Here is a 144,179-nt window from a genome sequence, read left to right as displayed (position 1 = left end):
AGTGAATTGGAAACACGCTACTAACTCCCATCGGCTGCTAGAGCAAATTTCGTGAGCAGAGTGGATGGTTGTAGTGCTATAGTCGTTAAAAAAAAAGATTTATGTCTAGTTCATGTAATACAGTTATTCATATCTCAGCCTGTTATGGCGGTAGCATGAAACTAATGCAGCAGATAGGCAATAAATTTATAAAAATTTGAACAAATTATATTCGAATTGAAAGGAAACACTATACTAACTCTCATCAGCTGCAAGAATAAAGCGTTAGAGCAAATTTCGTGAACATTCTCAAAGACGGTGGCGAACACACTTGATGGTTGTAGAGGTTCTAATTGTTTAAATAAGGACTTATGTCCAGTGCAAGTAATAGAGCTATCGATATCTTAGCCCCCTATGGCGGTAACACGACACTAATGCTGTAGGTAGATAATAAATTTAAACAAATTATATCCGAATTGAATGAGCAGGCTCTAGTGGAGGCAACACAACACTAACTCCCATGATTTGTGGGAGTAAGCTCTTAGAGGCAGTACCACAATCCTCTTGGAAAATGCACGTTAATTTCGCTCTAACTGCTTAATAAGGACTTATGTGTAGAGTTGAATGATTTGATGTAACATACCGACAACCTATATCTCAGCCTCGTGGTGGTAACACACTAATGCCGTAGGTAGATAATAAATTTAAAGAAATCTAATCAAATTTAAACATATTTAAACAAATTTATAAAAATTATATTCGAATTGAATGACAATATCATAATAACTTGCATCAGCTGCAGGAGTAAGCTCTTAGAGGAAAATTCGTGAACATTTGGCAAGAGCATGGCGAAAACACTTGATAGTGGTACTACCTCTAATGGTTTAAATAAAGACTTATGCCTACTTCCTAGGAAGAGTTGACTTAGGTTAGTGGAGATAGCCAATTCTTTCTCGCCATTTTTTTAGGTTAGTAGAGGTAGCGCAATTGAGCTATCTTCCCTCCAAAAGCCACCATCTTGGATAACGGTAATCGTGTCATCAGCTAACATCAATCGCGTCATCAGTTGCCCCACTACTTGAAGTTACTCATTCTGAAACACTAAATTTTGAAAGTAACGTTAAATGTAATGCAAAAAAAGACGTTCAGTAACCTCAGTGTAACTTAATGCAAAATTTAGAAAACGGCAAGCATTTATTTTTGACTATTGAAAGATTGAACTGAATTACCTTTAAGCATATGAGAAATCGGTTTCACTTTTAAAATAACAACAATCAAATAAATACCAAGGTAGCAGAAGTCACTCTCTAAGGTTAATACAGAGTAAATGAAATTGCGCTCTCTTAATTTATATTGTTGTAGCCTACAGTCCTGAGGCTGGTTTGATGCAGCTCTCCATGCTACTCTATCCTGTGCAAGCTTCTTCATCTCCCAGTACCTACTGCAACCTACATTCTTCTGAATCTGCTTGGTGTATTCATCTATTGGTCTCCCTCTACGATTTTTACCCTCCACGCTCCCCTCCAACACTACACTGGTGATCTCTTGATGTCTCAGAACATGTTCTAGAAATCGATCCCTTCTTCCAGTCAAGTTGTGCCACAAACTTCTCTTCTCCCCAATCTTATTCAATATCTCCTCATTAGTTATGTCATCTACCCATCTATTCTTCAGCATTCTTCTGTAGCCCCACATTTCGAAAGCTTCTATTCTCTTCTTGTCTAAACTATTTATCGCCCATGTTACACTTCCATACATGGCTACACTCCATACAAATACTTTCAGAAACGACTTCCTGACACCTACATCTATACTCAATGTTAACAAATTTCTCTTCTTCAGATAAGCTTTCCTTGCCGTTGCCAGTCTACATTTTATATCCTCTCTACTTCGACCAACATCAGTTATTTTTCTCCCCAAATAGAAAAACTCCGTTACAACTTTGTCACATTTCCACCTTCAGCATCACCCGACTTAATTCGACAACATTCTATTATCCTCGTTTGGCTTTTGTTGATATAATCTTTTATCCTCCTTTCAAGACACTATCCATTCCCCACAACTGCTGTTCGTAGTCCTTTGCTGTCTCTGAGGTTTGCCGATGACATTGAGATGAAATAAAAACTTTGATAGAATTACAATGGATTTTAATACCTACTCCGAATTTTTCTTTTGTTTCCTTCACTGTTTGCTCAATATACAGATTGAATAACATCGGGGCGAGGCTACAAACCTGTCTCACTCCCTTCCCAACCACTGATTCCCTTTCATGCCCCTCGATTCTTATAACTGCCATCTGGTTTCTGTACAAATTGTAAATAGCCTTTCGCTCCCTGTATATTACCTTCAGAAACTGAAAGAGAGAAAGCTTTTGACAGTGTTGACTGGAATACTCTAAGGAAAGGCAAACATAGGTTTCTAGCATTTGTAGACTTAATCTATTTTCTAAAATAAGTCGTGGGGTTAGTATTGCCTCACGTATTCCAATATATCTACATAATCGAAACTGATCTTCCCCGAGGTCGGTTTCTACTAGTTTTGCCAATCGTCTGTAAAGATTTCGCGTTAGTATGTGGCAGCTGTGACTTATTAAACCGACAGATCTGTAATTTTCACATCTGTCAATTCCTGCTTTCTTTGGGATTGAAATTATAATATTCTTCTTGAAGTCTGTGGGTATTTCGCCTGCAGATGGTAGAGTTTTGTCACGACTGGCTTTCCCAAGGCTGTCAGTAGTTCTAATGGAATGTTATATACTCCCGGGGCCTTGTTTCGACTCAGGTCTTTCAGTGCTCTCTCAAACTCTTCACGCAGTATCGTATCTCCCATTTCATCTTCATCTACATACTCTTCCATTTCCATAATATTGTCCTCAAGTACATCGCCCTTGCGTAGACCCTCTATATACTCCTTCCACCTTTCTGCTTTCCCTTCTTTGCTTAGAACTGGGTTTCCATCGGAGCTCTTGATATTCATGCAGTTGGGTCTCTTTTCTCAAACGGTCTCTTTAATTTTCCTGTAGGCAGTATCTATCTTCCCCCAAGTGATATAAGCCTCCACATCCTTACATTTGTCCTGTAGCCATCCCTGCTTAGCCATTTTGCACTTCCTGTGGTTCTCATTTTGAGACGTCTGTATTCCTTTTTGCCTGCTTCATTTTCTGCATTTTTATATTTTCTCCGTTCATCAATTAAATTCAATATTTCTTCGGTTACCCAAGGATTTCTGCTAGCCCTTGTCTTTTTACCTACTTGTCCTCTACTGCATTCACTATTTCATCCCTCAAAGCTACCCACTCTTCATCTACTGTATTTCTTTCCCCCATTCCTTTCAATTGTTCCCTTATGCTCCCCCTGAAATTCTGTACAACCTCTGGTTTAGTCAGTTTATCCAGGTCCCATGTACTTAAATTTCCACCTTTTTGCAGTTTCTTCAGTTATAATCTACTGTTCACAACCAATAGATTGTGTAAGAGTCCACATCTGCCCCTGGAAATCTCTTAGACTATACAACGGTAAGATACAACTTAAAACCTGGTTCCTAAATCTCTATCGGATACCTGCTAGTATCACCAGGATTCTTCCATGTATACAACCTTCTCTTACGATTCTTGAACCAAGTGTTGGCTTTGATTAAGTTGTGCTCTGTGCGAAATTCTACCAGGCTGCTTCCTCTTTCATTTCTTACCCCCCATTTACATCTACATGACTACTCTGCAATTCACATTTACGTGCTTGGCAGAGGGTTCATCGAACCACATTCATTCTATCTCTCTACCATTCCACTCCCGATCAGCGCGCGGGAAAAACGAACACCTAAATCTTTCTGTTCGAGCTCTAATTTCTCTTAATTTATTTTGATGATCATTCCTTCCTATGTAGGTTGGGCTCAACAAAATATTTTCGCATTAGGAAGAGAAAGTTGGTGACCGAAATTTCGTAAATAGATCTCGCCGCGACGGAACACGTCTTTGCTTTAATGACTTCCATCCCAACTCGCGTATCATATCTGCCACACTCTCTCCCCTATTACGCGATGATACAAAAGGAGCTGCCATTTTTTGCACCCTTTCAATGTCCTCCGCCAATCCCACCTGGTAAGGATCCCACACCGCGCAGCAATATTCTAACAGAGGACGAACGAGTGTAGTGTAAGCTGTCTCTTCAGTGGATTTGTTGCATCTTCTAAGTGTCCTATCAATGAAACGCAACCTTTGGCTCGCCTTCCCGACAATATTATCTATGTGGTCCTTCCAACTGAAGTTGTTGATAATTTTAACACCCAGGTACTTAGTGCTATTGACAGCCTTGAGAATTGTACTATTTATCGAGTAATCGATTTCCAGAAGATTTCTTTTGGAACTCATGTGGATCACCTCAGACTTTTCGTTATTTAGCAACTGCCACCTGCCTCACCATTTAGCAATCTTTTCTAAATTGCTTTGCAACTGATACTGGTCTTCGGATGACCTTACTAGACGGTAAATTACAGCATCATCTGCGAACAAAGTAAGAGAACTGCTCAGATTGTCACCCAGGTCATTTATATAGATCAGGAACAGCAGAGGTCCCAGGGCGCTTCCCTGGGGAACACCTGATATCACTTCAGTTTTACTCAATGATTTGCCGTCTATTACTACGAACTGCGACCTTCCTGACAGGAAATCACGAATCCAGTCACACAACTGAGACGATACCCCATAGGCGCGCAGCTTGATTAGAAGGCGCTTTTGAGGAACGGTATCAAAAGCTTTCCGAAAATCTAGAAATACTGAATCAACTTCAGATCCCCTGTCGATAGTGGCCATTGCTTCGTGCGAATAAAGAATTAGCTGCGTTGCACAATAACGATGTTTTCTGAAACCATACTGATTACGTATCAATAGATCGTTCCCTTCGAGGTAATTCATAATGGTTGACGTCGGTTTTCAGTAGGGTTTTGGAGCATATCCTGTATTCAATGATACAGGTCTGTTGTTCGATGGATTACTCCTACTACCCTTCTTGAACACTGGTGCGACCTGCGCAATTTTCCAATCTGTAGATACAGATCTATCGGTGAGCGAGCGGTTGTATATGGTTTCTACGTAGGGAGCTATTGTACCAACGTAATCTGAAAGGAACCTAATCGGTATGCAATCTAGACCTGAAGACTTGCCCATATCAAGCGATTACAGTTGCTTCGCAACCCCGAAGGTTACTTCTAAGAAACTCATGCTAGCAGCTGTTCGTGTTTCAAATTCTGGAATGTTCTATTCGTCTTCCCTGGTAAAGGAAATTCGGAAAACTGCGTTCAGTAAGTCCGCTTTAGCTTCACAATCGTCGGTAACAGTACCATCGGCACTGCGCGACGAAGGTATTGACTGCGTCTTGCCGCTTGTGTACTTTACATATGACCAGAATTTCTTCAGATTTTCTACCAAATTTCGAGACAATGTTTTGTTGTGGAACCTATTAAAAGCATCTGGCATTGAAGTCCGTGCCAAATTTCGCATGTCTGTAAATTTTAGGCAATCTTCGGGATTTCGCATTCTTCTGAACTTCGCATGCTTTTTCCGTTGCCTCTGCAATAGCGTTCGGCCCTGTTTTGTGTACCATGGGGGATCAGTTCCATCTCTTACCAATTTATGAGGTATGAATATCTCAATTGCTGTTGCTACTATATCTTTGAATTTGAGCCACATCTCGTCTACATTTCCGTAGTCAGTTCGGAAGAAATGGAGACTGTCTCTTAGGAAGGCTTCTAGTGACACTTCATCCGCTTTTATTTTGCGTTGGTTTCTGGTGGATTTGGAAGAAATGGCATTGAGCCTAGCTACAACGACCTTGTGATCACTAATCCCTGTATCAGCCACAAACACTCCAGAGCTAATAGCATCGTGACTAAGAGGTCAAGTGTGTTTTCGAAACCATTTACAATTCAAGTGGGTTCGTGGACTAACTGCTCGAAACAATTTCGGAGAAAGCATTTAGGACAATCTCGGAATATGTTTTCGCCTACCACCGGTTTTGAACAAGTATTTTTGCCAACATAACGAGGGAAGGTTGAATTCCCCACCAACTATAACCGTTAGAGTGAGGGTATTTATTTGTTACGACACTCAAATTTTCTCTGAACTGTTCAGCAGCTATATCATCGGAGTCTGGGGGTCGGTAGGAGGAGCCAATTCAGTTGTTAAGTATAACCACCGCACATAGGAATTCGCACTGAGTACCTACTTCGGCTTCACTACAAGATAAACCACTACTGACAGACACAAACAGTCCACCACCAATTCTGCCTAATCTATCTTTCCTGAACACCGTCTGAGACTTCGTAAAAATTTCTGCAGAACTTATTTCAGGCTTTAGCCAGCTTTCTGTACCTATAACGATATCAGATTCTGTGCTTTTTATTAGCGCTTGAAGCTCAGGGACTTTTCCAGCGCAACTACAACAATTTACAACTATAATTCCGACTGTTCCTTGATCCAAGCACGTCCTGTAATTGCCAAGCACCCTTTGACATTGCAGCCCATCCCGCACTTTCCCGAGGACTTCTAACCTAAAAAACCGCCCAGTCCACGCCACACAGCCTCCGCTACCCGTGTAGCCGCCAGCTGAGTGTAGTGAACTCCTGACCTATTCAGCGGAACCCGAAACCCCACCACCCTATAGCGCAAGTCAAGGAATCTGCAGCCAATACGGTCGCAAAACCGTCTGAGCCTCTGATTCAGACCCTCCACCCGGCTCTGCACCAAAGGTCCGCAATCGGTTCTGTTAACGATGCTGCAGATGGTGAGCTCTGCCTTCATCTCGTAAGCAAGACCGGCAGCCTTCACCAAATCAGATAGCCGCTGGAATCCAGAGAGAATTTCCTCAGATCCAAAGCGACACACGTCATTAGTACCGACATGTGCCACCACCTGCAGCTGGCTGCACCCTGTGCTCTTCATGGCATCCGGAAGGACCCTTTCCATATCAGGAATGACTCCTCCCGGAATGCACACGGAGTGCACACGGAGTGCACACTGGATTTCATCCCCTCCTTAGCCGCCGTATCCCTAAGGGGCCCCATTACATCGCCTAACATTGGAGCTCCCAACTACCAGTAAGCCCACCCTCTGCGATTGCCCGGACCTTGAAGGCTGAGAATGATCCTCTTAAACAGGGCAGGCAGCTACATCTGGCTCAGCCAGAGACAGTGCCTGAAACCGGTTTGTCAGACGCACAGGGGAGGCTTTCGCTGCCTGCCACGCCTTGGAACGACCTCCCAATCAACCACAGGCGAGGGCTCAGCCCCACTGCGGGCAGCAACCGGGGCAACCACAGCGGCAGACCGATCTGGGGACAGACGGGACGAGGTTGACATCCCTGTGATACCCGAGCCCGGCTCCCCACAGTGGTGCCCATTGGCAACAGCCTCAAGCTGCGCGACCGAAGTCAGCGCCGATTGCAGCTGTGAGCGAAGGGATGCCAAGTCAACCCTCATCCGAACACAGCAATCGCAGTCCCTGTCCATTCTAATCGATGTTTCACAACAGTTACCGAAACACGAGAACGTGCCTAGATAACGCAAGCGGAACACGCAAAGAATATATCAACTAACCTGTACAAATGCCTAACGACTGCGCTACAATCTGCTGAATCAGTTTTGATATTCTTATGACACTCGATGATTGCATGGAAAGGAAAGGGACCCTGCATGGTAATAATGTGTGAGGACAATGCAACACAGGTGTCCTAGAAATTTTAACTTTTGCAAGTTATTATTCAAGTTATTCATACTCTGTGAATGAAATGTTGCTGGTTGATGCCTCTCTACACTACAATGTTTGTCAATTAACAGTCCTTCGATATTGTAGCTGTGCGGATGACAAGTATGTAGCCGACGACAATGCGGAGCTGCTGTTGCTGCTGCTGCTTGATGAGAGGAACCCCGAGTCGTCTCCAGAGCCACGGATACGTACGGGACAGGCAACAGCTGAAACTGCAGCTTCCCCCGCCTGTCCACTCCTACCGTGCTCTCAGTAATCGCAGGTTAACGAGTGAGGGATGTCTACACTGGCGCGAGTATAGGTACACACCGGGTCGGCCGGAGCGTTCAACAAACACTTCCGCACTCTTTCATGACACAAACTGCTCTGCCTCCCATCTGCACGCCACGCGACAGAGGCTCTCCATGCGCAAAGATAAACATCGGTACAGCTATTATCATTTCGTCTTTGCTATTGATACATCTCAATAAAGCTCCCTTGGCTATTACCCGGCAATTTATAATATTTCTATTATAATTACAATCAATTATATACAGTCAAATTTTTATTTAATACGTAATCGAAGTATTGATGTATTTAATTTCTGTAGTGCAGCATATAGCATCAGAATCAAGAGTATAGTGCAAGATATCAACGAAAATTAAACGGCGAAAATTTTGTATGTTGCAGACGGTACTTTGTCTGCATTTTTGGTGTTATACCCTCTATGAGACATGTGTATATTGATGATTACCCGGTACACGCCTGATCACGTGGTACTGTAGACATGCCAGAAAATGGAGAGACACCGAAATCCATTGCAAATAAATACATAAAAAACCACATTTAGACGTCAACTGCTAGGAGTCTCACGCGTACATCCGCAGGACTATCTCATGTATATATGTTTGAGGGAATCCCATCATTCCCAGAGTGACAGGTAGGTATTGCAACTCGCCGGACAATGATGTGACCGCCCAACATTCACCAAGCTTTTGTATGAACAGAAGGACCTCCACTTGCTTTGCCTGTAAGGTAGGACGATAATTGCCCGTGGATGATACTGAGGCCAAGAAGATTTACTAATCATCAGGACACAGTGGTTGCGAATGCTGAGAGATATCGTAAACCAACCATTAACCAGGAAAGGAATCCTTTTACATTGACAATTTTTTTGTGAAATACGTCTTTCTTTATGTGTGTGGCAAAGGCATTGCCCAACCGTAAGGGAAGCTGCTAAGAAGTAATTCTGCTGACTGCTTGTAGAATCCTATCTGGCTAATCAAACGTAAAGAAACGACCACGGTGAATAAAGTGCTCGGAATACTGCTGCATCCAGTAACTGACCTGTGCTGATATTTCGTCCGAGACTTCTTCGTAGCCGTAATATTCTTCACAGATGTCAGCATCTTCCGAATTGCTGTTTTATATTTTTTATTGAGGTCAGAGTATGTGTTACTCGATGCATATATCTCGCTTACCAAGTGGAATGGTGCTACGAAGGTAAGTTCACCCAGAGTTTCAAGAACTCTGAAGGAATTTCGTCTACTACAGCTGCCTTCTTTTGATTTATGTGTTTCAGTGCTCTTCGGCAACTGCTGTTGTTATAACGTCAAAACTCAGAGACTGAAAAATATTCCCGTTACGAGCAATACTACCGCTGAAATGGGTAGTTTGAAGCGCGAGAAGTTGTCAGATACTACCCTACGCCTTGTACTGTACATGAACGCCTGCGGTTCAGCGGGGCAACCTCATGGCTGGATGCACGTTCCCCTCACGCTGCGGCATCCCGTCACACCGGTAAGCTCTGCGGACTGCCGTGTCTCATGCAGAAAAGGTATTTGTCTGGTGCATAAGTTCTAACGTAACACAGACGTTTATCAATAATACGTTCTCCTTCTCTATTTAAAACAATCCGTCAACGCTGGAGTACGTTTTATATTCCGCGACTGTGGAAATCACGTGGTTTTGAGGCGAAGAACTCGTCGAGCCATGTTCATAGAGCATCTTCATTGGAAAGGGAAGTTCCTTCAAGGTTGTATCTGTGTATGAGGACACCAGATCAGCTGAATAACGTGGTTGCGGAAGGACTCCCCAACACAACTCCCGTATAGTGTCTTCCCTCAGCCTAGCAAAATGCGGGTGGTCGTTATCGTGGAGCAGCATCACTTCACGCGGTCTTCCTCCTTGTCGTTCTTGGATTGCGTCTGCAAAACGTCTCGGTTGCTGAGAATAAACGTCAGCAGTGATGGTTACACTTCGGGGAAGCAATTCGTAGCGCACTAGATGCATAACATCATCTTTTGTAGATGATTACAGGTCGTTGTTCCGGGAGTTGCTGCTTTGCTGGGCTCAACCATTCCTTTCGTTTCCCTGTGTTAGCATTGTTGTTGTTTGCTGTCTTCAGTTCTGAGACTGGCTTGATGCAACTCTCCATGCTACTCTATCCTGTGCAAGCTTCTTCATCTCCCAGTACCTACTGCAACCTTCATCCTTTTGAATCTGCGTAGTGTATTCATCTCTTGGTTTCCGTCTAATCTCTTGGTCTCCGTCTACGATTTTTACCCTCCACGCTGTCCTCCAGTGCTAAATTTGTGATCCCTTGATGCCTCAGAACATGTCCTACCAACCGGTCCCTTCTTCTTGTCAAGTTGTGCCACAAATTCCTCTTCTGCCGAATTCTATTCAATACTTCATCGTTAGTTATGTGATCTGCCCATCTAATCTTTAGCATACTTCTGTAGCACCACATTTCGCAAGCTTCTATTCTCTTCTTGTCCAAACTATTTATCGTCATGTTTCACTTCCATACACGGCTGTCGTGCGGTAGCGTTCTCGCTTCCCACGCCCGGGTTCCCGGGTACTATTCCCGGCGGGGTCAGGGATTTTCTCTGCCTCGTGATGACTGCGTGTTGTGTGCTGTCCTTAGGCTAGTTAGGTTTAAGTAGTTCTAAGTTCTAGGGGACTGATGACCATAGATGTTAAGTCCCATAGTGCTCAGAGCCACTTGAACCATTTGAACCATACATGACTACACTCCATACAAATACTTTCAGAAACGACTTCCTGACACTGAAATCTATACTCGATGTTAACAAATTTTTCTTCTTCAGAAACGCTTTCCCTGCCATTTCCAGTCTATATTCTATATCCTCTGTACTTCGACCATCATCAGTTATTTTGCACCCCAGTAGTGGTACGGAGTAGTCATCGTCGGTGTTGTTCACGAGCCAAGCAATGATGCACATGTGGTCACCTGCTGATTTTGTGATTTTGGCTTAGGGCATGCGGCACCCGTACTCTTGATGTTTGAGCCTTTCCCATTACACTTAAATTCGTACGGTGGTGAAATAATTGCAGTTTACCACATTTACCAGCTCTCGAGTACACTCGCGTGGATCATTGTGGGTTCATGAGTGTGAACGACTTCCATCAAACAGCGAAATCATTAACGTCAAAACGATCCTCCTTAACAAGAGAAAACCACTTCCTTAGAGTTCTCTGTCCAATAGTCCAATAGTATTATCCCCACACACGGTGCAAATGTTTCTGGGTGCCTCCGCTGCTGTAGCCCCTCGAATGAACTGAGACCGTGAAAAATGTCGGAAATGTTCCGATTTCTCCTGTTTGTACTCCATTTTGTAGCGTCGACAGCTCCACTCACTATCTTCAGACACAATATTTCAACATGTAAACTCAAATAGCAACAGTAAACTAAAAATAAAAACTGACAATCGTTAAATAAACCCATAGCAACCTGAATACCAGCTGACAAAAAAAAAAAAAAGAAAAAGCTGTGAACTTCTGCACCAGCCTAATAGATACATATTTTCAAGTGAACCTAAGATTTCAGACTTAAATTTTTTGTTTTAGAGCGATTGTATCAGGACGCTAATTATGGACAAAGTATGGTCACAAAATTTCGACATAATATTTACAGATGACTTTGACATAACACAAATCAATATTTTGCACATTTTGCGCCATTTTCTGGAGCATCTATGTTCCACTACATCCGCATTATGTACAAACCAGCAGAATGTCTGAGATTTATAGTAGTGTTGCAAAACAATACCTATGATGTATAAGAAAACACAATTAGTTACTTCAGACTTTTTTTGAGTACACCCTGTGGTCCATAGCATTCTACTTAAAGCTCCTAAAGCATCTCGCTAACACTAGGCAGATATGAGACATCGACGTGACAATTCTAAACACTGCGTATGACTTTAGTATGACAGATGTATCCCATCAGCAACGAAAGATTTAACTTTTTCTCAGTTACCCTGATTTATTTAAAGAAATTAAATCGTTTTTCGCAAAACTAGGCCTCACGCTGGTCTATTTGCTTCCTCATTTGGTCATATCCTACTCTTTGTTTCGAACAATTTATAGAGAATCATATTTTCGTTACAATGAAAAATTTGACCAATGAAATATACAGACAGCATTCCGCTCTAGGCAGAAGCACGCCAAAAAGAGAAACTAAAGTGTAGCCTGTATAGAAACAATAGCTGTTGTACGTTCTCGCTTCCCACCCCCGGGTTCCCGGGTTCGATTCCCGGCGGGGTCAGGGACTTTCTCTGCCTCGTGATGGCTGGCTGTTGTATGCTGTCCTTAGGTTGAAGTAGTTCTAAGTTCTAGAGGACTGATGACCATAGATGTTAAGTCCCATAGTGCTTAGAGCCATTTTTTGAATAACTGTTGTAGAATTAAGGAACATGTTTTATGTGGAAGAACTGCGATGTTTTTGGAAAATGAATATCTCTTCTATAAAAGTCAACATTGACTTATCAGGATGGCAACGTGAGAAGGCAGTATTGAATACTGAAAAGAATTGTCAGCACCATTGCTCTTTGCAACGTATGTGAGCCGTGACTGGCTGGATGGGTGCCTTGCTTTTTTTTTTTTTTTTAATCATTTGTTGTAGCCCAGTGGTTACCGCAATAACGTTGCTGTCTTCTCTCCGTGAGCCGCAGCAGTGTGTATCGATACTAGTAATGCTGTACTATGTCTGGTGTGGTGGATATGTTTTCCGGGTGTGCTGTGTGTGACAGTCGGTCCGTTGGGTCAGAGCAACGAGGAAGTCTCTGTGGCGCGTGGTCAGACCGGAGCCGCTGGCGGCGTGCACATGCGGTTGGAGTTGTGAGGCGCTTGTTGCGAGGGTTACGAAGTTCGTCAGCCACCGAAACTGGACTCTAAAGTTGAGTGCTCACTTAACCTACTATCAAGCTCAACTGCTATCACATCTCTTGGTTTGATCCTGGTTGTCACTTTCTGAGAGATCCACGCGAGCAACAACGTGTGTGCATTGAAGTCGACTAGAATTGCAGCCGTCTTCCTGTGTGGTGTTAAACTTCATTAATGAAGGAATGACTTAAATTAAGTGTACCAGAGGTATCTCCTGTGTTGTGGCCGTTGACGTTCCAGTGACCTAAAGTGGTTGTTGACGTAGTTTCTGGCAGTGTATTTTCCACATCGTGTTGGTATTGTACAGCACAGCGTGTAGTGTGACAGCTAAGGTGTTGGTAGTTTTGGGCGTTTATTCTCATTTGGCTTGATTGGCCACCAGTATCCGGAACGTTTTGCGATTGACATCTTGTTGTCGTTTTGCTGTTCAGATGCAGTAGAAGTGATGTTGTTGGTTGGTTCCTCGGCTGGCTTTTTGTTGGGTTGCCTTTTGATTAAGAAGTTGTCGGTCTGGCTGCCTGTTTCACCTAAAAGTGCGTTAGTTACTTCCCCAGGTTGGAACGTTCTGAGCGCCGCTCCTTGTGTTTTACAGAGTGATTTCCTTTTTAGTCTTAAGTACTGTGTGTGGCCTTCAGCGGAGTTTTTTCTTATTGAAATTTCAAGGCTTTTCTTCTTAGGCCTTAAGGCGTAAAAAAAGTTTCTTGACTGGTATGTGGCCTTCAGCCGAGTTTTCAGCCTTTTCAAATCAAGATTTGAAAATTTTGTCTAGGATTTAAGCCGGAAGAAATATTTTGTAGTTTTTATGTGGCCTTCAGCCGAGTTTTTCAGTTAAAGCCCAGACAAAGAAACTTCCAATTTTTAATTTTAAGACGTGAGATTGTTTGGGTTTCGTATGTGGCCTTCAGCCGACTGTTATGTGAAGCATTTTAGGATAAAGACTTTAGCCTATTTTATTTGAAATTCAGAATCTCTTCCTTTAGGCCTTAAGTCGTAAAATTGTTTTCTCCATGATGTGTGTTTTAATCTCTATTAAATTAAAAATTCAAAATCCTTGTCTTGCCCTTAAGTCATAAGATTGTTATTTTTTAATATGAGGCCTGCAGCAGAGTTTTACACGAAGTATTTTGAGATCAGGCCTTCAGCCTTTTCTAATTGAAAGCTCTTCTTCCCAGGCAAAATCCGTAAAATTGTTTTGTTGATATGCGGCCTTCAACCGAGTTTTCAGCCAATTTAAATTAAACTTTGAAAATCTTTGTCTCGGCCTTAAGCCGCGACACTATTCTTGATTAACGTGAGGCCTTCAGCCGCGTTATATGGGATAAAATTAAAGCTAAGGCTTTCAACCTATTTATATTGAAGATAAAAAAAATTCTGAAGAAGTGAAACCGCCAGAAGAACTCCTGTACCTTGCTTAGGCCTTGTGCCTTGGATTTTCGATGTGGCCTTCAGCCGATCTAAATTAAATCAAAGGAGGTCTTTCGTTAAAACCTTGAGAGTTTTGATTCTTGCTTGTCTGATTGTGTGTTTTAAGAAATAAATTTTGTATGTTGGTGTGCAACTGACAGTAACATATTTTGACCTCTTTCCACAAATATAACCGCATCCGCTCCGTCCTGCTAGCCCAGGGATTTCACTGGTAGCAGAGCGTGGTTACGTTTGTGTTCTTGCCATTTCAGTTACTGTTAGTTTCAATTTTATTTCTGTTCTGTGACACCACATTGTTTTGGGTGTTGATTGTTTCAGGTGTATTGTAATGGCGGTCAGTCAGAGTCCGGGGATCGGCCTGCTCAGAAACATCTTGTTTACGAGTTGGAAATAAGGCGCCAAGCTACTGAGGGCAGTGATCCGGATTTAGTGGCCCGTTTAGGTGCTGCCGTTTTTCAGCCGGTTGACGTCACGCCGGCGGTGTTGGGTGAGAGAGGAGCGGCCACTGAATTTTTGTTGAAGGCTGTTAGGGGCCTTGTGGACACTATTTGCGTTTTGGAAGGCACTCAACCTAGTGCCAGACTATTGGATACGGTGTAGGCCCAGTTAATGTATTTAACAAATCGGAAAGCGGATTTGGGCATGTTAGCTTTGGAAGATCACCATTAAAAATTAGCCGCCGAATTGGGCTCTTTGGTTAGTGCATTGCAGTTTAATGTTACGTTTTTAGATTTGGTGAGAAGAGGATTGAGGAGCGGAACTTGCTGTGTTCGGGAGAGGGCGAGAGCCTGCCCGGGATGGTACTGTTACGTCCTCGGTGAAGTTAGACGCAATGTTTGCCAAGTTGCCTAATCCTCTCGTGATATTACTGAATTAGTCGTGGAGCGGCTTGAACAGGTCGAAAAATTATTACGGTTGTCGGTTCGTCTTGAACTTTATGCTTCTCCCTTTCGTGGTTCCACACCAAGTAATTTTGTCACTGCCGTACCTGTTAGCTAGAAGTGAGTTGCAGAACCTCCTCTTCCGAGCCATGGCTGAAGTGTTCTCCTTACAGCAGTTCAGGGAGCTCGTCATTAGGCAGAGATTGACCACAGGAGTTCGAAAACCGCTTGAATGTCGTTACATTTGGGAGTTGCAGCGGGATAAAGAGCAGTTACATCAGTATGTGGACAGAGTTCAGACGGCGTCCTTGGCTTTGTTAATCGATTTGCCTGAACAACAGCCGCTGTCTATTGTTCTTAGGGGAATGCGCGTTGCGGATAAGTAGCACTATGTCTTCCGTAATCAGCCTTCAGCTTGGGAAGAACTCCGTGCCACGGTTGTAGCGATATGGGCGTTGCCGCTTGGATACGATGTATGTCACGAAGTTAAGGGGCAGGCCACCGGCGCTGGCAAGGGAAATTCCGAAGTGTCTGCATCCGCTGAAGCAGTAAAACTGGAACCCCGGTGTTGTTTCAGGTGCGGCAGCACGGCTCACTTGGAGCTCTCTCGGATTCAGCCTCGCGCTCTCAGAGCCAATAAATGACGCCGGACTGGGCAGCTATCTCGTGATCGAGCCTTTAGACGCTGGCGTACCCGTGTTGTCGCTCCCTCTTCACCGCCCTCGCCTTACGTTTGTTCTCGAGTAGGTGGCGAACCGATCTGTGCTCTTTCCGATTCTGGTAGCTCATTTTCATTATTGTGCTTCGAGTGGTTTTTGGAAGTTGGTCATTTTACGAAACTTCGGTCGGTGCTTTCTCCGGTGCAGAGATGTCGGGTGGCCAATGACCAGGTGTTGCCTCTGCATGATTGGGTCCGAGGGAGTATATCGATGGGGGATTTTTCCTGGCCCTTGTCATTAGCCTCGGTCAAGGAGCTGCCGGTCGATCTAATTTTGGGATGTGATTTCAGTAAATACTGGGTTATTCTTGGATTATTCTGGGCACACCTTTTTCTTTAAGTTAGCTCCTTTGGAGAAGTTTCTACATCTACATCCATACTCCGCAAGCCACCTTATGTTTCGTTTTATAAGTGCGCTAAACGTATTGTGCATCGAAATGCAGATGCATTGGCCGTTCAGGATGTGGCTAATGAGTTTGATCTTACCCATCTCTCGCCGCATCACGCTTCTCAATTACTGGATTTGTTACAGAGTTTTCCTGAGCTTCTTAGTGATAACTTGAGTGTCACTAATGTTCTTAATTACCATATCCTTCTATCCGACGATAGTCCTGTCAGGCAGCCAAATGCTCCAACAAGGAGTTATTACGCCTTCTACATCTACTTATGCTTCCCCCACATGCCATGTTCCCAAGGATCAGGAGCACTATTTCAGACCTGTGGTTAACTACCGGGTGCTTGAACACTAAGGTTGTCTTTGAATGGGCCTCTGCCTCTGATCTACATAACTTTTACCTGGTTTGCCGGTACTAATTGGTTTACTGTTCTTGGTTTGAACCAAGCCTGTTATCAGATTCCATTAGCTGAAGAATGTAAACATGTTACCGCATTTTGTACTGATTGGAATCTGTTTGACAGAGTTCCTTTTGGTTTGGCAACTCGTTTGCTGGATAATATCCTTAGGGACTTGAAATTAGTGTTTGCCTATAATTATTTGGACGATTTAGTCATCTATAGCCGTTCGTTTCAGGACCATTTGGATCATATCCAGAAAGTTCTTTCGAGGTTTCAGGGAGCCTGGCTGACTGTTAAACCCAGTAAGATGACATTAGAAACGCAGCAGGTGTTCTTCTTAGGTCACCTAGTGTCAGGTCAGAGTATTCGCATCGAACAAGAGCGAACTAAGACCATACGGGCGTTGCCTCCGCCTACTGATAAACGCGGAATTTGCTAGGTTCATAGGCATGTTGAACTATTTTATCGTTTTGTCCCTAATTTTGCTTAGTTGGCCGCGACCTCAAACGAACAGTGCCGGAAGAGAGTGCGTTTTGAATAAGGACCTGTCCAGGAGCCCGCGTTTGAGTATATTAAGGCAGCTGTAGCCAATCCTCCATTTCTAGGAGTACCACACTTTAATAAAAGGCTTATTGTCCAAAATGACACATCTAATGCTGGTATTTGAGCTGTTCGAAGGTCAGACGCAGCCATTAGCTTACGCGTCTCGTCGGTTCACTGGCGCCGAACTTAAGTACTCCATCTACGAGTGCAAGGCGTTGGCCGTTTTGTTTGCATTGGAGAAGTATCACTTCTGCCTTGAGCATCGGGAATTTCAGTTAGAAGCCGACAATCAGGCTTTGAGCTGGGTGCTGGCTAGGCCGCGTAAAACTGGCCGTAGTGCCAGATGAGAGGTACGCATTTAATTTGAAGTTAAACACGTGAGAGACACTGAAAATATCCTTGCGGATGTCCTCAGCCGGTAGTTCGCCGAATCTACACCTAGTGAGGGAACCCGGGAGACAGATGAAGGCAGGATTGGGAGAAATTCCTCTTTAGTTTGATGTCGTTTAGCGTCGGGATCAGGACCCTATTTGGCTGGGGAACTGTCGCATGAGTATATTATTAACAGTTGCATTCTGCGTAAAAGGGTCGGGCATGCGAAGCAGTTAAAGAAGTTTGCCAGTAGCTCTGGTGCGCCCGGTTTTTCGGTACTTTCATGATTCGTTGGTGGGTAGCCACTTATAAGTTCCTAAGACTCTGAAAAAAGTCAAAGCCTCTTGGCCCTCCATGGAGCGAAATGTCAGAGAGATGGTATAGCAATATCGGCTGTATAATGTAGTCAAACCCAAGAATGCTCTTCAACAGGGTTTGCTGAGCTCTGAGCGCGAGTCCTGTCCTACGCACAAGCTCTATATCGATTATCTAGGACCCTTTCTTCGTACTAAGAAAGGTCATCGATACGTGTTAGTTATTATTGATGCGTTCTCCGGATTCACTTGGCTCCTTCCGAGCCGTAACGTCACTGCTACCACCACTATTTCTCATTTAACTAAAGTTTTCATTGTTTTTGGCCCCCCTAAGAAAATTGTTAGCGATAATGCGCCGGCCTTCCTTTCGGCTCCTTTCAAGGCGTCCTATTTTCAGAACGGTGTCAAGCATATCACGACTGCGTCGTATTATCCGCAGGCATGCTTTACGGAGAGGGTTAACCGAAACCGTAAATCCGCTTTGATTTCAGAAAACGCCTAGTAAGTGGGACTCTAGTCTTCCTTGGCTTAGTTTTGCTTTTAATACCACCAATCATGAAGCCTTGGGAGCTACTCCCGCCTCTTTGATCCTTTCCTATCCTGTTAATTCCCCTTTTTAGAACTTGTGGGGAATTCAAGATCTAGTTCCTCAAGTCATCAATGAAAACTGGAACCGTCCCAGACGTAATATACTCAGGGTCCATAATAATCAAGGTGAGCGTTACAATCGTAATCGGCGAACATTTAGAGGGAGGCCAGGAGATCAGGTCTATGTCCGTAGTTTCCCCAGTAGGCAGGTGCGTGTCGGAAATATGAGTAAATTTACTCCTCATTTTCTGGGGCCTAGCACCAATTTGCGCATTTTAGGCCCGGTGAATCTGCTGGTTAAGGATAACCATTCCGGTAACCAGTACTGGGTTCACCTTAGCCAGGTTAAATCCAGTTAGTTCGTCTGATGGTTAAGTAGCCCCCCTCCCCTTCCGGCATCGTGTTTGTTTGAGGGCGGGAGGTTGAGCCGTGGCTGGCTCATGTTATGCTTCCCATTAAATCTTGGTTTTGGTTGATATTCTGTGATTAGTCTCTCGCGGTTATGCTGTTATCCTCTCTCTCCGTGAGTCGCAGCAGCAGCGCGTATCGATATTAGTACCCTTGTACTATCTATGGCGTCGCGCTTATAGTTTTCCGACTGCAGCGCGTGCGGGTAATGCTCCGGTCCTTTTGCCTCAGAAAGTCTACAAGGAAGAGCTATGTGGTCTACTTAGTTCTGGTGCATACCGGAAGATTAACAAAGATCCTACTATCAAGGTGACAGTATGGACTGCTGCCTTGCTGAACGCTTCATCACTACCAAAGGAAGTCAAAAGAAGTACCACCGAGATATTATGGTCTTCCTAAAGTTCACAAAATGTCTAAGTATGAGAGTGTAGAGGTCTATGAGACCTATAACGAGCGCTATTGGTTCACCGACGTATTTTTCTGCCAAACACTTGGCTTCCTAATTAAAACAATTGGTAGGAAAATGGAGTCACCACATTCGTAATTCTATGGATTTTATTCAGAGACTTAACACGTCAAAACTAACTACCACATCATTATTATTTAGCCTGACGTTGCTGTCATTATGCACCGGTACCTTTAAAGGACTCTTTCTCTTATCAGCCAACATCTTGATAAGAACATTACGGCCTTATTTGAACATGTGCTTTTATCATCTTATTTCCAGTTTAATGGTGAATTTTATGAGAAGATTGGATAGTTAATAAAAATTTGCTGGTTTCCAGCCGCGTCGGGTGGTTAAAATCCCACGGGCTTTCGACTGAGCTCTCCCCGGTCATTCTCAAGTGGTAAGACTGACTGCTGTGTCGCCGTGGCCGCGTCGTTATACAGCCGCACTGCTGGATGTGACGTCACTGGTGCTCTCTTCCACGCCATATATGATCATGTTTTCATACCGCGTCCATCGCGCCCGTTTTAACATCGCGATAGCCGGGTCCCAGGCTGTGCTGAGCTGCAAACATCCGTCCTTGTTGATGGTGTTTTCAGCGGTTTTTATTTCAATAGCTTCTTTTATGACGCTATCGCAAAATCCCTCCGCTTTCATAACGACAGATGTTTCGTCGAATAGAATTCGGTGTCCATTTTCTAAGGCGTGTTCTTCCACGGCTGATTTTTCTGGATAGCGTAGGTGTAAGCACCTCTCGTGTTCCTTTCCGACGTTGCTCTACCATGCGTACTGTTTGGCCGACGTAGTAACAGCCACACTGACATGGTATCTTGTACACTCCAGGCGTTCTTAGCCCTAGGTAGTCCTTCACAGGCCTTATGAGCTGACGAATTTTTGCTGGGGACCTGAACACCGATGAAATGTTATATCTCTTCAGGAGCCGGCTAATCTTTCCCGACACTGTACCACAGAAAGGCTAAAACACAAGTTTCTTGTTTTCTTCTTCGGTGGTGTTCTCTTCTCTCTTAGTTTGTTTTTTGCGTGTCGCGCCAGATATAGCCTGTGATACCTGTCCGTGGCTGTACCCGTTTTCCCGGAAGACGTTTCGGAGGTGGCTCAGTTCTAGTGGCAGACTTGCTGCGCCTGGGACGACTTTAGCACGATGGACGAGGGTATTCAGAACGCCACGTTTTTGTGCCGGATGGTGGTGGCTGAGAGCGTGCAGATACTGATCTGTGTGTGTGTGTGTGTGTGTGTGTGTGTGTGTGTGTGTGTGTGTGTGTGTGTGTGTGTGTGTCGGTTTTCTGTAGACACTGCGGCTGAGGTGCCCCTTGGTTTTCCGTCGAATGAGGACGTCAAGCAAGGGCACTGTACCCTCTGTCTCGACTTCCATCTTACACTTGATGTGGCCGTGAATGCTGTTCACGTGTTCCAAAATTCACGACCATGGGGCTACATGATGAAAGTGTCATCAACGTAACGCTAAAGGCAACTTGGTTTAGCTGGAGCCGTGTCCAAGGCGAAGTCTTCAAATTTTGCCATAAAAAGTTTGGCTATGGATAGAGCCAGAGGGCTTCCCATAGCCACGCCGTCCAACTGGTCGAAATACTGGCCGCCATGTAGGAAGTACGACTATGTCACTGTGTGCTTAAACAGTCCCACAATTGTGCTATCAGATAATTGTGAGAGGAGATCTATACAGTCTTTGACCGGAACACGTGTAAACAGGGAGACCACACCAAAACTAACCATCATATCTCCTTGACTAAGACACAGTTGTTCAATTCTGTTGAGAAAGTCGACGGTGTTCTTGATGTGATGCACACAACGACCCACATGCGGTGCAAGGAGGCTGGTCAGGTGTTCTGACAGTCTATAAGTGGGTGACCCAATGGTGTTCACAATGGGACGAAGAGGAGAATCCGGTTGTGGATTTCTGGTAGTCCATAAAGCGTAGGTGGTCTCGGCGCCTGAGGGAGCAGAGTCTTAATAACGCCCTCTTCCAGCATTGACTGTTTTAGAAGCTCTGATGTCTTCCTCATTATTCTTGACGTCGGGTCCCGTGGCAGTTAACGCTATATATCCTCTTCAAGCATTAACTGAATTTTGGCATCGTAGTCAGCTTTATTTAGAATGACGGATGCATTGCCCTTGTCGACTGGCAGAACCACGATGAGTGCGTCGTTGCGGAGTGCGTGAAGACTATTGCGTTTAGCCCTAGTCAAGTTAGACCTCGGTGGTTTAGATTTTGAAATGATGCGACACGTTTCGCGATGAATTTCGTCAGCATTCTCACTAGGCATCTTACGGATTGCTTGTTCAACCCCACTTATATCATCATAGACAGGGATCCTCTGAGGCGCTGGTGCGAAGTTAAGACCTATCTTAAGCGCCGAAATGGCACCCGCATCGACCTCTTTCTCCGTCATATTGATGACAGTTCCTTCTGTTGATTTCCGTTCTGCACCGTGTTGTTGTTAAGATATCCACGCGAACTACCCTTTCTGTTTCTCTGTGGCCTTCTTTTGCTGTGGTGGCAGCGTCGACCCACTCAAAATCTAATTGTGAGAGTACCTCTGTCAACTGCAGATGTATAGCCAGCAGTTCGCGACCTTTTAAATCCAGCTGCCTCCTAGTCAAGTATATCGTTTCCCGCAACAGGGCAGAGCTGGCTGAACGGTAGATTCACCTGGCTGCCGAGGTAAATCGTGGAATCGCGTTCTCATCTCAACAGCGTAGCAGGAAGGCTACAGAGCTTAACAGGTTAGCCTTCTTCCCAAGCAGGTTCCCTAGGCGCCACGTCCCCCCCCCCCCCGCCCCCCCCGTAGAGGTACGCCATGTATGAATGCGTGGTTTCGTAACCATATGAATTAATAAGATTTTCTCGGGCTTCCAGCCACGTCAGGTGGTTATAATCCAACGAACTTTCGACCGAGCTCTCCTCGGCCACATCAAGTTTACGATGGAAGTCGAGACAGATGATGCACTGCCCTTGCTTGACGTACTCGTTCGACGGAAAACCAACGGGCACCTCAGCCACAGTCCCCGCAGGAAACCTACACACACAGATCGGTAACTCAGCCACCACCATCCGGCACAAAAAGTGGCCTTCTGAATACCCTCGTTCATTGTGCTAAAGTCGTCCCAGACGCAGCAAGTCTGCCACTAGAACTGAGCCACCTCCGAAACGTCTTCCGGGAAAACGGGTACAGCCACGGACAGGTATCACAGGCTATATCTGGCGCGACACGCAAAAAACAAACTAAGAGAGAAGAGAACACCACCGAAGAAGAAAACAAGAAACTTGTGTTTTAGCCTTTCTGTGGTACAGTGTCGGGAAAGATTAGCAGGCTACTGAAGGGATATAACATTTCATCGGTGTTCAGGCCCCCAGCAAAAGTTCGTCAGCTCATGAGGCCTGTGAAGGACGATCTAGAGCTTAGAACGCTTCGAGTGTACAAGATACCATGTCAGTGTGGCTGTTACTACGTCAGCCAAACAGTACGCATGGTAGAGCAACGTCGGGAAGGAACACGAGAGGTACTTACACTTACGCTATCCAGAAAATTCAGCCGTGGAAGAACACGCCTTAGAAAGTGGACATCGAATTCTATTCGACGAAACATGTCGATATGAAGGAGGGATTTTGCGATAGCGTCATAAAAGAAGCTATTGAAATAAAAACCGCTGAAAACACCATCAACAAGGACGGAACCCGACTATCGCGATGTTAAAACGGGCGCGACGGACGCGGAATGAAAACATGACTGTATACAGTGTGTTACAAAAAGGGACGGCCAAATTTCAGGAAATATTCCTCACACACAAATAAAGAAAAGATGTTATGTGGAGATGTGTCCGGAAACGCTCAATTTCCATGTTAGAGCTCATTTTAGTTACGTCAGTATGTACCCTACTTCCTCTATTCACCTCCAGTTGGCAAAATAGAAGGAAGGTAATGTTGACTTCGATGTTTGTGTTGACCTGCGACTCATTGCTCTACAGTACTAGCATCAAGCACATCAGTACGTAGCATCAACAGGTTAGTGTTCATCACGAACGTGGTTTTGCAGTCAGTGCAATGTTTACAAATGCGGAGTTGGCAGATGCCCATTTGATGTATGGATTAGCACGGGGTAATAACCCTGGCGAGGTATGTTTGTATCGAGACAGATTTCCAGAACGAAGGTGTCCCGACAGGATGACGTTCGAAGCAATTGATCGGCGTCTTAGGGAGCACGGAACATTCCAGTCTATGACTCGCGACTGGTGAAGACCGAGAACGACGAGGACACCTGCAATGGACGAGACAATGCTTCGTGCAGTTGACAATAACCCTAATGTCAGCGTCAGAGAAGTTGCTGCTGTACAAGGTAACGTTGACCACGTCACTGTATTGAGAGTGCTGCGGGAGAACCAGTTGATTCCGTACCATATACAGCGTGTGCAGGCACTATCAGCAGCTGATTGGCCTCTACGGGTACACTTCTGCGAATGGTTCATCCAATAATGTGTCAATCCTCATTTTAGTGCAGATGTTCTCTTTACGGATGAGGCTTCATTCCAACGTGATCAAATTATAAATTTTCAGAATCAACATGTGTGGGATGACGAGAATCCGCACGCATTTGTGCAGTCACGTCATCACCACAGATTTTCTGTGAACGTTTGGGCAGGCATTATTTGTCGGTGATGTCTTGATTGGGCCCCATGTTCTTCCACCAATGCTCAATGGAGCACGTAATTATGATTTCATACGGGATACCCTGCCTGTGCTGCTAGAACATGTGCCTTTACAAGTACGACACAACATGTGGTTCATGCACGATGTAGCTCTTATACATTTCAGTCGAAGGGTTCGTATGCTTCTCAACAACAGATTCGGTGACCGATGGACAGGTAGAGGCGGACCAATTCCATGACCTCCACTCTCTACTGACCTGAACCCTCTTGACTTTCATTTATGGGGGCATTTCAAAGCTCTTGTCTACGCAACCCCGGTACCAAATGTAGAGACTCTTTGTGCTCGTATTGTGGACGGATGTGATACAATACACCATCCTCCAGGGCTGCATCAGCGCATCAGGGATTCCATGCGACGGAGGGTGGATGCATGTATCCTCGCTAACGGAGGACATTTTGAACATTTCCTCTAACAAAGTGTTTGAAGTCACGCTGGTACGATCTGTTGATTTGTGTTTCCATTCCATGATTAATGTGATTTGAAGAGAAGTAATAAAATGAGCTCTAACATGGAGTTAAGCGTTTCTGGACACATGTCCACATAACATCTTTTCTTTATTTGTGTGAGGAATGTTTCCTGAAAGTTTGCCGTACCTTTTTGCAACACCCTGTTTGTCGAGGAAGAGAGCACCAGTGACGTCACAGCTAGCAGTGCGGCTGTGTAACGACGCGGCCACGTCGACACAGCAGTCAGTCTTACCACTTGACAATGACCGGGGAGAGCTCGGTCGGAAGCTCGTGCGATTTTAACCGCTGGAAGCCTGAGAACATTTTATTAATTCATATCGCCGAGAAACCATGCATTCATACAAGATCGATGGTGTTGTCATGGGACGCCCCCTCTACCCTCTGGTAGCTAATTTATTCATGGAAGACTTCGAGGACAAGGCACTGGACTCAGCAAGTTTTAAACCAACGGTCTTCTGGAGGTACGTGGACGACACATTTGTGGTATCGCCGCACGGGATGAATGAATTACATCGATTTCTTGAGCATTAGAATTCCATCAATTCTAGTATCAAATTTACTATGGAAATATAAAAAGACGTTTACCTCCCATTTTTGGATGTTGTCGCTCGCCGTAAAGTTGATGGCACATTAGGACACGCCGTATACCGGAAACCAACGTATACAAATCTATATGTTCATGCCAGTAGCTGCCATCACCCTTCACAGACCGTAGGTGTTCTTAAGACCTTAGTGCATAGGGCACACTCTATTTCCGATAAAGACAATTTGCAACAAGAGCTTACTTACCTTAAGAGCATTTTTAAATCGAATGGATTTTCCCCGCAACAAATTTGTAGAGCATTCAATGTAAAACCTAGGAAGAAGATATTAATTCTTTCAAATCTAGTACTTTTTTGCCGATGTGGGTGTATTCTTGAGAAACTCTGTATTGTGGTGGTCTTTCACCCCCCCCCCCCCCCCCCCAACGAAGACTGCTGCAGCTATACTCTGTGAAGGACGATTTACAGCTTCGTAAAGCGGGTGTGTATCAGATTTATAGCGGAAATTGTGAGAAATCGTACAGAGATCAAACACGCACCGTTCATGAGAGATGTGTAGAGCATCGAAGATACAAACGCTTATTACAGCCAGACAAGTCAGCTGTGGCCGAACATTGTCTTGGTACAGGTCATTCCATGAATTACAGTGATGTGAATATTTTAACATCCACGTCTTCCTTTTGGGAATCTGTCTTCAAGGTATAGAGATTAGAGCAGCTAATAATTTAATTAACAGAGATAATGGTTTTAATTTGGACAAAGCATGGAATCCGGCTCTTGGGGTAATTGAACTGCAGAGAAGTCGTCACGGTGTCACCGCCGCTGATCATACATCGATAAGCGAATCGAATGTCTGTACGCCTTCGCCACAGGCGGTGCATGTATAAGCGTATTTCTTTGCCGCCGACCATCTCTGACTCGCATGCGCAGTACCGCCGCGGTGGAGCATCTAAGGCCGCGCTTGGCATCTTGTCGTCAGTCTTATGACTCACTCTGAGGATGGCCGGACGATACGCGGCCGAAATATCAGTGGAGGAAATTTTATTTGCGCGCCTGCGTGCCCAAAATTTAATGGACTGTTCATTACACCGCGAGAAATTGAAAATGGACAGTGGTTATGAAGTTTTTTAAGTAAGAAACTGAGGAAAAATAGGGAGGAAACGTTTATGAAAAAGCACATCGCCGATACAAAAATGAGCTTGTAATGTCTTCCCTTACGTTGTACTATATCCCACAGTATGTCTCGTTTCACCAGCTATCGATGCCCCTTAATAATTACATTGTTTCATCGTATAATGCGGTCAATAATTAAGTTTTGCATGTTAACCATACGGCAAAGCACTGTTCTCTTTGCGTGCTGTCATTTGCGAAAATCTTGTTTCCATATCTCAAACCGTTTGAGATGTGAGGAATGTTGAGAATATCTCATTCTGGCTTTTTCGCTGGCTCGGACGGTTGCAGATGAGTGCGCTACATCAGGTTAATTTTTCCGTCATTGGTGACTGAGACTTCCACCAAAGTCTATAAAGAAAAATTCATTATCTCAGCTGAATTTTATACGCGGCAACATATTATGTAATGTGTACCAAACGCAAAATCTTAGCAACCCCTATTTTCTATTTTAAACTTTTTCATATTTCATGCAGTGTCTTACTTAAATCGAAGTACCATAATAACTGTCACCATTAACGAAATGATGGGCACGTCACACGAAGCTGGCATATAAAGCTATAAGTAGGGAAAAATGATTTTTTTTTTTTTACGGAATAGTATCTGTAAAATCGTTTGAGGAAGAACGCAGGGCGTGTGGCTCGCTTCTGCCATCGCAGTGTGTCGCCAGCCGGCTGGAAGTGACCAGACAAGGTCGGCCCCGCCTAAAGAAACAAATGAACTCGCTCAGTAACTTTTCCCTGCGCATCGGCCACTGTATCCAGCACGGACTCCACCATCTGCCACATCATATTACACGGCTTGCAGGGTATAGGGTAGATGTGGACATTGATTTTCCACAGCTGCCACTATGCTCTGTATGTAAGTAAAGATTTTACAGCGGGTTTGTTGTTCAGAAATCGCATTTGAGTGTTGTTTGTTTGTGGGAAGACTGTGTGACACCTTGTGTACGAAGGGGAAACGTCTACCAGCACGTACCAAAGTCCGAGACTGCAGTTTGTCGTTACGCTGCTCGCGCTGTCACGTGTATACGGTGCCTATCGGTTCGCGAGGGTCACGTAGGCTGTTAATGGCCCTACGTGACTAGCGCCTGAGAGGCTCGACATGCTGTTTGGTTGGCTGTGCAGGAGCACACAGACACACCAGGTCCCCTGTGTCTGGGAACACAGCGAGCTCACTGGTGGCCAGAAGAGCGCCCTCACGGACAGTGCGGCGACGTCCAGCGACAACTGCTGTCGAAGCCCACATCGACGCGACAGCAGACCGAGGCGGCCGACAGTGGAACTCCCAACAAGGAGACTGGACATACCAAAGTGGCACTATGTCGTCTTTGCAGAGGAGTCCCAGTCCTGTGTACAACATCACATTGGACGTATCCATGCATGCAAGCTCTGAGGAGGACGAACGTTGCCAGACTGCTTTCGTCATCTTCTCATGGGCTCATCATCTGACTTGTTGGTATGGGGTACCACTGGGTAAATAAGATGATCGCGTCTTGTCCTCACAGATGGTAATTTGGACTGTACCTATCACATTTATGGCGCCTTAAGGACGGTGGCTATGACCCTTCTTCGAGATGTTCCTGACATTATCTTTCAACACATTACAGCAACATCGCATGTTGCCCTTGCTGTGCTGAACTGTGCCTCACACCGGAGCATATTTACCGAAATTATGGCCAAAATGGCAAAAATGGACGTTTGGTCAACTATTGTAGCAAGTACATGAAAGATTCTCGGTTCACTTGCCTCGTCAAATTTTCAGAAAATTTCACGCTTTCGATGATACCCTCCACCATCGTCGTCAGGGACTAAAACTGACTGTCGTGAACTGGCAAGGTTCCCTCTTTCATACTCATAGGAAGGCATCTGATTTGCTGGATTACGTCACGGTGAAGCGTACAGATGTGTTGCCCCCCTACGTCGATAGATTTTGCTTGCAATCTAGCGCTGCATGCAGCACCATCTATCGCATCAGGCTGTGAACTGCGAGAAGTTAGAAAGTAAACCAACGTGCAATTGAAAAGAACTTTGCGACAGGCCTGGGACAATCACCTGCTGTGATCGGTAACATTAGACAAATGAACGTAGCAGAACCAACCTAGATTACACACACTAACATACACTTCTCAATACGCACATGTATAACACAGTACATAGCTATAATTAGTTTGAAGGCGCATTTAAAAATTGCGAGAAAAGTATGGCAAACTAACTACATATGGAACAATCACACACGTGACGAGCAATTCGGTGCCCTAGTAGAAGCAGTCCTGTCATCACGTCACCAGTAAAATCGTTACAGCAAATTAAGGGTATCACACGAATCTACTTTGAAATTTTCAAGTACAAAAGGTTAAGAATTTGTGGTAAGTGGCATGGTACAAACTGAAAGACAGGCACACAAACTAACAAATGCATGCCGAGTCATCCCAGGCACCTCTCTATGGACGGCAGTGGAGTAGTTTAGGGGTATTCACAACTACAGTTAACCTAGTAGTGAAAGGGAGTGCTTTAAAGGTTTGAAACTATCAAAAATAATTTTGGCCAGGATTTCGGTACATGTAATCCACTGTTGGTTGGTTGAATTGTTGGAAGGCACCAAACAGCAAGGCCATCGGTCCCTCACATTATGGAAGGATGGGGAAGGAAGGTGGCTATGCCCTTTCAGAGGAACCATCCCGGCATTTGCCTGAAGCGATTTGGGGAAATCACGGAAAACCTTAATCAGGATGGCGGAATGGGTTTGAACCGTCGTTCTCCCTAACTAGAGTCCAGTGTGGTAACCACTGCGCCACCATGCTCAGTATATAATCCTCTTTGCGTCGATACAGAGCGTTCCAGACTGTTGCTTTAAACAGACACCAGAAACACTGGCTACGAACTGTGCAGAGACAGCCACAACAGGGGGTGAAACCCGTGTAGGGGCTACACGTAACACGACTTCGGTTCGCTGTCAGGCCACTTGCAGTGCTGCAAGTTTATTAATGCATCATGTCGCTTTCTTATTGGATGATCTTTAGGTTCTGTGTTTGTTTTCACACGTTATTAACAGGCAGTTCAGATAGTGCATTTTAGCAGAAGTCAACGAAAATTTTGGTGGAGTACGAAAAACGAATGGGAACAAAAATAACAAAGGATACGAAGAGTACACTAACAATGGATTTCAATCGAGGTTCTTAAGCTGTAACAAAAATACGTGAGTCTGCAGAACACCGCGCGACAAAACCAGCGTCCTTTAGTATGCAACAAAAACAAATACAGAAGCATTTAGTTCACCCTATAATACGGATGTCAGCAAAAATTAAACAGAATACGAGCAACGTATTTGCAATGCAATTCAAAGACTGCAATACACACAGAGAGGTCCTCAAGTGGTTTAAATGGCTGTGAGCACTATGGGACTTAACATCTGAGGTGACCAGTCTCCTAAAACTACTTAAACCTAACCAACCTAAGGCCATCACACACATCCATGCCCGAGGCAGGATTCGAACCTGCCACCGTAGCGGTCTCGCGGTAGAGATGTCTTAATCGGGAACATAATTTCAACTCGATTACAGCCAAACGGTAGAAATTGCATTATTGGGTTTTAAAATAAATGCACTTTGGCACCAGACCCACTCATATAAATGAAAAATATTATCATATAGTACTCGCATTTTGCAGAGCAAGAATACAGATTATCACGTCATATTTCCCCGAATTCAAAGTTCACCGCCAGGCCATTTGGAGCGCGACCGTACCTTAACATAGTCGCTACTCTTGTGATATTTTGGTATTCTGTGTGGCGGATCACCACCCTCCATTCAGTACGATACAGAGTCGTATCAGCGTGGAATGCCTCGCGGCACCCCTGTCTGTCACACGAGCTTAGTTCGTCTCGATGTGCTGCCGCTTGTCCCTGCCTGATGTAGCTTCACTGTCTATTAATTTTCGAAGCCTGAATGAGCAAAAAATTAAGTACTCTAACTAGAAGAGAAACCAGGCATTGAGCAGGTATTTATTTCTTCTAGTCTTCTGTTATTCCATCTCTTCCTCCCGCTTCACTCTGTCCACCTCCTTCCCCCCCCTTTCTCTAGCCATCCTCTCTCTCTCTCTCTTTATCCACTCTTCTCTCCCGTCCCTCCTTTATCCACGGCCTCCACATCTCCCCTCTCTCTTGCCATCTCGTCCTCTCCCCTCTCTCTGTCCATTTCCTCTCTTCTGCTGTCCATGTCCTCCTCCTCCTCCTCCTCCTCCTCCTCCTCCTCCTCCCCTCGTCTCTCTCCACGCTATCACGCTCACCCCAGCAGGAAACTGGTGGATTTTAGCTCTTCATTCTAGACAGCGACTAATATGTGTGCCAAATATGACTGAAGTCGTTCCAAGGATTAGGATGAGCATTTTACCGCTAGTTTGCTCGTATACGTACACGTCACCTAATTTCAGACAAATTTCGATCATATTTGTATACATATTTCACCTGTATGCCTAGCGAATTTTCACCCTGCTGTTGTGTTTTCATATAGCTAAATGTTTATGACGTCGTATATCCTGAAATATGTGTTGTACAAAAAGATAATTTTCCAGGTAGATCCAGCAGTATACGTGGCCACTATCTGCGAAATGCGTTGTGAACACAGTTGGCAGTAAAGAGGTAATAAATTAAAACGTCACACATCATCTGACAGTTTCTCGCGCATCTCACTGTTTATGACGTAATATCTCTTGAACTATTTGTTATAAAATTATATATTTTTGTAGGTACGTTGAGCGGCATATGTGGATGATGTTTGCGACTAGAGTTGGTTTCTAATAAGTGATAAATTAAAACGTCATGTATAATCTGAACGTTTTTCACTCATGGTTCAGGAGACATGTCAAATACTGAGATGAGTTGTAGAATGATATATTGTAGGTACAAATGTAGATACTGTCTGCAAAAAATGTTGCGAATGGAATAAGTAGCAACTAAGTAATAGATTTAAACGTCTTGCATGATATGGTAGTTTTCCACGCAGTCAGTGTTTATGAAGTCTTGTCGCCTAAACTACACTCCTGGAAATGAAAAAAAGAACACATTGACACCGGTGTGTCAGACCCACCATACTTGCTCCGGACACTGCGAGAGGGCTGTACAAGCAATGATCACACGCACGGCACAGCGGACACACCAGGAACCGCGGTGTTGGCCGTCGAATGGCGCTAGCTGCGCAGCATTTGTGCACCGCCGCCGTCAGTATCAGCCAGTTTGCCGTGGCATACGGAGCTCCATCGCAGTCTTTAACACTGGTAGCATGCCGCGACAGCGTCGACGTGAACCGTATGTGCAGTTGACGGACTTTGAGCGAGGGCGTATAGTGGGCATGCGGGAGGCCGGGTGGACGTACCGCCGAATTGCTCAACACGTGGGGCGTGAGGTCTCCACAGTACATCGATGTTGTCGCCAGTGGTCGGCGGAAGGTGCACGTGCCCGTCGACCTGGGACCGGACCGCAGCGACGCACGGATGCACGCCAAGACCGTAGGATCCTACGCAGTGCCGTAGGGGACCGCACCGCCACTTCCCAGCAAATTAGGGACACTGTTGCTCCTGGGGTATCGGCGAGCGAGGACCATTCGCAACCGTTTCCATGAAGCTGGGCTACGGTCCCGCACACCGTTAGGCCGTCTTCCGCTCACGCCCCATCATTGTGCAGCCCGCCTCCAGTGGTGTCGCGACAGGCGTGAATGGAGGGACGAATGGAGACGTGTCGTCTTCAGCGATGAGAGTCGCTTCTGCCTTGGTGCCAATGATGGTCGTATGCGTGTTTGGCGCCGTGCAGGTGAGCGCCACAATCAGGACTGCATACGACCGAGGCACACAGGGCCAACACCCGGCATCATGGTGTGGGGAGCGATCTCATACACTGGCCGTACACCCTCTGATCGTCGAGGGGACACTGAATATTGCAAGGTACATCCAAACCGTCATCGAACCCATCATTCTACCATTCCTAGACCGGCGAGGGAACTTGCTGTTCCAACAGGACATTGCACGTCCGCATGTATCCCGTGCCATTCAACGTGCTCTAGAAGGTGTAAGTCAATAAAGTTTCCCCTTCCTGGGACAATGAATTCACGGTGTTTTTATTTCAATTTCCAGGAGTGTATATATCAAGATAGACGACAAACAGTGTCATATAGTGATTAGCCATATCAAGCGAGAACAAATTCCCTCTCGGTCATACCACTACACTTCATAACTGTATCAAGAAGAAGATTCCGTAACCTAAACGGCAGCAGATGTCCAGGGCTGTTAAAATGACAATTTTTGCTGGACCCAGGTTGTATAATCTGAGTTGACAAGTAGCATAAATAATAGTTGAAGGAGACCAAAAGAGTGTTACAATACAGTACAAACATGGACAAAGACAACAGTATGGAGATAGCTACACATTGTATAAAAGTCTCATTCACAGTGATTATTAATTTTATAAAAATCATTCATGCACTGCAGCTTGTTTGATATTTCACTGTACACATATGGACCAAAAATTCACACAATGCAAAGCAATGATCAGTTAATGATTTCAGATTTCTAAAATCAAGGCTATGTTTTTTACTTGTGGTGGTAGGCTGTTTTGTATCTTGGTTAAATGGTGCCATTGTTCATTGTTTGGACATGGAGTTTCCTATCTAATACAAAGTGTGTGGAAATGATGATAATGTAATAATAATCCTTTGAGTTATTTTCTCTTTGTCTTTTTTATGTGTTTTTTCTGTGTTTCTTCGCTCTGTTTGTATTTTGTCTTCATTGTTGTCCCGTGGTTGTAATTGTAAATTGTGTGAAGTAACGAGTTGAAATTACTTATCCTAAATAACTGTTATTTTCTTAGCAACTGGTCATGGACCCAGGTGCCAGGTGTTGCAGTACAACAAATAAAGGTGGAAAAAATTAATCCAGTACCTAATTTAGAGTCATGGCTCAAGAGGAGGAGGAATACAAGGTACTGTTATTTAATGGGAAGAACTTTAGCAACTGAAAATTTAGGACTGAAATACTTCTATGTGAGCTGGAAGTGAGTTTTGTGTGAAAGAGATACATGGACATGGCTGAGACAGCTGTATAGTGTGCGTGGAAGCAAACTCTTCTAGGAGAGCTTGGCAAAACCGATAAGAAGTGTAAGTCTCAAGTAATCCAAAGAATTTCACAAAGTTGCTTGGAGTAGGCCTACACCAAAAATGAGAAATACATTAATTCAAACATTTGAGCTGAAAGGTATGGCTTTTATTAAGAACGACCTTTAAAGATTAATGCAAATGACAATAACTCTTGAAATTAATTTTTTGGAGTTTCGTAAGTTAATGGGTATTTTGAAGGACCGGATGATAATATTGGAGGAACTGATATAGTATGCGGTTTCTTACAAACAATTCCACCAGAATCCGAAGTAGTTGTTACTGCTCTGAATACCTTCTCAAGTGAGGAATTGGAACCGAATTTCTTAAAGGGTAGATTACTAGACAAAGAAGCAAAACTTAATAATTCTAAAGGTAACAACTGGACAGTAAATGAATTGCCATCGTCGACAGGATCTGACAGCAAGGTAAAAGGATGTATTCAGAGACAACCAAGTCTCAAGCTATGTATGATGCAGCCAAAGCTTTGTCTAAAATAAGATTTTAGTTGATATTGTGGATGCTAGGAGTTGTCATTTTTTACTTTGTAATTCACTGTTGCTATATGAGTTCACATATTGTCATTTTGTTATATAGAGATAATGAGTGGAGGTTTGGACACTAGAAAATGGAGTGCCTAGTGGAGAAATCTAAATATTTCTGATGTATTCTTCTATTACAGTTCAATAGGAATGACAGCTACGGAGGCAGTCAGAAACATTCACGCCACATGTGGGAGGGGGATAATTCCATGAGACAGATCATGGCAAGAATGCAGTTTTCTCGTTTTAAGAAGGATCATTTTGACATCAGTGATTCAGTACATTCAGGAAGACAGTCGAAGTTTCATAAAGATTGTTTAAACACATTAACCCACAATAATCAATGTCAGCAAACTCGAGAACTGGCAAATGTTATTAACTGTGATCATTCTACCATCGTGCGACATTTGCATGCAATGGAGAAGGTTGAAAAAAGGTACCACATGCTCTAAGCCGAAAACACATAAATCAGCAGGTGGATGTATGTGCTTTTCTCATTGTTAGTGATCAGTTTGCTTGAAAGCAACGTTGACCATTCCTAACTTGTATCGTTATAGCCTTATAGGTGACAAGAAATGGTGTCTTTATCCTAAGATCATAAGGAAAAGAAAAGAATGGTTGATCCAAACAAAGCAGCAACTCCCCATATAAAAGCCTGCATGCATCCATAATATTATGCATCTAGTTGAACAGTGATGGTGTGGTGTAGTACAGATTGCTTCCCCGAGATGTAACCATCACTGATGATATTTATTGTCAGTAACTGAGACATCTTGTGGATGCAATTCGAGGACAACAACCAGGCAGACTGCGAAAAGTGATGCTACTCCACGAAAACGCCCTCACCCATTCTGCTAGACTGACCAAAAACCTTATACTAGAGTTGGGTTGGGAGGTCATTCTGCACTCACCTTATTCAACTGATCTTCCACCCTCAGTTTTTCCTGCTCCCTATCGAACAAACTTCAAGCTAAGCTTTGCCGGATGCAAAAGGTGCTCCTACCATGGCTCGACGAGTTCTTCACCTCAAAACCACTCGAACTCTACAGTCATGGAATCGAAAAGTTATCTCAGCATTGATAGACTGTTGTAAATAGTGAAGGAGAATATATTATGGATGAGTAGGGTGTGTATGTGTATCTGTTGTGTTTATCAAACATACAGAAAAACGGAACAAACTTATGTACCAACCCAATATATGTGTTACAGATGTGGGAAACAATGCCATTATTGGGGAAAAATACAATGTTAGATTGCCACAAATGCATAGAAGTATAGTTCTGCAAATTTAGCTATATCTCTCCAAAAAATAAACAGAAATGAAAATAATTTTTCTTTCTCAGCTGTTACTGGAAGTTTTCCAGGTGGCAGAGTGGATTGGTTTCTGGATTTGAGGGTAACAGGATATTTAGTTAATTAATCTGTTCTTTGATGGATGTGAATGAACTGGTGAATCAAATATGAATAAAGGTTGGAGAAATTTATGTTGAAAGCATAGTTTGTGGACTGGAATTTCAAATGAAAACTAAAAGGTGCTCTTCTAGTGTCAGGTTCACTAAATAATTGATTGTCAGTGCATAAACTATAAATGGCTGGCTGATGCTTGTTTTTAAAAATTCAGCGGGTTCAATTCAAAAGGGTGATAGCTATAGCTGCTGCTCACAGAAATGATTCAATCGTGTATACACACACACTAACAAGGGGAGTGCGAGGGTTGGGAAATGAAGTTAAGAGTGGGATGGCATGTGTTGGCAGCACTACCCCATAGAGTTACAATGCCCCAGCCATACGGCCAGATGGCTAGCCATTCACGAGAAAAACACTCAGAAACCTACAGTCCTACAGTATATAATACCCATGTGTCTGCTCACTGAACTGTATGGCATGGTGGTCGATACAATATTGGTAACAATTCTTGCTTCGTATTTCCAAAGTATGTATTTGCTGAAAATCAGGAGATTAAAAAGTGACAACGGTCATGAGTATATTTGCAAATTCAATTACGAAATGGAGTGGCAGAGCGACTAAATCATACTGTCATTGAAAAGGCTCATTGCACAATTCTTGGACGCGAAGTTTGAAAGCCATTTTAGTCAAAAGTTACTGGTAGATACTTTTATCATTAACCATAGTTATACTTCAGTTTTAGATGCACAAATTCTAGAAACGCTATCGGCTGGAAGAAAGCCAAATTTGAACAAATATGAGTTTGGGTGTGTTGCATAGTGGCACATTCCAAGGAAAGTATAGAAAAGGAACTAGCCCATTAAAATGTTTCGTGACTGGAAACTGTCTTATTAGCCACAGAATATGGTGCACCAAGCAACACAAAGTTGTATTTGGGAGAGATGTAATTTTTGAAAAAGATAAGTTTCTATTTGAAGGTGAAACCAGTGATGATTGGATCTTGAAGAAGACCATTCAAGTGAACAACGTAATTCAGAACATTCTTTAGTTTCCTCAAAGTTAGTTCTGTTTTGAAGTCCTTGATTTTGTGCAAGCTGTTGAAGGTAACTCAAGGCCCACAATGTCAGAAGAAGTGGAAGCGAGCAGAAACTTTGTGGAAAAGCAATAGAATAACAAGAAAGTTTAGGTTTTTCAAGGATTATGCAATGTTTCCCTTGAATGCAAAAACATTCGTGGGAAAACTTACCTCAGAAGTCTGAAGACGTTCAGGTTAGGCATCATAAAGAAGAAGAAGAAGAATGGGAAAAAGCAATAAAGGAATAATTGGGCTCTCAGTCATCTAATGGAACTTTGACTTATGCACCACTTACAGCAAATAAAAGTATAACTGACAGTAAGGGGATGTTCAAAGTAAAAATAGACATGTCTGGAAATATTGAAAGAGATATGACTATACTCCACTTGCTCAATTCACAACACTAAGAATGCTCCTTAGTGTGGTGAAGGAACATAATTCATTTATGGAACAAACAGATGTACAAAATTGATTCCTGCATTGAGACCTGGTGTAAAGATTAAGAAAAGTCTTGTATGCAAACTAAAAAAAAACTTTTGAAAGTTTTATGAAGGAAATGACAGCTATGACCAGACGAACTGCATCACTTAACTATTTTAGTAGACAGCAAAGTAAACCAACAGAATTAGAGTAGAAATTTTTGAAATGAATTCTTTGATATATTAAAGGGAGACTTGATGTTGGTCTGTGTTACAAAAAAGGAAATTTTAAATGCTATTACTGCTATGATGATTCTGACTGTGTTATGTTGTAGATCTTCTGTCTTCTTCACTTTCTTATAGTTTTTTGTTTGAAAAACTGTTTCTTGTGACAAGGAGACAGATGAGTTTCACTAGGAAATAGAAGCAGAATATCCAGCTTCGGCGACAGCTATGACAGACACCCCATGGCTTAAGCATCTTCTTGAAGAATCTGTCAATTACGGAAATGGGAACATAGATGACTGAAGCATGTGGATGTGAAATCCGTTCTACACAAGAGCTGTACAACAAAGGCCATCTGAATGTTCAATACATTAGCTCCGAGGAACAAATGGCACATATTTTACCAAAATTAGCTAAGAGTGCACGTTTCAATAGACTGTGTCAAAAGCTGGGGATAGTGAATTTTATGGGCAATTTAGGAAATTATTAAATTGATTGGGGGGGGGGGGGGGTGTTGAAGTAATGACAATTTGATAATTATACTTTTCTAACTTCCAGAATTCTGGAAGGCATTGTAATGCCTAAAGAATTTCGGAGTAAATTCTAGAGACCCTCGTATTTCCACCGTCTTGAACACGTTTTATTTTAGAGATGAGTAGAACTGTGTCTACTGCACCACAGTTATGTGTGTGTGCAGGACGGACGTGTATGGGACGGATGATCGGCGTGGGCAGGTAGTCACCTGGAGTTACACGTCCAGCTCAAGGAATAAACGCGCCGCACTCCGTGCGACGTGAAACATTACTGTGTGAACATTTGAATGTTGTTGAAAGAAGAGAAGGGACAATTACGAATGTAAGAGAAAGAATCAATAATTAAGGTCCAGACAGTTGTCTTGTTAAACTGTGTGAGATTTGTAGACTGTATTTATGGAAAAATGAATGTGATAGTTTTCATACAGCTAAAACATTTTTTGTAAGCTTGGAACCTTCCGGTCTGTCAGAACCTGTTGTGTGTCATGAAAATACAGTGAGATTGAGTTTTAAAATAACTCCGTACACTCAAGAATATTTTAAAGTATAAAAAATTTCCTCCATGTAGCATCCTATATTCAGAGAAGAAGTCGTGCAGGACATCACAGGTGGCTATCCTGAAAAGATGATCAGCGAAGCAACTCCAAGTAAGTTTGATAGCCAAGAGGGAGTGTGAGTCTTGCACACCAGTACCACACTGACACCCTTAATCACTGGAAACCACCAGAGCATGTCAGAAAAAACAGTATGGTTTACCAAATTATGCAATAAATTGCAGAGAACTGTCAAAGTAGAAATATTAATTTGTTTTACGTCATTACTATGCACCAATTAATGCAAAGTAATGTCGGAGGCAGCCACTTCCAGGTACATTGGAAATGTGAGATGGTCTATGGACAGCTGATTCTAAGTGAGAAATGACAACCATGGCAGACAAAGCCCTGAATTCAAATTTGTGTCCTAAGCTAACCACAACCCCATGATGTGAAATGCATCAGAGAGAATAGCAATCAACAATCTGTGCAGATTTAAAAATCGCACTTGCTTTGTTTATGGTGGTTAAAGCTAACCTCTATGAAGCAACTCGAGACGGACACACACACACACATTAACAATTATTTCCACATTATAGGTGACACAGGCAGATTCCAGGAGAAAAAAGAATGACAGAAAGAAAAATAGGGTAAATAAAACAAACAATAATATCAAAAATTACATGTAAACGAATTAATTGAATAAAAATAATAATCACATTCTTTTGATCGGATTTGTAAATTGAAAAAAAGTTTCATTTGTCGTTTTTTGATCCAACAACCTTCTACGTCATGTTTATATGATAACCATTGCGCTAGGCCCCAACGCAGGTACGTAGCTGGTGCATTAGTTTGTATACTTTTTCTATAGGTTTAATAAACATAACAGAGACTTCAGCGTACAATAATATATCATCCTTCAGTGCTTACAATGGACAGCAAACATTGGGGAAATTTTCGATTCTGCGAAATAGAAATGGCATGGTTTTCTGGTGAAGAATTCATTGAGTCATGTTCAGAACACTTTTTTAATCCGAAAGGGAAGTTCCATGAAGGTTATTTGATAGAGAGTGGAAAAGGCTCAAATCTGAGTCACAAGATCAGGTGAATAAGTTGGGTGTGACATGACTTCCCAACCCAACTTTTGCTAGACTGACAAAAAAATACTGTATGGAATGCAGGCAGGCTCTTTCAGGGATCAGTATTGCTTCACGTGGACTTCCTGGTTGCTGTTCTTAGACTGTATATGCAAGACATCTTTCCTGTTGACAGAAAATGTCAGCAACGATGGTTACATCTTGCGGAAGCAATTCATAATATACCCCACCATCGTCGTCCCACTAGATGCATAACATTATCTTTTGTGAAAGCGTGCTGATTTTTGTATGGGATGTTGCTCCTTTGTTTGGCCTCAACCAATCCTTTCTTTTCCTTATGTTAGAATACAGACACAATTTTTCATCACCAGGATAGTGCTGCACTAGTGTCAGTCTAGTCAAGGGAAAGGGAAATTTTTTCGAAATTCAATGAAGGCGCTGTTGGGGGATGAAATCTGGGGCTGCTGGCAGAGTCCCGTAACGGACGACAGCCAGCAGGCCAGGCAAGGTAAACATGGCATCTGCCGGCGCAGAGCTGCGACAGCGGTATTGCATGCATGATTTGTTTTGAGTGGAGCAACAACAAGGTAGGAAACTGCAGTGTTGCTCTTAGTTAGTGGATGTATGAGGTGGGGCACTAGGCCAGAGCCAGGAGTGGATATTTGTAAATGGCTGACCTGTAGGAATTTATCCCTACAATTGTTCCTGTCTCTCTCTGACACTATGTCAGAAGCAAGGGAGAAACCAATATAAATAGATGGGCAAGTTTAGCTTGACAGGGTCTGCCAGGTCAGTGGAGCGTCGGGACAGACCTGTGCTGCTCTATGCTTATAGTGGCCAGTCTGGCAGCAATATTATAAGCATTCTGTATAAATTTCTACTTTGTTTCTATGTTGTTGCTTGGGCTATATTCTGCATAGGGGGACACAACGCCAGGGGAGGGTGGAATGGCATCCTTCCACTTGGAGATAGCACGGTCTGCCTGAAAAACGGCAGTGAGAGAAGTCTGCAGCAGGTCCAGGAGGGACTCAGTTCCACTCTAGTGTAGTGGCCAAGTTTGCTTCCCACCTGGCATACTGGGACTGGGCGAGGCGTACCCTGAGGGTAGCAGAGCAGCGCTACGACAGTGCCAGAGATGGCAGTGGGTGTTGCCATCCGGCAAGCACCATTAGCGGAAAATTTCAGCACAGAATCCAGGTGCGCGTGGGTTTGAGTCAGGTCACGTGTTGGGAGCAGCGGTGGCCTGAGGGCTACGGGTGACCAGTACATCCACCTTCATCCCTTGGTCAGACAGAGCAGGCCTAATGGGGCGGAGAAAGTCGCAAGGCGCTACGCATCGCTGGGTGGTGACCGGGAGAGCGGCGGCCAAGTTCCGTTGGCAGGCAGCCTTGATAACAACAGCAGCGGCATCGGCATACCAGGAGTCTGCTGACCCGGCTGGACTTGCAGGACATCGGGCGGGCAGCAAGCTGACACTACGCTTCACCATCAAATACTGTAAATTAGCTGAATAAAGCAATGTTACTGAATACCACTGTATCACTCTGCACTGCCTCTCAAAATTCTTGAACTTGCTCGCTCTCCTGACGAAATATGGTGTGGTGGGTCCCAGCTTCAGGTCTGCCATGTGGAGTCCCGGGTTTGACCCCTAACCCCACAACAATTGTAATGTTCAGTATTTCATGAGCCACTTGATGATGAGCAAATAGAGATAGATATGACCACCAGATGATTTTCGCTGTTTTCACTTCGGACATGCGGTACTCATACACCTCATTTTGTAACCTTTCTGTTGCATGCAAAATTTGCACAGTGGTGGAATGATCATGATCATCAATGACCCAGATCTTGAATACACTGGCATGTATCACTGTGGATTAATCTTTCCATGATCTTCAGAAAGGCCTTCGCATTTTTATGAACTTAGTGGGTCACTAATGTGAAAATGGTCCTCCTTTAAACGAGAAAACCATATTCTTGCTGTGCTCTGATGAATAGCATTATCCCCACATATGGTGCAGATGTTTCTGGCTGCCTTCACTGCTGTCACCCCTCTACTGAACTCAAGAAGAAAATGTTCAGATTATTCCATTTGGCACTCCACTTTCTAGTGTCCACAGCTCCACTCACTATCTCCAAATGTCAAAATGTAAACTGAGATAGCAACAATGAACTACAAATTAAAATGGCAATTGATAAAGAAACCCGTAGCAACATGCAAAACGAAAATGCTAGTAACTTGTGTGTGAACCTTATATGTGTCAAAGTGTATGAAAAAGCTGATAGTTATACATATGTTACATAATTGGGCATAAAGTGTTTGACACAAAATAAATAAAGGTTTTGAGTTTGATAATTTAATGTTTTTTTCAACTGGGATTAACAAAAAGATAGATGTGTTCTCAGTGGAAAGTGAAAAGCTGCTGTATCACATATATACCTAGTATATGACAAAGTAGTTGAGAGGAAAAGTAACAAATTAAAGGAAACTTCTGTATTCTCAGTACTACTTCATGATTTCAAAATGAGTGGTACACAACTCTACTGATAAGAACAAACTGGATAACAACATTTCCATGTGTAACAGCAAATGAGGTCTTAATGAACAGTCTGTAGTTAATCTTAAGTTTGTATCAGAGAAAGCACGTTATTAAATGTTAATATAACATAGAGGGAAGGTATGACTCAGTGAAAGGCACAGTAAGAGTGACAGAATGGAAAGTAGTAGGAAACCCATGTATCAAGTAAAACTTAAATATGCTATGTAGACACTTTTGACACAGAAAGAGATATAGTTTCAATTTTTAAGTTCAGTGAACCCCATTTTATGTATGGAAGTGAGGGGGACATAGACGGACCCATAGGAGGGATGGTTTTACCTGGGGTCAGGCGGATACATAGAGGAAATTACCTAAACTATTTTTCAATGGAGGTATAAAAGAAGGGACAATATCATCTCAAAAATAATATATGTACACAGTGTCTGTCCAAAAATTGAGTTGTAAATGTTGGTGCTACAAATATTTTAAGCTGCAATGTGATGTTGTGTCACAATAATGACATAGTCTCCAAAATAGTCAAAAGTAAAGAGACTTAGCTGGAAAATGACAAGTCAACCTGTACAGAGACACCATTTAATATTTGTCACAAATCAGATTTGAAGTAACGCAGTGCAGTACAGAACCCAGCATCAACATGTGACTCCCTATGGTAAAGAACAGTTAAACTATTTCCACCAAAACATGGTTATAAACTATGTCCTTACGAATTAATTACATACTATTACCCTTAACTGGAAATGTTATAAGTGTGATCAATCTTAACAAGAACTTGAAATGCATTTATTATCTCTCACGCCGAGGAACGACATTCATAATTGTTAAAAACATATTTTAAGTAATCAGTAAGTGTGGGCCAACCAACCGTGTGTTTCTCACTGTGGAACAATGAATGGTAAATGGTTATCAATCTCATACCCTAATATTTGTGTTTTGGAACAGATGAGACAGTATGCCATGCACTTGTGACCACCCACTTTCTGGGAGAGCACTGTGAAAGCATCAATATAAATGGGAGGTTAAACCCTAGTATACCTTTCTGTTTACATCATTAGGCCTTCACAGTTTTCCTGTCGATGGCATGGAATAAACTGCAAGTTCCTCTTTTTCAGTTTGCAAAAGCCACAAGATTTTACATACCACTTAAAATTTTGAAAATGGTGCCTTAACATGATAACGAGTCACTCCCTAAACGAATGTGATAATTAGCGTACCCTAAATATGAGTGTAAATTTATTTACCACAACAGGGCTTATTTATTGCGTCCGAGTGTTACTTAGGAGTAACAATTGTTTCTACACAATCAGAACAAGATTATGAAATTTTTAGATATGTTTTTCAGATTTACTTGCCCCTTAAGGTTTTAGGGAGAAATCAAGCTTTCAACAGCTTCTCTGTTATTGACAGGACCTGCCTGTTGAACCGCACACTGTCATCCTCTGTATGTAAAAAACTGTCACAGTGTTACTGGCAGAGCTAACTCTCTTAACTGAGTATGGAAGAAGCTCCCAAATGCTCAAGCTATCTGTGCACCCTCATGTGGGAATAGGAGAAAATTATCCCATAATGCTGTCACAAAAGAAATTTTGATTATTGGAAAATTCTAATGTAGTGTATAACCACTCAAATACAACCATTTCAGTGTTGTCTATTTGATAACAGCACTTGCCACCATTATCTTTCTTCCCAATTCCAAATTTTATGGACAAAAACGTTGCAAGAGTTTGTTTTACATCTTGAGGTTGCTTCTTGACTACCACATCAAATTAATAAACACTGCCAGAGGTGAAATAAGTTATATGTGAGATATCCTTAGGGAGATGAATTAAAATACCTATACATGTCAAACATATTTTTATTTCTTTCTGGATGAAGGCATAGCTGCTTACACTATAATTCAACAACATTGTTAACATCCACTTTCCGCAACAGGCAATAAAGATATAAAAATAGATGATGTATAAAAAATCAAGAATTTGCTTTTATAAGAGATCAGTAACAAAATAATGGTAAGTGGCCATAAAAGTGTAAATCAGCATCAACATATTACAATGACTTACAAAAAACACTGCGAGTGACAGTAGGGGATAACTTTAATAATGTATTTCAGGATAGTTAGTAATATTCTTTAATGTTCAGAACATACTAACAGTGAAACAACATACTAAACTAAAACAACATATTAAACACAAACAACATGTTTTTTTTTTTTTTTTTTACAATTATAGCTTTGAAAACTAAATTACAAACAAGTGTTAGGCAATGCTATACATAAATTCGAGGTAAAAAAGGCTATAGTGACAAGGATTCAGATGAGGCATTAAAGAAATGATACACTGGTGTACTTAACATCCAAATGAATACAGAATTCCATCAAATGAACAATTCAATCATATCATTTAATTTTACTTTATTGTTGCAGCAACATATGTGCACACCAAAAATTGATTGAATAAAGCAGAAATTTGTATTAAGCAGTCTTGCTTCAGGTGGTAATGCAGTCATCATTGCACTGATTAACAATCAACTCATCTAACAGAATAAATAAATAATTACAAATTTACTGTCCAGTGAATAGACTATTATAATTGTTGTTCATGTCATCGACATTGTTATCATTGCCATTAATACTGTTCACTCTGCTGTGTGTTATTTATATAATGTTATAACTTAACTGGGTCAAAGAGCACTTCGTGACACATTCAATGCTGTAGAATTAAATACTCTGAAACCCTTGATGGATGTTCTCAAAAAGAAGTACATGCCACATATGCACAGCCTTTGTTGCCACTACTTTAGAGGCAGTCTTGGATAAGGTAGTGGTAAGCTGTCAAGTTACAGTTCACAGTGCCGCAAACATATGTTGGCTACCCATGTCTTGTGCTGCATAAGAAGGGCTTTGATGCACATACAGATTCATATCCATATAAAATTTGAGAACTGTTGTTCATGGGTGGAGTGAGGATGGGTCTGTGTAGGACCAATATTCTCTTGGAAAGGAAACTGTAGCCTCTTCACAAGTGTCATGTTACCCACTGCACCTGCAGAGGGAGGTACAAAGAACAGGGTGTGGTAGACAGTGTGATAGCAGTACAGATTGATCCAGGAGTCTAAGAAATATGGAATGTCCAATACAGCTATGAACAGAGCGTAATCCTGGTGGCTGCACACCTATCAAGAGAAATTCTTGCACCCCAGAGAGGGTTATCCACTCAAGAACGTTTTCATCTTCACGCCAGTCCCATTGTAGCACTAGTCCCATCGTCAAATCAGCCCGATTGCAGCACTAGTTTTGCTGTTACATCCAGAAACATCATAGAAATGACGTTTCAGATGATCACAGAATGTCATCACCTCTGATAGTATTGTTAACATGCGAATATAGAGCTCATTTGTTTTACACAAAAGTAGTATTGTTTTGACTTGTCCCATATGATGCATACAAATATAAAGTAACCAAGCAAAACTGAAGCTAACACAGCTAACATTTACAGCATTAAGTACCAGGTACCAGCAAGGCATCTTTACACTCAAAAATGCCTGCAGAAATCAGTGTACAGTAAGAAAGGAAAGAATGTCTTTAAGCATTAATCTGATTGTTACTAAGTTTACATTTAATTTTTGAATATTTTTATGATAATTGTGCATAAATTATTTTAATTATTATCATAAATTATAACTGTCTGTTGGGAATTCTGTTGACCCAAACTTAAGTTTCCTAGCGAACAATAAACTTTTACATACATAATGTATAAACAGGTTACTATATAACATGAATAAAAGTACTTACGTAACTAGAAACATTCTAGATTAAGGAATAATCATTATGTCAACATGACAAATTACTATCAAACAGTTACAACTTTTACAAGCAGCGCAATGGCAGATTTCTGTAGTGATGTTTGCTACATACAGAATGTAAACATCAAAGGTAATTATAAGTCTAAGGTAGAAGATCAATTTTCAACATTTGTTAAATACAACTTCAGTTATAGCTGAGCAGTCTAAATCTGCACATAGTGCAAACTTCACATCATCCCCTGTAAGTCATTCATTTTACATTATTGTTTGCACAACATACTAATATGTAGCATCTCTGTCCCAAATAATCCCACCACAAACCTCATAGTTTGGGCAATTACATAATATCAGACTGAATAACAATATTTTTGGCTTATACAGAACAAAGCAGTTATCTCACAAACAGCAGTATTCACATGATCTGAGTAAATGTCAGTTTTGTCCGACTCATGTTTCAAGATAAACAAAACAGCAGACAGTATTTTCTACAAAGGAATAAAACTGCACCATAAATTTTTTGAATGAATTAATACCCTGATATTAAAAAAAATGAAGCATACCTCTCAAATAGTTAATACTAAAAAGTCCATGATTATTTATGTAACATCAAGCAGGCATTGAAAAAATTATTATTATTTAACTAGAAATAATGTGAAATTCTGCACCCAGTGTCTGTGATGGATAATTTCCATCCTTCATCCAATTTTGTCATCTTAACTTTGTGGTGAGCTGATGACTCTGCTTTTTCAAATGGGCTAAAGAGACAACACAAAGAATACAAGGGGATGCTAAAAGTATTGTCAAGGTACTTAAGACAGCTGAAAGGCAGTGCCCAAACTACAAATATTCGCTCACCCAGTGTGTAGTTATGCGACACAAACTGTATTTTTTTTTACGTAAATTGTAAAATTGTTTGGCAATGTGTATAAAAAATTGTACAAAACACTTCAAAATTAACAGCAGATCATCATCATCTACAACTGTAAAAGATGTTATTGCTGTATGTATGGATTAGTTAATTAAAAAACTCTTTCCTCTTTCAATTAACATGACATATGTAATATTTCATAAACATTCTATGGTTGAATCTGGTAACTTACTAATATTTTTTGCACAATTTCGACTTTAAGCCCATAGATGCACACTAAATGCTGCAACATAACATAGTACATAAAACCAAAAGCATTGGGCTGGGTCTCTAAAAACTGAGGAATATACAGTACTGATTGTAACAATTGCATCAGGTTTTATCTTGGCCTGACTGGCAGCAACTTCAAGATATCATAAATACAAGGATGCTTTTAGACTAAAAACATTTAAGTAAATCTGCAACTGCCACTCACATGCCTCAATATAGATACAGCATTTCAAACACTAAAGGTAATCTACAAACAAAATATACAACTAACTTATGGAGGAAAATGGGCATCTTAAAATAACTAGAAATATGCATTCACACCTTCAGTTCACCTCAGCAAATTCTAAATGAGCAACTACAGCTGGCTAACAAACAATCCTGAAAATGTTCATTGCACTTTTCACACAAATTAAACATGATTGGTCTGTGTTAGGACTCTGAACAAGGGTATCCTTATTCCACTAGCTGCCCAACTTAACATCAATTGAAGAATATTGTCAGGGACCAAAATCAAAACACATGCCATTGCTTCTCCAGAGTAGCCTGATAAATCTTCTTGTTAATTTCTCCTATGACATGCTACAATTAGAGTTCCTCACCTGTAAGAAGTGCACTTTTCTGGACAATGCATTTTTCTGTTATTTAGATTTGCATTGTCCACACATTCTTTACTTAACCTACAGTAGATGAGATGTTTCCTTGTTGAGAAATGAGTGATATCTTTGGTCAGTGGATAGACTTTTCACTGTAAGCAAAATCATTACATGTGAAGTACTTGTCAAAGGCTGCAACTGATGAAAAATACTGTGAAGTGTGTGCACAACACAGTGGATTGTTTAGAAGAAGTGCATTGTCTATCATTCTTAACTCTTCGTGTGTCATGCTGAAAATGCTTAAGGACCAAAGAAAGCCTAAATGATACCGACAAAACAAATCAAGGGTATGTAAGTATTTCATTTTATATTTTATCAAATACATGTATATTAGCACATTGTTGCAATTACTTAAAAAAAGTAAGTAAATAAAATAAAAACCTGTAGACAGCCATAATAGCTTGAGACTGGTAATGGCATTTAAATTAATACTCTTAGAAGTACTCATGGTTGGTTGCATTCTTAATCAACATTTGTTCACAGCTGTTGAGTTCAGAAAGATCCAGAATGGATAAAAGACCATTAAAATTATATGCTAAGCTGACAACAGCCAATGATCCAACATTACATATTTATAAAAGCATTTCAACCCTCAGAGAAATTTTGAAGTGAAATTATCTATAAAACATGATAAACTGAACTGTACATTTAACTATGTGGGCCCGAATAGTATGGAAACAAATGTGTACCCAGTAACTCAGATCCATAAGGGAATGCATCACATATCCTGTGACTATCTACATACTGCAAATAATAATGGTGTACAGGCATTTTTCCGTATTATAAAAAGTTTTTACATCTATTTATCATGTTTTATGTTATTTAATTACAGGAGAATTGAAAATAACTCTGTGGGCAGCTACTGACAGTTTATGTATAAAGAGTTGCATGCTGAACCGATTACAAAAAATGCAATATTAAATACTTTTTATTGTATGCAGGCATGCAAGGTACTGCAAGTGCTTTATGTGGATCAACTCAGTTTCATATAAGCATCATTTCATTATACTGGAAGAAAAAAACATCAGGACAGTGGAAGTTTTATAAAACTAAACAAAACAAACCGGGACCAGAAATGAGAAAAATCAGTAAAAAGTAGTAAATAGTATTATGATGATGAAACTTTCCAAAATCTTACTAATGTTAACAGTTTAATTCCATTACCCACAGACATTCTTGAATTCATTCACAAATTACTTTAACTATTGTCACTGATAAGCTTATTAAGCAAACGACTTCATTGACATGAATGTTCATAAATATCCTGAAGCTTATTAGCAAGAAAACAGATATAAAAGACTGAAGGTGACACTGTCAAAAGGGTGCAACAGTAAAGAACTGACTTATTTGTAACTACAGATTCTTTAATTTTTTGTATTTTCATTAAATACGCCACTAGCTTGTTCCCCTATCCAGGCGTTTTGCTATTTCATACTTCAAATATCTGTATCTGTGCTTACAAACATATCAATTCTTTACCATTGCATCGTTTTGACAACTTCACTTTCAGTTCTTTATATCCATTTTTCCTATGGATAATAAGCTTCAGGGCTACTCAAAATTCATGCAGGTTCAAGATCCGTGCCAACATAGTTGAGGGCAAAAGCTAGTGGATATTAAGAGAAGAATTGGAATGCCCAAGCCTCCAGAAATAAGAGTAAATTATTTACAGACAGACACCTTAGTATACAAAGAAGGACAGTGACTTGGATCATTTTAATTATAGTTGCCAGGAATGGACTTTGTAGAAACAGGAAAAAATATACAGAAGCATTAGGAATGTGAAGTTGCAGAAAATCTGCTACAACATCCTGGGCCGGAAGAAGATAATTTTCCCATTTGGTTGCAGTTGCTGCTCACTGTTAACCCATTGTGATACAGATTTTCTGGACACACAACTTGGTGTTTTTTCAGGCTTTTCACTTTAAATATGTTTTTAGTGACACTTTTACATTTAATTACGTCTCTAATAGTTTTACGTCTCTATATCATGCTAATTTTCTTTCAGCCCAAGATGTTCATAAACACTGCCCAACTAAGAAATTGAAATTCACAGAAAGAAAAGAAATGCCATGGGTTCAGACGGTATGTGATGTTACTTTAGTGATTACAAAATTGAGTCAGATTTACAAAGAACTTGGCAGTATGAGCTCACTTATCAATATGACATGCACCCAATTGCCCTTCTTGCATACACTTGTTTGTTTGGGAGGGTGTCATAAGGCCACTAGATTCCTTCCTCGGGCAAGCTGGCCTCAAACAGTTGTAATGGTCCACAATATTCTGGATACTGACACTGGGGCAGAGTTTATGTCCAAGCTCGTGCCACATATGCTCTGCAGGGAACATATCTAAGGATATTGCTGACTATGGGAGCAGCTAATACCATGCATACAATTGATACATACACATACCACTGTGTGGATGAGCACTGTTGTGTTGGAAATAACATCACGATACTGTCATACAAGATGTAACACGAGGATTATCGACATCTGAAAGGTTGTTGTTCCGTCACAGTTCCCTCAATCACTATCAACTGCAACCTACAGTCATAACCATTTTCTGGCCATACTGTGCCTTTCCAAAACACTGGAAGAATGGAATGTCCCCCAAGCTGCCACCACACGTGCTGACAGTGGTCATCGGGGTTAGTGCAGAACCGTGATTCAACACTCAACTCTCAACTGCTTCAATCCTGTATATGAACATGAGGACTTAGAGCACAGCAGAAAGGCCTTTTGAAGTACATTGCTTGACACACATTTCCTCAGACAGGTCCAATAATAATTTAAGTTAAATAGTGAAAACAGTTGGAGACTGTGGCTGAAATTCATGACATTCTAGTTCAATCCCAAGGAAACATGTACGCCAGGATAGTGCTGTTTCCTCTAAATACACGAGCTACAACAAAAAACTTTGTCGATGACTAATATTCAGTGTTTTATCAAGAATGAAAACACATATTACGTGAAGGATAGACAATACTGCGAAGCTACTCACACCACGAGCTTTAACCCACCTCCTACTCCTCCTTTCACCAGGTACACTTCAGGAGACAAGCACACATTTACACAACATAGGCTTTCACAGCGACTGTTCACATTAGTCAAAACTTCTGGACTGGCTTGTGGGAGGACGGCACGGTTGATGAATAAAATTATTTCTGACATTTCATCTCCAACTGAGGTAGACATCTTAGGATTGGTTGGTTTGTGGGGGTTAAAGAGACTAGACTGCTACGGTCATCGGTCCCTTTTTCTAATACTAAAAACACCCACAGAGAATAAGAACAATCAACAAACGAGAGGACAGATGACACAGAACGAGAGAAACTGAGACAAAGACCAGACAAGACGAACTAAAATCGCACGGAGTGTGACGGTGGGTGGCCGACCATAGAAACAGAAAAGGAAAAGCCAACCACCGAGAAACACATTAAAAAAAGCAGACTAAAATCGTAGCCCATAGGCCAGAATCAACACAAAAACACACACATTTACATTAAGCGATAAAATCCCCCTGCCCGAATAAAACGCAAAACTAAGTCCGCTATGGAACAGTCATCAGTTAAAAGCGCAGAGAGCATTTCAGCCAGCGCAAAAGTCTGCCTGAGCACAGTTAAAAGGGCGCACTCCAACAGAATATGGACCACTGTCAAGGACACCCCACAACGACAAAGAGGTGGATCCTCACGACACAGGAAATAACTGGGCATCAGTCAGGTGTGGCCAATGCGGAGACAGCAAAGGATGACTGAGTCCCTGCGGTGGATCGCATGGATGACCACCACACAGTCATCGTCTCCTTGTTATGACGGAGATTGTTTGGCATGGGCAGTTTGCGCCAATCACTGTCCCATAAATCTAAAACTTCGTGGCGTAATAGTGCCCGCAAATCAGTCACCGGCAAATCAGTCTCTCCAGAGATGCTTTACTGGTGGTCTCTTTCGCCAGGCAGTCAACAGTTTCATTGCAAGGTATCCCAAAATGGCCTGGGTTCCAAAGACAACAGATCTGCCGCAACGGGCAAGATTATGCAGGGACAACTGGATAGGAATCACCAGACGAGAATGAGGGAAACACTGGTCGAGAGCTGGTAATCCGCTCGGGTAATCACCACAGATAATGAAGGACTCACCTGAGCAGGAGCGGAGATACTCTAGAGCTCAAAAGATGGTGACCACGTCAGCAGTGTAAAAGCTGAGCCAACCGGCAATGAAAGTAGTTCACAATGGTCCCCTAGAGTTAGGGCATAAAAGACACGACCAGCAACCATCGAACCGTCAGTGTAGACAATGCCAGAGCCGTGATACGTGGCAAAGATGGAATAACAGTGGTGGCGCAAGGCCTCCGGAGGGACTGAGCCCTTCGGGCACTGTGCCAATTACAGCCGAAGGCAAGGGCGAGGCACACACCACGGCAGCATACACTATGTGGTATGATTAGTACACAGACACAATCATTACATTTCATCCATTACCTGATGTGAATTATTTCTGAGTTAAGCTGCAGAAAGCTAATCCCTCAATTGAATCCTTTGTTTGGTATGATTAGTACAGAGACACAATCATTACATTTCTTTTATGGATTTTGTTTGTTGGTATGGTTACTCCAAAGCCTAAATCATTGCATTTCATCCTTTACCCTATGTATGGTTACTACAATCACTACATTTCATCCATTACCTGATGTGACATATTTCTGAGGGAAACTACAGAAAGCTCCTCCCTCATTTGGTTTGTTTGTTGGTATGGTTCCTACAAAATCAGAATCATGGCATTTCATCTATCACCCTATGTGAAATATTTCTGAGAAAAGCTACTGAAAGGTCCTCACTCATTGGCGTTTGTTTGTAGGTACGGTTACTACAAAGCCAGAATCATCGCATTTCATCTATTACAATATGTTATGTATTTAAGAGAGAAGGTGCAGAAAGCTCCTCCCTCACTTGCATCTGTTTGTTGGAATGATTAGTACAAAGACACAATCCTTATATTTCATCCATTACCTTATGTGAACTACTTCTGAGGGAAGCTAATGGAAGCTCTTCCCTCATTTGCGTTTGATTGTTGGTATGGTTACTACAAAGATAGAATCATTGCATTTAATCTATAGCCCTATGGGAAATATTTCTCAGAAAAAGTACAGAAAGCTCCTCCCTGATGTGTGTTTGTTTGTTGGTATGGTTACTACAAAGCACGAATAATTGCATTTCAGCTATTGTCCTATGTGAAGTATTTCCGAAAGAAGCTGCAAAAAGCTCCTCCCTCACTTGCATCTGTTTGTTGGTATGATTAGTAAACAGACACAATCATTACACTTCGTCCATTACCTGATGTGAAGTATGTCTGATCGAAGCTACAGAAAGATTCTCCCTCATTTGCATAAGTTTGTTGGTATGGTTACTTCAAAGCCTGTATCATTGCATTTCATCTATTACACTATAAAACGTATTTCAGAGAGAAGCTTCAGAAAGCTCTTCCCTCACCTGCATCTGTTTGTTGGTATGGTTACTACAAAGCCAGATTCATTGCATTTCACCAATTACAATATGTGATGTATTTCAGAGAGAAGCTGCAGAAAGCTCCACCCTCACTTGCACCTGTTTGTTGGTATGATTGGTACACAGACACAATCATTACATTTCATCCATTACCTGATGTGAATTATTTCTGAGGGAAGCTGCAGAAAGCTAATCCCTCAATTGAATCCCTTTGTTCGGTATGATTAGTACAGAGACACAATCATTACGTTTCCTTTATGGATTTTGTTTGTTGGTATGGTTACCCCAAAGCCTAAATCATAGCATTTCATCCATTACCCTATGTATGGTTACTACAGTCATTACATTTCAACCATTATCTGATGTGAAATATTTCTGAGGTAAGTTACAGAAAGCTCCTCCCTCATTTGTGTTTGTTTGTTGGTATGGTTACTACAAAACCTGAATCATCGCATTTCATCTATCACCCTATGTGAAATATTTCTGAGAAAAGCTACAAAAAGCTCTTCCCTCACTTGCGTTTGTTTGTTGGTACGGTTACTTGAAAGCCAGAATCATTGCATTTCATCCATTACCCAATGTGATGTATTTCAGAGAGAAACTGTAGAAATCTCCTCCCTCACTTGCATCTGTTTGTTGGTATGATTTGTACACAGACACAATCAATACATTTCATCCAACACCCGATGTGAAATATTTCTGAGGGTAGCTACAGAAAGCTCCTCCCTGATTTGCGTTTGTTTGTTGGTATGGTTACTACAAAGTAATAATCATTGCATTTCACCCAGTACCCTTTGTGATGTGTTTCACAGAGAAGCTGCAGAGAGCTCTTCCCTCACCTGCATCAGTTTGTTGGTATGATTAGTACACAGACACGATTATTACATTTCATCCATTACCTGATGTGAAGTATTTCTGAGGCAAGCTACAGAATGTTGCCCCATCATTTGCGTTAGTTTGTTAGTATTGTTACTACAAAGCCAGAATAAACACACTTCATCTATTACCCTATGTGAAGTATTTCTGAGAAAAGCTACAGAAAGCTTCTCCCTCATTTGCCTTAGTTTGTTGGGATGGTTATTACAAAGCCAAAATCATTGTATTTCATTATTTACCCTATGTGGTGTATTTCGGATAGAAGCTACGGAGAGCTCCTCCCTCACTTGCATCTTTCTATTGATATGATTGGTACACCATCACAGTCTTAATATTTAATCCATCACCTGATGTGAAGTATTTCTGAGGGAAGCTACTGAAAGCTCCTCCCTCATTGGCGTGCATTTGTTGGTAAGTTTACTACTAAGCCAGAATCATTGCATTTTACCTATTACCCAATGTGATGTATTTCAGAGAGAAGCTGCAGAAAGCTCCTCCCTCACATGCATTTGTTTGTTGGTATGATTAGTACACTGACACAATCATTACATTTCATCCATTAGCTGATGTTGAGTTCTTCTGAGGGAAGCTACAGAAAGGGCCTCCCTCATTTAGGTTTGTTTGTTGGTATGGTTACTACAAAACCAGAATCAACGCGTTTCATCTATTTCCCTATGTGATGTATTTCAGAGAGAAGCTGCTGAAAGCTCCTCCCTCACTTACATCTGTTTGTTGCTATGATTAGTACATAGACACAATCATTACATTTCATCCATTACCTGATGTGAATTATTTCTGACGGAAGCTACAAAAAGCTCCTCCCTTATTTGCGTTTGTTTGTTGGTATGGTTCTACAAAGCCGAACTGTCACATTTCATCTATTACCCCATGAGATGTATTTAATAGAGAAGCTGCAGAAACGTAGTGCCTCATTTGCGTTTGTTTGTTGTTATGGTTACTACAAAGCCATAATCATCGCATTTCATCTATTACTCTATGTGAAGTATTTCTGAGAAAAGCTACAGAAAGCTCCCCCTCATTTTGGTTTGATTGTTGGTATGGTTACTACAAAGCCAGAATAATTGCATTTCATCCATTACCCTTTGTGATTTATTTCAGACACAGGCTGCAGGAAGCTCCGCCCTCATTTGTGTTTGACTGTTGGTATGGTTACTACAAAGCCAGAATCATTACATTTCATCCATTACCCTCTGAAATGTATTTCAGAGAAAAGGTACGGGAAACTCCTCCTTCACTTGCATCTGTTTGTTGGTATGATTAGTGCACAGACACAAACATTACATTTCATCCATTACCAGATGTGAAGTATTTCTGAGGGATGCTACAGAAAGATCCTTCCTAATTTGCAATTGTTTGTTGGTATGGTTCTACCAAGCCAGAATCATCGCATTTCATCTGTTACCGTATGTTACGTATTTCAGAGAGAAGCTGCAGAAAGCTCCTCCTTCATTTGCGTTCCTTTGTTGGTATGGTTACTACAAAGCCAGAATCGTTGCCTTTCATCCAGTACAATAGGTTATGAATTTCAAAGAGAAGCTGAATAAAGCTCCTCCCTCACTTGCATCTGTTTGTTGGTATGATTAGTACACAGACACAATCATTACATTTCCTCCATTACCTGATGTGAAGTAGTTCTTAGGGAAGCTACAGTAAGCTCTTCTCTCATTTGCATTGTTTGTTGCTATGGTTACTACAAAGCCAGAATCATTAAAATTACCCTACCCGAAGTATTTCAGAGAGAACCTGCGGAAAGCTCCTCAGTCACCAGCATCTGCTTTGTGGTATGATTAGTAAACAGACACAATCATTACATTTCATCCATTGCCTAATGTGAAGTATTTAAGAGAGAAGCCACTGAAAGCTACTACCCCATTTGCGTCACTTTGTTGGTATGGTTACTTCAAAGCCAGAATCATTGAATTTCTTCCACTACACTATGTGAAGTATTTCTGAGAGAAGCTGCAGAACACTCCTCCGTCACTTGCATCTGTTTATTGGTATGATTAATACACAGTCACAATCATTAGATTTCATCCATTACCTGATGTGAAATATTTCTGAGAGAATCTACAGAAAGTTACTCCCTCATTTGCATTTGTTTGCTAATATGGTTACTTCAAAGCCAGAATAACCGCATTTTATCTAATACTCTATGTGAACTTATTCTGAGGGAAGCTGCAGATCGCTGTTCCATCACTTGCATCTGATTCTTGGTAAGATTAGTGCACAGACACATTCAATACATTTCATCCATTACCTAATGTGAATTATTTCTGTTGGTAGCTACAGAAAGCTCCTCCCTCATTTGTGTCTTTTGTTGGTATGGTTACTACAAAACCAGAATCATCCCATTTCATTTTTACCCTATGTGAAGTATTTCAGAGAGAAGCTGCAGAAAGCTCCTCCCTCACTTGCATATGTTTGTTGGTATGATTACTACACAGACACAATCATTACATTTCATCCATTACCTGATGTGAAGTATTTCTGAGGGAAACTACAGAAAGCTCCTCCCTCATTTGCGTTTCTTTGTTGGTATGGTTACTAGAAAGCCAGGATCATCGCATTTCATCCGTTACCTTAAGTGAAGTATTTCTGAGAGAAAGCTGCTGGAAGATCCTCCAAAACTTGCATCTCTGTTTTGGTATGATTAGTACACAGAAACGATCATTATATTTCATCCATTAACTGATGTGAGGTATTTATTATAGAAGCCACTGAAAGCTCCTCCCTTAATTGCGTCTCTTTTTTGGTATGGTTACTGCAAAGCCAGAATAATCGCATTTCATTCATTACCCTATGTGAAGTTTTTCAGAGAGAAGCTGCAGGAAGCTCCTCCCTCATAGGCATCTCTCTGATGTTAGGGTTCCTACAAAGCCAGAATCATCGTATTTCATCCATACCCGATGTGAAACATTTCTGAGAGAAGCTACAGAAAGTTCCTCCCTCCTTTGCATGTCTTTCTTGGTATAGTTACTATGAAGCCAGAATCATTGCACTTCACCCTTTACCCTATAGGCAGTATTTCTGAGAGAAGCTGAAGAAAGCTTTTCACTCATTTGCATCTCTTTGTTGGTATGGTTACTACAAAGCCAGAATCATCGTGTTTCATCAATTTCCCTATGTGAAGTATTTCTGAGAGATGCTGCAGTAAGCTCCTCCCTCATAGGCATATCTTTGTTGGTAAGGTTATTACAAAGTCAGATTCATCGCATTTCGTCCATTACACTGTTGTTGTTGTGGTCTTCCGTCCTGAGACTGGTTTGATGCACCTCTCCCTGCAACTCTATCATGTGCAAGCTTCTTCATCTCCCAGTACCTACTGCAACCTACATCCTTCTGAGTCTGCTTGGTGTATTTATCTCTTGGCCTCTCTCTACGATTTTTACCCTCCACACTGGCCTCCAATACTAAATTGACGATCTCTTGATGCCTCAGAACATGTCCTACCAACCGATTCCTTCTTCTGGTCAAGTTGTGCCACAAACTTTTCTTCTCCCCAGACCTATTCAATATCTCCTCATTAGTTATATGATCTACATATCTAATCTTCAGCATTCTTCTTTAGCACCACATTTAGAAAACTTGCATCCTCTTCTTGTTCAAACAAGTTATCGTCCATGTTTCACTTCCATACATGGCTACACTCCTTACAAATACTTTCAGAAATGACTTCCTGTCACTTAAATCTATACTCAATGCTAACAAATTTATCTTCTTCAGAAATGCCTTCCTTACCATTGCCAGTCTACATATTATATCCTCTCTACTTTGACCATCATCAGTTATTTTGCTTCCAAATAGCAAAACTCCTTTACTACTTTAAGTGTCTTATTTCCTAATCTAATTCCCTCAGCATCACCCAACTTAATTCGAGTACATTTCCTTATCCTCATTTTGCTTTTGTTGATGTTCATCTTATATACTCCTTTCAAGACACTCTCCATTCCATTCAACTGCTCTTCCAAGTCCTTTGCTGTCTCTGACAGAATTACAATGTCATCGGCAAATCTCAAAGTTTTTATTTCTTCCTCATGGATTTTAATACCTACTCTGAATTTTTATTTTGTTTCCTTTACTGCCTGCTTAATATACAGATTGAATAACATCAGTGAGAGGCTACAACCCTGTCTCACTCCCTTCCCAACCACTGCTACTATATCATGCCCCTCGACTCTTATGGCTCCCATCTGGTTTCTGTACAAATCGCAAATAACCTTTCGCTCCCTGTATTTTACCCCTGCCACCTTTAGAATTTGAAAGAGAGTGTTACAATCAACATTGTCAAAAGCTTTCTCTAAGTCTACAAATGCGAGAAACATAGGTTTGCCTTTCCTTAATCTTTCTTCTAAGATAAGTCGTAAGGTCAGTATTGCCTCATGTGTTCCAGTATTTCTACAGAATCCAAACTGATCATCCCTGAAGTCAGCTTCTACTATTTTTTCCATTCGTCTGTAAAGAAATCGTGTTAGTATTTTGCAGCTGTTGCTTATTAAAGTGATTGTTCAGTAATTTTCACATCTGTCAACACCTGGTTTCTTTGGGATTGGAATTATTATATTCTTCTTGAAGTCTGAGGGTATTTCGCCTGTTTCATATATCTTGCTCACCAGATGGTAAGAGTTTTGTCAGGACTGGCTCTCCCAAGGCTGTCAGTAGTTCCAATGGAATGTTGTCTACTCTGGGGGCCTCGTTTTGACCCAGGTCTTTCAATGCTCTGTCAAACTCTTCACACAGTATCGTATCTCCCATTTCATCTTCATCTACATCCTCTTCCATTTCCATAATATTGTCCTCAAGTGCATCACCCTTGTATAGACCCTCTATATACTCATTCTACCTTTCTGCTTTCCCTTCTTTGCTTACAACTGGGTTTCCATCTGAGCTCTTGATGTTCATACAAGTCGTTCTCTTATCTCCAAAGGTCTCTTTAATTTTCCTGTAGGCAGTATCTATCTTACCCCTAGTGAGATAAGCTTCTACATCCTTACCTTTGTCCTCTAGCCATCCCTGCTTAGCCATTTTGTACTTCCTGTCGATCTGTTTGTTGAGATGTTTGATTTCCTTTTTGCCTGCTTCAGTTATTGCATTTTTATATTTTCTCCTTTCATCAATTAAATTTAATATTTCTTCTGTCACCCAAGGATTTCTAGCAGCCCTCATATTTTTACCTACTTGATCCTCTGCTGCCTTCACTACTTAATCTCTCAAAGCTAGCCATTCTTCTTCTACTGTATTTCTTTCCCCCATTCCTGTCAATTGTTCCCTTATGCTCTCCCTGAAACTCTTTACAACCTCTGGTTCTTTCAGTTTATCCAGGTCCCATCTCCATAAATTCGCAACTTTTTGCAGTTTCTTCAGTTTTAATCTACAGGTCATAACCATTAGATTGTGGTCAGAGTCCACCTGTGCCCCTGGAAATGTCTTACAATTTAAAACCTGGTTCCAAAATGTCTGTCTTACCATTATATAATCTATCTGATACCTTTTAGTATCTCCAGGGTTCTTCCATGTATACAACCTTCTTTCATGATTCTTAAACCAAGTGTTAGCTATGATTAAGTTGGACTCTGTGCAAAATTCTACCAAGCCCCAATCCATATCCACTTACTATGTTTCCTTCTCTCCCTTTACCTACACTCGAATTCCAGTCACCTATGACTATTAAATTTTCACCTCTCTTCACTATCTGAATAACTTCTTTTATCTCATCATACATTTCTTCAATTTAGTCATCATCTGCAGAGCTAGTTGGCCTATAAACTTGTACTACTGTAGTAGGTGTGGGATTCGTATCTATCTTGGCCACAATAATGCTATCACTCTGCAGTTTGTAGTAGCTTAACCGCATTTATATTTTCCTACTCATTATTAAACCTACTCCTGCATTACTTCTATTTGATTTTGTGTTTATAGCCCTGTAGTCACCTGACCAAAAGTCTTGTTCCTCCTGCCACCGAACTTCACCAATTTTCTAACCTACCTGCTAGATTAAGGGATCTGACATTCCATGCTCCGATCCGTAGAACACCAGTTTTCTTTCTCCTGATAACGACATCCTCTTGAGTAGTCCCCGTCCGGAGATCCAATTGGTTGACTATTTTACCTCTGGAATATTTTACCCAAGAGGACCCCATCATCATTTAATCATACAGTAAATCTGCATGCCCTCAGGAAGTTTTCCCTTGCTTTCAGCCGTTCACAGTACCAGCACAGCAAGGCCGTTTTGGTTATTGTTACAAGGCCAGATCAGTCAATCATCCAGACTGTTGCCCTTGCAGCTACTGAAAAGGCTGCTGCCCCTCTTTAGAAACCACACATTTGTCTGGCCTCTCAACAAATACCCCTTCGTTGTGGTTGCACCTACTGTAAGGCTATCTGTATCACAGAGACACGCAAGCCTCCCCACGATTGGCAAGGTCCATTGTTCATGGGGTGTCCATTAAACAATGTGAAGTATTTCTGAAAGAAGCTAAAGAAAACTTTTCCCTCATTTGTGACTGTTTGTTGGTATAATTACTACAGAGGCCAGAATATTCGCATTTCATCTATAACCCCATGCAAAGTATTTCAGAGAGAAGCTGCAGGAAGCTCTCCCCTCATACGCGTACATTTGTTGGTAACGTTACTACAAAGCCAGGATCATCGCAATTCATCCATTACCCTATGTGAAGTTATTCTGAGAGAAGCTACAGAAAGCCCTTCTCTTATTTGCAATTCTTTGTTTGTATGATTACTACACAGACAGCATCATCAGATTTCATTTATTACCTGATGTGGTGTATATAAGAGAAGCTACAGAAGGCTCCTGCCTCATTTACATCTGTTTGTTGGTATGATTACTACACAGACAGAATCATCACATTTCATCCATTACCTGATGTGAGGTATATAAAAGAAGCTACAGAAAGCTCGTCCCTCATTCCTGTTTCCTTGTTGGTATGGTTACTACAAAGCCAGATTCATCGCATTTCATCCATCACACTATGTGAAGTATTTCTGAGAGGAGCTACAGAAAGCTAATGTCTCATTTGCTTCTCTTTGTTAGTAAGGTTACTACAAAGCCAGAATCATTGCATTTTATCCATTACTTTAAGTGAAGTACTTCTGAAAGAAGTTACACGGCATCTAAGTGTGAACCCATGTCTATGGTCCACTGAGTCTTGTGGATGATTAGCAAGAGCTGGGTTTCACATGGCCATCTTTTTCAAAACAAATGCTGATTCCTACAGAGTAGGTTGGTAGTCTCCAGAAAACTCATTATACTATAACATAATTCATGTTCCAAAGTTCTACAACTAATCAACATTAGAGATATAGGTCTATAGTTCTGCACATCTGTTCGAAGTCCCTTCTTGAAAATGGGGAAGACCATGCCATTTTCCAATCCTTTGGAATGCTATGCTCTTCTAGAGACCTACGGTACACTGCTACAAGAAGAGGGCTATGTTCCACAGTGTCCTCTGTGTAAAATCGAACTGGTATCCCTTCAGGTCCAGTGGGCTTTCCTCTTTTGAGTGATTTTAATTTTTTCTCTATCACTCTGTCGTCTATTTCGGTATCTACCCTTTTGTCATCTGTGGTGTCTGGACATTTTGTTTTGATCCACCTATCGCTTTGACATAAGACCAAAATTTCTTAAATTTTCTGCCAAGTCAGTACATAGAACATTACTTTTGAATTCATTAAGTGCCTCTCACATAGCCCTCCTCACACTACATTTCACTTCGCATAATTTTTGTTTGTCTGCAAGGCTTTGGATATGTTTATGTTTGTTGTGAAGTTCCCTTTGCTTCCGCAGCAGTTTTCTAACTCGGTTGATGTACCATGGTGGCTCTTTTCCATCTCTTATGATCTTGCTTGGCACATACTCATCTAACGCATATTGTACGATGGTTTTGACCTTGTCCACTGATCCTCAACACTATCTGTACTTGAGACAAAACTTTTGTGTTGAGCTGTCAGGTACCCTGTAATCTGCTTTTTGTCACTTTTGCTAAACAGAAAAATCTTCCTCCCTTTTTTAATTTTTCTATTTATGGCTGAAATCATCGATGCAGTAACTGCTTTATGATTGCTGATTCCCTGTTCTGGATTCACTGTTTCAAATAGTTCAGATAATTTTGTCACCAGAAGGTCTAATATGTTATCGCCACGAGTTGGTTCTCTGTTTAACTGCTCAAGGTATTTTTCAGATAAAGCACTTAAAAAAAAAATCACTGGATTCTTTGTCCTTGCCACCCGTTGTGAACGTTTGAGTCTCCCAGTCTATATCTGGCAAATTAAAATCTCCACCATGAACTATAACATGGTGGAGAAATCTGCTCAAAATATTTTCCAAATTATCCTTCAGGTGCTCAGCGACAACAGCTGATGAGCCAGGGGGCCTATAGAGACATCCATAGGACTGTTGCTATACACAATACACATAAATGACCTGGTGGATGACATCAGAAGTTAACTGAGGCTTTTTGCAGATGATGCTGTGGTGTATTGAGAGGTTGTAACAACGGAAAATTGTACTGAACTGCAGGAGGATCTGCAGCGAATTAACGCATGGTGCAGGAAATGGCAATTCAGTCTCAATGTAGACAAGTGTAATGTGCTGTGAATTCACTGAAAGATAGATCCCTTATCATTTATCTACAAAATAGCAGGTCAGCAACTGGAAGCAGTTAATTCCATAAATTATCTGGGAGTACGCAGTAGGAGTGATTTAAAATGGTATGATCATATAAAGTTGATCGTCAGTAAAGCATATGCCAGACTGAGATACGTTGGAAGAATCCTAAGGAAATGCAATCCGAAAACAAAGGAAGTAGGTTACAGTACACTTGTTCGCCCACTGCTTGAATACTGCTCAGCAGCGTGGGATCCGTGCCAGATAGGGTTGATAGAAGAGATAGGGAAGATCCAACGGAGAGCAGCGCACTTCGTTACAGGATGATTTAGTAATCTCGAAAGGGTTACGGAGATGATAGAGTAACTCTAGTGGAAGACTCTGCAGGAGAGTACTCGGTACGGGCTTTTGTTAAAGTTTCGAGAACATACCTTCACCGAAGAGTCAAGCATTATATTGCTACTTCCTACATGTACCTCGCAGAGAGACCATGGCTACAAAATCAGAGATTAGAGCAAACACAGAAGCATACCGACAATACATCTTTCAATGAACAATACGAGACTGGAATAGAAGGGAGAACCGATAGAGGTACTCAGGGTACCCTCCAAAAACACACAGTCAGGTCTCTTGCGGAGTATGGATGTAGATGTAGATGTAGAAGCTGCAGAAAGCTCCTCCATCATTTGCGTCTCTTTGTTGGTATGATTACTACAAAGCCAGAATCATCGCATTTGATCCATTACCATATGTGAATTATTTCTGAAAGAAGCTGCAGAAAGCCCCTCCTGCAGCAGCATATCTATATTGGTATGATTACTACAAAGCAAGAATTATTGCATTTCATCCATTACCCTATGTGAATTATTTCTGAAAGGAGTTCCATAAAGCTCCTGCTACATCAGTGTCTTTATGGTCGTATATTTAATACAAAGCTAGAATCATCCCATTTCATTCATCACGCTATGTGAATTATTTCTGAAAGAAGTTGCAGAAAGCTCCTCCCACAGCAGCGTCTCTTTGTTGGTATGATTACCACAAAGCCAGAATCAACACATTTCATACATTATCCTATGTGAATTATTGCTGAAAGAAGATGCAGAAGGCTTCACTCGCAGCACCACCTGTTTCTTGGTATGGTTACTACAAAGCTAGAAACATCGCATTTCATCCATTACACTAAGTGAATTATTTGTGAATGAAGCAGCAGAAAGTAGCGTCTCCTTGCTTGTATGATTCCTACAAAGCCAGATTCATTGCATTTAATCCATTAGCATATGTGAGTTATTTTTGAAAGGAGCTGCAAAAAGCTCCTCACATAGCAGCTTCTTTTTGTTCATATGATTACTACAAAGCCAGAATCATTCCATTTCATTCATTACCATATGTGTATTATTTCCGAAAAGAGGTGCAGAAATATCCTTCCACAGCAGTTTCTCTTTTTTCATCAGATTACTACAAAGCCAGAATCATCGAATTTCATCCATTACACTATGTGAATTATTTCTGAAAGGAGCTGCAGAAAAGCTCCTAGCACAGCAGCATCTTTTTGTTCATATGATTACTACAAAGCCAGAATCACGCATTTCTTCCAGTACCCTATGCGAATTATTTCTGAAAGAAGCTGCTGTCCCTCCTCCGGCAGCAGTGTCTATTTGTTGCTATGATTACTACAATGCCAGAATCATCGCATTTCATCCATTACCCTATGTGAATTATTTCTCAAAGAAGTTACAGAAAGGGTCTCCCACAGCTGCGTCTTTTTCTCCGTATGATTATTACGAAGCCAAAATCATCCAATTTCATCCATTACTGTATGTGGTTATTTTATGAAAGAAGCTGCAGAAAGCTCCTCTTGCAGCAGCATCTGTTTGTTGGTATCATTACAAGAAAGCCAGAATTGTAACATTTCATCCATAACCGTATCTGATCTATTTCTAAAAGAAGCTGCAGAAAGCTCCTCAGGCAGCAGAGTCACATTGTTCGTATGATTACTGCAAAGTGAGAAACATCCCATTTCATCCATCATGCTATGTGAATTATTTCTGAAAGAAGTTGCAGAAATCTCCTCCCACAGCACCGTGTCTTTGTTGGTATGATTACTACGAAGCCATAATCATCTCATTTCATCCTTAAGACTATATGAATTATTTCTCACAGGCAGTGCCAAAAGAACCTCCCACTGCAGCGTCACATTGTTGGTATGATTACTCCAAAACCAGAATCAAAACATTTCATCCATTACACTACGTGCATTTTCTCTGAAAGAAGCTACAGAAAGCTCCACCCATATTTGCGTTACTTTGTTGGTGTCATTACTACAAAGTCAGAATCATCAATTTTGATCTATTACACTATGTGAATTACTTCTGAAAAAAGCTGCAAAATGTTCCACCCAGAACGGCGTCACTCTGTTGGTATGATTAATACAAATCCTCAATTACAACATTTCATCTGTTACCCTATTTCAATTTTTTCCGGAAGAAGCTGCAGAAAACGCCTCTCACATTTGCGTTGTTTTCTTGGTATGATTACTACAAAGTGAGAATCATTGCATTTCTTTGATTACCCTATGTGAATTATTTCTGAAAGGAGCTGCAGAAAGGGCCTGCCGCAGTTGTGTCACTTTGTTGCTATGATTACAACAATGCCAGAATCATTTCATTTCATCCATTACCCTATGAGAATTATTTCTACTACAAAGAGCTCCTCCCACACTTGCGTAACACTACAAAGCCAGAATCATTACATTTCATCAATTACACCATGCGAATTACTTCTGAAAGAAGCTGCAGAAAGCTAATCCCACATTCGCATCACTTTGTTGGTACGATTACTACAACGCCAGAGTCATTGAATTTCATGAATAACCCTATGCGAATTATTTCTGAATGATGCTGCAGAAAGCTAATCCCACATTTGTGTCACATTGTTGACTTGAGTACTACACAGAAATTATCATTGCAGTTTAATCCTTTACCCTATGTGAATTAATTCTGAAAGAAGCAGCAGAAAGCTCCTCCCACAGCAGACACACTTTTGTTGGTATCTTTACTACAAAGCTAGAATCATCGCATTCCACCCATTACACTGTGAGAATTATTTCTGAAAGAAGCTGCAGAAAGCTCCTCCCACATTTGCATCACTTTGTTGGTATGATTACTACAAAGCCAGAATCATCGCATTTCATGCATTGCCATATGAGTATTATTTCTGAAAGGAACTGCAGGGAGCTCCTACCACACTGCTATCACTTTCATGGTACAGTTACCACAAGGCCAGAATCTTCTGATTTCATCCACTACCATACGTTAATTATTGCTGAAACGAATTGCTTGTAGCTCTGCTCACAGTACTGTCACTTTGTTGGTACAGTTTCTACAAGGCCACATTCATCGCATTTCATCCATAACCCTGTGGAAATTATTTCTGAAAGAAGCTGCAGAAAGATTCTCTCACATTACTATCACATTGTTGGTTCAGTTGTGATCTATTTCTGAAGGAAGCTGCAAAAGCACCTCTCTCAGTACTGTTACTTTGTTTGAAATTTTACACAAAGCAATACTACTACTACTACTACTACTACTACTACTACTACGTGATCAGGCCCAGTAGACCACACACATCTACAAGTTTCCTCCTCCACTGTATTCTGTCCAATGCTGCTATCTGCCATTCGTCCACATCTATTGACACTTGGATTAAATCTTCATGGGGTCCACCCCTCCAATTGTTCTTGGGTCTCCCTGGCAGTCTCTTTCCTGTAGGTGTGATCCTCCATCCAAGCTACAATGTCGGCCCACTGCATTTGTTTGGCTTTCAGGGTACCTGCTATGTTGGGCCGCTGGTATAGTTCCTCAAGCTCTTCATTGTATCTGATCCTCCATTCCCCGGTATCTGCATCCAGAACTGTACCAAAAATCTTCCGAAGCACTTTTCTCTCAGAAACAAGGAGCTTATGGAAGCCCTGTTTCCGGATACTCCATGTCTCACAGCCATATAGAACAAGAGGCTGGATAAAGGTTTTGTACAGTTGAATCTTGAACTGTCTGGAGAGATATTTCTACCAAAGCAGTTGTGCTAGGCTGTGGAAAGATCGGTTTCCTGCTTGTATTCTGGCATTGATCTCTACATCACATGATGAGTTCACAGTGGAAAGTGCCCCTAGCTATTTGAATTCTTGCACTCTCTTGTAGGAAAGGTCCGCAACAAGCAACAAGCATTGCATTCTATCGATAACCCTATGAAGATTATTTCTGAAAGAAGCTGACAAAAGCTCCTCTCAAATTACTATCCCTTTGTTGGTATAGTTACAAAAAAGCCACAATCATGGCATTTCATCTTTAACACTATGATAATTATTTCTGGAAGAAGCTCCAGAAAGCTCCTCTCACACTACAATCACTTTCACAGTTAGTTACTACAAAGCCACAGTCGTCTCATTTCAGCCATAACACTATGTGAATTATTTCTGGATGAAACTGCAGAAAGCTCCTCTCACACTACAATCACTTTCTTGGTGTAGTTACCATAAAGCCAGAATCATCACATTTCATCCATAACACTTTGTGAATTATTTCTGAAAGAATCTGCAGTAAGATCCTCTTCCTTAACAATCAATCTGTTCATATAGCTACTACAAAGCAACAATCATTGCATTTAATTTGTAACGTCATGTGAATTATTTCTGAAAGAAACCACAGAACGCTCCCCTCAAAATACTATAAACCTTGATGGTGTAGTTACTACAAAGCCACAATTATTGCATTTGATTCATAGCATGCTGTGAAATATTTCTGAAAGAATCTGCAAAAAGTTCCATTCACTCTAGAAACAAAGTGTTGGTATAGTTATTAAAAAGTGACAATCATTGCACTTCACTCATAATGGTATGTGAATTATTTCTGAAAGAAGCTGCAGAAAGCTCACAATACTATCACCTTGTCGGTATAGTAACTACAAAGTCATATCCATAGCATTTTATGCATAACCCTATGTGAATTATTTCTGAAAGACGCTGCACAAAGGTACTCTCACTGTAGAATCATTTTGTTGCTATAGCTACAACAAAACCACATACATGGCATCTCACCCATAACACTATGAGATTTATTTCTTAAAGAAGCTGCAGGAAGATTCCCTCACAATACTATTACTTTGTTGTTATAGTTACTGAAGACATACAACCGTTGCATTTAATCCATAACCATATGTGTATTATTTCTGAAAGAAGGTGCAGCAAGCTCCTCTCACTCAAGTATCAATCTGTTGGTATAGCTATTACAAAGCCACAATCCTAGCATTTCATCCATAAGCCTATGTGATTTATTCCTGAAAGAAGCCGCAGAAAGCTCCCCTCACAATACTATCACTTTTCCAGTATAATTACTAATGAGCCACAATCATCTCATCTCATTCGTAGTCCTATGTGAATTATTTCCAAAAGAAACTGTAAAAAGCTTTCCGACCAATACCACGAGTTTTGATACAGTTACTAAAAAGCCACAATCATTGCATTTCATTCATAGTCATATGTGAATTATTTCTGAAAGGAGCTTCAGAAAACTCCCCTCACAATACTATCATCCTGTTGGTATAGTTACTACAAAGCCACAATCATCACACTTCATCCAAAACCCTATGTGAATTATTTCTGAAAGAAGCTCCAGCAAGCTCCTCTCACTCTATTACACTGTGTTGGTATGGTTACTACAAAGCAACAGTCATCCCATTTCATCCATAATCCTAAGTGCTTTATGGGACAGAAGCTGCACAAAGCCCCCTCACAATACAATCATTTTGTTGGTTTCCTGAATGAGATTTTCACTCTGCAGCGGAGTGCGCATTGATATGAAACTTCCTAGCAGATTAAAACTGTGTGCCCTACCGAGACTCGAACTCAGAAACTTTGCCTTTTGTGGGCAAGTGCTCTACCATCTGAGCTACCAAAGCATGACTTATGCCCGGTCCTCACAACTTTAATTCTGCCAGTATCTCGGCTCCTACCTTCCAAACTTTACAGATGCTCTCCTGCGAACCTTGCAGAATTAGCACTCCTGAAAGAAAGGATATTGCGGAGACATGGCTTAGCCACAGCCTGGGGGATGTTTCCGGAATGAGATTTTCACTCTGCAGTGGAGTGTGCACTGATATGAAACTTTCTGGCAGATTAAAACTGTTCTGGAAACATCCCCCAGGCTGTGGCTAAGCCATATCTCTGCAGTATCCTTTCTTTCAGGAGTGCTAGTTCTGCAAGGTTCACAGGAGAGCTTCTGTAAAGTTTGGAAGATAGGAGACGAGATACTGGCAGAAGTAAAGCTGTGAGGACCTGTATCTTCATTAGGGTGATACCCATATGCATCTGCTTCCCACTTACTTACTGTTTTTAGAGTGTCATATGCCTGTAACGCTATCAGGTGGCGTCCGACATCACAGTGGGCAGTGGTCATAATGTTTTGGCTCATCGGTGTATAGGGGATCTATACAAGGGAGATATAACTGAGGGCAACATCATACAAATAGTAGAAGAGACAGATGAAGATAACAAGGGAGATATACTGTGAGAAGCATTTGACTGAGCACTGAAGACTCACACTGAAACAAGGAAACAAGTACCCAGGGGTAGACAACATTCTGTCAAAACTACCGATAGCATTGGGAGAGACAACAATGACAAAATTATTCCATTTGCTGTGCTAGATGTACGAAACTGGTGAAATATCCACAAATTTCACTAAGAATGTATTAATTTCGCTTCCAAAGAAATAAGGTGCTGATAAGTGTGAATATTCCCAAACTGTCAGTTTAGGAATTTGTCGTTGCAGAATACAAACACAAATTCTTTATAAAAGGACCAAAAAGCAGCAGATACTGACTTCATAGAAGATAACTTTGGATTCTGGAGTAATGTAGGACCACATGTGACAATACTGACCCTACAACTTATCTTAGAAGATGCATTAAGGAAAGGCAAACCTATGTTTCTACCATTTGTAGACTTAGAGAAAGCTTTTGACAATGTTGACTGGAATACTCTCCTTCAAATTATGAAGCAGGGATCAAATACAGGGAGTGAAACACTATTTAAAATTTTTACAGAACCAGATGGCAGCTATAACAGTTGAGGGGCATGAAAGGGAAGAAGTGGTTGGGGAGCAAGTGACACAGGGTTGTAGCCTATACGTGACGTTATTCAAACTGTATATTGGGCAACCAGTAAAAGAAACAAAAGAAAAGTTCAGAATAGGAATTAAAATACATGGAGAAGAAATAAAAACATTGAGGTTTGCTGACAACATTGTAATTCTGTCAGAGACAGCAAAAGACCTGCAAGAGCAGTTGCACGGAATGGACAGTTCTTGAAAGGAAGATATGATATGAACATAAACAAAAGCAAAAGAAGATAATGGAATGTAGTCAAATTAAATCAGGTGATGTGAGGGAATTAGATTAATGAATGAGACACTTAAAGATGATGATTTTTGCTATTTGGGCAGCAAAATCGCCAATGATGTTCAAGGTAGAGATGATATAAAATCTAGGCAGACAATGGAGAGGAAAGTGTTTCTGAAGAAGAGAAATTTTGGAGCATTGAATATAAACTTAGGTTGTAGAGTAATTGCACTTTATGCAAGACACCTTTGTAGCTTTGTTTTCAGTGAGACATTTTTCAGCACTTTTTTTTGCTATCTTCAGATAGTACAGAAAATGCTGAAACAGGTTTGTGTGAAAACACAGCTATGAACATGCCCGAAAAAAAAAGAGAGGGGAAATTTCTCTCTAATTTTCTTAGACACAGAAATAAAGACAACTGAAGTATTCACAACATGGAACTGCAATATTCACAACATGTTTGTAGATTTAGGTGTTACAAAGATTTTTCTGGAAACATTTGTATTGATTGTTGGTATATACGAAGTGAAACATGGATATCAAACAGCTTAGACAGGATGAGAATAGAAGCTTCTGAAATGTGGTGCTACAGATGTATGCTGAACATAAGATGGGTGAATGGACTTGGAGAGAAAAGAAATTTCCTACACAAGCTGACTAAAAGAAAGGATTAGTGGACAGGATGCATTCTAAGATGTTAACGGATCACTAGTTTAGCACTGGAGAGAAGTGTGGAGCAGTGGCACCACACCAGTATCGTATATTAAGATCCACATAAGACTTTTGGTAACTTTATTTACAAAATTCTGATGATTAAGTTCATACTTTATGCAAAGTCTTACGAGTTAATAGGTATATTTTGAAGGAAAGATCACTTTCAAATTAAAGGGCTATTTTTCCTCTTTTCAGTAAACTTAACTATCTTAACAGATATCCAATATAATAGAGGGAAACATTCCACATGGTAAAAATATACATAAAAAACAAAGATGCTGTGACTCACCAAATGATAAAACACTGGTAGACAGACGCAATAAATAATACACAAATACACACACAAATTTCAAGCTTTCGCAACCCAAGGTTGCTTCAACTTTGGGTTGTGAAAGTTTGGAATTTGTGTGTGTGTTTGTGTATTTTTTATTGTGTCTATCTACCAGCACTTCCTCATTTGGTAAGTCACAGCAACTTTCTTTGTTATATGCATTAAAAGATATTGATAATTGTTAGTTTAACTTTATCCAGATTTGTAGTGCCAGTTATGGACATATTGCTGTGAATTTCCAGGATCTGTTGATACACTTTTGATCATCTGATTTTTCTAATTTCTATTGACACCAGTACTAATGAGCAAGAGTCCTGAATTAAAAATTACAGATTTTTCAGTAACTACATTTTAATAAGCAAGTTGGGTCCCATAATAATAATAAGCCCTTGATTTCCAATGCATAGGCATAAATTAGAATTGAACTTTTGAATAGACGCTGCTCATGCGAAGTAACATACTGCTACAAACAAAATATAATGACATTATCCACAGCCAATAAAACTTAGCCTTCTGGCTCACAGGTTTTGTAAACAATAATAAATTAACACAGTTCATTAATACCATAGAAGAAATCTGTTTACGGCCTACATTCACTCCACTCTCTTGATTCTGATGTTAATCTTCTTCAGGTATGGCTTCAGTTTAGCTAGGCTGCATTCTAGACCACTCTTGGGAATTATTTGTGTTGCCTCTCCATTCATTTAAGTCAGGCTGAGAGAACTTATTTTACAATTATGAGCAATAAATATCATTATGTGTGTGTTTCAGTTTTATTTAATGATATTTGTGTTTACAACAACCATTCTTTGCCATGTTTTACTTAACTGTATGTGAAACAACTTTTGATCACTTCATCTGTATTGTGTGCACATTTACTTTCTGAAGACATAATAAGTATTGTGCTCCATGGATGTCCATACTAAGTACCTGTCTGCATACATCATTAGAAACTGTAAGAGATCTGGTCATCCCAAATAGGATCTTAAAGACATGATTAAAGATTGGTGAGCTCATAATTTTGACCTTATAAAAGAAACTTCTGGCTATCCATTTTAAGGACGGAACTATCAACAGCAATTTCAGGTGCTGATCCTCTGAAACTGTACAGCTTCTGAACGGCTTGTATCACAACTATTGATGTAACATAACATCTATGGTATATTTTCTATTGTCTTCTGCAATGAAGTTCCCATTCTATCCATTACATGGTTTAACCTTACTTGAACCATCATCATGATGATGAACATCTGAATAATTTAGTGGGTTCTGAACCTGAAACATGAAACAGTAGAGGACTACAAATACGACAGTGGGAACTCATCTTCAGTGCTGTGTGAAAGATCATGCACAAAAATCCTTGTGGGATAGTGTTGCTAACAACTATTGTTTCGTTTTAGTTAACTTCAGTGCTAGTAAACAGTCACTATTACTCAATAGATATTAAAACTGAAAAGAAGTAAATTTTTGGAAATTTGTAGAATCTGATCACAGATGAAAGAAAATAGAAATAATCTTAAATATATGTTCTTGATTATTAGCATTATTTTCAGAGAGAGATAACAGAAATAAGATTGAGCCCACAGTGTTATAAATGTTTCAAAGCCAGAAGCTTCTTCAAGGAAATGCACCCAACTGTAGAGCTTTTCTTTGACGGTAGACAATGATAATCCCATTCCTTAATAGAATGTTGATACCTTGCATATTGGCTGCATATTAATAATCATAACAAATCTTCATCAGAGCAAGGAAAACAAACACAAAAGCACACAAGCTCTGGCACCCAAGACCAGACTGCAAGCAGAAGCACATGGTGGGAGAAGCAAACAGGTGGTAGGGAAGGAGGAGAATGGGGCAGGGAGAGATAGCAGGGTAGGGGGACAGTTATGTGCTGCTTGTGGACGGTTACATGGACAAAGCGGGGAGAGGGTACGGCAGCTAGTTGGAGTCAGGAGATTAGACAGATGTCGGCAGGGGGGGCGGGAGGGCCATCAGAAAAGGAGGTAGCTATAAAAACTGTGGGTGCATTACCGGAATTGTGTTCTGGAATGGGAACAAAGAATGGTATAGTTTGGTGGTAGACAGTGACTAATGAAGGTTGAGGGTTACTTAAATGTAGGCTATACTGTAGGGAGAGTTCCCACTAGTGCAATTCAGAAAAGTTGGTGTTGGTGGGAAGAATCCAGAAGGCACAGGCTGTGAAGCAGTCACTGAAATGACAAATATCATGCTGCGCAACATGCTCAGCAATTGATTGGCCCAACTGTTTCTTCATCACAGGATTTTGGTTGTCATTCATGTGAACATACATTTCGTCAGTTGCCGTGTCGACATAAAATACAGCTCAGTGGTTGCAGCTTAGCTTTTAGATCACATGACTGGTTTCACAGGTAGCATTGTCTTTGATTGGACAAGTGACAATTGTGAGTGGACTGGAGTAGGTGGTGGAGGGAGGATGTATGGGACAAGTCTTGCATCTATGTCTATTACAGGGGCATGAGCCACGAGGTAAAGGGCAGCGAGCAGGGGTTGTGTAGTAGTGATAATATCTAGGTTCAGTGGTCAGTGGAATATTATTGTGGAAGGGATGTAAAAGATAGTGCTTAATACATTCCCCATTCCAGGGTACTGTGATATATATTTTTGGTTTGTAAATAAAGCTTCCTTTTCCTTCTGCTAGTTACTTTATTTATCCCATATGTGTTTCGCCTTCTCCTGTTCTAAGGCATCATCAGTGGGATATATAATGATACAATTTTGTTACTTTTAGATTATTAAACAGTTCACTTTGTAAAAAAAAGTAATTACTTATGATTTGCTAATTTTCTTATCCTCACATCTGGTCTGAAGGTCACACTACCACTTTTATCACTGCCATATAATCACATCTTTGTGTTCTCACCTTCCATACACCATTCACCATATTTCTCACCTTTTTGTGGTCGACTATTGTTCTTTTGTCACTCGATACAACTATTTCGTCGTACACTGTTTTTCTCAACGTAAATATTGCAACTACATTATTTGTTTCATCTTCTTTGAGAAGTTTACCTATTTGTTGCAAATGTAACGAAGTATATGTTTGAGACTAACTTCTATTTCTAATGTTTATACTGCGTGTGCGTATGATTGAGAGAGAGGGAGGGAGGGGGATAGAGCTGATGAGTTTTAATTTGGGTGGGGGGGGGGGGGGGCAGTGGAGGCGGGAGTACAAGCTATTAGTGAGTGGTTGAAAATTTTGGTGACAGCGACAGCTGATTTGACTTTTCCTTTCAACATTCTGTGGAGGGGTTCATGGATTTTTTGGATTCTATTATTATTATATTGGACTGTATTATTCTATTAATCCTTTTTGCAGATGGTATTCTATTATTTTAAATAATGAATGGCTTGGCATATGTACTTGGTCATTCAACAGGATTTTCCCTTCTGCTTTGGTTTTCTGTATGTGGTAATTTTCTTGCATTATTAGGAGGTGTTGTTTTACTGTCGATTCTAATTACTTTATGTCATTGTCTCTAGTGGTTGGTTTGTGGTCATTTTCTCTTAGGCATTCTGCAAATGTGATGTGGTTTGTCCCATATTTCCAAACTCTCATGTGTTTTTTGTATCTGACATCAAATGTTCCCCTGTTTGCTCTATGTAACTGCCTTCACAAGTGTTACACTGTAGCTGGTATATACCTGCTTTCTGGTATATGTCTCTGTTATTTGTCAGTTTTGGGGTGTATTTTTGAATAGAACTGTCTATTGTGTCTGCTATGTTTATTCCTTATCTTTTGAAAATGTTGGTGATTTGATAGGTGAGTTTGCATTTGTATGTCATTGTGTATCATCTACTGTTTTCTTTCAACTTTTTCTGATTATCCTGTGCAGTTGTTATGAGACTGCATGTTTGTGTTTGGTTCTGTTGTGTTGTTGTCTGTGGTTTGGAGCTTTCTGCTTTTATTTTACTTTTAATTTTGTTGTTAAGCTTGGTTACTGTGTTACTGTTGTAACCATTACTTTGTGCCTCCTGCATCATTATGTCCAATTCTTTTTGGTAGCCTTCTTTGGCAAGTGGTACTGTGTTGAGTCTGTGGAGCATGTGTTGAAGTGCTGTTTGCTTTTGTGTGAGCGGGTGGTTAGAGGATTGAGGAATCATATTGTCTGTTGCTGTGGGTTTACGGTAAATTTCAAACATATGCTTATGGTTCTGTTTTTTTATTGTTATATCCAGGAAGTTAATTTGGTTGTTCTGTTCTCTTTCAATTGTGAATTTTATATTTTTATGGATCTTGCTGATGTCAGTATGTAGTTTTTCAAATTTTCTTTGTGGTACATCTGTTAAGCAAAGGATGTCATCCATGTATCTGAACCAGTATAATATGTTGTATTCTTTTGCAAATATTTTTGTGAAAATGATCTGTTAAATGTGGTTTACAAAAATATCTGCTAAGGCTTCTGAAACTGGGGACCCAATTGGTAATCCATCTTCTTCTAAATAAAATTCATTACTGAATTTGAAGTAATTTCGTTGTGTTATGAGCTTTATTACTGTGCATATTTCCTTAATCTGTTCATCAGGAAGGTGACTATAAGTTTTCAGGTACTTATGTATAATTTCTATTACTTCTGGTACTCCTGGCCGGTGTGACCAAGCAATTCTAGGCGCATCAGTCAGGAACCACGCAGCCACTAAGGTTGCAGTTTCGAATCCTGCCTCAGGAATGACTGTGTGTGTGTTGTCCTTAGGTTAGTTAGGTTAAAGTAGCTCTAAGATCTAGGGGACTGATGACTTCAGATGTTAAGTCCCATAGTGCTCAGAGCCATTTGAACTATTTCTGGTACTGGTATGTTGCAATACATGTTTTCTATAACAAATGAAAGGAGGGTTATATCTTTTGTTCGTTGTATTTGCTGTGAAGTGTTTTTAATAGTTCTGTCTTCTTGTAATTTGAAATTTTCAGACAGAAATTTTAACATGTATCCTGCAAGCTTTAATGTGGGGGGATTTTCTAACATCCAGTATTGGCCTCACAGAAGATTCGGTTTGTGGATTTTTGGTTGGCTTTGGAGAACCAGCGCAGTGGGACTGATCTATGACAACTTTCTTTTCTCCATGTTATCCAGTATGATGTCAATATTTTTCAGAGTGTTTTTTTTTTTTTTTTTACTTTTGTCTTTAATCTGAATGTCATGTCTGATTTTAAATTTGTAATGCTATTTTGTAAAATGATTTCTTGTGTTTTGTCAATGTATTGTTCTTGGTGTATCAGTAATATTGTGGTCCCCTTGTCTCCTTTTAAAATGTTGTTGTTGTTGATGTTGTTGTGGTCTTCAGTCCTGAGACTGGTTTGATGCAGCTCTCCATGCTACTCTATCCTGTGCAAGCTTCTTCATCTCCCAGTACCTACTGCAACCTACATCCTTCTGAATCTGCTGAGTGTATTCTTCTCTTGGTCTCCCTCTATGATTTTTACCCTCCACGCTGCCCTCCAATACTACATTGGTGATCCCTTGATGCCTCAGAACATGTCCTACCAACGGATCCCTTCTTCTAGTCAAGTTGTGCCACAACTTCTCTTCTCCCCAATCCTATTCAATACCTTCTCATTAGTTATGTGATCTACCCATCTAATCTTCAGCATTCTTCTCTAGCACCACATTTCGAAAGCTTCTATTCTCTTCTTGTCCAAACTAGTTATCATCCATGTTTCACTTCCATACATGGCTACACTTTATACAAATACTTTCAGGAAAGAGTTCCTGACACTTAAATCTATACTCGATGTTAACAAATTTCTCTTCTTTATAAACGCTCTCCGTGCCATTGCCAGTCTACATTTTATATCCTCTCTACTTCAACCATCATCAGTTATTTTGCTCCCCAAATAGCAAAACTCATTTACTACTCTAAGTGTCTCATTTCCTAATCTATTTCCCTCAGCATCACCCAACTTTATTCGACTACATTCCTTTATCCTCATTTTGCTTTTGTTGATGTTCATCTTATATCCTCGTTTCAGGACACTGTCCATTCCATTCAACTGCTCTTCCAAGTCCTTTGCTGACTCTGACAGAATTACAATGTCATCGGCGTACCTCAAAGTTTTTATTACTTTGCCATGGATTTTAATACCTACTCTGAATTTTTCTTTTGTTTCCTTTACTTCTTGCTCAATATACAGATTGAATAACATCAGTGAGAGGCTACAACCCTGTCTCACTCCCTTCCCAACCACTGCTTCCCTTTTATGCCCCTCGACTCTTATGACTGCCATCTGGTTTCTGTACAAATTGCAAATAGCCTTTCGCTCCCTGTATTTTACCCCTGCCACCTTTAGAATTTGAAAGAGAGTATTCCAATCAACATTGTCAAAAGTTTCTCTAAGTCTACAAATGCTAGAAACATAGGTTTGCCTTTCCTTAATCTTTCTTCTAAGATAAGTCGTAAGGTCAGTATTGCCTCATGTGTTCCAGTATTTCTACGGAATCCAAACTGATCTTCCCCGAGGTCGGCTTCTACTAGTTTTTCCATTCGTCTGTAAAACTTTCGTGTTAGTATTTTGCAGCTGTCACGTATTAAACTGATTGTTTGGTAATTTTCTCATCTGTCAACACCTGCTTTCTTTGGGATTGGAATTATTATTTTAAAAAGATAACATTTTGTTTTTGTAGTTTTTTCCTAGTTTATCCTAGTGTTGCAGATCTGAGTTTTTGTTGTTTTTGTGTTGTTGCATTTGGATGCTGGTTATTATATTCTGGATTTCTTTTTTTACTGGTTCTCTAGTTAATCCAATGCTGACACTGCTATTTTCATTCCTATCATCCCTTGTCAAAACACTTTATGCTTCTATAATTAGATTTCCTAAGGAACCTTCATCTTTTTCTAAATTTACATTGTATTTTCATCCTTTCTCCAACAGCTGTCTTTCTTTACTGTTTAACAGTGTGTCCGTAAGGTTCACTAATCTTGGGTAGAATTTGTGTGTGTGAGTAAAGGTAATATGTTGTAACTGGAGTTTTTTGAGTAGGTTGATCTTTCTTCTATTAACTGTTTCTATTCTTTGTGCACCAGTTTTGAAAGCTTTTCGACCCTGTTGACCAGATGGGAGAAAAGTTTCATATGATTTATGGTGTCTGCGAGTTGTAAATATGTCTTATACAACTCATAATTTAACTCTTGTTTTTTAGAGTCTTAGGGATTTTATCTCGTATTTTAACCATATTTTCTGAGCAGAATGCATTGCTTTTTGCGTGGTGGTTGAAGTGTTTTTAATTTTTACATTGATTATTTAGGTACCAGATTGTTACATTTGCATATGTTGTTGAATTTTGTGCGTTGTATTGTTTTATGGATGTTCAGATGAATCTTCTGAATTTCTGGTATGGGCCATGTGGAAATGCCTGGCATGGCATGAATAACAAGTCTGTTTGTGTGGCCATCCTCTGCAGCAAGCATATAAAAATTTGTTTTGTAAATAAAGCTGCCTTATCCTGCTGCTAGTTACTTTATTTATCCCATACACTTTTCACATTCTCCTGTTCTAAGGTATCATCAGTGGGATTTATAACGATACAGTTGTGTTAGTTTTATATTATTAAACAGTTAAATTCACAATTTTTTTTAAAAAGAGTAACTACTTACATTTTGGTGATTTGCGTTTTCTCACATGTGCCTATCAGCAAGTTCATGGCCAGGGATAATGACGTGTCCTGGGGTCCACTGAAAAACCACGGAATGGCTCCCAAACAGGCGACGTGGAAACTGCTTCTGGAGATAGGCATTCTCTGAAGCTGACCTACATTCTGTCTTACACCATGGGGTTTTCTGGCTTTGGGAGATGGAATGGCATAACAGCACACGCAACAAACTGCATGCCATTAAGGAGGCTATGAATGTGTGGAAGTCTTCTAGGCAGGCCTCTCCCAGGGAATCAGTCATCCTCTGCCGGCTCTGCATTGACTATATGAGGCTAATGCATGGTTAACTACTCTGTTGCGAGAAGCCACCTAAGTCTCGCTGTGGCTTCCAAATGACAGTTGTCCACCTCTTCCTGGACTACTCACATTTAGCCGCTCTGTGACCGACTGTCAACTTTCCCTCCAACCTGCCTTCGGTGTTGGACACAGTGACTCCACAGCAGTTTTAGTTTTACATTTTATCCGTGAGAGTGGGTTTTATACTTATATGTAGGGTTTAGTGTATCCTTTGACCCTCTGTGTCCTCCAGCCTAGTGCTGTACGGTTGAGATTTTAATGTGTTGCAGAGTCACTGGCTTTGCCTTTCTATCCTCGTGGTTGCCAGCCACTGTAATCTGCTTTCATGTTTTACTCTCTTCTGTTGTTTTCTTGTCCTCTTTTGTTCCTTTTAGTGTTCATAGTGTGCCCTTCATTCTTGTGGCTTTTCCTTTCTTTCTGTTTTGTGTTACACATTTCATCCGTTTTATTCTCACTCTTGTGGCATTGCTTTTTAGGAACATTGGTGAGGCAGATGGGGTGATAGCTGTCAACATCAAGTGAGTTTTTAGACAATCTCACCATAGCCGGTTGAAGATGATGATTATATGTCACATGCAGTCAGATGAGATATGTTTAATCACCTGGCTGTGGGTGCGGTCAGGCCCAGGAACTGTGTCGGTGCAATGTGCAAGAGCACTGAAGAGCTTCCACTTTGTAAATGGGGCATTATAGGATTCACCACAGCATGTAGTGCATTAGAGTACATTACCTTTCAGCCACCATTCCAGTGTGCGAAACCTTGGGGGGTGATTATCCAATGCAGTGCCCGGCAAAGTGCCTGGCAATCACATTTGTGTCGGTACATAACTCGCCATTTATGGTAACACCAGGGACAGCCATTGAGACTTGGTACCCAAAGAGACATTTGATCTTTTTCCAGACTTTGGAAGACATGTGGCCTCCAATGGTGGAGACTTATCTCTCCCAACACCACTCCTTCTGTTGTTCGATAAGGTAGCGAACACTGGCACGGAGCCATTTAAAGACTATGATGTGCTCCAGGGAAGGGTGCCACTTACGGGCTGTAAAGCATGCAGACACTCCTCAATTGCCTGAATGATTTGCGGCGACCACCAAGTGACTGCCTTACTCCTTGGGCACCCTAAAGAGCGAGGGATTCCGTTTTCTGTGACAGAAACAATTGTGCTAGTCATCTGCTCAACCATCACATCGATGTTACAATATGGGGGAGATTCAACGGTGACAGCTAAGGTGAAAGTTACCCAGTTAGCCTTGTTCAAAGCCCATCTGGGCAGGCATCTGTGTGCCTGATGCTGGGGCACTGCCAGGAAGATGGGGAAGTGCTCACTACCACACAGGTAGTCATGTGCCCTTCAGTGGATAGATGGGAGATGTCCTGGGCTGCAGATTGATACGTCAATGGCTGAGTAACTCCCATGAGCCACACTGAAGCATGTGGTGGCCCCAGTATTTAAGAGTCAGAGGTCAAATTGCAACAGTAAATTTCGACAACTCTGCCTCGCCCAGTAACTATGGTACCACCCCACAAGGGGTTATGGGCATTAAAATCTCCCGAGGAAGGAAAGGTTTAGGCAGTTTAATAATTAGTGCAGCTAATACATTCAGGGGTACTGCACCATCTAGATGAAGATACACATTGCAGACAGTTATTTCGTGCATCATGTTTATTCTGACAGCCACAGCTTCAAGAGAGTTTTGAAGGGGCACATGTTCACTACAGACTGAGTTTAGAACATAAACGCAAACTCCACCTGTCAATCGATTATAGTCACTGTGGTTGCTGTAATATGCCTTATAGTGACGGAGGGCAGGGAACCAGGTTTCCTGGAGGGCAATGCAGATACCAGGTTTAAACCTCAACAGTTGCTGTAGCTCAGCCAGGCAGTGGATAAAACCACCACAGTTCCACTGGACGATGACATCGTGAGACTGGGAAGGCACGGAAAATTCAGTGAAGCACTGTACGGCTCACAGTCACCTGCTTCCACTGATTTATTGCCTGAATAGTTTATATCCATCATGTGAGAGGGTCTAGTGAGATCTACACTCCTGGAAATGGAAAAAAGAACACATTGACACCGGTGTGTCAGACGCACCATACTTGCTCCGGACACTGCGAGAGGGCTGTACAAGCAATGATCACACGCACGGCACAGTGGACACACCAGGAACCGTGGTGTTAGCCGTCGAATGGCGCTAGCTGCGCAGCATTTGTGCATCGCCGCCGTCAGTGTCAACCAGTTTGCCGTGGCATACGGAGCTCCATTGCAGTCTTTAACACTGGTAGCATGCCGCGACAGCATGGACGTGAACCGTATGTGCAGTTGACGGACGTTGAGCGAGGGCGTATAGTGGGCATGCGGGAGGCCGGGTGGACATACCGCCGAATTGCTCAACACGTGGGGCGTGAGGTCTCCACAGTACATTGATGTTGTCGCCAGTGGTCGGCAGAAGGTGCACATGCCCGTCAACCTGGGACCGGACCGCAGCGATGCACGGATGCACGCCAAGACCATAGGATCCTACGCAGTGCCGTAGGGGACCGCACCGCCACTTCCATCAAATTAGGGACACTGTTGCTCCTGGGGTATCGGCGAGGACCATTCGCAACCGTCTCCATGAAGCTGGGCTACGGTCCCGCACACCGTTAGGCCGTCTTCCGCTCACGCCCCAACATCGTGCTGCCAGCCTCCAGAGGTGTCGCGACAGGCGTGAATGGAGGGACGAATGGAGATGTGTCGTCTTCAGCGATGAGAGTAGCTTCTGCCATGGTGCCAATGATGGTCGTATGCGTGTTTGGTGCCGTGCAGGTGAGCGCCACAATCAGGACTGCATACGACCGAGGCACACAGGGCCAACACCCAGCATCATGGTGTGGGGAGCAATCTCTTACACTGGCTGTACACCTCTGGTGATCGTCGAGGGAACACTGAATAGTGCACGGTACATCCAAACCGTCATCGAACCCATCGATCTACCATTCCTAGACCAGCAAGGGAACTTGCTGTTCCAACAGGACAATGCACGTCCGCCTGTATCCCCTGCCACCCAACGTGCTCTAGAAGGTGTAAGTCAACTACCCTGGCCAGCATGTTTCCCACTAGAAGATACCTAGGAATGGAGTGACCCAAGGGACCACTTCCTAGGGAGAGAAGCTGAAGAACACTTACGCTTCTCCAGCTCCAGCCTTGATTGTTGCGCAATGATGGCGGCGGTGGGGGCGGGGGGGGGGGGGGGCGGGGGTCGTGTTGCTCCTCAAGTAGGTGGTGCAGGATCAACAGGGATGGAAATGCTCTCCAACATCAGGGGGGCAGGGGAGTCTACCAGCTCTGAGAGGTGACCTGGTTTGGCACAGCTCATGGTGTCAGAACTGTTGTAGGGGTGGTGCAAGACTATGTCATACACACAGAATGCATGTGTTCAAATTTTCTCTTAGCCTCAGTGTAGGTCATTCAGTCCAGGGTCTTGTACTCCATGATTCTCCTTTCTTTCTGGAGAATCCTGCTGTCAGGTGAGCAAGGTGAATGGTGCTCTCTGCAGTTGACACACGTGGAAGGCAGTGCACATGGAGTATTGTGATGTGGTGGGCAACCACAATCTTGGCTTGTGACACTGGAAGTAGTGCGGGAAAACATATTGCTGAACTTCCAGCACTTAAAGCACCGAGTTGGGGGATGGATACAGGTCTTTACATCACACCAGTAGACCATCACCTTGACCTTCTTGAACAATGTATCACCCTCAAAGGCCAATATGAAGGCACCGCTGGCAACCTCATTATCCTTCCGACCCCTGTGGACATGCTGGATGAAATTTACACCTCGTCACTCTAAATTGGCATGCAGCTCAATTTCGGACTGCAAAACAATGTCTCTGTGAAATGTGATACCCTGGACCACATTTAAGCTCTTACTTGTACTTTTGTGTGTTGAATTGTGCTTGTGATAGCTTAGAAACTGCTGGTGTTTCACCACCAGCAAGAGATGATGGACTGCGCTTCATCGTTTGTCATCCACCCTGATGCCGCCCACTCTGACCAGGGGCCCTCCCAACAGTTGCCATCTGATAGGATGGCCTTTGCTGGGAGTCCCGGTGCCCCAGGAGGATGGACATCTACCCCTTGGCATATCAGGGAGTTAACAGTGCAGGCATCAGCAGCACGATGCCTGTGTGGTCACGGGTCTAAAGATCTTAATTCACGAAGGACACAATGGACCTTTCAAGGCTCCCTTCTCCAATTGGCTCATTCTTTCAGAAAAGTTTGAAGAATGGAAGTCAAACCCTACAGGAGGCCATCACATAAGGGCTGAAACATGTGAAACTCCTTTTAGTCACCTTGTACGACAGGCAGGAATACCTCGGGCCTACTCTAAACCCCGGACCTGCAGGGGAGAAGGAGAATATGATATGGTTGCTCCAGTCCTGATTGTACTACCATGTCATGAGTGGAATGCTGTATCTTTGCGAGGTGGTGGGTGACTGGAGCAATAAGGCACGGGGATGTGTTGTTCTACAAAGCTGGGAAGGTATTAACAGTCTGTGAAGGCCTCAGTGAGATCCTCAGCATATTTTCAGAGGAACTGCTCATCACTACTGATGCAACAGCCATGGATGACTAGGCTGTATGGAAGGGACTTCTTGGTATAGAAAGTGTGGCAGCTGTGAAAGTGTTCTAGAAACAAGATCTGTGATCCAGACATTTTTATAAATTAGACTGAGCATCTTATGTGGTGAGAAAAAGTCAATAATTGTATCTTGGGACTTTATAATGTCAATATGTTGGTACACAGTGCAATTAAAATTCCGTTCCTTAATTTTCTATGTAGTTTCAACTTTTATTCTAATACACACATCAAAAATGTTTTGCATAACCTCATTCCCTAGAGTTGGAGAGTAGAGAACCTGTACAGAAAACTGGAATAGAAAACAACATTTATGCCCTTTTTATTGCTCATAAAAACCACACACTGCATGTTGTACCACTATACAGTTATACCTTCACAGGTGGGGGTCCATATTTCTGTATACACTGGTACCTCTAATACCCAATAGCACATCCACTTGCATTGATGCATGCCTGTATTTGTCATGGCATACCATCCACAAGTTCATCAAGGCACTGTTGGTCCTGATTGTCGCAGTCCTCAACGGCGATTTGGCATAGATCCCCAAGAGTGGTTGGCGGGTCATGTTATCCATAAACAGCCATTTTCAATCCATCCCAGACAAGTTTGATGGGTTCTGTCTGGAGAGCATGCTGGCCACTCTAGTTAAACAATATAATTATCCTGAAGGAAGTCATTCATGGGGGTATGAATTCTCATTCACAACAATTAATGCCTCACGAATATGCTGAGGATATCATTGCACTATTGGTTGGAGAATGGCATTCATGTATCATACAGCCATTATGATGCCTTCCATGACCAGCAGCAACATACATCAGCCCCACATAGTGAAACTACACCTGCTGGACAGTGTGTCTTAGGTGTTCAGCTTCACCGTGTTGCCTCTAAACACATCTCCAACGATTGTGTGGTTGAAGGCGTATTTGATACTCATTAGTGAAGAGAATGTGATGCCAATCCTGAGTGGCCTGTTCAGCATGTTGTCGGACCCATCTGTAAGACACTGCATGTTGTCATGGTTGCAAAAATTAACCTCACCATGGATGTCAGGAGTGGAGTTGCCCATCATGCAGCCTGTTGTGCACAGTTTGAGTCATAACACAACATCCTGTGGCTGCACAAAAAGCATTATTCTGGCATTGCTGTCAGGGTTCCTATGAGCCACAAGCCATAGCTAGCAGTCATCCACTGCAGTAGTAGCCCTTGGGTGGCTTGAGCGGGGATTGTCATCAGTAGTTCCTGTATCTCTGTATGTCCTCTATATTTGAACACTATCACTTTGGTTCACTTCGAGATGCCTGGACACTTCCCCTGTTGAGAGCCCTTCCTAGCACAAAGTAACTAAGTGGATGTGATCAAACCACAGTATTGGCCATCTAGGCATGGCTGAACTTCAGACAACATGAGCTGTCTACCACCTTCCAGGTGGAATGACTCGAACTTATTGGCTGTTGGAGCCCCTCCGTCTAAGAGGTGCTGCTCATGCATGGTTGTATACATCTTTGGGTGGGTTTAGTGACATCTCTTAACAGTCAAAGGGACTGTGTCTGTAATACAATATCCACAGTCAACATCTATCTTCAGGAGTTCTTGGAACTGGGATGATGCAAAACTTTTCCGGCATGTGTATAAATATCCCAGCTATGCTAACAAACTCTTCAAAAAGTTTCATAGACAATACATCTTCAAATCTAGAAACCTCAGATATAGAAGTAAGGAACATTGACCTAGGCTTATCTGACCACAATGCACTTATTACAGTTTTCACACTTCCCGTAAATACAACAATAGTACATCATAGGTACAAAAGAATTTTCTCCCCTGAAAACTGCCACCAGTTTACTACCACAGTGACTGACCAATCCTCGGCATACGTATTGCCACAAACAAATACAAATGACATGTTCTCTCTTTCCATGATAGATCTGGAAATGTGCTGTCTATAAAGATTCATGAGAGTCAGCTCACATACACTTACAAACACACACTGAGAAATTTCTACACTGAAGTGAAAATTTTTTCTGACACTAAAAAGGAAAAAAAGTATGAAACTGCAAATGTAAGTGTATAAAAAGGATAATTAATGTAGCATACATATTACATAATTATAGATTGGTAAGGGAGTCAGACAATGAATCAAGCAGAACATGGTAAATTGTTAAAGAGAACTGGGAAAAGCAGTAAGGAACAGGAGACTATACTTATATCTGGAGATAACAATCAACTAAAAAAAGAAGCATTGCTCAATTACATTATTAACTACTTTCTAAGTGTACTTGAGAAACTATTATGAACATTAACAAACAAAAGAAAATAACAGCACAAAAGTAGGCATCAGTAGGAGAATAAGTTCCACTAATGAATATGAAATGTGGAAGTAATTAATAGTCTGAGGCCAAAAATGTCTGCAGAAATGGATAAAGTGTCACAAATAAAAAAGTTGCTCCACAAATTTTGTAGCCACTGGTACATACTGCCAATTTCTCATTCAGTGAAGGTGTGTTCACACAGAGGATGAAAATTTCTAAGGTTAGAGCTCTGTTCAAAAATGGGTATTCATGCTAGGTAGAAAACTGCAGACATATGTCCCTCCTTCAATCTCTTTCATAAATCTTTAGGAAGTTGATGAAAATCAGGATCATAAGCTATCTCGACACCTCCAATCTTCTGAATTGTAATCAACACAGCTTTCATACAGGTTATAACACAGGAGCCATACAAGTCTCATGAAGGAGCCAGAAGGAATTTAGACCATAACAAAAGTGTTGTAGGAATCAACCAAGATCTTATCAATGCCTTTGATACAGTGAACCACTAAATACTCCATTAGAAACTGGAAGCTATAGCATCAAAGATATTGGCAAGGAACTAACTTAATCCTATCTACAACATAGAACACAGGTTTTGGAACTCACAGGGTCTCAAAACAGGCAAAAAATAAAGTGGCTATCAGATGCTAAGAGGGTGGCAACAGGTGTCCTGTAGGGTACTGTTCATGGCCCCACCTATAATTTCTGATCTATATAATTGACATTAAAAGCCCAAACAGTTTGTCAAAAATGATGTTATTTGCAGACCATACAACCATAATTTGGTGATGATGGAAAATCCTTATCTATTACTGCTGAAAATGTTGTGAATTCCGTGCTGCAGTGGTTTCTTCCTAATAAGTTAACATTTAATTTAAATAAAATAAATTACCTACAGTACAGTAAAGGAAATGAGAAGTATATCCTCCAGTTTTTATTGAGTGACCATGAAATAGAGAAAGTAAAGTTTACAGAATTATTGGGCATGCACACTGGCCATGTCTTCAGCTGGAAAAGCCATTGCATTTACATATCCAAAAAACTCAATTCTGCATGTTTTGCACCGAGCATAATTTATGGAATTTGTTGCAAACAATGTACACCGTTAGTGTATTTTGCTTATTTCCAGTCTGCTGCATCTTATAGAAGAATGTTCTGAGGTGTCAAAAAACCTCACTTCCAGATACTTTGAAATGACAGGAAAATGTCATTAAAATTATTAAATACAGCTCTCCACAAACACACTGCAAGCCCTTATTCATGCAGTTAATAATACTTACAGTACCATTGTTGTTCATATTCAAAAGTATGTCTGATAGAAGTACACACACAAGTAATTGACATATGAATTCAGATTTACAGAAGTACAACACACATCAGGAAGAATCTGCATGTAGAAAAATAAAAACAAAAACTCAAAACAGGTTGAGCCATTATGGAATAAAGCTGTATAACACACTGTCAATTTAGATCAAGGGAATTATGGATGACAAAAAATTTAAGTCAGAAATAAAACTTAAGTATTAAATTAATGTTTCTATATCATGGATGAGTATTTTGAATTCCTTGATGACTAATAACCTCTTGTTTTCTTTTCAGTGTCATTCAAACATGCTGTTCTCATTGTAAATATTAAATATTGTTTGTATATTCTTGTTTCTTGAAGTGTACTGCTTGTATGTCAGAATTGTTATAGGGCACATCTAATACCAATCCATTAGTCCATTATGAAATTTTTTAAACACATTGTATAATGTTAATTTCATATTAGTTATATTAACATCTAGAATTGTGATGTATGTATGCTGTATCTAATTATGACAATACCTACATCATATATGTGATGCAAAGGATACTATGGTGAACAGGAATTACTAACTTAAATCTGAACACACATTTCTTTTTGTAAATAATAAAGAAAAAACACAAACTAGGAAATGATCAGAAAGTAATTATATGTACAAATTAACTTGGAATTTCAATGTAAAATGACTTTCTCCACATCATTACAATCTGTCATGTAAAATTGTCCATGGAATGAGCAACTAACTAACTTTATAATGGGTCACTGATGAAGACGGAGTAGTTTCTTCTTTTATTTCTTTGATACACTAATAATAACACACAAATGGGGAAAAACATTAAGCCGTTTTCAAGATTTTTAGTGTTGTTGTTGTTGTTGTTGTTGTTGTTGTTGTGATCTTCAGTCCTGAGACTGGTTTGATGCAGCTCTCCATGCTACTCTATCCTGTGCAAGCTTCTTCATCTCCCAGTACATACTGTAGCCTACACCCTTCTGAATCTGCTTAGTGTATTAATCTCTAGGTCTCCCACTATGATTTTTACCCTCCACACTGCCCTCCAATACTAAATTGGTGATCCCTTGATGCCTAAGTACATGTCCTACCAACCAATCCCTACTTCTAGTCCAGCTGTGCCACAAACTCCTCTTCTCTCCAATTGTATGCAATACCTCCGCATTAGTAATGTGATCTACCCATCTAATCTTCAGCATTCTTCTGTAGCACCACATTTCGAAAGCTTCTATTCTCTTCTTGTCCAACTATTTATCATCCATGTTTCACTTCCATACAAAGCTACACTCCATACAAATACTTTCAGAAACGACTCCCTGTATTCCAGCCAACATTGTCAAAAGCTTTTTCCAAGTCTAGAAATGCTATAAACACAGGTTTGCCTTTTCTTAATGTAGCTTCTAAGATAAGTCATAGGGTCAGTGTTGCTGCACGTGTTCCAATATTTCTACGGAATCCGAACTGATCTTCCCCGAGGTCAGCTTCTACCAGTTTTTCCATTCATCCGTAAAGAATTCTCGTTAGTATTTTGCAGCTGTGACTTATTGAACTTATAGTTCGGTAATTTTCACATCTGTCAACACCTGTTTTCTTTGGGATTGGAATTATTATATTCTTCTTGAAGTCTGAGGGTATTTCACCTGTCTCATACATTTTGCTCACCAGATGGTAGAGTTTTGTCAGGACTGGCTCTCCTAAGGCTGTCAGTAGTTCTAATGCAATGTTGCCAACTCCCAGGGCCTTGTTTCAACTTAGGTCTTTCAGTGCTCTGTCAAACTCTTTGCGCAGTATCATATCTCCCACTTCATCTCAGCATTTTAAGTGTTATATAGGGAGAAAATGGAAGAACCTGATGACTTGCTTCAGTTACACGTAATATTTTTTGAGTGTTTCATCTACCAATGGGAAAATGCTCCTCTCTAAGCACAAATAAGTGTGTATGCTCCTTTATAAATAATTGACTGAAAAATCTGATTCCAGCTGCCTCATCCTACTTTACCCAGCACCTTCCCAAAAATTTCCCAACACTTTTGGTACACAAATATACTTGTTCTCTTCTCACTAATATATCACTCATACCCCTAACCATGGCTTGCCCATTCTCACTCACTCACTACTACTACTACAACAACAACTACTACTACTACTACTACTAGTAGTAGTAGTAGTAGTAGTAGTAGTAGTAGTAGTAGTATTTCCTCTTGCTGTCACTGTCTCTGGCTTGCTCTATATTACTGATACTATCTGTTTCACTCCTTCCTACTGCTGCTGTATCTTCTCACTGACACACCGTCTCTCTTCTTTTTTGCCATTGTCACAGACTATGTGTTGCATTATCATTGGTTCTCACCTACCTCTACTTCACAATTTTCTTCATTCCTCTCCAACCATGGAGAAAAGTCCGCATGCTGCCTGTTGTATTCAATCCCGATGCAATTTCTATCTTTCATCAACACTCTGAAGGTCCACAGATTGTAGAATGCCTCGAGATGTATTTCGGAAACTACTACTGGTCCTACAGGGAAATATCTAAGCGTAGACAGCTTCAGACCCTCCTTCCATGGAGAAACATCTGGATGGTGCCTGTTGTATTCATTCCCGATGCTATTTCTGTGTTTCATCAACACTCTGAAGGTCCACAGATTACAGAATGCCTGCACATGTGCTTCGGAATCTACGACATGTCTCCCAGGAGTCGATCAAAGCGTAGACAGTTTGAGACATTACACCCATGGAGAAAATTCCGCATGGTGCCTGTTATATTCAATCCCGATGCAATTTCTGTGTTTCATCAACACTCTGAAGGTCCACAGATTACAGAGTGCCTCCAGATGAGCTTCAGAAATTACTACTAGTCCTATAGGGAAATACCTAAGCGTAGACAGTTTGAGACATTCCTCCCATGGAGAAAAGTCCGCATGGTGAATGTTGTATACCATCTCGATGCAATTTCTGTGTTTCATCAACACTCTGAAGGTCCAAGGATTACAGAATGCCTCCAGCTGTGGTTCGGAAGCTACTACTGGTCTGCCAGGAACATATCAAAGTGTAGACAGTTTGAGACATTACTCCCATGAAGAAACGTGCGCATGGAGGCTTTTGTATTCAATCCCGATGCAATTTCTGTGTTTCATCAACACACTGAAGGTCTAGAGATTACAGAATTAGTCCAGATGTGCTTCGGAAACTACTACTAGTCTTCCAGGGAACGATCAAAGCATAGACAGTTTGAGACATTTCTCCCATGGAGAAAAGTCCGCATAGTGAATGTTGTATTCAATCCCGATGCAATTTCTGTGTTTCATCAACACTCTGAAGATCCACCGATTACAGAATGCCTCGAGTTGTGCCTTGGAAACTACTACTAGTCTTCCAGGGAACGATCAAAGCGTAGACAATATGAGACATTACTCCCATGGAGAAAAGTCCGCATGGTGAATGTTGTATTCCATCACGATGCTATTTCTGTGTCTAACCAACACTCTGAAAGTCCACAGATTATAGAATGCCTCCAGATGTGCTTTTGAAACTAGTACTGGTCCTCCAGGGAAATATTTAATCGTAGACAGCTTCAGACATTCCTCCCATGGAGAAACGTCCGCATGGTGCCTGTTGTATTCAATCCCGATTCAGTTTCGGTGTTTCATCAAAACTCTGAAGGTCCAACGATTACTGAATGCCTCCAGATGTACTTTGGATACTACTACTGGTTCTTCCAGGGAACGATCAAAACGTAGACAGTTTGAGATATTACTCCCATGGAGAAAAGTCCGCATGGCGCCTGTTGTACTCAATCCCGATGCAATTTCTGTGTTTCATCAACACACTGAAGTTCCACAGATTAATGAATGCCTCGACATGTGCTTCGGAATCTACGACATGTCTCCCAGGAATCGATCAAAGCGTAGACACTTTGAGACATTACTCCCATGGAGTAAAGTCCGCATGTTGCCTGTTGTATTCTATCCCGATGCAATTTCTATCTTTCATCAACACTCTGAAGGTCCACAGATTACAGAATGCCTCCAGATGTGCTTCGGAAACTACTACTGGTTTTCCAGGGAACGATCAAAGCGTAGAAAGTTTGAGACAATACTCCCATGGAGAAAAGTCGGCATGGTGCCTGTTGTATTCAATGCCGATGCAATTTCTGTGTTTCATCAACACTCTGAATGTCCTAAGATTACTGAATGCCTCCAGATGTGCTTCGGAAACTACTACTGGTTTTCCAGGGAACGATCAAAGCGTAGACAGTTTGAGACAATACTCCCATGGAGAAAAGTCCGCATGGTGCCTGTTGTATTTAATCCCGATGCAATTTCTGTGTTTCATCAACACTCTGAAGGTCCAAAGAATACTGAATGCCTCCAGATGTGCTTCGGTAACTACAACTAGTCTTCCAGGGAACGATGAAAGCGTAGACAGTTTGAGACATTACTCCCATGGAGAGAAGTAAGCATGGTGCCTGTTGTATTTAATCACAATGCAATTTCTATGTTTCACCAACACTCTGTAGGTCCACAGATTATAGAATGCCTCCAGATGTATTTCGGAAACTATTACTGATCCTACAGGGAAATATCTAAGCGTAGACAGAGATGAGACATTACTCCCATGAAGAAACGTGGGTATGGAGGCTTTTGTATTCAATCCCGATGCAATTTCTGTGTTTCATCAACACACTGAAGATCAACAGATTACAGAATGAGTCCAGATGTGCTTCGGAAACTACTACTGTTCTTCCAGGGAACGATCAAAGCATAGACAGATTGAGACATTACTCCCATGGAGATAAGTCCGCATGGCGAATGTTGTATTCCATCTCGATGCAATTTCTGTGTTTCACCAACACTCTGAAGATCCACAGATTATACAATGCCTCCAGATTTGCTTGGGAAACTACTACTGCTCTCCCAGGGAACGATCATTGCGTAGGCAATTTGAGACATGACTCCAATGGGGAAAAGTCGGCATGGTGCCTGTTGTATTAAATCCCGATTCAATTTCTGTGTTTCATCAACACTCTGAAGGTCCACCGTTTACAGAATGCCTCCAGTTGTGCTTTGGAAACTACTACTGGTCTTCCAGGGAACGATCAAAGCGTGCACAGTTTGAGACATTTCTCCCATGGAGAAAAGTCCGCATGGTGAATGTTGTATTCCATCTCGATGTAATTTCTGTGTTTCATCAAACTCTGAAGGTCCACAGATAATAGAATGGGTCCAGATTTGCTTTGGAAACTACTAGTGGTCTTCCAGGGAACGATCCAGGCGGAGACAGTTTCAGACATTACTCCAATGGAGAAAAGTCCTCATGGGGAGTGTTGTATACAATCCCGAAGCAATTTATTTGTTTCATCAACACTCTGAAGGTCCACAGATTACATAATGCCTACAGATGTGCTTTGGAAACTACTACTGGTCCTCCAGGGAATGATCAAAGCGTAGAGAGTTTGAGACATTACTCCCATGTAGAAAAGTCCGCATTGGTGCATGTTCTATTCAATCTCGATGCAATTACTGTGTTTCATCAACACTCTGAAGGTCGGAAGATTACAGCATGCCCCAGATGTGCTTCGGAAACTACTACTGGTCTCCCAGGAATCAATCAAAGCGTAGACAGTTTGAGACATTACTCCCATGGGGAAAAGTCCGCATGATGAATGTTGTATTCAATCCCGATGCAATTTCTGTGTTTCATCAACACACTGATGATCAACAGATTACAGAATGAGTCCAGATGTGCTTCGGAAACTACTACGAGTATTCCAGGGAACGATCAAAGCGTAGACAGTTTGAGACATTACTCCCATGGAGAAAAGTAAGCATGGTGCCTGTTGGTTTCTAACCCGATGCAATTTCTGTGTTTCATCAACACACTGATGATCAACAGATTACAGTATGAGTCCAGATGTGCTTTGGAAACTACTACTAGTCTTCCAGGGAACGATCAAAGCGTAGACAGTTTGAGACATTACTCCCATGGAGAAAAGTCCGCATGGTGCCTGTAGTATTCAATCTCGATGCAATTTCTGCGTTTCATCAACACTCTGAAGGTCCAAAGATAAGTGAATGCTTCCAGATGTGCTCCGGAAACTACAACTAGTCCTACCTGGAAATATCTAAGCGTATCCAGTTTGAGACATTACTCCCATGAAGAAACGTGCGTATGGTGGCTTTTTTATTCAATCCCTATGCAATTTCTGTGTTTCATCAACACACTGAAGGTCAACAGTTTACAGAATGAGTCCAGATGTGCTTCGGAAACTACTACCGGTCTTCCAGGGAACGATCAAAACATAGACAGTTTGGGACATTACTCCCATGGAGAAAAGTACGCATGGCGCCTGTTGTATTCAATCCCGATGCAATTTCTGTGTTTCATCAACACTCTGAAGGTCCACAGATTAATGAATGAATCGACATGTGTTTCGGAATCTACGACTGGTCTCCCAGGAATCGATCAAAGCGTAGACAGTTTGAAACATTACTCCCATGGAGTATAGTCCGCATGGTGCCTGTTGTATTCTATCCCGATGCAATTTCTATCTTTCGTCAACACTCTGAAGGTCCACAGATTACAGAATGCCTCCAGATGTGCTTCGGAAACTACTATTGGTTTTCCAGGGAACGATCAAAGCGTAGACAATTTGAGACAATACTAACATGGAGAGAAGTCCGCATGGTGCTGTTGTATTCAATGCCGATGCAATTTCTGTGTTTCATCAACACTCTGAATGTCCTAAGATTACTGAATGCCTTCAGATGTGCTTCGGAAACTACTACTGGTCTTCCAGGGAACGATCAAAGCGTAGACAGTTTGAGACATTACTCCCATGGAGAAAAGTAAGCATGGTGCCTGTTGTATTTAATGACAATGCAGTTTCTATGTTTCACCAACACTCTGAAGGTCCACAGATTATAGAATGCCTCCAGATGTATTTCGGAAACTACTACTGATCCTACAGGGAAATATCTAAGCGTAGACAGAGTTGAGACATTACTCCCATGAAGAAACGTGGGTATGGAGGCTTTTGTATTCAATCCCGATGCAATTTCTGTGTTTCATCTACACACTGATGATCAACAGATTACAGAATGAGCCCAGATGTACTTCGGAAACTACTACTGGTCCTCCAGGGAACGATCCAAGCGGAGACAGTTTGAGACATTACTCCCATAGAGAAAAGTCCTCATGGATAATGTTGTATTCAATCCCGAAGCAATTTATTTGTTTCATCAACACTCTGAAGGTCGGAAGATTACAGCATACCTCCAGATGTGCTTCGTAAACTACTACTGGTCTCCCAGGAATCAATGAAAGTGTAGGCAATTTGAGACATTACTCCCATGGAGAAGAGTCCGCATGATGAATGTTGTATTCCATCCCGATGCAATTTCTGTGTTTCATCAACACTCTAAAGGTCCACAGATAATAGAATGCCTCCAGATTTGCTTGGGAAACTACTAGTGGTCTTCCAGGGAACGATCCAAGCGGAGACATTTTGAGACATTACTCCCATTGAGAAAAGTCCTCATGGGGAATGTATTATTCAATCCCGAAGCAATGTATTTTTTTCATCAACACTCTGAAGGTCCACAGATTACATAATGCCTACAGATGTTCTTAGGAAACTACTACTGGTCCTCCAGGGAATGATCAAAGCGTAGACAGTTTGAGACATTACTCCCATGGAGAAAAGTAAGCATGGTGCCTGTTGTATTCAAACCCGATGCAACTTCTGTGTTTCATCAACACTCTGAAGATCCACAGATTACATAATGCCTCCAGATGTGCTTCGGAAACTACTAATTGTCCTCCAGGAAATTATCAAAGCGTAGAAAGTTTGAGACATTACTCCCATGGAGAAAAGTCCGCATGGTGACTGTTGTATTCAATCTCGATGCAATTTCTTTGTTTCATAAACACTCTGAAGGTCCACAGATTACAGAATGCCTCCAGATGGGCCTCGGAAACCTCTACTGGTCTCCCAGGAATCGATCAGAGCGTAGTCAATTTGAGAGATTACTCCCATGCAAAAACGTTCGCATTGTGCCTGTTGTATTCAATCATGATGCAATTTATTTGTTTCATCAACACTCTGAAGATCCACAGATTACAGAGTGCCTCCAGATGTGCTTCGGAAACTACTACGAGTCTTCCAGGGAACGATCAAAGCGTAGACAGTTTAAAACATTACTCCCATGGAGAAATGTCCGCATGGTGACTGTTGTATTCAATCTCGATGCAATTTCTGTGTTTCATCATCACTCTGAAGATCCACAGATTACAGAGTGCCTCCAGATGTGCTTCGGAAACTACTACTGGTCCTACAGGGAAATATCTAAGCGTAGACAGTTTGATAATTACTCCCATGAAGAAACGTGCGTATGGAGACGTTTGTATTCAATCCCGATGCAATTTCTTTGTTTCATCAACACACTGAAGGTCAACAGATTACAGAATGGGTCCAGATGTGCTTCGGAATCTACTACTGACTTCCAGGGAACGATCAAAGGGTAGACAATTTCAGTATTACTGCATGGAGAAAAGTCTGCATGGTGAATGTTGTATTCAAGGTCGATGCAATTTCTACGTTTCATCAACACTCTGAAGGTCCACAGATAATTGAATGCCCCCAGATTTGCTTGGGAAACTACTACTGGTCTTCCAGGGAACGATCAAAGCGAAGACAGTTCAAGACATTACTCCCATGGAGAAAAGTCCGCATGGTGAATGTTGTATTCCCTTACGATGCAATTTCTGTTTTCATCAACACTCTGAAGGTCCACAGATTACAGAATGCCTCCAGATCTGCTTCGGAAATTGCTACTAGTCTTCCAGGGAACAATCAAAGCGTAGACAGTTTGAGACATTACTCCCAGGGAGAAAAGTCCGCATGGTGAATGTTGTTTCCATCACGATGCAATTTTTGTGTTTCATCAACACTCTGAAGGTCGAAAGCTTACAGAATTCCTCCAGATGGGCTTCGGAAACCATGACTAGTCTCCCAGGAATCGATCAAAGCGTAGACAGTTTGAGACATTATTCCCATGGAGAAGATTCCGCATGGTGCCTGTTGTATTAAATCTCGATGTAATTTCAGTGTTTCATCAACACTCAGAAGGTCCAAAGGCTACTGAATGCCTCCAGATGTGCTTTGGAAACTACTACTGGTTCTTCCACGGAACGATCAAAGCGTAGACAATTTGAGACATTACTCCCATGGAGTAATGTCCGCATGGTGCCGGTAGTATTCAATGCCGATTCAATTTCTGTGTTTCATCAACACTCTGAAGGTCCAAAGATTACTGAATGCCTCCAGATGTGCTTCGGTAACTACCACTAGTCTTCCAGGGAACCATCAAAGCGTAGACGGTTTGAGACATTAATCCCATGAAGAAACGTGGGTATGGAGGCTTTTGTATTCAATCCCGATGCAATTTCTGTGTTTCATCAACACACTGAAGATCAACAGATTGCAGAATGAGTCCAGATGTGCTTCGGAAACTACTACTGGTCTTCCAGGGTGCGATCAAAGCATAGACAGTTTGAGATATTACTCCCATGGAGAGAAGTCCGCATGGTGAATGTTATATTCCATCTCGATGCAATTTCTGTGTTTCACCAACACTCTGAAGGTCCACAGATTATAGAAAGCCTCAAGATTTGCTTTCCGAAACTACTACTGGTCTTCCAGGGAACGATCATTGCGTAGGCAATTTGAGACATGACTCCCATCCAGAAAAGTACGCATGGTGCCTGTTGTTTTCAATTGCGATGAAATTTCTATCTTCCATCAACACTCTGAAGGTCCACAAATTACACAATGTCTCCAGATGTGCTTCGGAAACTAATACTGGTCTTCATGAGGACCATCAAAGCGGAGACAATTTGAGTCATTACTCCCATGGAGAAAAGTCCGCATGGTACCTGTTGTATTCAATCGCGATGCAATTTTTGTGTTTCAACAACATTCTGAAGGTCCGCAGATCACAGAATGCCTCCAGATGTCCTTCAGAAACAACTGCTGGTCCTAGAGGGAAATATCTAAGCGTAGACAGTTTGAGACATTACTCCCGTAAAGAAACGTGGGTGTGGAGGCTTTTGTATTCAATCCCCATGCATTTTCTGGGTTTCATCAACACACTGAATATCAACAGATTACAGAATGCCTCCAGATGTACTTCGGAAACTACTACTAGTCTTCCAGGGAACGATCAAAGCGTAGACAGTTTAAGACATTACTCCCATGGAGAAAAGTCCGCATGGTTCTGTTGTATTGAATCTCGATGCAATTTCTGTGTTTCATCAACACTCTGAAGGTCCACAGATTACATAATTCATCCAGATGCGATTCCGAAACTACTGCTGGTCAGCCAGGGAACGTTCAGAACGTAGACATTTTGAGACATTACTCCCATGGGAAAAGTCCACATGGTGCCTGTTGTATTCAAACCCGATGCAATTTCTGTGTTTCATCAACACTCTGAAGAACCAAAGATTACAGAATGCCTCCAGATGGGATTAGGAAACCACTACTGGTCTCCCAGGAATCGATCAAAGCATAGACACTTTGATACATTACTCCCCTGGGGAAAACTCCGCATGGTGCCAGTTTTATTCAATCTCGATGCCATCTCTGTGTTTCATCAACACCCTGAAGGTCCACAGATTACAGAGTGCCTCCAGATGTGCTTCGGAAACCACTATTGGTCTGCCAGTGAACGATCAAAGCGTAGACTGTTTGAAACATTACTCCAATGGAGAAAAGTCCGCATGGTGCCTGTTGAATTCAATCCCGATGCAATTTCTTGTTTCATCAACACTCTGAAGTTCCACATATTACAGAATGCCTCCAGATGTGCTTTGGAAACTACTACCGGTCTTCCAGGGAACGATCAAAACATAGACAGTTTGGGACATTACTCCCATGGAGAAAAGTACGCATGGCGCCTGTTGTATTCTATCCCGATGCAATTTCTATCTTTCGTCAACACTCTGAAGGTCCACAGATTACAGAATGCCTCCAGATGTGCTTCGGAAACTACTATTGGTTTTCCAGGGAACGATCAAAGCGTAGACAATTTGAGACAATACTAACATGGAGAGAAGTCCGCATGGTGCTGTTGTATTCAATGCCGATGCAATTTCTGTGTTTCATCAACACTCTGAATGTCCTAAGATTACTGAATGCCTTCAGATGTGCTTCGGAAACTACTACTGGTCTTCCAGGGAACGATCAAAGCGTAGACAGTTTGAGACATTACTCCCATGGAGAAAAGTAAGCATGGTGCCTGTTGTATTTAATGACAATGCAGTTTCTATGTTTCACCAACACTCTGAAGGTCCACAGATTATAGAATGCCTCCAGATGTATTTCGGAAACTACTACTGATCCTACAGGGAAATATCTAAGCGTAGACAGAGTTGAGACATTACTCCCATGAAGAAACGTGGGTATGGAGGCTTTTGTATTCAATCCCGATGCAATTTCTGTGTTTCATCTACACACTGATGATCAACAGATTACAGAATGAGCCCAGATGTACTTCGGAAACTACTACTGGTCCTCCAGGGAACGATCCAAGCGGAGACAGTTTGAGACATTACTCCCATAGAGAAAAGTCCTCATGGATAATGTTGTATTCAATCCCGAAGCAATTTATTTGTTTCATCAACACTCTGAAGGTCGGAAGATTACAGCATACCTCCAGATGTGCTTCGTAAACTACTACTGGTCTCCCAGGAATCAATGAAAGTGTAGGCAATTTGAGACATTACTCCCATGGAGAAGAGTCCGCATGATGAATGTTGTATTCCATCCCGATGCAATTTCTGTGTTTCATCAACACTCTAAAGGTCCACAGATAATAGAATGCCTCCAGATTTGCTTGGGAAACTACTAGTGGTCTTCCAGGGAACGATCCAAGCGGAGACATTTTGAGACATTACTCCCATTGAGAAAAGTCCTCATGGGGAATGTATTATTCAATCCCGAAGCAATGTATTTTTTTCATCAACACTCTGAAGGTCCACAGATTACATAATGCCTACAGATGTTCTTAGGAAACTACTACTGGTCCTCCAGGGAATGATCAAAGCGTAGACAGTTTGAGACATTACTCCCATGGAGAAAAGTAAGCATGGTGCCTGTTGTATTCAAACCCGATGCAACTTCTGTGTTTCATCAACACTCTGAAGATCCACAGATTACATAATGCCTCCAGATGTGCTTCGGAAACTACTAATTGTCCTCCAGGAAATTATCAAAGCGTAGAAAGTTTGAGACATTACTCCCATGGAGAAAAGTCCGCATGGTGACTGTTGTATTCAATCTCGATGCAATTTCTTTGTTTCATAAACACTCTGAAGGTCCACAGATTACAGAATGCCTCCAGATGGGCCTCGGAAACCTCTACTGGTCTCCCAGGAATCGATCAGAGCGTAGTCAATTTGAGAGATTACTCCCATGCAAAAACGTTCGCATTGTGCCTGTTGTATTCAATCATGATGCAATTTATTTGTTTCATCAACACTCTGAAGATCCACAGATTACAGAGTGCCTCCAGATGTGCTTCGGAAACTACTACGAGTCTTCCAGGGAACGATCAAAGCGTAGACAGTTTAAAACATTACTCCCATGGAGAAATGTCCGCATGGTGACTGTTGTATTCAATCTCGATGCAATTTCTGTGTTTCATCATCACTCTGAAGATCCACAGATTACAGAGTGCCTCCAGATGTGCTTCGGAAACTACTACTGGTCCTACAGGGAAATATCTAAGCGTAGACAGTTTGATAATTACTCCCATGAAGAAACGTGCGTATGGAGACGTTTGTATTCAATCCCGATGCAATTTCTTTGTTTCATCAACACACTGAAGGTCAACAGATTACAGAATGGGTCCAGATGTGCTTCGGAAACTACTACTGACTTCCAGGGAACGATCAAAGGGTAGACAATTTCAGTATTACTGCATGGAGAAAAGTCTGCATGGTGAATGTTGTATTCAAGGTCGATGCAATTTCTACGTTTCATCAACACTCTGAAGGTCCACAGATAATTGAATGCCCCCAGATTTGCTTGGGAAACTACTACTGGTCTTCCAGGGAACGATCAAAGCGAAGACAGTTCAAGACATTACTCCCATGGAGAAAAGTCCGCATGGTGAATGTTGTATTCCCTTACGATGCAATTTCTGTTTTCATCAACACTCTGAAGGTCCACAGATTACAGAATGCCTCCAGATCTGCTTCGGAAATTGCTACTAGTCTTCCAGGGAACAATCAAAGCGTAGACAGTTTGAGACATTACTCCCAGGGAGAAAAGTCCGCATGGTGAATGTTGTTTCCATCACGATGCAATTTTTGTGTTTCATCAACACTCTGAAGGTCGAAAGCTTACAGAATTCCTCCAGATGGGCTTCGGAAACCATGACTAGTCTCCCAGGAATCGATCAAAGCGTAGACAGTTTGAGACATTATTCCCATGGAGAAGATTCCGCATGGTGCCTGTTGTATTAAATCTCGATGTAATTTCAGTGTTTCATCAACACTCAGAAGGTCCAAAGGCTACTGAATGCCTCCAGATGTGCTTTGGAAACTACTACTGGTTCTTCCACGGAACGATCAAAGCGTAGACAATTTGAGACATTACTCCCATGGAGTAATGTCCGCATGGTGCCGGTAGTATTCAATGCCGATTCAATTTCTGTGTTTCATCAACACTCTGAAGGTCCAAAGATTACTGAATGCCTCCAGATGTGCTTCGGTAACTACCACTAGTCTTCCAGGGAACCATCAAAGCGTAGACGGTTTGAGACATTAATCCCATGAAGAAACGTGGGTATGGAGGCTTTTGTATTCAATCCCGATGCAATTTCTGTGTTTCATCAACACACTGAAGATCAACAGATTGCAGAATGAGTCCAGATGTGCTTCGGAAACTACTACTGGTCTTCCAGGGTGCGATCAAAGCATAGACAGTTTGAGATATTACTCCCATGGAGAGAAGTCCGCATGGTGAATGTTATATTCCATCTCGATGCAATTTCTGTGTTTCACCAACACTCTGAAGGTCCACAGATTATAGAAAGCCTCAAGATTTGCTTTCCGAAACTACTACTGGTCTTCCAGGGAACGATCATTGCGTAGGCAATTTGAGACATGACTCCCATCCAGAAAAGTACGCATGGTGCCTGTTGTTTTCAATTGCGATGAAATTTCTATCTTCCATCAACACTCTGAAGGTCCACAAATTACACAATGTCTCCAGATGTGCTTCGGAAACTAATACTGGTCTTCATGAGGACCATCAAAGCGGAGACAATTTGAGTCATTACTCCCATGGAGAAAAGTCCGCATGGTACCTGTTGTATTCAATCGCGATGCAATTTTTGTGTTTCAACAACATTCTGAAGGTCCGCAGATCACAGAATGCCTCCAGATGTCCTTCAGAAACAACTGCTGGTCCTAGAGGGAAATATCTAAGCGTAGACAGTTTGAGACATTACTCCCGTAAAGAAACGTGGGTGTGGAGGCTTTTGTATTCAATCCCCATGCATTTTCTGGGTTTCATCAACACACTGAATATCAACAGATTACAGAATGCCTCCAGATGTACTTCGGAAACTACTACTAGTCTTCCAGGGAACGATCAAAGCGTAGACAGTTTAAGACATTACTCCCATGGAGAAAAGTCCGCATGGTTCTGTTGTATTGAATCTCGATGCAATTTCTGTGTTTCATCAACACTCTGAAGGTCCACAGATTACATAATTCATCCAGATGCGATTCCGAAACTACTGCTGGTCAGCCAGGGAACGTTCAGAACGTAGACATTTTGAGACATTACTCCCATGGGAAAAGTCCACATGGTGCCTGTTGTATTCAAACCCGATGCAATTTCTGTGTTTCATCAACACTCTGAAGAACCAAAGATTACAGAATGCCTCCAGATGGGATTAGGAAACCACTACTGGTCTCCCAGGAATCGATCAAAGCATAGACACTTTGATACATTACTCCCCTGGGGAAAACTCCGCATGGTGCCAGTTTTATTCAATCTCGATGCCATCTCTGTGTTTCATCAACACCCTGAAGGTCCACAGATTACAGAGTGCCTCCAGATGTGCTTCGGAAACCACTATTGGTCTGCCAGTGAACGATCAAAGCGTAGACTGTTTGAAACATTACTCCAATGGAGAAAAGTCCGCATGGTGCCTGTTGAATTCAATCCCGATGCAATTTCTTGTTTCATCAACACTCTGAAGTTCCACATATTACAGAATGCCTCCAGATGGGCTTCGGAAACTACTACGGGTCTCCCAGGAATCGATCAAAGCGTAGACATTTTGACACTTTACTCACATGGAGAAAAGTCCGCATGGTGCCTGTTGTATTCAATCCCGATGCAATTTCTGTGTTTCATCAACACTCTGAAGGTCCACAAATTACAGAATGCCTCCAAATGTGCTTCGGAATCTACTACTGGTCTCCCAGGAACATATCAAAGTGTAGATAGTTTGAGACATTACTCCCATGGAGAAAAGTCCGCATTGTGCATGTAGTATTCAATCCCGATGCAATTTTTGTGTTTCATCAACACTCTGAAGGTCAACAGATTACAGAATGCCTCCAGATGTGCTTCGGAACCTACTACTGGTCTTCCAGGGATCGATCAAAGCGTAGAAAGTTTGAGACATTACTCCCATGGGGAAAAGTCTGCATGAATTCTCGGTTCCACAAAACCAATTACAGCAAAATAAGCATCTCCGGTTTAAAGACTATGAGACTAGCCGACAGGGATTTTCCAAGCTCTTTATAGCTCCTAGGTCTCCGTGAGACACCCTATTGTAGTGCAGAAATGAAGCAGTTGCTGAAGTGAAGCACATCCTGTTCATCAAAGAGAACTACTGACGGATGTGTTATGGAAAAATGTTCTTCTCCCCGTGTCCAGTGAAACTCTGTTGCGATCATGAGTAGCTGCCATCTACGATCACTGTTTGTAGGTAATGTCTAGTAAAGTCATCAGAAGATCGAAATCAGTTGCAAAACAATTTAGTAAAGATATCTGTATGGTTCGAAAGTTGGCAGTTGGCAATTAGCGCAAAGCTATGAAAAGTGTGGGGTTATCCGCAAGAGTGCTACTAGGAATCCGTTAAACATCGGCTACACGATAAATCAAATCTAAAAGCCGTAATTTTAAATTAATACCTAAGAATTACAGTTACGAACTACTTAAGTGGAGAGAAGAGAGAGAAAATGATGCGGGGAAGAGAAACCAAAGACTGCGTTTATTTGGCGGAACAGTTGAAATATGTAACAGATCTACTGATGAGTCTAGCTACACTGTGCTTGTCCGTCTCCTTTCGAAGTACTGCTGCGCGGTGTGGAATTGATACCAGATGGAATTAACGGAGTACATCGAGAAACTTCAATGAAGCGCTGCTCGTTTTGTATTAATATGGAATAGGGGAGAGAGTGTCACTGCATGATACACAGTTAGGGGAGGACGTCATCAAAACGAAGGCGTTTTTCGTTGCGGCGGAATCTTCTCACGGAATTTCAGTCATTAACTTTCTTCTCCGAACGTGAAAATATTTTGTTAACGCTGACCTACATAGGGAGAAAAGATCATCATAGTAAAATAAGGGAAATAAGAGCTCGCACTGACAGATATACGTGTTAGTTATTCCACCACGCTGTTCGAGATTGGAATAATAGAGAATTATTGTGAAGGTGGTTCGATAAACCCTCTGCCAAGCACTTAAGTGTGATTTGCAGTCTACCCATGTACATATAGATGTAGATAGTGGACGCTCATATCATTAAAAGTACCCCGTAACTCAACAGGAGGAAACGCATAAATCACTGCATGAAGGATTATAATTAGTGTGTTTATGATATGTTGAAATGTCTGTGTAGAGTCGCTTGATAAGACTGTTGCCCTGTTTGATTCTGTTTGTCTGCAGTTGGTTCTACTAACTGTCCCAGAAGGACTGAGAAGTTTCAGTGATAATCTGACGTTAAGTGCAAGCAACTCGTTCTGCGCATCAGTATGTCAGTACCTTAAGTGATCCATTTATATTCCATGTGTAATCGAGACCCATATTTATAAAGTTCGTCCATTAGCCTATCTTGTGTGACCAGGTCTTTTTATGTGTCTTTTCAGGTTTGTCTTGCATTTGGTACTTGAGCTGCTTTTCGTCTGCTAGAAGCACAGGATAACCAGTTTTGTACCTCTTACGTGGGCAAAGAGGTCTATCGGTGCTGTTCGACACCTTCGTGGTTGTCAAGTTGGTATTGTCCGTTTCCCGTGTGGGCTTTCCATGCGCTCCGAGCCGAGCGGTGGCTGTCGGTGGATGTATGGCTCTGAGCGCTATGGGACGTAACTTCTGAGGTCATCAGTCCCCAAGAACTTAGAATTACTTAAACCTAACTAACCTAAGGACATCACACACATCCATGCCCGAGGCAGGATTCGAACCTGCAACCGTAGCAGTCGCGCGGTTCCGGACTGAACTCGGTGGATGTAGCTGTGCTCTTAAGTGAGCCCTCTCCTGCCAGTGATGAGATAGGTCGTAGCTTCAAACGCGGTCTTCATGCGTGGAGCCGTTCGGAAAAGCTCTTGGCCTGAATGAAGTGTTTCGATTACTTCTTGCTTTATATTGCTCTTAATAGGATGCTTGAGTCTATGATTTTGTCAGTGTCCGGAGTTTGCTTTGTTCCTTTCTACTATTGTTGTGTCAATGCGCTCTACGGGATATGGTTAGCCTGAGTTAATGTGCTTTAAAGCTTTGTGAATATGACAGAACTTGTGTTATCGTGTATGTGCGATATTTCTTTTTATGTATTGTAGTTTATCGCATGTTCTATTTTCTGCTGTGATCTCGAGTTGTCTTTATTCTGTGAGCGTTGCGCTCTATTACTGAATCTCAATAGTTGGTCCGTGTTATTTTAACTGATAAGTGATGGGTGAATATTTGCGTTACTGCATTTCCGTGTTTTGTGGGAACGTGTAGCAGCTGCCTTTGTTTAATGGGGGCCATATGTTTCTCGAATCATTGGGGCCTTCCGCCTTGATGGTTTTATTATGAATTCGGTGTGATTCATGATCTATTCGTTGTTACAGTGGTGTACTCTCATTGATTTATACATTTAGCGATTTTCACTCACATCTGTTTGAAACAGTTGGATGTGCAACTCAGGTGACTTCTTTTCATGATGCTTGCGTGAATTCTCAGGTGGTGTATTTGCTGTAACAAGATGTTTCAATTGGTGTAAACCCCTTTGATGTTAGTGCATGCACGCAATGCAGGTAATGTTCCTCTGAATTTCGTCGTTTTCGTGTGAAGCTTGATTGGATAACTGAAGTCATATGTTTCTGTTCCCTTTCCTCTCTTTTCCCTCACGTATGCATAGTTAAATTGCGCTATGTAATTTCTTCTTGCCAGATCAGATTAGTTTATTTCGTGTTCAGGCACAACTTAAGTATATCTTCAGAATGTCCACCCATAATTCTTTGTGGCTATTTTTGAATAAATGTGTTTCATGAAAACTCAAATCGTGTGTCCTCTAACTACTTCAGAACGCACCAAATAGCTGCCAGACTTGCAACTCGACGCTCTTAACTGCTTCTTTCTTTGAAATATTAGCCTGATTTTTATATGCTGCACAAAAAGACAGTGATAACGAAGTACCCAGAGAGAGGAATGAGTAGAACTAATGTGCCAAATTCACAATCCGTTGATTAATTATACAGGTTCATTTAACGATGTTATGTACTATGGTTAGATTTAGTATTGCATTAACTGCATGCAATTTTTTTTTTCCGCTATTCTCAAACAACCTCTGTGCCGGTTGGTGAACTCACGAAGGGACTGAAGAGAAATTTAATGAGCCGAGGAAAGTGAATGAAAAGCTATTTGATGACTTAGAAGCTGCGAATCTTAAGCTCGAACGGAACGTGGAAAGTAAAGCGAATGACTTTAGAAGATGCTACGGGATGAAATAGCGATCGAGTTAGCGAAAACGTCGAGGGTCGTCGAGAAGCGTCTGTGAAGCTGAAATCGAGCAGTTGCCGCTAAACAGAGTGCTCGAAGAACAGGAGAGCAGGGTTATGGCGACGTTCGTGGCTGTCCCAAAGTGAACGCGTAGAGCTACTGTCCCCAGCTGAGAGAGCGGCTGCCGGGCGTTTGGAAGCCACGAAGGGTCAGGCAGAGCAGAGAATCAGCGCGATACGTACTCCGTCTTTTGCTGCGCCCGAGTTCCTGTTCCAAAGAGATGCCGAGAGCCGGGAGTTAACGTCGCAGAGACAGCGAGCACCAGTTCGGCCGCAGGCGGTGGCGATAAAGCAACAGACTGCCGGCTACTGTGAGCAACACCCAGGTTTGGTCCAGAGGGGACGATACGTAGCTCGTGACTTGAAGAAACGTGTGGCTCACCTCAAAGTAGGTTGTCCCGAAATTGAAGTAGACACTTCCTGCGAATTAGTATGCACAGAGGACATTCTTGGCAACCGGAATCATATAATAACTGGATCCTTTTACCGACCTCCCAATTCAGATGATACAGTAGCTGAAAGGTTCAAAGACGAGTTGAGTTTAATTTCAAACGCGTACCCGACTCATACAAATATAGTTCGTGGTGCCTTTAATCTATCCTCGATATGTTAGTGAAAATACATGTTTAATTCCGGAGGTACGCATAAAACATCATCTGAAATTTTGCTAAACGCTTTCTCCGACAACTATTTCGAGCATTTACTTCATGAATAGTAAAAGGTTGTGAAAACCGCGCTTTACCTGTTAACTCGGAATAATCCTGAACTAGTAACGAGGATTAAAACGGATACTGGTATTATTGAACGTACCCAGACCCCCAAGTCCTCCACAAATAAACGAAATATATACCTGTTCAAAAAAGCACATAAAAATTCACATAACATCTTCCTCCACTCCTTCCACATTAATAATTTCACTGCAGACCAGATGTGACTTGAATGCAAAGAAATAGTATCGGCGGCAATTCAGAGATTTACACCAAATAAATTAACAAACGACGCAGTTCATCCTCATTGGTACGCAAAACGCGTCAAAACACTGTTGCAGAAACAACGAAACATACCAAATTTAAACGGAAACAAAATCTCCAACATTGGCGATCTTTTAAAGAGACTCGAAATTTAGCGCTGACTTCAATGCGACATGCTTATAATAGTTTTCACAACGAAACTTTATCTCCAAACCTGGCAGAAAATTCAGACAGATTCTGTTCGTATGTGAAGTATGCTAGCGGCAAGACACAATCAATGCCTTCTCTGCGCGATAGCAATGGAGATACTATCGAAGACAGTGCTGCCAAAACAGAGCTACTAAACACAGTTATCCGAAATGCCTTCACAAAGGAACACGAAGTAAATATTCAAGAATTCGAAACAAGATCAGGTGCCAACATGAGTAACGTCGAAGTAGATATCCTTGGAGTAGTGAAGCAACTTGAATTACTTAATAAATGCATGTCTTCTGGCCCAGAGTGTATACCAATTAGGTTCCTATCAGAGTTTGGAGGTGCAAGCCATCGAGTAAAACAGAAGTGATTCCTGGCGTTCTTCAGGGTCCTTTGCTGTTCCTCATCTCTATAAACGATTTTGGAGACAATCTGAGCATCCGTCTTTGATTGTTTGCAGATGACCCTGTCGTTTATCGGCTAATAAAGTCATCAGAAGATCAAAACAAATTGCAAAGCCATTTAGAAAAGGTATCTGGATGGTGCGAAAATTGGCAATTGACCCTAAATAACGGAAAGTGTGAGGTCATCCACATGAGTGCTAAACGTAATCCGTTAAACTTCGGTTACACGATAAATCAGAAAAATCTAAAGGTCGTAAATACCTAGGAATTATTATTACGAACAACTTAAATTGTAAGTCACACACAGAGTATGTTCTGGGGAAGGCTAACCCAAGACTGCATTTTACTGGCAGGAGACTTTGGAAGTGTAATACATCTGCTAAGGAGACTGCCTGCACTATGCTTGTCCGTTATCTTTTAGAATACTGCTGTGCGGTGTGGGATCCTTACCACATAGGACTGACGGGGTGCATCGAAAAAGTGTATTATCACGATATAGGGGAGAGAGTGTGACTGAAATGTTGGAGGCTTTGGGATGGAGATCATTAAAACAAAGGCGTTTTTCGTTGCAGAGAAAGCTTCCTACGAAATTTCAATCACCAACGTTCTCCTCCGAATGCTAAAATATTCTGCTGACGGAGACCAACATAGGGAGAAACGATCAGCATAATAAAATAAGGGAAACCAGACCTCGCATTGAAAGATATATATGTTCGTTTCTTCTGCGCTCTATACGAGATTGGAATAATAGGGAATTGTGAAGGTTGTTCGATGAAATGGCTCAAATGGCTCTGAGCACTATGGGACTCAACTTCTGAGGTCATCAGTCCCCTAGAACTTAGAACTACTTAAACCTAACTAACCTAAGGACATCGCACACATCCATCCCTGAGGCAGGATTCGAACCTGCAACCGTAACGGTCGAGCGGGGTTCGATGAACCCTCTGCCAGCCACTTAAATATAATTTGCAGAGTATCCATGTAAATGTAGATGTATAGGGGCTGATGGAGTTGGAGCCTCAGGGAATAAAGTGCAAAGAGGGACTCGGAACGCGAGGATAAGTGCGATTACAGGGAAAGCAATGTTGCGGGAGGCTTTCGCGGCGGAGGACAGACCTTCGCGAGAGAAAGGCAAAGTTTCTGTTTTAAGCATTTCCTTTCACTACGTGAGTTTGAGTTGTTCCTGAATTCGGTTAACTGAATTCACCCTATGCCTGGTCGGAACTGTTCGAATTTGTGCTTTCCCCAGTGTGGCCCAGCACACGCAACTGGATTCGTCCGTTGTTTCTTAGCAGGGGAACCTGCCATGCCAATGAGGACCAGATCGCGGCGTTGTGCGACAGTAAGGGAATTTCGGCAGGCTTTCCTTTCAGCGCCGGGCGGAGTAGCCATGAGGTTTGAGGCGCATTGCACGGATTGAGAGTCCTTCCTGCCGGAGGTTCGAGTCCAGTCTCTTGCATGGGTTGTGTGTTGTTCTTAGTTGGGGTTAGTGTAAGTGATGATCTCTGCAATTTGGTACTTTAGGAATTCACTCACACACATTCCTTTCAGCCTACTGGTCGGAGGCTGCACGAGCCCACACAACATTATCGTAATACTCTTCTTTAAATATTCTGGATTTACGAGCGCCGCCCGTTTGCTCGAACACATGGTACAGGCTAATCAATTTTTGTTTTATACGTTCGGAGAAACAGAGCTGATCAGTATTTGCCTGACTATAATGCCAACCCACATGTGTCACATCATCTCAGCTGCCAAATGCAGCCGGCCGGTGTGGCCATGAGGTTCTAGGCGCTTCAGTGTGATGTCATTTTGTTAGTTAGGTTGAAGTAGTTCTAAGTTATAGGGGACTGATATCTCATCGTTTTGCAAAATGAAAGGATGATTTGGAAGCATTTAAAGCGGTGCAATAAGAGTTCGAGTACGATTTGGGGGAGTATGTGTCTAAGTATACGATCTAGTCACGCGGTGCGCAAACGCACGATTCCAGTTGCGGGCGCAGTCAAAAACCTAGACCAGAGTGACTGACCGTACGCGGCCACCCTAGTTCCTTTGGGAACAACTGGGGAATAGAAAAACGTAGGGTAAATCAGTACAGGAATGAAGGGGCACACGTACGCGGTCACGAGAACCCTGGAAGCAGTGGGATCAAAAACCATTTTTATGCGTTTCTGTCTGTAAAATATCTGGGAGTGTGCGTGCGGAACGATTTGAAGTGGAATGATCATATAAAATTAATTGTTGGTAAGGCGGGCACCAGGTTGAGATTCATTGCGGGAGTCCCTAGAAAATGTAGTCCATCAACAAAGGAGGTGGCTTACAAAACACTCGTTCGACCTATACTTGAGTATTGCTCATCAGTGTGGGATCCGTACCAGATTGGGTTGACAGAGGAGATAGAGAAGATCCGAAGAAGAGCGGCGCGTTTCGTCACAGGGTTATTAAGCGTGATAGCGTTACGGAGATGTTTAGCAAACTCAAGTGGCAGACTCTGCAAGAGAGGCGCTGTGCATCACGGTGTAGCTTGCTGTCCAGGTTTTGAGAGGGTGCGTTTCTGGATGAGGTATCGAATATATTGCTTCGCCCCGCTTATACCTCACGAGGAGATCACGAATGTAAAATTAGATTCGAGCGCGCACGGAGGCTTTCCGGCAGTCTTTCTTCCCGCGAACCGTACGCGACTGGAACAGAAAAGGGAGGTAATGAGAGTGGCACGTAAAGTGCCCTCCGCCACACACCGTTGGGTGGCTTGCGCAGTATAAATGTAGATGTAGTAGCGACAACAACGGGCGGTCGTAGTGAGACCGATTACGGGGCTGGGATCAGCTGAGTGGTGATAGCAATAACGGGTGGCGGTGATTTGGGAACAACTGGGGAATAGAAAAAGATAGGGCAAATCAGTACAGGAATGAAGAGACACGCGAACGCAATCACAAAACCCTGGAAGCAGTGGGATCAGAAACACTTTAATGCCTTTCTGTCTGTTTTAATTATTGGGGAGCTGACGTTTGGTTTTAAACTTTGTTTTCTGCGTTTAATTTGATTGGGAAACCATTGAGATTGAACTTAACATATACATGGATGGACATGAGAAATGAAAGGTGTAAGTAGGCTGTTTAGTTTTTTATGTTGGTAACGCCACATAGCGCTCTGTATGAAAATCACTGATTATGCTGTGTGCAGTCTGTGGCTGGTTGGCATTGTTGAAATATTCGCTATTGTAGTGTTGGGCAGTTGGATGTGAACAGCGCTTAGCGTAGCGCAGTTGGAGGTGAGCCGCCAGCAGTGTTGGATGTGGGGAGAGAGATGACAGAGTTTTGAGAGCGGATGATCTGGACGTGTGTCCATCAGAGTAAATTTGTAGGACTTGATTTCTAGTTAGTGCCTTCAATAGTTAGAATCGTTTATGTAGCTGGCAGTACTGGCGCTCGCTATATTGCAGTAGTTCGAGTAAGGAAGATTTTTATGAGGTTAGTGATTCATGAAAGGTATAGGTTATTGTTAGTCGGGGCCATTCTTTTGTGGGGATTATATAAGTCAGATTGCGTTGCGCTAAAATATTGTGAGTCCGTTTAGTGATGATCAGAGTAAGTAAAGAGAAATGTCTGAGTACGTTGAGTTTTGCTCAACTGTTTGAAAATCAAATAACGTAAAGGAGATTATCAGCACAATCATTCATAAATTTTTCTAAAGGGAGTTTTCAAAGGTTGCAATAAATTTTTTATCTGTGATTATTACTTTAGGTATGAAATATTCTATTGCAGATTAATAAAAACGAATTTCTTTGAATGTTCCCAAAATAATGATTCAAGTTTAATTTTTATTCAAGGACTACTGCTGTTTGTACAAGAATGAAAATATTATTTTCCATCGAACTTAGCAAAGATTTTCACGTTGCACTGGATTTTTGTTTACTGGATATAGCCCGACTAGCTTTGAAGCATAAGACTATCTTTACTTTATGAATTCTTTTTTATATTTGTAAGCTCTCCTGAAGAATTATCCACTTTCAAATACACTTCACGATATGTTCCTAATTTTGAATGAAAATTTAAAAGAGCTGCAGCTTGTATCCACCTGTGAATGCACAAGATAAAATCTACTATCTCTTTGTATTCTGCGTATGGAATGCTGTGAAAAGAAACACTTTTTTATTTTCGTTCACCTCTACCTGTACCCTTTTTAGGATGTGGTCGTTATTGCGATGGTATATTTTAATCTGCCGCTGTTCCAGAATGCTCGCTCACGGCGCAGCTCCGTACTGCCAGCGATATCCAATAAAATGCTGGAAATTCTAAAATAAAATGGGTAATGTCCGGTGCGAACTTTGCAGTAATTGTGACAAACAGATTTTACTAGATAAATATATTTTAACAGAAACAATTAAAATCTTTACACACCGTTTACAATCCCAGCTACAAATGGCGTCGATCATCGACTTATGACAAATGAAGACTACGTAATAGCCTAATGCAACGTTGCGGGTTCCTCTCCCATTTAGTCTGTGCAGAAGGCAAGCGATTCTACTACAATATATTGCCACTTTATATCTTACCTAATTTTTGTACAGTCTTTGTCGTTTTTGATAACATATCCTTTCTTCTGTAGCGGTTTTCACATCCTCCGCCACAGACAGTATTTAACAGTCTTTGAATAATCATTTATAATAGCAAAATTCATAATTATCTTTTAAATGTCCTTTTGAAATACAATTAACAGAAATACATATAAATTATTTGTTGCAATGAACATTATACATCGAAATGTTCTTTTAACTTTCACTTTGGATGCATGCTGCCAGAGAACGTTACACCACGAAAGCAGAGACTGCTCATGAGGGGACCGTGAGCAGAATAGGAATGCCTTGGCGGGACCACCACAGTTGGAGAAAATCGAACCCGCTGATCCACAACATAATCCACTTAACGACAATGAGTGGCTGGAACTCTCGCGGCAGAATGGTGCGGAACAGGACGGATCTCTGAGCAAGGTAAGTGCGAATGTTCTACACGTGGAAAAATCCAGCACACGGGACGATTTGTTACAGGAGGCTGCAGGCAGTAAGGTTTCAGCTTTTATGCCAGATATCACCACCTCTATTAGAGTATCAGTACCCAGAACGCACTTGAGCTGCATCTGCCTGTGTTCTATTACAGGTGAGGCAGTGTTTCGTAATTATGTGTGGATACAGAGGCAGCGTGCAATATTTCTGCAAGGGACTTCTATCGACTTTTTGAGTACACGCCACACGGAGATGATGCTCTGTACTGGGTGAAACGAGGTCCGACACGATGCTACGACGTGCTCCGTGACTTTTGCCACTTCAGTGTATAAATGTACCGGATGTCTCTCTTAAAAGTCTTCAGGCACATTTCTTCTGGCTTTTCAGTAGATATTTTAAATGTGTAGATGCAGTCAGTCCAAACGTGTACTGGTCATCACGTCGAAGGAAAGCTTCGGTTTGTTTCCGTTACACGCGAAATGCTTTTTGAAGCGGAATTTTACATTCTCATTCGATAGAGCGGCCCGAGATGAGTCCAGCTTGGTATTCGTTTTAGCGATACGTATTAGCAGGAAAACTGGAAAACGGAGAGCGGCGGTAGCAATCAATTTGGGCCAGGGCCTTGTTGTCGCTGTTAGAGTATCGGTTATTCTTAGAGTTTTCCCGCTCCTGTTAATACAAATGGATGAAGCGAAAAACGTTGTAGACTAGTTTGTGGCCAGTCCATCCGAATGGATACGTGAAATTCCGCTTTGAAAATAAATTAATTTTTTTTTTACCGGGAACAAACCGACGCTTTGCGGCGACAGTGGCACATCATGACAGGCGTAATGAACAGTATTAATTTCGACTGACTCCACCTACACATTCCAAACACGAAATTGAAAATATCTGTCGGAACACCAGAGCAAATGCGCCTGAAGACTCTTGGGTGGAATACCTACACCGAATATTGGAGAAATAGTGGCAAATATTTTGATAGGTGATACCAACCACAAGAACAAGAAAAAAAATACCTTGAACGTGGGTCTGGAAATGCATACTTTGTGAGATCTCTACACTTGTCCATAGTGGCTGAAGACGTTCGGGTGTGAATATGTCCGCCTGACACGCAAGGTAGATATTAAATAAACAAATGATGTATGGCCACAGGTGCTGCCCCTATGATCCGTGAACCGAGCGATGTGACGCAGTGGCTTGCACACTGGACTCGCATTCGGGAGGACGACGGTTCAATCCCGCGTCCGTCCATCCTGATTTAGGTTTTCCGTGGTTTCCCTAAATCACTCCAGGCAAATGCCGGGATGGTTCCTTTGAAAGGGCACGGCCGATTTTCTTCCCCGTCCTTCCCTAATCCGATGAGACCGATGACCTCACTGTCAGCTCTCCTTCCCCAAACAACCGAACCCCAACCCATGATCCGTCAATAGCGTTCACTACTGTACGTGACTTTCCGTATTGACGTACTCCAGTGTACACAAGTCTGAGCACTGGGTAATCTACAGGCAGTTGTGTTGCATGTACTATAGTTTTAGCGTTGTTAGTGTGTGTTATTTTGTAGTAAATTGCTTTTAACAATTAGTATGTATCGCATTTATTTATTCAGAGTATGGCATTTAAGTACATTTCAGAATTGCATCACGTTATTCTACATTACATGTATTCACAGACAAACATCTAGTCCGTGTAAGTCATATCGCAATGTTTACTGTCACTGTGATATTTGTAATGCACTGTGCACGAATGGGTTGGTAAATTTTCCATTTCTCTTCTGCTTGTTAACAATGGAAGCGTACTACTCCTAAAGTGACATGGCGGATATAATTATCTGCTATGGGTTAGCAGTTGGAAATAGCCCGTAAGCACGTTCCCACTACGCAGAAAAATACCCACGTTGCAGAGTACCATGCGATAAGTTGTTGACCCAAAGTTTTCGGCTTCTTAAGGACACGGATTTTCTAGCTTCCAAAAGACGAATAGTGGACGGAATGAGTCAGTTCACACACCTCAGATGCAGGAGGACATACCAGATTTTCTGGACGAAAGACGTGCAACAGCAGTGTGGGTATTTGGCGATAGACACCAACAGAAGGCATAAGTCATCCTGTTGTCCGGCTGGTACTGCTTGAGCTATTGCTGTATCCGTAACACCTTCAACACATCCAGGCACTAATGCCAGAGGACCACGATAGCCTATCATAGTTGTGTCATTGGCCCATACAGAAGCGTGCTGCAGGTCCACTGTTTTCGACGAAGAATTTATTTCTCTGATCCTGTGCGGTTCACAAAGGGTCGTGCTGTGAACTTCCATACTCAGCACGTGTGGGCTTATGAAAACCCCTATGCTGCTGTACAAAGAGTACATCAACCTCATTTCTCCGTCAACTAATGGATAGACATTCTTGGTGATAAGTTACTAGGGCCATATATCCTACTCCAAACATTTAATGGAGCTCATTATCGTCAACTTCTTGTTAACATTTTGCTTACCTTGTCTGAGGAGGTACCACATCAGTAAAGACTACCGATGTGGTTTATGCATTATGTCACATTTCATCTGCAATGTGTGTGAATATCGGATGCTGACGCTTCATGTCTTTTGGAATGGTTGGGGCGGAGGGGGCACACCTTGGTCCCCTGTTCCCTCGACTTCAGTCCTCTGTAGTTTTGGTTATGGGAACAGTTCAAGGCGTTAGTCTTGCAGTACCACATGTATGTGAAATTAGAAATCGTTACCAGAGTCGGAGACTATTTAGACTCTGACAAATCCCTTTAGATACAGTTTTGATATACATAATACAATGGAAATATGCTACTTGAAATTTGGCCCTTACATGAGGTCCTAGGGTGAACAATTTGTATAAAATTACTTAATAGCTGTATTTTAAAAACAATTAATAATGCAAATCAAATGAAAGGAACACTAAATTCTTTAAATGAAATTCAAGTAAAAAATGAACTGGTGATTTATTGCAAAAAGTCTTCTTCGTACACAAGAAAACCAATAGACTAACTGTCTATCATGTTAGACTAATACTGACAATCAGCAAAAGCATAATGTCCAGGGAAGGATAATGTGTTCATGCTGCACATTCCCTCCACGATGTTGAGGCGGAATAAATAAAAAAATTAAATTTCTTGGTTTTTTGTAAAGAGGAAAAATTGTGGACATGGAATTGTAACTTCAGAATTTTTGAAAGGCCTTTCTTTTTTTATGGGCTGTATTGACCAGCTTGAATGCGGACAAATTCAGTGCTGCGTGAAATATGCCTGTAATATAATTTACCATTCCGATTAATTACATTTTTTAATTCTACGTCACTGTTGATTTAATCAGAGTTCTCACCTTAGACGTAGCATTAGTCCTTCTGCCACAATATTAATTCATTAGTCGCCCTCGATGTTCTTCTCTTTGTTGACCGTGTGTACCTTCCTAAGTCGGCATCGGTTCACTTCACGTAGACGGTGGAAACCAAGGAAATACAATGCTACGTCACTTTAAAAAATAGTGAGAAGTATCGAAGTGTTACGAAAATTATTTATTCACAAGACAATAAGACTAGCTCTGCTCGTCGCACAAATCATGATTACTAACAACATGGCTGCCTTTCCGCACAGTCCGAAATTACGTCCTTCCTCCACAAGGCAACAATCGAAAGTGTCTCTTAGCTACTTCTTGGAGTATGAAACAAAAGCGAATCCAATATGAACATTACAGAGATTATATTCTACATCCCTCTCAATTTGATCTTTGGCGCAGCCTTTAAGGTGTTGTATGTCTCTGCGTCGGAATGTGTCATTACAATGTGAATAAACCCTACGAATCTGAATTTTACTATGTAGTGGTTCCTTGTCGGGACTAAAATGAAAAGAACCTTTCTTCGTATCTGGAATCTTACGGTACTGCGGTGGTGTACAACTATAAAGTGGTAAGCTCCCAGACAAATTGGTGCCGCTACAGTGTGCTCACCAATCACTAGCCATCTCGATCTACATCCAAATCTACATCGATACTCTGCTAATTACGTTGAAGTGCCTGGCAGAGGGTTCTTCGGACCACCTTCAAAATTCTCTATTCTCCAAATGTCGTATAGCGCGCGGAAATAACAAACACCTACATCTTTTTCGTACGAGCTCTTCAAATGGTTCAAATGGCTCTAAGCTCTATGGGACTTAACATCTGAGGTCATCAGTCCCCTAGACTTAGAATTACTTAAACATTAACGAACCTAACCACACACACATCCATGCCCACGGCAGAATTCGAACCTGCGACCGTAGCAGAAGCGCCGTTCCACACCGAAGCGCCTAGAACCGGTTGGCCACAGCGACCGGCTGTACGAGCTCTGACTTCCCTTATTTTATCCTAGTGATCGTTTCTTCCTATCTAGATCGGCGTCAACAAAATATTTTTAAATTCAGAGGAGAAAGCTGGTGACTGGAATTTCGTGAGAAGATTGCTCCGCAACGAAAAATGCCTGTGTTTTAATGATCTCCATCACAAATCCTCCATCATTTCAGTGACACTCTCCCCCCTATTTCGCGATGATGCAAAACATGCTACCATCTTTGCACTTTTTCGATGTACCTGCTAATAAAACGTAGTGTTGGGTTAGCCTTCCCCACATGATTTTCTGTGTGTTCCTTACAATTTAAGTTGTTCATAATTCTAATTACTAGGTATTTAGTTGAATGTATGGCCTTTAGATTTGACTGATTTATCGTGTGACGGAAGTTTAACGGATTACTTTTAGCACTCATGTGGATGACCTCACACTTTTCGTTATTTATGGTCGTTGCAATTTGTTTGCCGGCCGGTGTGGCCGTGCAGTTCTAGGCGCTACAGTCTGGAACCACGTGACCGCTACGATCGCAGGTTCGAATCCTGCCTCAGGCATGGATATGTGTGATGTCCGTAAGATAGTTAGGTTTAAGTAGTTCTAAGTTCTAGGGGACTGATGACCACAGATGTTAAGTCCCATAGTGCTCAGAGCCATTTATCTATTTCTTTGCAATGTGTTTTGATCTTCTGATGACTTTATTAGTCGATAACCGACAGCGTCATCTGCAGACAACCTAAGCGACTGCTCAGATTGTCTCGCAAATCGTTTATACGGATAAGGAACAGCAAAGGGCCTGTAACACTAAGATGTGTGCGTCAACACGAGATCTGCGCCCCCATGGAACTTGTGGACCGAGCTAAGTTGTCGGGACGACTTCCCAGTGCAGAACACTAGAATGATCGCCCCCCCCCCCCCCCCTCAGCGATCGAGCACGAGAAGTCTCCTCTACGACGATCGACCCAAGAGTGTTCGATCATCCACATCCAACTCCTCAGTTTGGGCCGTCATGGCAACAAGCATATAAGGTAAAACGTTATGTACTTCTGTCCAATGACAGCAGACGAATCAGAGCCTTGTATAAACAACTCAGAATTTCCAACAAGCCAAGCAAACGCCGCTGGAACCCCACCAGGTCAGGTTCACACAGCAGCAGGCCGCTCCTCGTCAAGAACTGGTCAGTTCTCTCCAGATGTTACCGGGTAAGACACTGAGCGTCAAATTCTGAGCTTCCTGGGGTCGTGACTCGTGACGTCACTATGTGTGCCACTGGATGTCAGACTCGGAAAAACTTTCTTCTTCAAGGCGTGAAAATGACTGTAATGCGTGAGTTATTGCCGGATTTGTTATGCGCTCTGTATGTGCTTTCACCGTGCTCAGACAGCAGCTGGTATAGATTTTACGCTTGTGAGCGTATATATACGTTGTTATGTGGCTAGCGGAGCTTGTGGATTTCCTTTACGTACATTTATGTAATTCGAAAATCTGTGCCCAGACATCAGTTTACTAAAACAACGTGACAATTTTAAAAAACTCAAAAATGTTAATTCTAAAAAAGGGAGATATTTTTCCGGCTCACTTAGATACAAATCTATTCGTAAGTATTTGAGTTTCATATTGAAACAATGTCGAGGTTAGAACCTCATTTTCAGCAGTTTCTTTAATTGTATTAATATTGTATCTTTTTGTCAACTTGAAATACTGAATTATAATATTCTAATGAAAATACGATTTTATTTGAGTCAAATCAAATAAATTAAAATTTGATTCAGACATGTGAAATGACTTGTCTATACTAATAAAGTTCCCAGAAAGAATTTCACTCTGCAGCAGAGAGTGCGCTGCGATGAAACGTCCTCTCAGAACTAGAATAATCTGCCACAAGGTTCTATCAGTAATACTGGTGCGCTTTATATGTTCGTTTCTCCATGTAATGGAAAAAAAAGAAATACTCGACATTCACAGTGACTAGAGTATGTACAAAAAGGGCAATCAATACACATTTGCAGTTGACCAGCAGATCGTTCTGCAGATACAGTCTATCCTTTTGAATTTTTAAGTACTATAATCTATTTCTGTGAAGGATGCTTATCACGATATTTATTTGCTCTTTCACTTTATTCACATGAACTCTGAGAGTTTTATGTGACTATATTATTTTGTTTCTGCAAACATAATTCGTTCCACCAAAATAGCTGGAAACCCCACAGCAGATCAGTTCCAGTCATTCCACGAGTAAGGAGGTACAAGGCTCGTCTTGTCTGTAATTCTACCATGCCTAGACGGTCAATACCGTATTCTATCGCGTCCGCATTGTTACTTTGTGCCAAGAAGGACTCTCAGCAAGGGAAGGGTTCAGGCGTCTCGGAGTGAACCAAAGCTATGTTGGTCGGGTATGGAGGAGATACACAGAGAGAGAGGAAATGTCGATGACATGCCTCGTTCAGACCGCCCAAGGACTACTACTGCAGTGGATGACCGCATCCTACGGATTATGGCTCGGAGGAACTCTGACAGCAACGCCACCATGTTGAATAATGCTTTTCGTGCAGCCACAGGACGTCTTGTTACGACTCAAACTTTGCGCTACAGGCTGCATGATGCGCAACTTCACTTCCGACGTCCATGGCGAAGTCGATCTTTGCAACCACGACATTTTGCAGCTCGGTAAAGGTGGGCCCAACAACACGCAGAATGGACCGCTGAGGATTGGCATCACGTTCTATCCACCGATGAGTGTCGCATATGCCTTCAACCAGACAATCGTCGGAGACGTGTTTGGAGGCAACCCGGTCAGGATGAATGCCTCAAGATACACTGTCCAGCGAGTGCAGCAAGGTGGAGGTTCCCTTCTCTTTTGGGATGGCATTATGGAGGGCGGACGTACGCCGCTGGTGTTCATGGAAGGCGCCGTAACGGCTGTACGATACGTGAATACCACCTTCCGACCGATAGTACAACCATGTCGGCAGCATATTGGCGAGGCATTCGTCTTCATGGACGACAGTTCGCGCCCCCATCGTGCACATCCTGTGAATGACTTCCTTCAGGATAAAGACATCGCTCGACTAGGGTGGCCAGCATCTTCTCCAGACATGAACGCTATAGAACATGTCTGGGATAGATTGAAAAGGGCTGTTTGTGGAAGACGTGACGCACCAACCCTCTCAGGGATCTACGCCCAATCGCCGTAGAGAAGTGGGACAATCTTGACCAACAGTGCCTTGATGAACTTATGGCTAAAATGCCACGACGAATACAGGCACGAATCAATGCAATAGGACGTGCTACTGGCTATTAGAGGGAGAGGTGTGTACAGCAATGTTGACCACCACCTCCGAAGGCGTCCCTGTATGGTGGTACAAGATGCAATGCCTGACTTTCATTAGCAATAAAAAGGGTGCAAAGGATATTCATGTTGATCTCAATTCCAATTTTGTGTACAGGTTCCGGAGCTCTTGGAGCCGAGGTGATGCGAAACTTTTTTGATGTATGTACATTTTTACTATGTCTGTACAGAACTGTATACACTGTTAGCGTAAATAGCTCTGGGGAGGTGCATTATAGAATCAGTAAGCGTACAATACTTCAAAACTCGTTTACTACCTCATTTTCCGCAATTTGATCTTACGTTCTTGCCTCAGTGTCAGAGGTACAACAACAGATTTTGCGCTTGGCTGTCATCCATTCGTATGTGCCGCTACATTTTTGGAGAGAAACCCGGTTGCCGCACAGTCGCGGCGTTGGTCTCCCTCTCTCTCTCTCTCCCTCTCTGGTGCCGACTCGCTGAGTGTGACACCTAGCGGCAGCACTGGGTACCTTTGGCGCGACGTCGCGAGTCACAATCCCAGAAAGCTAAGGAATTAACGCCGGGTCTTGAGACTCAGACCTGCTAGCCGCCAATAGCGCACGCAACACCGAAGATCCCACCCTCCTCCAAACGGCGCGTGACCCCTGCGGGCCCCAATGTAGCTGCCCTGCCGCACATAACCGGGGACTCAATGCTTTGAGCGGTGAGCTGGCTGTCCCTCCCTTATTCCCATTGTTGTGTGCCTCGGACGTTCTACAACTCCTGGGGAAACAAACTCCGAGTTTCCCACGAATTCTCTCAGCTGAAGTGACGTAAGTTAAGACACACAACCTCTGGAATTTTTATCAGGCACAATAGTGAAAATCAAGTATAGTAATGAGAGTTTAATAAAGTGATGAGAATCGTGTTCCAGCATTTCTCCGTCATAAGGAGTGGGTGGTGTTATTTTATCAATGGATGGAGCAACCCAGATTGCTTGTAACATTTCAGCCGACGCCACGCCGGTCAACGATACCCAGACACTACAGGATCGCGTCTTCGACGCAACAACAAGCAAGCGTATTTCGGAGAGTGCGTGATCTCTTAAGCTGAGGATCAGAGCGATACATTGCCATTGGAGGAACGTCACGTTGAGCACCTCATATGAGAAATGTCATTAACGGATATCAGGATGGACGGCTCCTATGGACAAGTGTGCAGATCACAGAAAGTATGCGTTTCCCGATCCACGTGTAATGGATTTTTTTCCCTTGTTTTGATGGACAGCCCCACCTCGAAATATTCGACACTTTGCGCTACAGGTTAAAAGAAGAGTGACGAATATAAGATGCCTTCAATATTTATTAACGTTGTGGGTGGTTCTCTTGATTTATGCTAACTTTTTTCCAGCCTACGTCTAGATCTGGTTTTGTTCCCTGCATATTAAATTATATGCAAGCGTTTCTATCGCACCAGAAAGGATGGAGGAGGTTTGATGTAAGATCTATTCGTGGTTTCTCCTTTATCGAAATCGTTTCCCATAAGAATCCAAGCTACATCGTTAGCCTCGTGGCTATTGAGGTTGATCCTCAAAAAAACGTAGTACTAATAGTTCAATCCAGAACGGTTTAGGTAGCCTTTACGGTAGTTGGGTATAGCTGTGTGGTTAGTATTCGAACAGACATCCGAAGTAGTGTGGCGGTAATGCTTCAATCTGTCCGAAGAACAGTTCCAGCTTTATAAATGTAGCCAGAAGTGTATCGTGGCTAATGGAGTTGTTCATGAAGACCGATTAAAGTATTTTCCTAATATATTTTGTTGCCCTTATTTTATAAAATCATTTGGTGGCTTTCTAAGAGGTACTTTGTGTTAGGAGTACAAAACGTAAATAAAATTACATTTTCACACGTTTTACTTCAGGCAGAATTAGGTAATAAAGCCAGTCGATACCTTTCGTATAGTGCAACGACATAGTTGCTTACTGGCTGAGTATTTTTCAAGAGATCCTCTCACACAGACTGGTAATTTACACTGTTTTTAAGAGACACTCCGAGTGCGCCGTATCAGTCACTCTTTAACCTGTTACGTAAGGCGATTCGTTCCTGCTGTTATCTTTTGCGTGTATTCAGTCCCGCAACCAATAACCGTGCATTCGGGCGGTAATCAGTTATCGGTGCGTTATTGTAGTCTAAAAACTGAATCCGTTATCGTAACTCTTTTGTTTACTCACTCGGGGTCCCACCGTTTTGTACACAACTGAGGTGAGAAGTAGTTGTGACGTTCTCTACGGCGACATCAAAAACCCATTCTGAGGTGGTGCCGTCGAAAGCGTAAACCGAAGCAATCGGTCTGGATTCGAATACATCTCTCGAAAGAGAGTACAAAAGAATATTATCACAGGGCTTTACAAACAGGTTTTTCAGAAATTCCTACCAGTTCACTTACTTAACTTATTTAATACTGCAACGCGTTTCGAGCTATCACCTCTTTATCAGGCAAAATATGACAAAACAAGAAACATTCAAACCGAATGGACATATACCTTAATGCAAGTATTCTTTCAGTCTTGTCGTTTGTTGTGGCTTTCCTGCAGAGAAAGTCAAATAGAAGCCGTATGAGAGCGCGTTTACTTCGTTTTCTTGTCTGTAGATGAATACTGGAGCACTCCGTTCATCAGAAAAGGCTGCCGTCTTGTTGCCACTGTGGCTTTAAATTGTAAGCACACCACGTAGCTCACTCGGAAAACATGAATAACTGATCTGGCTACTTCAGTATTATTCGGTTAATCACAAGGCGTCTACTTCGGTAATAATCTTGCTGGCATTTCGATGATCTTTCTTGGGATTTCTTCATGATTCATTACATTCTTGCACGTGCTACCTTTTTATAGTTTTATGCACAGTGAGATATAATATCGAGCGATTTTAAAAAGCGAGTGAATCAAGTTGCGTCGGATAGAGGTGCAGGGGATAGCGTCAGTTACGTTTGACGCGAAATAACATTTAGTCATAATGGAACATAGACTGTCAAAGCATTTTATCAAAACGGTAGTTCGTACCAGCTAGCACGTCGTGCAATCCGCAACGACTTCAGCGTTAATCGAAATCGGCAGGTGCACCTGCCTGGGCGATTAAAAAGTGGCTGGGGAACATTGAGGAGACGGCGCCAACTGGGAGACCAAAAACTGTGCGCTCGCCTGAAAAACATCGAACGTGTACGCCAAATGAAACGCGTATAGCACGTGTGCCTTGACACGACACTACAGCGCGACACGCACGTGCCGCACGAGTCGCGCGGCTGCAGTGCATATTGCGACACGTACACCGTACTTAGCACGCGCCGACTGGCGACGCTCTGCAATGACAGAACCGAAGCGCGCGCACCTTTTTACCTTTCTCTAATAATTTACAGAAACTATTCACTGAAAATATTTGATTTTTTTCCGTACTTGTAGCTCTTTGTGTAAACTTCTTGGCCAAGTGCCCATCATCTCGCTAATGGTCATGCTTACTGGGATCTACACATTTTAGTAAGTCACTACGCAAAACTCAAAAAGTTTGCAATGAAAAATAGGGGACGCTATGATTTAGCGTTTGGTGCGTATTACACCATATGTTTCTGAGTATGAAATTCAGCTAACATATTAAATTTTGGTTTAGACTTAGGAGGAGGTCTCCATCTGTCTTCGATTTCGAGAAAATGGATCCCATGTAGCGCATTCACTTCCAATCTTACGCCACGGGAATGAAATATTCCTACATCACTGGTATTTCCTAAACCGCTCGAGACATCGAAACGAGATTTTGGCGAATGACGACACAAGGAGGAGAGTACTTTGCCACGCCGGCCGGTGTGGCCAAGTGGTTCTAGGCGCTTCAGTCTGGAACCGCGCGACCGCTACGATCGCAGGTTCGAATCCTGCCTCGGGCATGGATGTGTGTCATGCCCCTAGGTTAGTTAGGTTTAAGTAGTTCTAAGTTCTATGGGACTGATAACCTCAGATTTTAAGTCCCATAGTGCTCAGAGCCATTTGAACCATACTTTGCCACGTCGTAAACACACTGAGCTTTCTTATCTATCACGGTATATCAGTAGTTACACTTCCCTATTTATTTTTTTTCATTCCACTGACTAATTTTTTAAGAGTTATCGACAACTAGTGAGACAAGAGTGTCCTAATATGAAAGTAAACATGAAATTTCTTCTCTTATGTTGCCACAAACCGTCACAATGAGTTTTTTGATAAGATATTCGGCTCTCTGAGCGCCAATTACTTGTTTTATGAGACAGATTTCTGAAACAGTGTGTCACAATAACTGCTGCAAAAATGAGTTTATGCAAATCATATTGTGTTTTGGCAAAAGAAGTGCTCTCAAACCCTTCAACAAGAGAAGTGTGGCCGTTACTCGCAAATGGTGTTGCTTCTTCGAATGAGAAGAGGTTAACAACTCACACGAAAATAAATCGCTAATTCTGTTGGAATTTTGGTTGAATCCCACAACCCATTTTATTTTTAACACCAGCGACTGAAATGGAAACTTACCAAAGGAGTTTTATTCCTTTTCTTTATCTGAGCAATAGCAAAGTAATGAAGAGCGTGGTCTTCAGGCGGGATACCACGCACACTACTGATGCCGGTTCCTCACCAACGCCTTGCCAAACTGACAGTCCGTGGTTTGCGAATAAAATAGTTGTTACTGAGAAAAGTAAACAACTGATACGTGGCACAACACAATGGCCAGTGTATCGTCAGCAGCTGCGAATAAATCGATCGACAGGAATGCGGAAGCCAGCAAGTGTGCTTTGTGAGAGGAAGAGTTCACATCGTTCCGAAAACATTGTCATGAAAGTAGATCTGCCTTTGTCACCATTACATTTCTACATATCACCACACTCTTTCAGGATATTCCTACTTTTATATTAGTACCGACACTAATTCCTTTGTGTAGCCTGTTGTGTAATTAGTTTATTAACGCTGATAGCGTGTATGCAACCACTGAAATACTTTTCCTCGTCACGACGAGCCGATTAAAACATCGTTATTTACGAGGGCTTCTCGACTATTTCGGGCTTGCAATGTACGAAGTATAACGTCTCTTATTAGACCCATATCCACATGATGATATGAAGTACGTAAGTTTTACTATCTCGGACGCTTTTTACCAGGAGCGCAAAGGGGTCATACCTGTGGAAATTATGCCTTTCCGACTTTTTGTAACGGATCGCAGAGATACTTCAGCATAAGAGGCAGCAAGTAGGTAACCTTGTTTTACTTTCCTGTCTTGCTTCTAGATGACACGATTTTATAATATTCCTTACTTCCTTATTCACTACCCTCACGGTAAATCGTCTGTCCCTTCTTACGTTCTGAAAACATTTTGGAGGCAGACGATATACTTTCAGTGGCTAATGGCTCACCGGTTATTGAACTGTGCATTGGGTTTTTTGACAAAGAATAAACAAAACAAAAGAACTGTACATATGTATGTAAATGAAAACTATTACGTGCTAACGAAAATGGACGGAGCGCTTAAACAGCGAAAAAAAGAACACTTCTCAGTGATAGAAAACTTCAGTTTACATTACAGGCCGTACTCTTCGGATGGACAATACTTCCACTGTCCGTATGCGCCATGCCGAAGTGAGTATATGGCAGAACTGCCCTCCCGCTCCCCGCCTCACACATCCGTCAGTACCCGCGTGACGCGCGGCGCGAGAAACTTCGCCGCTACCACAAAGCCGCGCGACCTGGCGCAGGCGCGTGTCGCGTCCCAGTCGCGTCGCGTCGCAGTTTGCGCGGTCCCATTTGAACCTGTGAAATTGCAAAAACGCGCGCTGCGCTGCGCCTAGCCTTTAGAGTTGCCATTGAGAGACACACTCGTCGCTCAGTTCGCCGGCACAGCGCTACACTTGGGATTTCAAAGAGAACGGTAGGAAGGATTTTACCCCAGGATTTGCACTTTCACCCCTACAAAATCTAAACGGTACAGGTCCTTAAGGGAATAGATTATGTGATCCGCAGCCGCTTCTGATTAAAAGTTTTGGTCATGATTAGTCGGGACCAGGACATTGTAAACCGTTTGTGGATGAGGGATGAAGCTCACTTCCGTCTCTCCAGTTATGTGAACAAGCAGAACTTTCGATTTTGCAGTGACTTTAATACTAGAGAACTGCATCAGCAACCACTGCACTGGGCAATAGTTACTGCGTGGTTCGTAATGTCTTCAATTAGGGATAATAAGGCCAAACGATTTTTAAGTTGTAACAGTGACTTCACAGAGATACGCAGACGTTTTAGAAAACTTATGTCTCATCGTTCACTTCATTGTGTGCAAGTTGTGGAGTAAATGTTTCCAGCAGGACGGAGCAACGTCCCATACTGCGCTAGTAAGCATGAATATTGTCAGTCGTTTGTTTCCAAATGATATGGCCTCCCGAAATGGGTACATTGCATGGCCCTCTCGTTCACTGGACGTCACATGTTTGTGACTTTTTCTTTGGGGTTATCTGAAGCGGAAAGTTTAGCAAGATAACCCACCTTGAACAACTGAAGCCCTGAAAGAGTGGATGCGACAGGAAGTGTGATGAGTCAGTACAAGGTCTGGCTGGAGGAATGCGTGCTTCTAAGCGGACGCCATAATAAGTAACTGAGGAGGAGGAGGACATTAGTGTTTAACGTCCCTTCGACAACGAGGTCATTAGAGACGGAGCGCCAGCTCGGGTGAGGGAAGGATGGGGAAGGATATCGGCCGTGCCCTTTCAAAGGAACCATCCCGACATTTGCCTGAAGCGATTTAGGGAAATCAGGGAAAACCTAAATCAGGACGGCCGGAGACGGGATTGAACCGTCGTCCTCCCGAATGCGAGTCCAGTGTGCTAACCACTGCGCCACCTCGCTCGGTGAAAAAGTAACTGACGTTTTACTGTTACAGAAAACACTTTTTCGTATATTTTAAGATTATGAAATAGAAAAAGTGTCTTTATTTAACAGCTTTTCAAAAATCGCTCTTTATTATGCCTCACCCTGTAGTTGAAACTCTCTTCTTCATTTAGCTCATGAGGCCCTCAGCTTTAAGAGAATTTATTGTGTCGTAAACACAGTACTATTTCAATATGCTATACGAGCGTATTTTAGGAAAGACACACGGGAAATATGTAGTGGTAAATGCGAAAAACAAATACAGAACTAGTTCTCTCACAACTGTTATGACTACTCTTATTTTTTATTTGGGGGACTTACGAAATCTGAATATTTTCGTAGTCTCCATGAAATAGCTGTGTTAATCTTAGATAACGGTAGGTGTGATTAACGTCTCTGACTGGTGGTGTGGAACTGTCCCAAGTGAAGGACAGAAGGAATTGGGTTATTCAGATACACACAGTAGACGATTGTAACTGCACTGTTTACGTGGAAAGAACCCACACATATTACAAAAAATTGATGTATGTACGTATGTGGCACATCTCCCCCTAGACCACTGGACTGATATGGACCAAAGTTTGTGCACATACCCCTTACTGACAGGTAACAATCATAATTCAGGAGGTGCGGCATCATAAACGATGAGATGTATGAAAATCAGCCGTACCATGCCTGATGTTGAAATTTGCTTCTGTACTACTAACTCTATTCGTAACAAATTTCGCAGACATTCGCAGCGAAAGGCACATACAAAATTATATCATGATGCCACACATAATTCGGGAGATCCGACGTCATGAACACCAAGATGTGTGAAGAACTGCCGGAGTGTGCTTAATGTTTATATTTATCCTTGCTGCTCACTCTGTTAGCAACATATTTTGCTGACGGTATCGACATACGCCGCTGAATGCGCCTACATGAATGCATCGTTGTAGGACTCTTTACTGCCGAGCCACTCGTGCAGTCGAGTGAAGTCGAGTGAAGTGACACCAGGCAGCGCTTTTGGCAGCTTTCAACTATGAGGCGCAAACGGTTGTAGGCCTCGCCACAGAGGCGTGCAGATACTTGAAGCAGCTGTGCCAAGCGCATCATCCCACGCCGAGCCTACTGGCAGGTGTGCGTGCAAGGTTCCTCGTTGTGGAAAACTAGCAAAGTGAACACCCCGACCGACAGTGCCGGCTGTCAGCTAGTGTACAATAAAAACATTATGACAGGTGACAGACTTCCGTCATTCAACAGTCTCTGGTCAATGAATTAGTTCTTTCTTATGATCTTAATGAATTATTGTCAATGTAAACAACGAGACACCAACAGAGATAGTGATAAATGGTTCAAATGGCTCTGAGTACTATGGGACTTAACATCTGAGGTCATCAGTCCCCTAGACCTAGGGTAGTTAGGTTTAAGTAGTTCTAAGGACAGCACACACATCCATGCCCGAGGCAGGATTCGAACCTGCGATCGTAGCAGCAGCGCGGTTCCGGACTGAAGCGCCTAGAAACGATCGGCCACAACGGCCGGCGAAAGCGATAAATGAGGTATTAGTGAAAGATACTGGCTTATTAACATGGTTTGCTTCAAATTTTCAGAAAATGTAACTGATTCGAATATTTGACTAACGTAAAGCCTACCAAAATCGGCTGTATAGTTACGTTCATAGTCTGCACATAACTTTGCGGTGCACGGCCGTTGCCCCTGATAACAAAGTGCGAGTGCACCCCCCTCGTGGATAACATTGCGCCCCCTAGAGTGTGCAGCTGGAACACTGATAGAGGCAGAACATTCCCATTCGTCTGGTGCGCTCTCAAGTGTCATTGATACCTTCTCTGATAATGATCTCTTACCTTCGCCATCAAAATGGCCTACCTCACTGGGAACGCATTTCTGGCCATATGTCCGCATGACCTTTTTTCCTCCTTTTGCTGCGGAAGCTGTGATCTCTGTATCTTGAAACAATACAAACCAAGGGAAAATCGAAATCACTATCTCTCGCCAATAAATAAACGATCTCTATAATCATACAAGACGAGGGAATTGTGTTAAGTAACTGATCGTTCATTTTGGCCGCTGTACACAACGCAAATACCGTCTCCTTGCGATGAACAGCTTACGAATACAAGAGGTTATATTTATTATTTGCGGGTCGTCTTGTCCCTCAAAAACAGGAGGACAGTAAGTGATCTTGAAATTCGGCGACGTTCCTGGGTGCATTACGTGCTCCCACTTCTGGCCATATGAGGGTACGACGAGAATTCTCCATATAATCGTTCCGATGCGCTCACGTGTTATGTTTTGGAGAGGCATACCGTTGGTTGGGCAAATTGATCATGGTACACTCGCAGGTCAGCGGCATTGTGACACTGCATTCGTTTCCCATGCGTATCTTTTCAGGCTGTATGCGACCCTCACTGTACTTTTAAGAACGACAATGCGTGATCGCATCGAAAGCACTGGTGTAGGAGGTCTTTGAATGAGTGCATGTTCGGCAAACTTAAACCCCGTGGGCCACGTCGTTATGCATTGGGGTACATACCGCAGCTCGCCTACATAGTCCAGCGACCATCCAGAGTTCTCAGTCAAACATGTTGAGGAATGGAACGCTCTACCACATTTCCTTACCAACCTCGTGCCCAGCTTGGGAGCTGGTTACAGAGCACGCACAGCTGTGTTTGGTGACCACATGCTTTATGGAGAACACGTTCCGCCTTTTGCAATGTGACTACTGTCTTTGAACAAAAACGTCAGTTATGTTCGTATCATTGCATGTTTCTTTGTTACCATCTGTACCATGCAGCAGCAATTATTTCTATTTTGCTTGACAGTGACACAACATGTGAAAGTTACTTTGGCCCGGAGTTTCGCAAAGCACTATAATCGAAAACGAAAAAGGTCTGACGGGGTCTATTGGGGTGAAGTGAGACCACGGGAGCTGATTCCATACCACTGTGGCGGCTGCTTTATTGTATGAAGGACTGAATTTAGTTGAAAGTACTTGATCTTCATTTGTCGAGTATATGCTGAAGATTAAAGTTAATCGCATGTGAACCGGTACTTTCAGAGACTAAAATAAAGAGCTCCTGAAAACGCTATTTACTATTCCAAAGAAATGTGACTGGGATCCTAGAATACGAAACTGACTACAACTGTATGTAAGCAATATCGGTTTCTGCTGCTCCGGCTATGACAATATGAGAATAGGGGGAGGGGGGGGGGGGGCATAGGATAGTGTACCTACAAACACATCTTCTTTCTTGGTCGGTGTTTCAGTTAGTCACCGATTTTAGAACTGTATGAAGCAACGCGTACTAGAGGACGCGGTAAGTAGTTCCTGGCATTTTCGACTGCTGCTGTTGTGGGGCCTGAGGTTTTGTTTTCTGCAGGGTTTGCAAATATAACGAGTTCTACATATTTAGTGTTGTGTAATATATTAAAGATATTTGGAGGATACTGTCTGTTCTAAGGTTAAAGAATTTTGTGGTGAATAAAATATTGTTAAATTTTGACTAGTTACATAACGTGTGGATGAATAAGTTATAGTTCGTGAGTCACAAACCATCTCGTACCTTCAAACGGAAGACCTTGCACCATGGAGTATATGAGATTTGCAAAAGAAGTAAGTTTATGTAATGTATTAACGAAGTTACCTGTCTCGAAAAGGGAAATTTGTGATAGCTGCAACAGCTTCTATTTCAGATCGTTGTTAACTTCTAACTGGTTTTTGATAAAACGATTGATTTCGCTTGCTGATTATTCTTGTGGAGTAGAGTAATAACGTAAGACATTTCTCATAGAGAAATACACTACTGACAAAATTTTTTCTCGATTGCAACGATTTGAACTGATATTTGTACCTAGGTACATGACCATGTTGTATCTTGGAACAGTCTCTCATTTGTCAAAAATCTTACTTTTCCGGAGTAATTGTAATTTCAGAAAGAAAGTGCACCACTCCTAAAGTGAATGCTGTCATTTCAAAATAGAATAACAAAATGGAGTAAAGGTCTATTAAAGTGTGAAAGTCTGAAGTGTGTTCCACGGTAAAACACTTTTCGCTAATAATTGTCAAAACTAAGAACAAACACAAAACGCTGTCCAAGCATATAAACGATCGATAGTCGAACTAAAAATCTGAATGCCGGGTGTTCGGACAAACTTCTAGGACTTGTAGAAGGGAGACAGGAAAGAATATTTTGAGTACAAACCCATGCCCAGGAATGTACCGTTTCAGTTCTACAATGGTTTCAACTTCGATTTTTAACTCATCCACTTCTGTTTGAGGGATTAAATTACGCATAAGGCAATACAAAACAATTCGAAATGAAACATAACGGAACACCTGTTTATCACTTAAGCACATTTGTTTGTGTTAAGACTCCTCGCCCTGTCCATCTGTCACCATATCGTTTGTTCAGATGTCTGCAAACTGCACGATACAAACGAGTTGGTGCATCATCATGCTGAAACCACATTTCCTGATGGGCAATCACTGGCACAGCTTTCAAGGACGGCCCCAATATCTTTTGTAGAGACATAAGAGATGCAAGACCAGTTAGAGTGGAAGGAGGTACGGCCCAGTTACACGACAGTCTGGAATGCCTGCCAACAAACAAATATCCAACAGGCACCGAAGCCTCGGAATGTGCTTCGCATGGAGCTTTTTGGCTGCCAGACATGGCTGTTTAGCGAATTCAGAACACAATCCCTCCCCAGTGAACTCACATTTGTCTGTGAACAGGAGTAGTTGGGTAAGGAAAGGATCAGCACATTTTGTTAGCGCAGGTTGCCTACATCAGGATCAAGCATACATTCAGTGGAAAACCTATTGTTCTCTTTTGATTGACGAGTCCTTAACTTACTATTTTGCTAAGTGGATTATGACCATCTGAGGATAATCCGTCATTCCAAGAAACCCTCCATACTCCTCCCTTCCCTCTCCTTCTCCCCACTTCTCCTCCTTCTCCACCACCCCTCTGGAAATTGTCTCGCAATACAAGCACACTTATGATATGGGCCCATTTGACTAATTAATTAAATCGACCAATTAATTAACCCCTCCCTATCTGGGACACCCCCAGCAGTTCCCCTCCCCTCCCCCTCCAGGAATTTGTCTGGAAAAAGACCCAATTGATTGGCTAGCAGGTGGAAAATTGATTGCAGTGTACGGAATATTGTTTAACCCTTTATTTGGCAGTGTTGCTTCCAAGCAACATCACATTTACCTTGGCCTTATGGGACAACAAACTCTTCCCAGTGCATTTCACTGGCATTACTGCCTCCAGGCAACATTCCTTTACACACTGCGAACGCCAGTTTTTGTAATAGCTTAAGGTTTTCCACACGAGATAGCAGTTTGTGCAGTGGTGTTACAGAGATCTCCTCGTGTGAGCAACAGAGGTGTCTTATTTTGGTTTTAAAAGAGTGGATTTAAATAGATTGAAGAAAAACTGCTAAGATTACTGGCAAGATATACCCAGAGGTAAGTTTACAGCAGAAATATTTCAATCTTTGTTTGGAAATACGTAAGTAGTATAAAACTTTTATGTTGCCTGTGAGCAACATTGCCTATAGTTAGGACATGTGCCATTAGTATATTACACATGTTTACGGTGTGACAGAGAAGATATTTTTATTTTTAGGGGCTTTTTAGCAATGGATTCCAGAATATTTTATGGAATCGAAAAAGCGAGAGGAATAGTAGTTCCACTAGAAAACCCGGCTTTGTCTGATCTAAGTGAATCTGAAGACACTGAACTCGAAGCTTTGGCAGGCTGTAGTGATTCCAGAGCGTCAATCTCAGTTCCATAACCAAGTTATACAAGACACTGATTCTGATTTAGGAAGTGAAATCTCAGAAGCTGAACATGTGCAAGGACCTTCTGCAGTGAATCCTTCTAGTGCAAGTGGCAGTCAAGTGAAAAAGTAAATTAAAAAAGCAGTCACATACATGTGGGTAAAGGATGATACAACTGCTAGGGCAGAAAGTCTCTCTCCTTTGTTTTCTGATGAAGGCAATACACCACTGGGTTATTTCAGAAGATTCTTTGATTCAGAACTAATTGACAAAATTGTGCAGGAAACGAACTTAAACTCTGACCAACGAACTACACGTCAGTAAACAGCAATATAAATTAAATAGAACAATTTTTCGGTGTTCTGATATACATGGGTCTTGTTTCTATGTCTTAGTAGACTGACTATTGGTCTCAGTCAATGAACTGTGAAAAATTCACCAGCATTTTCAGTTTGAAGCGCTTTCAGAAACTCCGCCGATACCTGCATTTTACGAGCAATGAGAATGCTGTGAACTGTTCTGACAGACTTTTGAAAATAAGACCTGTTCTTGAGTCAATTGTATAGAACTGCCGTGAGCAGAAACAAGAGTCGGCATTTTCTACAGATGAGAAGATGGTTGCATATAAAGGTACAAGAGCAGGTAATTTGCGCCAATATATTCAAATAAGCCACACAAGTGGCGTTTTAAGATTTTTGTTCGTGCTGGTGTGTCTAGAGTTGTCTATGATTTTCTTCCCTATACTGGCAAGGGGATGATAACTGATCTTGCTGATGACGTGAAAATAATGGAATTGGAACACTTTTATTTTGACAATTTATTTTACAGCCTTGAACTTAAAACATACTTAAAAAACATCAAAACATTGAGTCCATGGGCACCATAAGGAAGAACTGAATAAAGAACTGTCCTCTACATGACGAGAAGCGGTTACTGAATGACGAGTCAGCTATGACTACAGGAAGGACAGTCACTCAGACCTCATTTTAGTAAGGTGGGCAGGCTATAAAATCGTGACACTTGCAAGCTCGTTTTTTGGTGTCCAACCACTCTCAACAGGAAAACGATGGGACAGCAATCAAAAAGGAATTGATGTGCCCTGTCCCAGTATTGTACGTCAGTACAACAAGCACATGGGAGGAGTTGATCTTGCTGGTATGCTGATAGAGCTCTACAGAGTACCAATGAAAACTAGGCGATGGTACATGAGATGGTTTGGATTTATTCTAGATCTGAGTGTTTTAAATGCTTGCCTGCATTTTTCGAAGAGAATCTCTGGACAAGAAGACCTCATCAAAGTCATTTAGGGCAGATACTGCCAATGGTTTGATATTTTCAGGTAAAGGTAAAGTAGGAAGACCTTCAACAGACAAACCACCACCATAAAAGAAGAGTAGGAAGGCAACAGCTCCGACTGTTACACAAGATGTCCGATTTGATAATATGGAGCATTGGCCTGTATACGGTCCCAAAGGTCGTTGTCGTTATTGTCCGTCTGAATATTCTACAGTCATGTGTTCCAGTTGCAATCTAGTATTGTACTTCGATCCAAAGAGGAACTGTTTCCAAAAATTCCATTGCAAGAAGAACAAGAAGGAAAATAAAACAGTTCTATTACGCAGCAGGAATGCATAAATGTGTTTATAAATTAAATTATTCACGTACGGCAAACATTTTGCTTGAGGTTATCGGCAAACTCCTTTTTCCTATGATATGTATAAGTGTGATCTACTGCTGGCAATGTTGCTTGTAAGCAACGTTTCATAATTTTCATAATTTTTGTCAAAAATTTCTAAAACTGACTGAATTGTATTTCTTTAAGTATAATAAATAGATATAAGCACTTAATTTTTTTTTATTTTCACCATTTGCCAAATAAAGAGTTAAAAAGTTTCTCATACACAAGACAATGTGTGAAAGATTCTTTATTTAAACAATTTAAGGGATACAAGGCAGTGTATATCATATAGTTCATTTATTTACTTTAAATATTTAAATAGACAAAATTCCATTCCCTACAAATTCTTTGAGGGTGAGAAGATACTTGGAATATTAAACAACTTCGAAATTTTTTTTTAGCCCACACGCCCAAACACTTCACTGGGCTTGTCATTCCACGTATTACTATATGTGGAGGCCACGCTACCCCTGCTCAGGTCTGTGACTGGCCACTATGAGAGCAGACGTTGCAGTAATCCCCAAACAAAAGAGCTTCTGATGGTGGCTGTCCTTTATTATTTGATTGCTGAGAAATTCCTGTTCAAGCACATGCGCTCTCTCTCTTTCCCCTATCCCCCTCTCTCTCCCTCCACCCCCCTCCTCACAACCGGTCATGTCCTGTAGTGTAACCCTGCTAGGACTGCATGCACCATTGGCCGTGGTCGGATCGAATCACACACAAAGCAGCATTTACCTAGTAAACCCCACCTGTGCATTTCTTAGAGTGAGGTAATATCTCCATCAGATTGATTGTCTAATTAATTAAATCGATGCCCTTCGTGTGGGACAGTTTTCCGTTGCTTTCTATTGGTGGATTACTAGGATTAGAATATTTGATGGGATTCGATCCTACAGCTTCCCAATTTCCGAACCCTACTGTTATTTTTTCCCGTTGCCTCCTATTGGTGTATACTGATACAGTTAAGTCATTTATAGAAAGTCCATTAAGCTGGAGGTAGCTGAAAATTTCAAATTTCAGCTCAGCTGCATGCTGTGTCCATAGAAAATCTGAGGAGATTTCGGACTGGTATGTGTGCTCGCAATAAAGCAACAACAATAAATTGATTAAACGGGGATTGGATATTGCGATTGGATTTTTAAACCTTTGTAGAATTCCTAAATTGGTTCTCTCCACTACATTCGGAAGGAGGAGGAGGAGGAGGAGGAGAAAGGGTGTGTTAGGGGATAGGACAAAGACACAGAAAATACCACAATCCAGGCCGTAGCAGTAGTTGTCATGGCCAGATGTTGGATATCGCTGAAATACATCCTGAATGCACATGCCCAGTGTCCACACGTCACTCGCCAATCTCCTCATGAGCAACCAGCGCCAACGCTCAGAGGTCGGACGGCCGTAGCCAGTTTGGTGGACGCGTGTGTCCGCCAGAGTGCACCACCCTGACGTGGAGGGCGTCTGGAAGTGATTGGAGTGGTAGGAATTAGGATGTTATCAACACGTTCATTGCCAACACTTGGCAGTTATCGATATTGAATGACTCAATTTTCCAAGGGGAATACATGCAACACATGCGATCACAGAGACAGCCCAATGCACACTGTGTATTAGTTTGCTGTTTAGCTATCGAAAGGGCACTGTGGCTGGGACTTACTCCTGTAGCTGTGTGCAATAACCGACTAGCTGGCCTACTGGAACTTTTCGTTGTAACCACCGATTGCCAGAAAAGCCCATTTGTTCTGGCCACATGCCTCCTCTGGCACACGCCTCACATTCGAAACCGCGTCGTCCTAGGAAACCAGCAAAATTTATTTATCGCTGTAATTAGAATTAAATATTACACTTGCAGCCCTAATCTCATAACATTGGACACCGACTCTGGAAATATCCCCCTTATAACTGGGTACAGTTTAACACATAAAATGCTTCATCCTCCTTGGGGCTATTGGTGAATTAGTACAATGTACATCCAGCTCACAAAATAGTTTGATTGGGGTGATCATGTGCCATCACTGTGGATTTTTAGAGTATAAAAGGAGGTGTGATAGGAGCAATCGTACACCTTGCATGTTTATTATTACTGGAGAATCTAGACAATATTGGTTGTTGTTTTGGCCTTCAGTCCTGAGAGTGGTCTGATGCAGCTCTCCATGCTACTCTATCCTGTGCAAGCTTCATCATCTGCCAGTACCTACTGCAACCTACATCCTTCTGAATCTGCTTAGTGTATTCATCTCTTGGTCTCCCTCGCCGTTTTTTACCCTCAAAGCTGCCCTCCGATACTAAATTGGTGATCCCTCGGTGTCTCAGAACATGTCCTACCAACCGATCCCTTCTTCTAGTCAAGTTGTGCCACAAGCTCCTCTTCTCACCAATTCTATTCAATACCTCCTCATTAAGTATGTGATCTACCCATCTAATCTTCAGCACTCTTCTGTAGAACCACATTTCGGAAGTGTCTATTCTCTTCTTGTCTAAGCTATTTATCGTCCATGTTTCACTTCCATACATGGCTACACTCCAATACAAATATTTTCAGAAACCACTTCCTGACATTTAAATCTATACTCGATGTTTACAAAATTTTCTTCTTCACCAACGCTTTCCTTGCCATTCCCATTCTATATTTTATATCCTCTGTACTTCGGCCATCATCAGTTATTTTGCTCTTCAAATAGCAAAACTCCTTTACAACTTTAAGTGTCTCATTTCCTAATCGAAATCCCTCAGCATCACCCTCGTTTTGCTTTTGTTGATGTTCATCTTATATCCTCCTTTCAAGACACTGTCCATTCCGTTCAACTGCTCTTCCAAGTCCTTTGCTGTCTCTGACGTTCGCCGATGACATTGTAATTCTGTCAGAGTTTTTATTTCTTCTCCATGGATTTTAATACCTACTCCGAACTTTTCTTTTGTTTCCTTCATTGCTTGCTCAATATATAGATTGAATAACAACGGGGACAGGCTACAACCTTGTCTCACTCCCTTCCCAACCACTGCATCCCTTTCATACCCCCCGACTCTTATAACTGCCATCTGATTTCTGTACAGATTATAAATAGCCTTTCGCTCCCTGTATTTTACCCCTGCCACCTTCAGATTTTGAAAGAGAGTATTACAACCAACATTGTCAAAAGCTTTCTCTAAGTCTACAAATGCTAGAATCGTAGATTTGCCTTTCCTTAATCTTTCTTCTAAGATACGTCGTAGGGTAGGTATTGCCTCACGTGTTCCAACATTACTATGGAATCCAAGGTGATCTTCCCCGAGGTCGGCTTCTATAAGTTTTATCCATTCGTCTGTAAAGAATGCGCGTTAGTATTTTACCGCTGTGACTTATTAAACTGATAGGTAATTTTCACATTTGTCCACACCTGCTTTCTTTGTGATTGGAATTATTATATTCTTCTTGAAGTATGAGGGTATTTCGCCTGTCTCATACCAAATGGTAGAATTTTGTCAGAACTGACTCTCCCAAGGCTGTCAGTAGTTCTAATGGAATCTTGTCTACTCCCGGGGCCTTGTTTCGACTCAGGTCTTTCAGTGCTCTGTCAAGCTCTACATGCAGTATCATATCTCCTATTTCACCTTCTCCTACATCTTCTTCCATTTCGATAATATTATCCTCAAGTACATTGTCCTTGTATAGACCCTCTATATACTCCTTCCACCTTTCTGCTTTCCCTTCTATGCTTAGAACTGGGTTTCCATCTGAGCTCTTGATATCCATGCAATTGGTTCTCCTTTCTCCAAAGGTCTCTTTAATCTTCCTGTAGGCAGTATCTATCATACCCCTAGTGAGATAAGCCTCTATATCCTTACATTTATAGTCTAGCCATCCCTGCTTAGTCATTTTCCACTTGCTGTCGATCTCATTTTTGAGACGTTTGTATTCCTTTTTGCCTGCTTCATTTATTGCATTTTTATATTTTTCTCCTTTCATCAGTTAAATTGAGTATTTCTTCTGTTACCCAAGGATTTCTACTAGCCCTCGTGTTTTTACCTACTTGATCCTCTGGTGCCTTGACTATTTCATCCCTCAAAGCTACCCATTCTTCTTCTACTGTATTACATTCCCCCATTCCTGTCAATTGTTCTGTTATGCTCTCCCTGAAACTCTGTACAACCTCTGGTTCTTTCAGTTTATCCAGGTCTCATGTCCTTCAATTCCCTCCTTTTTGCAATTTCTTCAGCTTTGATCTTCATTTCATAACCAATAGATTGTGGCCAGAGTCCAAATCTGCCCCTGGAAATGTCTTGCACAAATATTGGTAATATAAGTTATATCGAAATAGGTATGATCTTTAGCAGCACGAATTTAAATATTGTGGTGTCCTAACAGAGGATGGAGGGAAGACAGGGGTTTAAGGTCAGTCTACAAGTTCTGAATGGTGAGAAGTAAATGCCGGCAGACAAATATCCAGTGAAGGGAGGTTGATGATTTGGATCAGCGTCAAACGGTGTCACAGGGCATCTACAAGAGATGCAGATGTTGAGACTCGATACTTGCAGCAGGGGTCTGATTAGCACATTTGATTTGTGTTCAGACTATCTATTACACTGAATGCTAATTCTAAACATTAGAAAAAGCAAAGGAGGCGATTTGTTGCACAACACAAGTCAATATCTAAAGCCACGGGAGCTGCACTACATGAGTCTGCAGACAGCCTCTCTCATGGATCATATCAGCACACGGAATTGTTTTTCAACGGCTGGCGCAGATGATGGATGTAGTGGAGTCTCATACAGGTACTAATCGACTGCTACTATATTTTTAATGATCGGCCTATCCAAAATTCATGCATGTGGACCATAAGGGAAAGGGCAAGTCTTGGGATTTTTATTAGTTTGGTGTACAATAAACGCAATATTCTTGTAGTATATCAGACAGTACATGGGATGTCAGCACTACGACCACACCTATGGGAAACTTTGACGAAAAATTGAATAACGCATTATACGAGGTTTTTCTCGAATTTTACCGATTTCATCACGAGATACTGATGTGAAATACGTTGAAATTGAGGGAAATGCGATAAAATATGTAAAATCACGAAAAACTAGTTAAATATACAAAATTAGAGAAGAATGCCATGAGATATGAAGCTAGCGAAATCAATAGGACTGCATATTCTGGAGGAGGGTGGTAGAATGGCGCTACATAAAGACACCTTAATAGCGGAGATGGCAATATTATCGTGCACATGAGCAATACAACCTATAATCGAACCATGACATCTGTGTGCAAGAGGAAGGTTACAAGGGGCTATGGTAAACTGTAGGACTGTTACACATTCTCTGGCACTGCCTGTAGTGCTTATTTCCTTGTAAGCTGTCGCTGTTCCTTCGTATGCATTTTTGCCTGCTGACGACCATTTTATGGGACTGTTGTGAAAAGATCACAATTTCTGAACTGTAATTGGCCTTCATACTTTTACAGAGGTGTATGACACCAGGTGTTTACAAAGTTGGAGTGTTTGTCTTACTAAGAATTAATGCCTTCTTTGGCGTGATAGGTAGTAGTTTTATCACCTTACAGTGCGTCACCCTAGTTCACCATAAAGAAAGTCACAGGAAGAATGTACACTCCTGGAAATTGAAATAAGAACACCGTGAATTCATTGTCCCAGGAAGCGGAAACTTTATTGACACATTCCTGGGGTCAGATACATCACATGATCACACTGACAGAACCACAGGCACATAGACACAGGCAACAGAGCATGCACAATGTCGGCACTAGTACAGTGTATATCCACCTTTCGCAGCAATGCAGGCTGCTATTCTCCCATGGAGACGATCGTACAGATGCTGGATGTAGTCCTGTGGAACGGCTTGCCATGCCATTTCCACCTGGCGCCTCAGTTGGATCAGCGTTCGTGCTGGACGTGCACACTGCGTGAGACGACGCTTCATCCAGTCCCAAACATGCTCAATGGGGGACAGATCCGGAGATCTTGCTGGCCAGGGTAGTTGACTTACACCTTCTAGAGCACGTTGGGTGACACGGAATACATGCGGACGTGCATTGTCCTGTTGAAAGAGCAAGTTCCCTTGCCGGTCTAGGAATGGTAGAACGATGGGTTCAATGACGGTTTGGATGTACCGTGCACTATTCAGTGTCCCCTCGACGATCACCAGAGGTGTACGGCCAGTGTAGGAAATCGCTCCCCACACCATGATGCCGGGTGTTGGCCCTGTGTGCCTCGGTCGTATGCATTCCTGATTGTGGCGCTCACCTGCTCGGCGCCAAACACGCATACGACCATCATTGGCACCAAGGCAGAAGCGACTCTCATCGCTGAAGACGACACGTCTCCATTCGTCCCTCCATTCACGCCTGTCGCGACACCACTGGAGGCGGGCTGCACGATGTTGGGGCGTGAGTTGAAGACGGCCTAACGGTGTGCAGGACCGTAGCCCAGCTTCATGGAGACGGTTGCGAATGGTCCTCGCCGATACCCCAGGAGCAACAGTGTCCCTAATTTGCTGGGAAGTGGCGGTGCGGTCCCCTACGGCACTGCGTAGGATCCTACGGTCTTGGCGTGCATCCGTGCGTCGCTGCGGTCCGGTCCCAGGTCGACGGACACGTGCACCTTCCGCCGACCACTGGCGACAACATCGATGTACTGTGGAGACCTCACGCCCCACGTGTTGAGCAATTCTGCAGTACGTCCACCCGGCCTCCCGCATGCCCACTATACGCCCTCGCTCAAAGTCCGTCAACTGCACATACAGGACACGTCCACGCTGTCGCGGCATGCTACCAGTGTTAAAGACTGCGATGGAGCTCCGTATGCCACGACAAACTGGCTGACACTGACGGCGGCGGTGCACAAATGCTGCGCAGCTAGCGCCATTCGACGGCCAACACCGCGGTTCCTGGTGTGTCCGCTGTGCCGTGCGTGTGATCATTGCTTGTACAGCCCTCTCGCAGTGTCCGGAGCAAGTATGGTGGGTCTGACATACCGGTGTCTATGTGTTCTTTTTTCCATTTCCAGGAGTGTATATCATGCGCTTTATTACACTGGAATATTAACAGCGTTGTATTCCACACGACTCAGAAGTCACAAGCAGCACAGCTCTAGCATTATAGCGTGTTTAATGCAGGACCATGTAGCCCTTGGAATGTGTTTATGTTCCACGATCATTTCTCTCTTTCTGATACCTTACTTGTATGGGCGCAAAACACAGGACCAATAATTTGGAATATTTTATATGAATCTACTGTGCTACCAGTTCTAAACTACATTCGTCTGGAGCTCAATCATGCACAAATTTCTTCTTTACGATCATCTGTTATATCATCACAACACTTTCATATCTACCATACACCGATAAGTGGTGCTAACCTCTTCCACATGTCTGCATCTGGAGATGCGCTGTGAGTACGATTGGTGTGGAATAGTCTCCCTGAACACCTGTTACGGATTCAGCTCTCTCTGTTCCTTCACGAGACCTGGGGTTTAATGGGTATAATAACCTCCTACTTCTAGTCAGTTGAAAATGAAATAGGAGACAGTTTTTAGGGAGGGTTGGTCAAAGACAGTGCAAGGAGACCTTTCAATATCCAACTTTATCTAATCAATGCAAGAATAGTCTGTGACCCACATCCACGCAGGGAAAGATGGGCAATCGTAATACTAATTACGCAGTATGATCAAACTGCTAGAAATATGTAGATAACCTAACTTCATAAGTAGAGATGCTGTCTGGTCTACTTTGTGCAGTACATCCATTCATCGATAATTTTTGTACATATGCACCAGTCATCTATCTACATTCGCAATGGTACTCGCAAAGTAGAGGGGGGCAGTTTAGTGATGATGTAGAACCTGGGAAACATGCCACCATGTCACTGGTCCGCGTTGATATTATGGAAAACTGATAATATTGCTGAAATTGATAGCACCATCAACTGTGGTGCTTATTACAGTGCATCGGTGGCATCTTTTCCATCTACTGGTACATGGTTGATTACCACATAATGATTGACCGACTCCACCTGTTTGAGAGGGAGAGAGTCTTTATGAGAGCAACACGTTCCAGGGATGACCAGCACTGATTCCTTATATTGCAGCTATGTACGTGATATCTGTTTCAATCATAATGGAACACCAAGACGTCTGCTACCCCCATCACTATTGAAGATGAGATTAAATGTACAGGTCATCACCTGTGTATAGCTGTTTGGAAACGCTCCACAATGCCGCAAACTCTTCCAGTTTCCACATGTTGTGATGTTTCCCACATTTTTGTCAGTAAGAAACACCGCCTCTCTCTTATTTCAACCATCCTGTGTGCTGTGAGAACAGCATCATAGTTTACTCCATGCAATGTCCAGCATTCTGTGAGAGCCAATGGATCGAAATGTGTTTATGTCGGTTTAACACCTGACAGAGACCTTGAAGTCATGGTGGACAAAAAAAACAAGTATGGCGGTGTACAAAGCTGCAGACATATACTACTTCGATGTGTTACAGCGGAAAGCAACATATCAAACAAAGGCCCAATGACACTCTATTTTAATTGATAGTCTGTGGGATATGGTGGTCCTACAGTGCAGGTCCTGAAGCGACTTCGATCACTGGTTACCTGCTCCAGTCAAGCAGTACCTGTATATTTTCAGTAGGATCACCACATAGCACACAGACGGTACTTGTTTTTGACATATCGGAAGAGAGGAACACAGTAACACCTTATCAAATTCTCTATTGGGTGAGAGTGAAGTTTTTATAGCTCATAGTTTCTTTCTATTGGATGGTACAAAATAACGAAGATAGAGATAATGTTTTCGTGACAGATAGAAATGCACCCTGAGGGATGCTGTGCGCTAAGTCCGCCGCTGGCGGCCGGAGTGGCCGTGCGGTTCTAGGCGCTACAGTCTGGAGCCGAGAGACCGCTACGGTCGCAAGTTAGAATCCTGTCTCGGGCATGGATGTTTGTGTGATGTCCTTAGAACTAATTAAACCTAACTAACCTAAGTTCTAGGCGACTGATGAGCTCAGAAGTTAAGTCACATAGTGCTCAGAGACATTTGAACCATTTGTAGTTTGAAAACATCCCTCAAAGCTGTAGCAAAATCATTGTCCATCTTCTAGTTGACATATTATGAGGAGTCTACCTAACTTTCCTCATAAACACTACTGTAACTGCTGGTACTGTCTTTCCTACTAGCTTGTGTCGCAGGAGAAAGCTTTGTTTGGCACTGGCTTTACACATTGCACCCGGTTAGCAGAGCTACGACAAAATGTTCCCATTTCCACCACACGGTAAAAAGATGGTCCCGTTGCATTAACTCAGTTCTCCGTGTTTGTTTCTCCAACTTCGGCTCAGTTACGACTCAAACTGTGATGACCACATGGACAAGGCTGCAGTGAGAT

Source organism: Schistocerca gregaria, unplaced genomic scaffold, assembly GCF_023897955.1.
Source record: "Schistocerca gregaria isolate iqSchGreg1 unplaced genomic scaffold, iqSchGreg1.2 ptg000455l, whole genome shotgun sequence".
In the NCBI taxonomy this organism is placed as follows: domain Eukaryota; kingdom Metazoa; phylum Arthropoda; class Insecta; order Orthoptera; family Acrididae; genus Schistocerca; species Schistocerca gregaria.
The sequence above is the reverse complement of the archived record's forward strand: the minus strand, read 5'-3'. Positions refer to the sequence as shown.